This window comes from Castor canadensis, chromosome X (genome assembly GCF_047511655.1).
Source record: "Castor canadensis chromosome X, mCasCan1.hap1v2, whole genome shotgun sequence".
Taxonomy (NCBI): Eukaryota; Metazoa; Chordata; class Mammalia; order Rodentia; family Castoridae; genus Castor; species Castor canadensis.
The window spans coordinates 81,834,470-81,975,634 of record NC_133405.1 but is presented as its reverse complement, the minus strand read 5'-3'; the positions used below and the strand labels follow the sequence as shown (position 1 = coordinate 81,975,634).

Sequence of the window (141,165 nt, the reverse complement as noted above, 5' to 3'; positions counted from 1 at the left end):
ACATGTAAGAGGAACAAATTATTAATTAATTTTACATTCTTTTAATGTATCCTTGAAATACAATATATTATTTCAACATGTAAACAATATAAGTAAATTATTAATTAGTTATTCTCTATTGTTCCCTAGTGAGGAACAAAGGATACACTATGCCTTTTACACTTATAGTACATCACATTTTGGAGTAGCCAAATTTCTAGGGCTCAATAGACAAATGTGGTTATTGTGTACATTAGCAAACATGGCAGCACGCTAGAGGAAGGGAAGGAGGAGAAAATACATAAGGAACAATTTATACCATGACAGAAATGTACATGATACACGAAGAGAGAGCAACAGGGGCCAAGTGTGGTAGTTCACACCTGTAATCCCAGCTAACTGAGAGGTGGATTGTGGACTAAGGCTAGCCCTGGGCAAAAGCACAAGACCCTATCTGAAAAACAAACTAAAAGCAAAAACGGAGTGGGAGCGTAGATCAAGTGGCAGAGCACTTGCCTAGTAAGCGTGAGGCCCAGAGTCCAATCCCTAGTACCTCAAGAAAGAGAGAGATAGAGAGAGAGAACGCAACTGATGGTAAGTTAAGAGAACTGTTAAATTTATATGGAAACACAAGAGGCCACGAATAGCCAAGGCAATACTCAGTCAAAAGAACAATGCAGGAGGTATCACAATACCTGACTTCAAACTATATTACAAAGCAGTAGCAATAAAAACAGCATGGTACTGGCACAAAAACAGACATGAAGACCAGTGGAACAGAATAGAGGACCCAGATATGAAGCCACACAACTATAAGCAACTTATCTTTGACAAAGGAGCTAAAAATATACGATGGAGAAATAGCAGCCTCTTCAACAAAAACTGTTGGGAAAACTGGTTAGCAGTCTGCAAAAAACTGAAACTAGATCCATGTATATCACCCTATACCAAGATTAACTCAAAATGGATCAAGGATCTTAATATCAGACCACAAACTCTTAAGTTGATACAAGAAAGAGTAGGAAATACTCTGGAGTTAGTAGGTATAGGTAAGAACTTTCTCAATGAAACCCCAGCAGCACAGCAACTAAGAGATAACATAGATAAATGGGACCTCATAAAACTAAAAAGCTTCTGTTCATCAAAAGAAATGGTCTCTAAACTGAAGAGAACACCCACAGAGTGGGAGAAAATATTTGCCAACTATACATCAGACAAAGGAATAATAACAAGAATATATAGGGAACTTAAAAAACTAAATTCTCCCAAAACTAATGAACCAATAAAGAAATGGGCACGTGAACTAAACAGAACTTTCTCAAAAGAAGAAATTCAAATGGCCAGAAAACACATGAAAAAATGCTCATCATCTCTAGCAATAAAGGAAATGCAAATTAAAACCACGCTAAGATTCCACTTCACCCCTGTTAGAATAGCCATCATCAGCAACACCACCAACAACAGGTGTTGGCGAGGATGCGGGGAAAAAGGAACCCTCTTACACTGTTGGTGGGAATGTAGACTAGTACAACTACTCTGGAAAAAAATTTGGAGGCTACTTAAAAAGCTGGACATCGATCTACCATTTGATCCAGCAATACCACTCTTGGGGATATACCCAAAAGACTGTTACTCCAGAGGCACCTGCACACCCATGTTTATTGCAGCACTATTCACAATAGCCAAGTTATGGAAACAGCCAAGATGCCCCACCACTGACGAATGGATTAAGAAAATGTGGTATCTATACACAGTGGAATTCTATGCAGCCATGAAGAAGAACGAAATGTTATCATTCGCTGGTAAATGGATGGAATTGGAGAACATCATTCTGAGTGAGGTTAGCCTGGCCCAAAAGACCAAAAATCGTATGTTCTCCCTCATATGTGGACATTAGATCAAGGGCAAACACAACAAGGGGATTGGACTTTGAGCACATGATAAAAGCGAGAGCACACAAGGGAGGGGTGAGGATAGGTAAGACACCTAAAAAACTAGCTAGCATTTGTTGCCCTTAACGCAGAGAAACTAAAGCAGATACCTTAAAAGCAACTGAGGCCAATAGGAAAAGGGGACCAGGAACTAGAGAAAAGGTGAGGTCAAGAGGAATCAACTTAGAATGTTAACACATATGTACATGGAAGTAATGCGAGGAATCTCCCCGTATAGCTATCCTTACCTCAACTAGCAAAAACGCTTTGTCCTTCTTATTGTTTACACTCTCTCTTCAACAAAATTAGAGATAAGGGCAAAATAGTTTCCGCCGGGTAGCAAGGGGTAAAGGGGGGTAAGGGGGGGGTAAGGGAGGGGACAGGAGGAAGGGGGGAGAAATGACCCAAACATTATATGCACATATGAATAAAATAAAAATTAAAAAAAAAGAGAACTAGGAGAAGTGATGGAAATGTTAAGGTTTGCTGAGATGTACTTCTCTTCCTTCCTTCCTCCCTCCTTCCTTCCTTCCTTCCTTCTTTCTTTCTTTCTTTGTTTCATTCATTTGTTTTGTTTTGCTTGCTACACAGCCCCGGCCAGCCTGGAGCTCATAATCCTCCCGCCTCAGCCTCCTGGGTGTTGGGTTACAGATATATGCTACCATGCCCGGGTCTTTATTCTTTCTTCCTAACCCATCTGCATTCTTACTCTCTTTTTCAAGGAACCTCAAGCTCTCTATGTCAAGTCAGAACTCTTTGGCTTGGTTTTCAAAGGCTTCGTTATTTGCTCTCCTTCTATCAATATAATTCAACCTTGTTTCCTATTACTCTCACAGTTGCAACTTCCACTACAGTTACACCAATTCCTTACCCTTCCTGGATCACACCAAGAACATTCTCTTCTCTACACCTATCTTCATACTGCTTTCACTTCAAGAATTTCTTCTGTGATCTTTCTAGATATCTGAATCATCCTGTTCTTTGCTGACCAACCCAAGTTCTATTTCTTCATCTCTTCAACATTATTTTTCTACTTACTATAACCTTAAGAGCACAATGCACCTCAAACTATAGAAAATAGCTCCCAAAGTAACTGGTTGAATGTAAAGAACCTAAATAAGTACTTTCTCAAACCAATGACTATATAAATTAACAAATAAAAAATCATATTATTTAATGAACATAATCTCATTCTTTCTTCACTGGCTCCTCCTTCTGTGCCTATCTCTTAAAAACTATTATAAAAATGGTGATTATTTACCTACTTCATTTACGGTTATTGTGAGGATTAAAAAAGCAGTTGGTAACAGTGCCTGCCACACAGTAGGCTCTCAGTAAATGTTAACAATTATTAGCCCTGTCATCACTCTCCAAACTTATTTCACTGCCTGTAGTCCCATTCTTGGTTAATGGTCTCACCACTGACCTATGCTCCTAGCTAGGACTCTTTAAGGCTTTAAGCCATTTTAATGCCATTTAGTGACTTTAAGCTCTTCTTAACTCCTCTTTCCCTCTCCATATTCACTTAGTCAGCAAAGGCCTATTGATTCTTCTTAAGAAATACCTCTGTGAACTGATCACCTGCTTTCTTTTGGTCAGGCCCTCAATTCTCCCTTGAGAATTCCAATGGCCTTTTAAACTAGTCTTTCCATTGCTGGTCTTTTACCTATCCAGTCTATTGTTCACACTATAACCAGTTCACTTTCCCCTTAAAACTTCTCAATGGGGCTGAGGATGTAGCTCAGCTGTAGAGTGCTTGCCTAGCATGCAAGAGGCCCTGGGTGGATTCTTAGCACTGAAAAAAAAAAAAAACCTCTCAATAGCTACCAATTATGCAACACAGTATGGTATGCAAGGCCCTTTTGCACTCTGACCCCTGACTATGCAACCTTATCTTCTATCAGTTCCTTGCTCTGTACGTATAGTTCAGTTATACCAGTATATTTTCAGTTACAGGGCTGGGGTTGTAGCTCAAGTGGTAGAGCACTTGCCTAGCATTTGTAAGGCCCTAGGTTCCATCCCCAGTACTGCAAAAAAAAGTTTTTTTCAGTTACAAAAGTAAGCCATGCTGTTTTACCCCAGCATGCCTGGGTAATTTAATGTCTTCTTACTAAAATGCCCTTCCTAATCTTGTGCACTTGGTAAATGCTTATTCATTCACTATGTCTCTAATTACTTCTCTGTGAGGATGTCTGAAACATTACTCTCCATTGTTATACTTTATCAAATTTTGTCTGTTTATTTTTCCCCTACTGCTAGATTGCTTTAGTCCTTAAGAGCAAAAGTCACACCTTATTCATAATTTCATGCTTGATATGTTGCATAATGTCTAGCATATAGTAGGAGGGCAACAGTTATTTCATGGCTAAATAAACCTCTCCAGCATTTCTTCCTATTATCCTAAGAGTTCCATGAATATACATTGCACTTTCTAGCCTCTCTCCCTTGTTGCTGCCACCAGTCTCTGTGTCTGTGTTTTTTCACTACCTCATTTCAGTCTACTGAGGACCTACGTATTTTTCAAAGATCAAATAATTCTCATTTCTTATTGCTGCCTGTCTGATCACCAAGGCTATAAATGATCTCTTCCTTGCCCTGTTCTCTATCATGTAGTTAGAACTTAGGATCAATATGATCCAAAGATCAGTAAGATTTTACGATAAGATCTACTGCCTGCCCTCAAGAACTCACTGTGGTAGTCCTTAATCTAAAACAGTGGCTCCTAGAGTCTAGTGAATAAAAGAATTATTTGGGGATGGGGGTGTTCAAGATCTTTACCCTCCTCCCCAAAAGAGATTCTGATTCAGTAACTAGGGGTGGGATCTGAGAAACTGGTTTTATAAACAAGCATTCCAGGTGATATTAATGCAAGTGAACAGGTCTGTGCCTGCCCTTTTGGGGAGGTTTATGAACCCAGAGAAACTACATGAAATATATCTAAGTATATGCACGTGTGTATCTTTCTATAAAGAGTCTATACTTTAGCTGTCAGAGTGGTTCAAGTGGTAGAGAGCCTGACTAAAAAGTGTGAGGCCCTGAGTTCAAATCCCAGTGCCACCAAAAAAAAAACAACCTTTGAGAAGAGTCCATAGTTTATATAAACTATGACCTCCAAATAATTTTAAAACTCATCGATCAAAAGGGAAATATTTAAGTAAAATATTACAAAACAATTAAGCTAACTGCTAAAGAGAAATATGGATAAAGTACTGTGGGAACATAAACAGAAAGCAACTGAGTGTCCATGGAATAGCTAGGAAAAGTTTCACGTTAGGGCAACATTTTACCAAGGTCTTCTAAATGAAAAAACTGCTTTCAATTCTCACAGGTATATACTTAGAAGTGGAATTGCTGGTAATTTTATGTTTAACTTTTTGGAAATCATGATAGAGCCTTTTGTTTTGTTTTGTACTTTTTGTTTTTATTCTTTTTGCAGTGCTAGGGATCAAACCCAGGGCGTTGCGCTTGCTAGGCAAGCAAGAGCACTATCACTGAGCTATATTCCCAGCCATTAGTTTCCAAGACAGGGTCTCACTGTGTGTAGCTCAGGCGCACCTTGAATCTTCCTACCTGAGCCTCCCGAGTGCTGGAATTACAGGTGTGTGTCACCACACCCAGCTTATAACAGAGGTTTTGAAGCACAGAAATAAATAATCAGGCCAGTAACTACAGCGACAATACAGAAGAAAGCTAGAATGGGAAAGAGATGAAAAGAAGGAAGACTACAAAAGTGACTACTGTAACAGTCTAAATAAGAGCAGATAAGGGTATGAATAAAAGAGAGGCTAGATTCATAAAACCAGAAAGAAAGGAGAAAACAACATAATTTCACCATCTAAATATAATTACGATATACATGTGGGAACATTACTTTTTTTCCCATGGTTTCACTAAACACTAATTCATAAAATTTTTAAAGGGGCTAGAGAAGAGGTAAAATTAATAATAAGTGTAATATTCCAGATAAGGAATAAGGACAATTCAAAGAAATGACACTGAACTTCCCAGCTTAGAAAACCAGAGGTGTGGTAACAATATTAAATGAAACCGCGAACATAGGATGTGATGAGGTTTAAGAAAGAAAGCAGAGAATAAACAAATCAAAAAAGGGAAGGAGCCAGCCGCCAGTGGCTCACGCCTGTAATCCTAGCTACTCAGGAGACAGGGATCAGGAGGATTGAGGTTTGAAGTCAGCCCAGGCAAATAGTTCATGAGACCCTATCTCAAAAAAAAAGAAAAAAAATCACAAAAAGGGCTGGCAGAGTGGCTCAAGGTGAAGACCCTGAGTTTAAGCCCCAATATCACAAAAAAAAGGAAGGGATTGAGGAAAGAAGGAGAAAGGAGGGAGAAAAGAAGAGAGGGAGGGAAGGAAAGAACAAAGGAAAGCACTCTTGCCAAATTGCTAGGTTCAAATCTGGGCAATAGCCACTTAATAGATTACTCAATAGGTTACTTACCTTTCTGTGTGCAAATTTCCTTGTTTATAAAATGGAGATAATAACATTAGCATTTCATTAAGTTTTATGAGAATTAAAATAAGTTAAAATATACAACCCAGAACAGAATAGTATCAATCATATAATAAATGTTCAACAAGTGTCATCCGCTATTATTTGTTGTTGATAATAATATGCTACCTGGGGTGACAGAGACAATGACTTTTATTTAAAAAGTCTAAGTTTTTAAAAACTTCTACGAATATTCAGAGCAGAAGAACACAGTGGATAGTCAGAAATACTGCAATGAAGTTTTTGGTGTGTTCCAGGGATCAAACCCAGAGCCTCGCTCATGGAAAGCAAGTGCTCTACTATTGAGCTAAACCCAGAGCCCCTAAATTGAATCTTTTATTTTTGCTTTTTTTTTTTTTTTTTTGAGACAGGGTCTCACTCGGTAGCCCAATGTGGTCCAAACTGAATCTTAAAAACAGGTACTTAATTTCCTAAGTACAGACGATATTTCTCACAGAGAATGTGTAAACAAGACCAGAAAAGAACCAAGAATGGAAGTTTCCTTCCTGGGCTCCTCTTTAACTCACCCTCTAAAGCATTCTCTCAGATTCCAACCTTTGCCTATTCCTCTAAGCTATCTTCTAATCTCCCTAAGCAATCTCATATATCCCCACCCTTTTAACCATCACCTAAATGCTGATAGTTCTCAAATTTTGTCCTGCTTTTATCTCTTCTGAGCTTCAGATTCTTATATCTATCCCATTGCCTGATTAATCTTGCTTCTTGCATGTCTCTAAAAATGTCTTAAATTGAACTTATTATGACCTTTCTCACAAAACCTGTTCCTCAAATATTCCTTACCTCAGTTGCTGGTGCCATTTTCCTCCTAGGTCAAGCCAGAAACCTAGACATTATCTTCTTAACTCAACAATGCTCCCATCTCATTGGCAAGGATATGGAAGAAAGGAAACTTTTATATACTGTTGGTGGGAATGCAAATCTTTATATGGTCATTATAGAAAACAGTATGGAGGTTTCTCAAAAAATTAAAAAGTAGATCTACCATATGATCCATTAGTCCCACTACTGGGTATATATCACAGGAACTGAAATCAGTATGTTGAGAAATATCTGCACCCCATGTTCATTATAGCATTATTCACAATAGTGAAGATGTGGAATCACCTAAGGGTCCATCAATGGATGAATGGATAAAGAAAACAGAATATTACCCAGCTTTTAAAAAGAATAAAATCCTGTCATTTTAAACTTTGAGTTTAAAAGAAGAGAAAAATCCAGGTGGAAGTGTTAGCCTTAGACAGGAAGGCCTGAGTCTGATGGAAGGAGGTAAAGATAGGGGTCACCACAGGTCAGCGTGGAAGTAAAAGATGAAAACTTCACACTTAATGCCTCTATGGTCTCTGAAGTAGAAGACAGGCTCAGGAGGGTATAAAAAGGCCACAGCAGAGGGCTTAAGAAGAATGACAAATTCTAGGAAGAGGTGACCAGGACAATGAAAAAAGTCGGCCAATGGAGAGGTAAAAAGGCTACAGAGCAGTACCACAACACAGCTGAGGTTGGAAACACTTTTTGCAGTGGCACCCACATGCAGAAAGGTTGGGCATGTCAAGAGCATTAAGGGTGGAAGTAGATGACTGAATTTACCCACACTGGGATAAGTTGAACTGATGTAGGAAATTTCAATTTTTACATAAAATGTATATTTAACTCCTCTACTACTTATATCTCATTGACCTTTCTATTTGCCGGAGCCTTGCATATATTATGCTTTTAAATGTTTTGTAAAGACTCTTGACTAGAGGATTTTCTCACATGAAGAAAATAGAATACTAGTCATTATCTGTTCATATTCCATAACCCAACTCTTAAGAATGGATCCCCTACAAGGTAGCAGCTCTACCTACAACTTTTTATAATAACTCTGATAAATACACACCCTTCAGTTGACGAGATCTTGGCATTAATATTGTATATTGATTTCTCAGGCCATTTTGCAGGAACTAAAAAGATTTGTAACTTCCTGTCTATATGAGTTCACCAAGTTATCAACTTTGTCAAACTTATTTGTATCAGTTTTACTTATTGCCAAATGCTACTAAAACCTACTGTCCATTAAACATACCTTGTAATGAGTCACTATGCTATGTAGAAGGGGACTAGGAGTTAAAGGAGCTAGAGAAAATCAAGCTAAGGCTTTTTAATTTATCTTAGTTCCAACATATCCTAATATTCCTTCCAGGAAGAGAAAAGTTATATTCTAATACCTAATTAAATTCAGAAAACTCATGAGGTATCAAAGCCCAGAAGGCTGCACTTTAGATGCATTTCTCACTAAATACAATCACTAGAAAAATAATTAAAGAAATTTAAAATTTACCCTAAAAAATAGTCACCTTATGTGAAGCAAAGCAATAAAGGAGACTAGAGAAAAAAGAAGAGATGAAACATAGAAAACAAAAAAATAAAATGACAGACATAATCCAACTGTATCAATAATAACACTAAATGTGAATCCCATCAAAAGGCAGGTATTGTTACATGGATAAAAAATAAGACCCAACTATATTCTATCTATTGGAGACACACATTTAGACAAAGATACAAATAGGTTGAAAGTGAAAAGGTGTAAAAATATATAACAGTAGCCAAAGCTGAAGTAGCTATAATTATAAAAGACAAAATAGACTTTAATATAGACATAATATGGTTGAGGGGTAGAGATAAAGTTCAGTGGTAGAGCTCCTGCTTAGCCTGCTCAAGTCCCTGGGTTTGATCCTTAGCACCACAGAAAAGACATAAAATATTACTATTTTATAAAATATTATTATTTTATAATAATAAAACCATTAGCAATGTATAATAATTATAATATGCATATACCTAACAATAGAATTTAAAATGTATGAATCCAAAATTTAAATAGGGGATAAATAGATAATTCAATAAATAATAGTTGGAAACTTTAATATCTCACCTCTGGGGGGGTGCAGTACTGGGGTTTGAACTCACGGCCTTGTGCTTACTAGGCAGGTGCTCTACCACTTGAGCCGTCCCCCAACACAAAATCCCACTTTCAATAATGAATAGAACAACTAGATAGAAGGTCAACAAGGAAATTAAAGACTTAAACAACGGTATACACAAACTAGACCTAACAGACATCTATAGAATGCCACACTCAACAATATGTAACCTCTGAAGTACATATGGAACCTTATCCAGGATAGACTTACAATATTAGGCCTTGACACATTCAAAATGATGGAAATTGTACAAACTATGTTCTCTTATAGTGGAATTAAATTAGAAATTAGTAACAGATAGAAATTTGGTGAATTAACAGTTATATGGAAATTAAACAACACACTCCTGAAAAAAAAACAAGGATTTGAAGAAGAAATCACAGCCAGGTATGGTGGCCCACACCTGTAAACAGTGAAGCTGAGGCAGGAAGATCATGAATTAGAGGCCAGCCTAGGCTACATAACCAAACTTTGTCTCAGAAAGCAAAGAAAGAAGTCATAAGGGAAATCAGAAACTACTATGAGATGAATAAAACAGAAGGCATAACATATCAAAACTCATAGAATGGTGCTAAAGCAGTGCTTACAGGAAAATTTATAAGTACAAATGGCTATACAAATAAAGAAGGGTCAAGTGCTTGACATGGTGGCACACACCTATCATCCCAGCACTAAGGAAGTGGATACAGGAAGATAGCAAGTTCAAGGACAGCTTGGGTTTCATAATGACACCCTGTCTCAAAGAAAAAGAGAAAAAGGAGGGAAGGAAGGGAGGGAGGAGGGAGGGGGAGGGAGGGGGAAGGATGGGGGGAGGGAGGAAGGGAATATGAATCTCAAATCAGAAACCTAATCTTCCTTTTGAAGATACCAGAAAAAGAAGAGCAAACTAACTCCAATGTAAACAAAAAGATGAAAATAATAAGGATTAGACTGGAAATTAATGAAATAGAGACAAGAAAACAACAGAGAAAAATCAATGAAGCCAGGAGCCAGTGACTCAGGAGGCAGAGATCAGGAGGATCATGGTTCAAAGGCAGCCCAGGCAAATAGTTCATGAGACCCTATCTCAAAAATACCCTTCATAGGAAAAGGGCTGTTGGAGTAGTTCAAGGTGTAGATCCTGAGTTCAAACCCCAGTACCACCAAAAAAAAAAAAAAAAAAAAACAGAAAAATCAATGAAACCAAGACAAAATTGCCAAACCTTTAACAAAACTAATTGGGAAAAAAGGAAAGAAGACTCAAATTACTGAAATTAGGAATAAAAGTAGGGTTATCACTGTTCACATTACAAATATTTTAAAGGAGCTTGGAGGATAGCTCAATAGCAGGACATGTACTTAGCATGCATAAAGGCCCTAGATTTAATTTCCAGCACCTAAAAAAGCAACAACAAAACATAGAAAAAAAACCCAGAATGAGAAACTACTTTACACCCACTAGGATGACTATGATCAAAAAGATAGATAATAGCAAGTACTGGCAAAGATGTAGAGCAATTGAAACCCTAATATACTGCTGGTTGGAATATAAAGTGGTCAGCTTCTGTGGAAAATAATTAATCATACAATTACCATATGATACAGCAATTCTACTCCTAGGTATATACCCCCAAAAGCTGAAAGGTATTCAAACAAAACTTGTACATAGGACTAGGGGTGTGGCTTAGTGGCATAGCGTGTGCTTAGCATGCATGAGGTCCTGGATTCAATCTACAGCACTATACACACACAAAAAAATAGAAACCTTGTGAATAATGACATGTGATTTGAAGGTAAATGGATGCAATTGGAGGACATCATGTTAAATGAAGCAAGCCAGGCTCAGAAAGACAAAGGCTGGTCTATGGCCATACCACCCTGAACGCCCAGATCTCATCAGATCTCGTCTGATCTCGGACACTAAGCAGGCCTGGTAAGTACTTGGATGAAAGAAAGACAAAGGTTGCATGTTTTCTCTCAGACGTGGAAGATAGATCCAAAAGGTAAACACATACACAAAAACAAGCATATTCATATACAAACTCAGATGTAGAACACGTTTGTAACAGTGGAACTACTCTATGGAACTCGGGGAAGGAGGGAAATTAAAAGAGAATGATGGAACATCAACAATAGTGTGAAACTTAACATCTGTGAAGGTAGAGGATATAAGGATATGTATGGAAAGCTGATGAAAAATGGGGATTGGGAGGTAACAGGGTAAGAGAAAGTAATGGAAGGGGTTGACTGGACCAAAGTAAAGTACACTCACAGCAGGGATACATTGAGAAACCCCTTTGAACATCGACTTAAACATCAATAATGAAAGACAGGACAGTAAAATAGGTACAGTATGGGCGGGGGCCTTGTGGGAGAGGGAGGGTGAATGAAGGAGATTAAGGTGAGAGTATATGGTTGACGGACTTTATACACTTATATGAAATAGAACAAAGAAGAAGTAGAGTACCTGCCTAGCAAGTACAAGACCCTGAGTTCAAAACTCCCAGTACACCAAAAAAGTGAAGAATTGATAGATGATACAATGAACCTTGAAAACATTGTTAAGTAAAAGAAGTCAGCTATAAAAGGTACGTATTGTATAGTTCAATTTATATAACTATCCAGAATTAGCCTCTATCACGATAGAGATAGAAAGGAGTTTAATGATTGCAAGGGCTTGGAAGTGATAGCTAAAGGGCATGGGGTTTCCATTGGGGGTGATGAACATGTTTGTTCAACATTGTGAATGTTCTAAATACCACTGAATTGTTCACTCTAAAATTGTATTTTTAATGTTACATGAATTTCACCCAATTAAATTGAATTGTACACTTTAAATGGGTGAATTTTGTGGTGTGTGAATTATAGCTCAATAAAGCTTCTTTTAAAGATTGGAGCAACACTACAGAAACAGTAAAAAAAAATCAGTGGTTGCCAGGAGCTTGGAGGAATATGTGGAACATGGAGGATTTTTAGGGCAGTGAAACTATTCTGAATGATACTATATATAATGACGGACACATGTCATTAAACATTTGTCCAAACCCATAAGATGTATAACACCACACAGGAACCCTGATATAAACTACAGACCTGCTGGTGATGGTTCACTGATTGAAACAAATATACTGCTCTGATGTGGGATATTGATATGGGAGAGATTGTACATGTAGGGACAGCATATATGAGATCTGTCTGTACTTTCTGCTCAATTTTGCTTTGAACCTAGAACTGCTCTTCAAAAATGAAGACTGTTTAAAAGATTTTTTAAAGATCAGGGAGTCTTCAAACATAATGTGAGATAACAACAAAAAATCCTGTACAATATGCTTAAATGTTGCTCTCTATGGCTCCTTTCTAGTTGTAACAAAGCTATTTCCATAAAAACCATAGTTCATCTCCTCCCTTGCTGTCCAGATGGAAGGGGCTACCTCTCCCTCCCTAACTTTAATAAGCTGCCCAGAGAGGTTTTTGAGGACTTTTTTGGGGGCTCCCTGTGACATAAGTCCAAACAACCTACTTTACTTCACCCAGATGTGTGGCCTAATGAATTAGATCTAAAGGATGATGTGCACTGTCTATAAAATAAGCGTTACATTTTTATACTCGTACAATCTTCTGTTTTCAACTAGCATCACCTATCTACCTAACCTGTCCATCACTTTGTCATTTTCCCAAAAATTCAAGATCTGAGTCAAATAAAAACACTAAAAATATTAATGTTAAATGCTAACTAAAAGTGGTCATGTTAAAAGTTCTATTCTAAGGCTAGGAATGTAGCTCAATGGTAGAGTGTGTGATCAACACACATAAGGCTCTGGATCAATCAGCAGCACCAAAAAAAGTATTATTCCGGAAGGAAAGTACACAGAAGATTTAACTTCTTACAAACTTAGGAAATGAAGGGAATTACCTTTGTTCAAATAGGTCAAATTTGCACTAAATGTAGAGTCATCTCTAAAAGGTTCTGACCCTGGAACTTCTGCAAGCTGCTCTGACAAGAAATAGCTAATTACATATCTACCTGTGAAGAGTAATCCATCACATGAATGAGCTTATACCTCACTAACTGTTCTTTCCACTGCCTGAAAATAGTGACTACTTATTGAACCCTCGTATGTTCCAGGCACAAAGCTATGTGCTTTACACATTTTTCATTTAATTCTTACAACAGCCATATAAATATTGTTCATTTATTTGGTAGATGAAGAAACTGAGATTTAGAAAAAGTAAGTAATTTTCCCATGATCACACAATTAGTAAATAGGGGAGCCAAGATTTGTTCTTTTAACCATTAAATATTAAAGAAACCTTTATGAAATGATTATCATCTCTATGTACCTAATATTTTATCAAAAAAGGTACCTCATTATAATTAAACTTCTACCTATTTTCACTTCAAAGCATACTTCTACTATTTAACCTTGCCTTCATAGATATTTTTATTATAGTTCAACCTAATTTTCTTCATTCTTGAAGTTCAGCCAAATTTCAAAACAACCTTAGTTCTCCAGTTCTCCCAGTTTTTATATCGCATGAACACCATTCTACTGAATTCCAGCATAACCCTCAGGGCCCTCTCCCTCTGTTTTGTTGTTTGTGTCCCAGGCCTTAACTTCTCCTCTAGGGTCTAAGATTTATATCTGTATTTTTCCATATTCCTCTTTTTTGCTTTTTTTCCCCTTGTTCTTTTTTAGAGCTGAATCTTGTATGACTACCCTATAGGGACTACTCACTAGCTAGAACAGATTGCCTCATGAATTGGAGTTCTGACTGCCCAAAGAGCTCAATATCCCAGGTCACAAATGACAGAGGGCTACACAAGCAATAGCTCTTTTGTTATCTCTTTTCTGACGGCTGCTAAAAGTTTAAAAAAGATAAAATACTACATCAATAAGAGTAAGCATTCAATGCCTCCATACTATTTCAGAGTAGAATTCAGTTTACTAAGTCCCCAGCATGATGATAAATAATTGTCTACTGTTGTCAACAGTATCAAATATATAGTATTAATACAGAAATAGTTATGAGACTCCTTTTCAGCTAATCAACTTCCTTCTTCAACACCATTGCCAACATTTATGCACCTATATATCCAATTATTCCAATGTTCATTCAGTCCACAAGAAATGGTAGCAAAAACTGAATATATGTCATATGCCAGATTACCATCTTAAGTAAAATGCGTATCAGAACCTATGTGATTAGTTTGAATCTAAGATATACTTGAGCAAAACACACACACACACACACACACACACACACACACCTTTCTATCATTTCCTAAAACCTATGGCCTTTGGTCATGCCCATTCTTTCAGTCTCTATCTCCTCTCCTTAACTGAATTCTGTCATCCTAAACTGTGATGTTACCCTTGTAAAACTCTTCATTTGAACTGTTCATTTTCCTTTTCTCATCCTGCCCATAGGTCAGAATCTCAGGATAGCATTTTCTCATCTCCTTCACCAGATCCCCAAAATATTATTTCACCATTTTACTTCAATAGCCTCTCTTTCTTTGAAGTTCTCACACCCAATTTTATCACTTTCTCAATGTTAAATGTCAACCTCCAAACATTCACTGATGACTTTGTTATTGACTGTTTTTCTTTTCCCTTTTTTTCCTGAAAGTATTAATTATCCTCCTTGCTAATCTAACTTCAAAACCTTACAGTTCCTTGACGTATCATACTCTAATTTCATCTCAATTCCATTTCAATTTCCCATTTCTGTAGTAGCACCTAGAATGGCTCCACCTCCAAAACTAAACACAGAGTATACGCTCAGAACTTCTTGTTTTTCTACTTCTCCTATATCTTATACTCCTTGAATTTACCCTTCCACATGGCCTTTTTTTATTGTTTTATTATTCATATCCACATGGCCTTTAATTCACTAATCCTCTTACCTATTTTAAGACCATTATATCCTTTTGGACTTTGCTTCCGTTTCTGTTTAGGAAAGATTCCATAGACAGTGAGACTTCAAGACAGTAACCAACACTCTCAGTTATCCTATCTCTTTGATTTTCCACCATACCTATCATATCAATCCCATCCACAAATCAACCAATTGATTTATATTCCCTGTCCCTGCTTAGAGATTACAAAGCACTGCTGAATAAACTCCTATACTACTGGCCACTAGTTTCCCATGCACACACTCCATCCTTCACTGCTATCAGAGTGAACTTTTAAAAAGTGACAAATAAAAAATTTTACATATATATATTATACAACATGATGTTTTGAAATGTCATGGAATATGGAATGGCTATCTCACATATTGGCTATTTTTTTGCAGTAAGAACACTTACATCTTAGTTCGAGGCCCACCCAGACAAAAAAAGCACAAGGCCCTACCTGAAAAATAGTTAAAGCAAAAAGAGCTAGAAGGGAGTATGACTCAGATGGTAGAGCATGTGAATTCAAAATCCCAATATCTCGAAAAAATAACACTTACAAATGGTCTTTTAAAACATAGGTTGGCGCCTGGGGTGTGGCTCAAGTGATAAAGCTCCTGCCTAGCAAGTGTGAGGCCCTGAGTTCAAACCATAGTAGTGCCTAAAAATAAAACACAGATTAGGCAGGAGTTCTGAGATGTCAGAATGAGGAGCTGAGCAAGTCTTCTCTTCCTTAAAACAATGATAAAACTACAAAAATGTCAAAAGCAATCATTTCAGAAGCCTGGAAATAGATTGATATTAAATTCAGAAGTGTTTAAGAAAACTTATGAACCTTGAGTTAAGAACAGTGGGACTTTATGGTATTTTAGCCTAAGGTAGCTCCCAACTCCCTTACCAAGTCCCTTTGAGCTAATTTTACAAGAACAGGGCAAGCCACTAAAAAAAAAAAAAAAGCCACTTGGATGCTGGAGGGGAATTACTTGATAGGAATGAGCACAGAAAAAAGTCCCATGCCCAGGGGTGTTGAAAACAATAGCAAACTTGGTGGCATATAATCAAAGGAAAGCCAACCTCATAGTTACCTGAGATCACAGTATCAGTTGGGGCAAGCAACAGAATAGTACAAATCCAGAAAACAAGACAACCACAGTGGAACTTGATAAGCTCCTCAAAGTCCTAGTGATCTGGAAGTTTGTGTACACATGCAAGGCTGCACTGAAGCTCAGGGTACTAGAGCGAGCCCTAGCTATTTATATTTTCCTGGCTGACTGTGAGACTTTGCACAGGCACAGAAGAGATATGAGAAGGCTAGAAAACATGAAAAACTCCCTGAACTTTCAGTACGTCTGTCACCTACCCACGGTTTCACTAGAACAAGATAGCTATGTTGGACAACTTCTAACAAATCACTGACTAACCACTAAGCTATCCTGAACTAAATGTTTTATCTCAAATATTTCATTTAGAAATAAAAACAATTTTTAAAAAACTGAGCAGAGGCCTATGGGTGTAGCTCAGTGGTAGAATGCGAAACCTTAGCATGCACAAGGCCTTGGGTTCAATCCCCAGCACTACCACCACCACCAACAGTAACAACAGCAACAAAAATATCCAAGCAGAAACATCAGTGGACTACACACTGAAGCGGAGACAAACTAGGCAATGTTAATTCAGGCAAATGACTAAAGTAAAAAAACAAAACAAAACAAAACCAAAAAACCACCTCTAGGGGCGGGGGTGGGGATCAGAGCCCTAAGATTAACCTTTTAAGGAACTACAGACTGTTTTCCAAAATGGGTATACCCACTAGGATGTCTATCATCAATAAGATAGACAATAAGCAAGCACTGGCAAGGATGTGGACAAAACTGAATTTCTCATGCCATAATGGTGGAAAGTAAAATAGTATAGTTGCTTTGGAAAACAGTGGGAGAATTCCTCAAAAGACTTAATCATAGGGTCAAAAAGTGGAAACAACCCAAAATGTCCATTATCTGATGGATAGATAAATAAAATACAGTATAGCTGTACAATGAAATATTATTCAGCCATAAAAAGGAATTCAGTACTGATTGATACATAGAAGAACCTTGAAAACACTATGTTAAATGAAAGAAATCAAACACAAAAGACCACATAGTATATGATTCCATTTAAATGAAATGCCCAGAGTTGGCTAATCCATGGAGTCAGAAATAGAACAGTGGCTGCCAGAGGCTAGAGAATGGGGTGGGAATTGAGTGCTAACAGGTATGGGTTTCTTTCTGATGTGATGAAAAAGTTATGGAATTAATTGATGGTCATGGTAGAACAAACTAAAACCCACTGACTTATACACTTTAAAATGGTGAATTTTATGGTATATGCATTTTATCTCAATTTAAAAGAAAATCTAAGGGCAGGGGGCATAGCTCAAGTGATAGAGTGCCTGCATAGCGAGAACAAGGCCCTGAATTCAAATCCCAGTACTGCCAAAAAAAAGAAAGAAAGAAAAATAAAATTTAGTGCTAAATGAAAGCAACCAGATGCAAAAATCTGTAACTCCATCTATTGAAATCTCTAGGAAAGGCAGATACATAGAGACAGAGAGTATATACATGTTGCTTAGGGCTAGGAGTGGGAAGGGATATGGATCACAAAATGGTACAGGGGATCTTGTAGTCTGTCGAAAATGTTCTAAAACCAGATTTGTGCACAACTCTATAAATTCACAAAAATTTATTGAATTGTATATTTTAAAATGGGTGAATTCTATAAATTTAAAAAATTATATCTGTTTTTAAAAAGAAAATATAGGGCTGGCAGAATGGTTCAAGCCATAAAAGTGCCTGCTTAGCAAGTGTGAGGTCTTGAGTTCAAACCCAAGTGCTGCAAAAAACAAAACAAAATAAGAAAATATATAATCACAGCACTTAGGAAGCTGAGGCAGGAGGATTGTGAATTCTAGGCCAGCCTGAGCTACATAGTGAGACCCTGTCTCAAAAAACAGACAAAGAAACAACAATAACAAAAGCAAACAGATGTGATTCAAAGTTAATTACACATTCGTTCCAGTGACGTATTCTTGATCAAAAAAAAAAAAGTTGAACCTGAATATCAACTCTCTAAAGCTAACTTCTTTAGTTAAAAAATATGAGGTATAAAGTAATAAGTAAATGCCAGCATAAGAAAGAAAACAAATTCAAAATGAGGGATTCTACAGGACAACTGACCCACTCTGCAACAAGTCAACGACCTGAAAAGAAAAAAATGAGCACAAACTGCTCTAGATTAAAAGAGATTTAAGATAATAACCAAATGTAATATATGGATCTTGTTTGGATCCTGACCTCAATAAACCAACTGTTAGACAATCTTTTGAGACAATCTGAGAAATTTAATAATGAACTGGGTATTAGATGCTATTAAGGAAGTATTAATTTTGAAGACAGTATAGTGACAAGGTGATTATATGTGAAAATGTCAATACTTTATAGCCTATTGACTATTTACAGATAAAATAACATGATATCTGGAATTTGCTTTAAATATTTTAGCAAGCAAAATGTCTGGCAATTTTTGAAGAAGCAAATGTAAAAAAGAAGATACTTTAGCAAATATTAAAAAAAAAAAAAAACAGCTGAGTATGGTGGTTCAAGCCTGTAATCCCAGTACTTGGGAGACTGGGGCAAGAAGATAGAACTCAAAAAAAAATAAAGGAAAAAGAAAGCTGGAACAAAAGTGGCAAGATTTAGGACTGGTGTGACTCAAGTGGTAGGGGGCCTGCCTAGCAAGTGTGAAACCCTGAATTCAAATCCCAGTACTGCCAAAAAAACCAGAATGGCTTAATTTTGTGATTAATTGGTAAGCAAGAGTTTATAATATATTCTCTTATGAATATATTTGATAATGTTGACTTTTAAAAATTTTTCAAATCTAACCATGTAACTTGCAAGCATAAAAATCCTTCTCGTGGTTTCCCAAGGTCCTCAGAGATAAAGTCCAATTTGGCAGCCTGGTCTATAAAGTCCTCCACAGTATGGTGACAATCTCATCTCATCACTCCCAAACTCTAGTTGCTACACCTCTTGTTCATGCTGCCATGCCTCTATACCTGCTCATTCCTCTGTCTTTGCTATCGCACTCCTTTCCATACCTTTCTGACCTGGGAAGGGTTTTCTGATTCATCATTTAGGCCCCAACACAGTCCCCTCTGTGAAGTCTTTCTTGACCTTCAATATTCAATCACCTCAATTTTTTACCCGTATTCTATCATATAGGGACTCTGGGTTTGTACCTACAGTCCTAAAGTCTGCCTATTTTCTAACTCCTACACCCAGGACCTCTGTTACTAGGGCTCCTGTTGCCTTAGTGTCTAGTTCTTCCAAAGCTCACTGCCCTGTTTCACACTGACAGACTTCAGAGTCACTGTTCCAGAGCACAAATTTTTAAGGAGGCACTCATTCTTAGACTGAAGCAAGTATAGGATCTGTACTACAGGTAGGTACCTTGCTTTACTCTAGTCCTGACCCCAGTCCCTCCTCATATTGCAAAGTCCTAGCATGAACATTTTTCTTGCTCCTTCTTGTCCTATACTATACTTTGGGCTCAGTCCATTTCACTTCACTCAGTCACATCCACTTAATTGGGAAATGTGCCTGTCTCCATTTGTGAGCCAAAGATAGTCCTAATCCTTTGTCCCAGTTACTGAATATAGTGAAGTGTTGGTAATAGCACCTATCAAAGAAATGGAAATAGTTTAAATTTGTAGTGAAATTAGATGTAAGAACAGTGCCATCAAACTCTAAAAACCCTTGAAAGTACTCAGCAGATCACTTCAAATCACCATAAGTATCTATTCACTTCTTTCACTAATTAAGACTGCTTTCCTCTCAAGCACTAGCACTTAAGTTAAACTTTTAAAACTCATTCAGTTTTATTCTGTTTAATAACTAATATCACTAAAATATTTTCTATTTTTCATGACTTATGTGTAATATTTCACTTACCCTGTGGGATTAAGTGGGCTTTATGCTTGCTATTCTAGAAGTAGAACTACCACTTATAAGTGGTTTCTCTGACATACTTGTCCAAAGCTCTGAATTACCCATCTAAACTTTAAAAAAATACAATCATTGGGGGTGGGGGCAGGGGGGAGAAATGAACCAAGCCTTGTATGCACATATGAATAATAAAAGAAAAATGAAAAGAAAAAAAATAAATAAATAAAAAAATACAATCACAAAAAGAATTAAACATTACCTTGCCAATCATTACAAACCATTATTTTAGGATACTAAATAAACCTAGCCTATAGGAGGTGTGACTCAAGTGATAGAGCTCCTGCCTACCAAGCATGAAGCCCTGAGTTCAAATGCCCCAGTACAACAACCAAACAAACAAACAAAAACAAAAACCCTAGTCTGTAAAGGAAAACTCTTTACAAAAGAATTCCAGAAGGAATGACAGAACTAGAAAAATCACCATTTGGATGTCCCTTAAGTATAACAAATGATTCAAATAATGATTACCAATGGTTGTTAAAACCAATAGGAAAAACACAATAAGGAGTTTTTAAATGGGAGGATCAAGCTGTCACCAATCTGTACTCACTGCTCAGTCATAGCATCACTAACACTGGATCAGACATTGGAGTAACATGTGTGAAGGTTTGGATTAGAGAGAAAGGGCATAATGAAAAATGGAGTTTAGAACAGTTGAGGTACAGAGTTTAAGAAGGGGAATGATGATAAATGATGTTGATGCAAGAATCAGATGTAGAGCTTTGTAAGCTACTTAAAGAGATTTAACTATCCCTTAAGGGGACTATGAAGTCACTTACAGACTTGGATTTTGTTTTGGTGGCACTGGGGGCTTGAACTCAGGACCTCATGCTTTCTAGGCAGGCACTCTACCACTTGAGCCACTCTGCCAGCCCCAAGGGCTTGCATTTTTTAATGCATTCTCTGGTTGTCTTGTTGAAAATGATTTGAGGATAGCATAAGAATAGGGACATGTAGATAAATTAGAAGACAGTTGCAATAGTTCAGGTTTGAGTTGATGGTGACCTGGACCTGAGTAGTGGTAGTAGGAATAAGGAGAAATACATAGATTCCATGAATATTTAGCAATGAAACCTGAAAGGCTTGGGAGGACAGTGTGAAGGGTTTGGGCTTGGGGAACTGGGTTGATGATTGTGCCATTCGCTAAAACAGAGGAACAGGTTTAAGAGAGTGATGGCTGGGCACTGGTGGCTCATGCCTATAATCCTAGCTATTTGGGAGACTGAGATCAGGGGGATTGAAGTTTGAGGCCAGCCAGGGAAAATAGTTCATGAGACCCCATCTCCCAAATAACCAGAGCAAAAGGAACTGGAGCTGTGGCTTAAAGGGTAGATTGCCTGCTTTGTAAACAGGAAGCCCTGAGTTCAAACTCCAGTCCCACTGAGAGAGAGAAAGAGAGAGATAGATGGAGGAATAATGAGCTCAGTATAGGAACTAGCAGGTTTGAGATATCTATGGAGCATCCTCTTCAGCAGGTGAATATAAGGGGTATGAAGCTCAGGAAAGAAGTCTGGACTTATGTGAAGTTAATATACAGAAAGCAGTTGAAGCCATGAAAATGGATAATATGATACTAGTAGAGAACAGCAAAGCATAACATGTGTCCCTGTAGCCTTATATCTCCTGTCCCTATCAATTTCCAGTCAATAGTAAGAGATAAGCCAGGTCATATATTGAATTGAAGGGCGGAAAGTGAGGAAATAAAAGGTGAATGAAGGGGAAGAAGGAGAGATGACAGGAACTGAAGAATGATATGAATTTCTACAGCACTCATTTATGTGGTCCAGTTAACCCTTTACTATATACTGCCTTATGATAAAAATATGTAGTAATAAAAAAAGAGGGATCAAAGTAGGCAGGCATATTCAGCAGGCTAGAGTAAATATTAAAAGGTTGATTTATGAGCATATTTTTAAAACAAAGGGAGTTTATATCACAAAAGGATATATTAACATCAGATATGAGCTTGATAAACTTTCTCTACACAAGATATTTCTATAAAAAGCCTGCCCAGGCTGGCATCCCAGTACACAGGAGGATCCTAAGTTCAAGGCCAGCCTGGGCTGTATAGCAAGACCTTGTCTCAAAAAAAGGGAACTAATTCTTACCTATAATGTTTTGATATTTTTATAAGAAGAATGTATTCACATACAACCTATATAATTAAAAAGATCACTATTTCAGATGGTCAAGTTATAAAGTAGCTGAGTTAGTTAGGATTTCTTTTCATTATTATATTTGATTCTTTTTCCTTAGTCCATACTCTAGTCTTTGATGGAAACTTGAAAAGTGTCCTAGTTTCATTACAAGAAAACTTTAGGTTAGAGCCGGGCGCCGATGGCTCACACTTGTAATCTTAGCTACTCAGGAGGCAGAGATCAGGAAGATCAAGGTTCGAAGCCAGCCTGGGCAAATAGTTCTCGAGACCCTATCTCGAAAAACATCCATCACAAAAAAAAAGGGCTGGTGGAGTGGCTCATGTGTAGGCCCTGAGTTCAAATCCCATACCATCAGAAAAAGAAAGAAAACTTAGGTTAGATTTAGTCTAATTCTATATGTATGCTCTCAGCCACGTTTTGTGGTGATACTGGGAGTTGAACTTGAGGCCTCACACTTGCTAGGCAGGTACTCTACCACTGAAACCACTCCACCAAGCCCTTTTTGCATTGGTTATCTTTGAGATAGGGTCTCACTTTATGCCCGGGCCGGCCTACACCATGATCCTCCTATTTGTGCTGCCCTGCTTAGCTGGGATGATAGGTGCACACCACCATACCCAGCCAGTGGTTGAGATAAGGTATCATCAACTTATTGCCTGGGCTGGCCTTGAACAATGATTCTCCAAATCTCTGCCTCCTGAGTATCTAGGTTTACAGGCTTGAGCCACCACGTCTGGCCCAGATAGCCACTTTTATCCATTACATTTCAGTTTAGTTTGTTTTCAAACAATAACATTTTTCTATCTGCTATGATATGCATGAGGTTTGAATGTCCCTCCAAGGGCCCATATGTTGGAGGTTGGGCCTCAGGGTGGTGGTATTGGGAAATGTGTGGGACCTTTAAAAGGTGGAACTTATTAGGAGGTCCTTAGATCATTGGGGATGTGCCATCAGAAGAGAGTTGTTTAAAAGGAGCAAGCCTGGCCCCTCCCTTTTCTTTGCTTACTGGTTCAAGATGTAATCACTCTCCCACATGTGTTCTGCCATCCACCAAAGGGCACATGCCAGAGCCTGTACTATACCATTTTGCATTTTGAACCTCTAGAACTGTGAGCTAAATAAACCTCTTTTCTTCATGAATAGCTTGTGTCAGGCAGGTATTATTATGATAAAAATCTGACATATACTATCCTTATTTGCAAATTCCAAGAACACCTTTCTAAAGGCACCTTTCCTCCTTTTATACAGTGTATAAGTACTTGATGACTGAGAGAACATTAAGGGAGAAGGGCACATTGATAGGTGTTATCAGTCAAATTTTGAAAGCTTGAACTAGATGACCTCTGAAGTTCCTTAAATTTGATGAAGACTCTATGATTAAGGCAGAGTAGCTTTGGCTGCTTAAAACATTTCTCTTTACCTCTGGCACCAAGGAGGGCATAGACTGAACCAGACCAGGCCAATCTCCACTGAAGAAGAGTTTCTCCCAGCACTGGTAATCCTAGCTACTTGGGAGGATGAGATCAAGAAGATGGAGGTTTAAGGCCAGCCAGGGCAAGTAGATTGTGAGACCCCCCCCCCATCTCAAAAATAAGCAGAGAAAAATGGACTGGAGGTGTGGCTCAAGCGGTAGAGTGCCTGCTTTGCAAGCACAAATCTGAGTTCAAACCCCAGTCTCATCAAAAAAAAAATTAAGTTTGGACTATGGAAAAATAAATCCCTCCCTTTTATAATAAACAAACCTTCTTAATGACTCTAAAGTGCTGACTCCATAAAAAGATGAGAAATTGGTTCAAAGTAGTATTGTGACAGGTCTGTTAGCTCAGATCCTATATACAACAGCAGGTGAAGATAGATGAACAGCAGCAACTCTTATCTGATGGGTTGATTTCAACATGGGAGAAAGCGTCTTGTCAGGCTGAAAAGATCTGAGCTCCATCATGCTCCTTTTAATATTCTAAAAGTTATTTGTATGAAGACATTAATAGTATACTAATCAAAAATAGTATACTAATCAAATTTGCAGATAAGCTGGAAAAAATACAACTGGGTAACATTCAACATTCAAAATAAGTCTGACAAGCAGGAATGATAGGATAAATTTAACAAACTAAAAAGAGGTCAAATTAAAACACCTAGGCCAGGGGTGTGGCTCAAGTGGTAGAGCACCTACCTAGCAAACACGAGGCCCTGAGTTCAAACTCCAGTACTGTCAAAAAAAAATAGTTCCTACAGTGCAAATGTTCAAGTACTGAATGGATGAGCACAACAGAGTTAAAGTCTTAGGGATTTTAACCAGAGTGATTGATGTGACTGTCAAAGAAAGAAAGAATGAAAGAAACTATCTTGAAAGTCATTGACCTACTCCTCTCTACTGATTAGAACTTGTACTTTAAGTAGTACATTTCATTCTAGATGCCAATCTTTAAAGCAAGACATTAGTGAGCTGAAGTATGAACAGAACAGAACAGAATAACCAGAATGATGAGTAGATCTTAAAACTGCCAGGAGAGCAATAAATGAACTGCAAACATTTAGCACAGAGAAGACAAGAATTAGTAGAGGAAACCAATGGCTACTGTTCTCAAATATAAAAGGTTGTCAAGTATCACAGCTGCCCAACAATGGAAGAAACTATTTCTGGAACAATTTCCTCAAATAATGAAGTGTTCAAGTACAAACCTACAATTACTTAGATATCAACAGATATTCAAAAGCCTGGGACAATTCCTAGGTCTGTGAAAAGAACCCAAAAGCATCACCACATTTCAGTGGCAATGAGTATACCTAGCACCCAGATCTTGGTTTCTGTCATTCCCCACTTAAGAGAGGAAGGGATCCTTGAAGAAATAGCTGATTCCAAGGTTAGGGCAGAGAAGATACAAGATAAGCCTGAAATATTCTTGTTAGAAGTGCTAAAGAATTATAGGTAAATATCAATGGACATAGGAACCAGCTTAATGGGGCTCCACTGGCCAAATCTGGGCAGTTGGAGTATTGGGCTGGCAGAGTGGCTCAAGTGGTAGAGCGCCTGCCTAGCAAGCATAAGGCCCTGAGTTCAATCCCCAGTACTGCCAAAAAAATAAATAAATAAAAATAGATGGGCCTGGACAACATAATGGGATCCATGGTTCAAAAAAAGTGGGAAGCCATAGTTTCAGTTAAACTAATTAAGTTGAGAGAATTTAGGGAGAAAGTTTAGGGTACAGTTTTATCTACAATGAAATCAGCTTTCCAGAAAACACAGCATAAATACCTGGCAAGGGGGCAACAGTAGGTAGATGGTTGGGAGTAAGGAAAGGTAGGAAAGGTAGAAGAAAGCCCAAAGGGGTTCAACAAAAGTTGAATAAAACCATAAATAATCAAAAAGTCTTACAGGATAAACTAGCTTGCAGGTTAACTGGACCCTTCTGTCTAAAATCCTTTCCAAAAGCCAGGCATCATTGGCTCACACCTGTTATCCTAGCTACTTGAGAGACTGAGATCCAGAGGATCACAACTGAAGCCCAGCCAGGGCAAATAGTTTATGAGAACTCATCTCCAAAAAAACCAGACCAAAATTGACTAGGAGTTGTAGCTCAAGCAGTAGAATGCCTGCTTTGCAAGCACTAGGCCCTGAGTTCAAACCCTAGTCTCACCAAAACAACAACAAAAAATTCCTTCCTAAACCCAGTGTGTGACACACATGCCTGTGGTCCCAGCTACTTGGGAGGCAGAGGGGTAGCAGGATCATGGTCCCCTCCTGAGGGAAGTTAGTTTAAGACCCTATCTGGGGCCAGGTGCTGGTGGCTCACACCTGTAATCCTAGCTCCTCAGGAGGTAAAGATCAAGAGGATTGCTGTTCAAAGCCAGTGTGGAGCAAATAGTCAAATAGTTCGTGAGACCCTATCTCAAAAATACCCAACACAAAAAGGGCTGACAGAATGGCTCAAGTGGTAGAGCGTCTGCCTAGCCAAGTGTGAGTCCCAGAGTTCAAACCCCAATACTACCAAAAAAAAAAAAGACACTATCTGAAAAACAAGCTAAAAACAAAAGGCCTGGGGGCATGGCTCAAGTGGTAGAGTGCTTACTAACTAGTGTGAATTCCGGAATTCAATCCCCAGTACCACAAAAAATAAAATGCCCTTCAAAATGCAGGAAATTCCTGCTCTTTCATTAAGTCTCGGGACAAAAAAATTATCTCTGCTATGAAACCTTCCCTGATAGCCTGTGGCTAAAGTATGACCGCCTTCGCTCAAGTCCCATTAGCATACACTGCTATTATAGGATTTATCACTTTTGATTTGGGGTACTTATAACCTGGGATTTATGGATGGGCAACAGGGAGACTATCCACTTATCCCTTGAAGGTCTATGTACAATCCCCTGCATATTTGTGCCTTCTTCTAGTGAGTAAAGCTCACAGGTTTTAATCAAACTCTGAAACAATTACTGTAGTGTAATTTGTTCAGCAATCATTTATTGTGTAACCTACTCTATGCCAGACATTGTGAATATAGAGACAAAACAAAAAGATTTCCTACACTCAAAAGGTTTATAGATGAGAAAGAGAGAGAAGTAAACACAGGATTACAAAATAATATAAAACATAAAAGAAGCCTAAATAATAGGAGAGATATATTATTAATGAAGTCCTAATTAGAGGTATATACCATATTCCTGTGGTTAGGAAAATTCCATAATGTAAAGATATCCACTGTTCCCAAATTGAGGTGAAAACAGTATATTTTCAACTAAAATTTCAATAAGATTTTCCACAGAACTTATTGACTGAGTCCAAAAATTCTTTTCAAATGAAAAATAAGCAAGATTATTCAAGAAATGTTTGAAAACAACCAGGGAAGACTTTATCACATGTCAAATCTTATGACAAGCCAGGCATGATGCCATGCATCTGTAATCCCAGTTAATCAGGAGGCTAAGGTGGGAGTATCACTTGAGCTCATGAGTTCAAGACCAATGTGGGCAGTATACCAAGACCTCATCTCAAGAAAAAATTGTAACAGGTCTAAGAACATAGCTCAAGAGGTAGAGTGCTTGCCAGCATCTAAAAGGCCCTGGGTTCAATCCCTAAGCTTCAGGGAAAAAAAAAGAAATTATAACAAAGCTATGGTAGTAATTTCAGAAGTGTAATATTGGCATAAGAACAAAAATCAGGCCAGGCATGGTGGCTCACAACTGTAATCCCAACCACTCAGAAGGTAGACATTGACAAGATCAAGGCAAAAAATTATGTGAGACCCTCCATCTCAACATAAAAAAGCTGGGCATGGTGGCGTGCATTTGTTATCCCATCCATGCATGAAGAATAAGTAAGAGGATCGTTCATGGTCTAGGCCAGCTCCAGCAAAAACAAAACATCCTACCTCAAAAATAACCAAAGCAAAAAAGGGCTCAGGGCGTGACTCAAGGGGTAGAGTGCCTGCCTAGCAAGTGTGAGACGCTAAGTTCAAAACTCCAATACTTCCAAAAAAAAAACCATCATTAAAACAAAATAGATGGTCCAGAAACAGACTCAGGTGTATAAGAGAATTTTGTATATGGTAAAGGTGGCATTTCAAATCATTGGAGAAATAGATAACAATTAGTTATCTATTTGGGAAAAATAAAGTTACAGCAATATCTCATACTATTCATAATAATAATAAATTCTAGACAGCTTAAGGAATACAATCTAAAAAACCAACTCAGAAGGCTAGAAGAGTGGCTCAAGTGGTAGAGTGCCTGCCTAGCAAGTGTGAGACCCTGAGTTCAAACCCTAGTATTGAAAAAAAAAAAACTCAGAAACATCTTTGTGTTGGACAAATATTTCTTAGATATGAAACCAAAAGCATGAGCTATAAATGAGAAAATTGATAAACTGAACTTCATCAAAATTATGAACTTTAGTGCTTCAAGAGATACCAGGTAATAGAATGAAAAGACAAGCTAAGACTTTCTGAGTGAAAATACTGGCAAATCACAGATCTACAAGAATTTGTACCCAGAATATGCAAGAACTGTCAAAATTTAATAAGAAAATAAATAACCAATTTGGTGGTTGTCATACAATGTAAGTATTTGTCAATAGTTGCAGAAAAGTGCACTTAAAAAAGTGAATTTTACTGTATGTAAATTTTATACTTTAATAAAAATGTAAACGATATAATCCCAGCACACGTCCATCCATGCATGAGCACACACACAGACACTTAGAAATGTATGAGAACAAAAGGTTGTTTATTGGCTGGGGGCATGGCTCAAGTGGTAGAGCACCTGCCTAGCAAGCCTGAGGGGCCTGAGTTCAAACCCCAGTATGGCTAAAAATAGGTTGTTTGCACTATCTATTAAAATGCAAAATGTGCATACCCTTTAACCCAGTAATTCTAGTGTTCAGTACCTACTTTAGAAAAACACTTCCATATGCCACCAAAAATGGCAAAAAAAAAAGTTGGAAATATTTCAGTGCTTCTCAACTATCAAAAAAAACCCTTCTGTGGTAGTTGGAGGCATGGTTCAAACAAGAGCACCTGTCTAGCAAGTGCAAAGCCCTGAATTCAACCCCCAGTACTGAAGAAAAAAATCTGTGGTAAAGGACAAGCTGTTTGTTTGGTAAATTCCCAATCTGTCATGGACTGATACTTTTTTAGAGAAAAAAAATGTTAGAAAAGTGATTGATAATACATTTGGATATCATGTCCATATCAAATTGCTATAACAGTTTTTAAATGCCTGGGCTGGGGCTTGTAGCTCAGTGGTAAAGCCCTTGCCTAGCATGTGCAAGGCCCTGAGTTTGATCCCCAGTGCCACAAAAAAAAAGTTTTTAAATGCTTATACGTATCTCCTCATGGTTGGGTAATAGTTCATGATTGGCAACTGCCATGGAATACTGTTTGAGTAGCACTGATCTAAAAGTCCACGTAAAGGAAAATGAGAATTACATGATTCAGCAATTCCACATCTTGGTATACACCCAAAAGAATTGAAAGGAGGGACTTGAACAGCTATTTGCATGCACATATTCATAGCAGCATTGTGGGGAAAAAAACATAGCAGCATTGTTCACAATAGCCAAAAGGTGGAAACAACCTAAGTGTCCTCAGCAGATGAGGCAGATGAATGAACAAAATGTGATGTGTAGCTGGTGGAGTGGCTCAAGTGGTAGAGCACCTACCTAGCAAGCATGAGGCCCTGAATTCAAACCCCAGTACCACAAAATGTGGTGTATGTACATGAGTGGAATATTCAGCCTTTAAAATTGAAGGAGATTCTGACACATGCTACATCATGGATGAATCTTGAAGATATTATGCTAAAGTGAAATAAGTCAGTCACAAAAAGACAAATACTATATGATTTTAATTATATTAGATACCTAAAATATGTCATGTTCAAAGAGTCAGAAAGTAGAATGGTAGTTGTTAGGGACAATGGGGAGTTATTGTTTTCAGTTTCAGTTTGTAAAGAAGAAAAAACTTCTTGAGATGTATGGTGGTGATGCTTCATGTCACTGAACTGTGCACTTAAAATTGTTAGAATGGTAAATTTCATAACATATATATCTTCTCCACAATAAATATATGTGTGATATACTTCAACCAAAGTAGCATATAATAGATCAAATGCAGAAGCAGATATGAGAATTCAGATGCCTCCTATTAGACATTAATGGAAAAAGCTATACAATTTTATTTTTCTCACTAGTGTTTTTGGCTTTGTTTTCAATTTTACATTGTAAAATATTATCCATGTTAACATACAATGGGCTTATTACTATTGTTTTATTGAGTATTTTAAACTTTTCTGTTTTAATTTTCAATATGTTGAATATTGATAGGTATAAGCTTGCATAAACAAATACTCTTAGGATGCAAAGGGATCCTGAGATCTCAAAGTTTAAGAAACTCTGACAAAGGGCCATGTTCAGGAATGTTAACAGTATATTTGTAAAAGAAAAAACTGAAAACAATCTCGTAGTCTATCAATAAGGAAACAGTTAAACCATTTTATGGCTACAGTATGGCATATTACTTCATTTAAAAAATGAAGTGACACTAGATGTACCAAAATAAAAATGTTTCCAAAACACTGAATGAAAAAACTTAAAAGGATATGTACAGTATGGTATAGTTTTGTAGAAAATAAAACACAACATATGCTGGTGGAGTGGCTCAAGTGATAGAGTGTCTGCCTAGCAAGTGTGAAACCCTGAGTTCAAGACCCCGTACCCCCACACACAAAAAAATCTAAAAACAAAAACAGCAAAATGGTTTTTCTAAGTAAAGGAGAACAAGACCTGGAAGGCTACCAGGATACACACCAAACTGTTAACAGCAGCCTCTTTTGGGCTGCTGTTAAATGTTATTTTTATTTTTTACAAGGACAATATACTGATATAATTTAAAATGAGTAGGAAAAGGAAATAAAAGCAATGAGTTCAAGCCTATGAAGGAAGGGGCCTCCCTAAATCCAAGATGTAATAAGGGCTAATGTGTTTGCTGCAGTGATTCTAGAGTTGATGAACCTAGGAAAGTACGCAGAGTATCTGGCAACAGAGGCGATAGCTGGCTGAAATGGTGGTGGCAACTTGAATGGTGAAATTTCCTGGGCCAGACATCTCCTGTTCCCTCCTAAGGATTTAATACAAAGGTTTTCGCAGTCGCAGAACAGCAGCCTCTAAGCGCAGACTCTCCTGCTTCCACAGCCTCTTCAGCTTCCGCAGTCTCTACTGTTTCCATGGCGAATCCCAGGGTGATGCTGCCGTTTCTGGATGCTGTCGCGATGGGCGTCACCCTGATGCCCCATTCCCTGGTCCCAGATCTCCACTCCCCAGCCCAGACCCCTGACCTCAGCCGCCAAATCAGAGGGAGAACTACGGGCTGTTATTGATGGAAGGAGACCTGCAGCCTAAGGCAGGGCCTCCCTACCTGCCAGAAAACCTGCTATAACCTCATCAGCGGAAGTACAATAGGAGACACACTGAGACACCGGAAATGTGTCGGGTTGTAGAAGATATCTAAGTTTCAGGAGAGCACAGCCACCAAATCAGCCACAGGAGTTCCAAGGAAAACCGTTGGCAGCTTCAGATGCTGCGGGGCCAGTCTAGCTTTCGAATGCAGCGCCACAGCGTTCCCACTGGTCTTCCATTCCAGCCAACCAGCAGGTCTTCCCATGGCCCACCCCTCAATTAAGAGGCCAATCAGGAGAGGGCATATGCTTCCCACTGCTTACCGCCAACTGCTCATTTCTGACTGACATGTGGACAGCCAACCAGAAGAGCTGGAACCTTGTAATTGGGCCTCCTATTTAAGTCACCATCTCCATCTTGGTCCCTTCCTTGTTCCATCCCTGCCTTGAATTTAAGATTTGGATCTGTTAGAAATAACCAAAGAGGAAGTCCAAGCTGGAGGGATTGTGACCCAAGAAGCAAAGTTGTCTATTTCCCCAAGTACTCAAGGAGTTGGAGCTATCAGTCCTGCCTGAGAAAAGGAATGGTGGTAGGACTATCTCAGATAATGTGGCATTGTCACCAAGCTAATGTGCTTCATTTCCCCCCAAAGACAGGTCAGAAGAAACCTAGAAATATTCAAGGCCATTAGTTAAGATTGATGGTTTAATCTTGTGAAGGTAGAGGATATAATGATATGTATTGAAAGTTGTTGAAAAATGGGGGGGGGAGGTAAAGGGGGGTAAGGGAGAGCAATGGAAGGGGTTGAACAGACCAAAGTAAAGTAGACTAACAGTGGGGACACACTGAGAAACCCCTTTGAACATCGACTTAAATATTAATAATGAAAGACAGGACTGTAAAATAGGTACAGTGTAGGGGGTACTTGTGGGAAGAGGGAGGGTGAATGAAGGAGATTAAGGTGAGGGTATATGGTTGGATTTCATATACTTACATGAACTAGAACAAAGAAACCTCTTGCAATTGCTTTAAGTGGGGAGAAGGGGAGAGACAGTGGAGTAATCTAACCAATGTACAATAAAAGCCTATTTGGAACCGGTCACAATGAATCCCCCTGTATAACGAATATATCCTAATTTTAAAAAACAGTAATGGTTTATTTATGGTTGGAGTGGTAAGGTCACTCAACTAGCAACAATCAAAAGTTTTTGGAAGGACCAAGATGTGTGAGGAAACTAAAAACCTGACAATTGGTAACATTACAACTAAATATACCAGAAAATGCAAATTAAAACTATGAAATACCATTTTCACCAGTTTGGATAATTATCAGCTATTTAAATTTGTACCACTTTTGACAAAGAACTCCCTGTGGGGAAATAGGAATTTCCCCACTTTTGTGGAAAGACAGCAAGAAAGTCTCATTTGCCATTAGTGGGCACCCAAACTGCATTCTTTAAGGTAATTTAGCTGTATTTATCAAAATGTAAACTACACACATCCTTTAACTTAGCAATTCTTCCCTCAAAACCTATCCTACAGAAATACTTATACATAGGAGCAAGATTATATATAGCACTATTTGTAATAGTGAATGACTGGAGGCAAATTTCCATCAACAGGTGAATCACTAAATTGTGATACAACCATACTATAAAAGGTTAGGGAGGCTTTTTTAATGAGGTAAATTTCCATGTATTAAGGCAAGAGAAAGTACATAAGATATTACATATTGAAAAAATTAAGTTGCAAAGTAGTATATATAATACTCCATTTAAAAAAAACTATTACTATATACAAGCATGTGGGTACCCCTACATGTACATATGTGTATACTTACATATGTATGCATGTATGTATGTATGTATATGTATGTCTATACACAAACAAAAGGTCTGGGAAGACACACACCAAATTAAAAGTTATTTTGAAGAACTGGACTAGGGAGAAGGATGAAGAAGAAATCTTTCACTTTTTACCTTATACATGTGTTTTGTTTGAATTTTGTCAACTAACATTAGTTTTGAATTTTTATCACAATAAAATATCTTAACAAAATAAGCACTTTTTGTCATTAGAGAAATCAGCAGTTATAATTTACATATTTTTAATAATTCCACATAGATATGAGATGACTACTGAAAATTTTCAGCTGGACCACCTAGGATAAAATTACAGGAACTATAAACTCAATCTTCACCCAGTTTCAATGGGGTACTCATGACCTGATACAATGGAATGTGGACCAACAAAAAGTAATCAGGAAAAATGAAGATTCACTCATTTCTGGAAAACTAACCTCTCCATTGTACTCAGGAAAAATTGTGCTTTAATTTTTTTGGTAGCATCACCTCCAGGGTTTACTCCACTCAAGATAGGAAAGCCATAAAAATTAGTTTTAAGATATCTCAGAGCACTGGAGATGTGGCTCAGTGGTAGAGTGTGTGCTTCGCCCTGGGTTCCATCCTATGATCCCATCCCCCAAAAAATACCTCAGAGATCATTTAATCTTCTCATTTTATAGTTGAGAAAACAGACCCAAAATGGTAAAGCAATTTGCCTAAGGTCCTACAGCTGCTATAGCCAGTTCTGAAAGTCAGGTTTCTATTCCACCCCTGATAACTCTTTCTACTTCTTTTCGTATCTTCCTGAGTCTTCAGTCTGGTGACATATTATGAAATATTTTAAATCTTATAAGAATATTAGACATCTCTAAATTGAAATGTTATAACAAAAATATGTAACAAACTTAAAATGTATATGACACCATTAGCACAAATGTTGAAAATTTTATCTAGACAAAAAATATTATTGGTATGATATTTTCTTCAAAAGTAATACATAAATAAAATTTCTGTGAATCTAATTATGTTTAGGGTTTAGTTAAGAACTACTGTTTTAATTTCTAATAGATATTAAATTGGCAGTACCTCTTAATCCTTTACCTTCAGTTTCTCTAGATCAAGTAGTTGATGACCTAAATACATTAAAAACCACCATAGAACCCATCTACTTCAAGGAATCCTGCAGTGATGTAAAGAACTCTTTTGAGGACTGGTAGAGCACCTGCCTTGTAAGCAAAAGACCCTGATTTCAAACCCCAGTACCAGAAAAAAGAGCCTTTTGTGATACTGATAATTAGCCCTTAGTTTACTTTGTAAGGAATGAGTTCTCTTCAAAAACAAAAAAAGCATAGATAGACATAGACAGAGAAAAAGGAAAGAAGTAAATTTTTAAATAAAAGAAGGAACAATTGGTTTTTCAAGGCCAAAAAAAAAGATAAGAGGAATGAGAAGTGGCAGGTGGTCAGGAAGGGAGTAGCAGAGAACCACTAAATTAGTCACAAGGAGTTTATATTTAAAAGTAAATATTTTTTAAACATTTAAATATTTTTAAATATTTAAAAGTGAATACTATGATATATAAATGGAATAACAACCACCTAACCTTTAGGCTATAATTAAAGTGGTGTCCAGTTTTAGACTCTATGACTTAGGGACATGTGAGGACCTTGGGGAAAGATTTCAGAATTATAAAGATAAAAGGGTTAAAAAATGAACCAAGTGAGAAAAAATTAGAACTGTTATGGTGTCTTAGAAAAGAATACCAGAGGTGACTCAACAGTCCTCAAGGATATGAAGAAATATCCATTCCAGTGAGCAGCTGGTTTGCATTCCCACAGAAGAGAGTAATTTTACTTAAATTATTACAGCAGATATTTCAACATAGAAGTGTCTCACCTAGGATATCTGTCATACAAAAACTCCTGAGAAGCCTGCTGTTGTTCACCTCTCCTACCTTTACTAGCTCAACTCTTCATCTTAAAGAATGGGTCAAAGGGTAGACAAGGTATCTTTGGAATGTGAAGATGTAGACTTCTTTTAGGTCCAACTATGTGTAAAATTTGTTGTTAGCTTCTGTCTCCCAGATCCCAGGGTAAGGTTGAGCCCTTTCTATGCTGTGGATAAAAGGGATTCATTAGTAGTAAACACTCAGATACATGTGCAAACTTGAATCCCTTATAAAAGCAAACTATGCTTCATCTCAGTATGGATAGATAAGAGGGCCTGGATTTGTAGGACCTAGTTACTATATTAAAATGGCCAATTTGACTCCAAAGCAAGGGAATTTAACTGGCCTGACACACAAAGAAAGAAAAAGACTGGACAGTTAAATATGCCTGAACTTCTTATCTTACTTTCTCTCTAGCACTTTTGTCTTGTATAGAAATCTCTTGAACCTAAGTCTTAAGGTATACACAGAAACAGAATGTAATCATATTTTACTTGTACCACAACCAGCCCACCCCACTACTAACCTAGCTTTTATCATAGGGCTGGGCACACAAGACTTAATTACCACTTGTTATAAGTGAATGCCATCTGTCCAAAATTTTGTTAATACTTTATTTTATAGCTGCTTTTTCTAGATTCTCCAGTTCATTCTCTAATACTATTGCCTATGAAAGTTGCATCTCTTTACTCATGCTTCCCTTTATCTCACAGAAATACCTATTCTTCCCCATTCCTTCAGATCTCTACAGTCATCTCATTCCTCAACTACCTTAAGTTAGCCCCCACTCTTCTACTGAGAACCAAATCCAGCTGGTAAGTCACCTTAATTTCCTAGTCTTTTGAATGCATCATTCTCTATACCTTCTTTCCATACATTAAAACGAGCTTTGAGGGCTGGGAGGCATGGCTCAAGCAGTATAGCACCTGCCTCAACAAGCGCAAAACTCTGAGTTCAAACCCTGGTACCACCCAAAAAAACCTAGCTTTGATTTTTTCAAATGACAAGATTACTACCTCCCCTCATTCCAACCTTTCCCAAAACCCACTCTGTGTAGGAAATCATTTCAGGATATGGTGGTTGGATGAAAATATTCATCTATCAAAAGTTCTCAGAGTTCACCCACCTTTCTGTCTGCATCAAATCTATTTGAAAAACAACAAAAAGTGTCAATTGCAGTAAAAGGCCTATGGGAAAAAAATGATGTTTGTTGGTGGTGTGCAGGTATGTCAGAGAATATTTGCATGTGTTTATGTACACATATTACACATGCATACACACACATATATAAATATATTCTGCCCAAATTAGCACAAACCCATAAGCTCACAAACCAAATCTACTAAATGTGACCCAAACCACAGGTACTGTACCTATGGCTATTTCCTGCAAGTAGAACTGGCATTACCTTTGTGTCAAAGTCAGTTGCAAGTTGTTAATACTGTTGCAGGTAGTTAGGATTCTGATTTTTTTGTAATGTCAATGTAAAACTTAACTTATTACCTCAAGATACTGGCCATGTTGTATGACTTCTGCGCAATACCCAATATATCCTCAACACTGAGAAATACTAAATTTACAACTTAAGGAGGAAAACAGAGGCTTGCTTCACAGTGGTTTAATATGAACAGAGTTGAATATGACATCGTCTGACAAGAATGAACAGTTTGCTGAATAAAAGCCCCGAATCAGGATATATACACAGCAGAAATGGGGCCTCAGACTCTCAGCACTTGTGCACAATGAAAAGAAGAAATATATTTTTTAAAAAGTCTATAACAGAGGATACAAATCAAAAAGGCAGCAACAACACACCAACACTGGTGAAGTGGGAAAGGGAGCAGAATCTCTCTCTAAGGGCTGCTCGGCCCCTGGCACGGCCTTGGCAGGTAGAAAGCTGATCTGTCTCAAGGAACTTCGACATTTAAATGGGTTCTAAATCCCATGTCAAAATCTAACCCTAATCTCTCTGATCAGGGTCACATCAGAATCAGCAATCATTTCCCCCAAGGACCTATACAGAAAACTCTAATCCTTCCATGATAGGGAGTCTAAGCAAAGAGCCCAACTTTAATCTGGCACCAGAGTTAATTTGCTCTCATACTACCACTTGGATGTACAGCAAGCCCCAGCAAACAAACCAATACCTCCCAGACAAAAGTCTAGTATAGTTGCCAGCCTCAAGAAGCTGTGTTAGCCTAATATTTAGGAAATCCATACCCAGCTGCTAGCACTAGTTCAACATCTGAGGATGATGCTGGAGCTCCATGGCAAACAAGTGCAGGCAGTTCAATAACCCTGTGACCAAGCTGGGAAGGGAAGCAACAACTCTTGCCTCTGAGCCCCATTCAACAGCTCAAAGTGCTTAGGAGAAATCAGAGAGTGTATGGTTTGTTTGTGTGCTTCTGCCCTTAGGAGAGCACTAAATGGGATAAGAGAAGGAGAATGGAAGAAGGAAAGTGGTGATGCTCTTCCCTACACTTGGAGGAACCTAGAACTCCCACAATTCAGGGAGTCACCTGGCAGTGGTGAGTTACCCCAACCCCACAGGTCACCAAACCCATAAAGTTGGAGAGGGAGAACTGCTGGCCCATACTGACTCACCAGCTGGTGAGCAAAAATAGGAGACCAGAGTAGGGAGCCACAAAAGGAGAGAGGCTAGGCAATAGGAGCTCCCCTACTGCCCTATGGCTTTCTTTTGACTCTGCAGCTGCCATGATGATGGGCCTAGAAAGCCCACACACCTTGCTCCACACAACAGACTGCTTAGACTCTAGAATTACTGCCATAAAAAGCAACAAGGGAGAGAGAAAGGAACAAAAGAAACTATTAAGAAAACTGGGAGCAGGCCTAGAGAAAACAAGAAGGGCTTTTGAGTCTCTACCACCTTCCCAAAAGGAAAAAAAGTTCATGCAGAAAGACAGGGATTTTCCCTGCTCAGCAGTCCTGGTTAAACCTAAGAATAAGAAAACTCCCCTGGACTTGCAGCATCAGTATGTATACAAGTGCCTCCTAGCACAAACCCCCCTCCCCAAGGTTAGCCTTCTGGCATGGGTAAATGCCCAAGAAATTGCCTTCCAGTCTACTCCCCCCACCCACCCTCCCAACCCCAAGCAAAGGGCATCTGCCTGTGGTTTCCCACCTCTCCTCAGAGAAGATCCTAGCAAAGTGCCCACATGGTGTAGTCAGGTACCAAGGGGCACAATGCCAGACAGTCTATCAGGCCAGGGGATGGACAGCCAACTTCAGATCAAAGAGAAAGAGAGGCTTAGTGTAAAAATCAATGTCATTTCAGCAGGAAAGTAGAGGGCAAGTGTTGAGAGGGGCTCCTACTGGCGCACCTTCCCGGGGACGTAGTTCCTGTCAATTGCCTCCTCCTGCAGGAACATGTGTAGGCAGCGTTCATTCTGAGCCAGTGGGTGCCCAGCAATTCTATAAAGAGACCAAGATGGTTATCAGTAGTATTTGAGATCAGAGAGAATTAACAGAGGGATAGAAGTGTGGAGAGGGTAGAAAGGACAAGGTCAGCCCTAAGGTTTGAGCTATTAAAGGACAGCAGTAGGGTATCACCTAAACCCTAATATATGAGAGGGGAGGGGAAGGGAATTCCCCCTCCAAGATAAAAGCATTAACAGCTGGGCGCTGGTGACTCATGCCTATAAATCCTAGATACTCAGGAGGCAGAGATCAGAAGGATCATGGTTCGAAGCCAGCCTGGGCAAATAGTTCTCGAGACCCTATCTTGAAAAAACCTTTCACAAAAAAGGCTGGTGGAGTGATTCAAGGTATAGGCTCTAAGTTCAAACCCTAGTACCGCAAGAACAACAACAAAAAAAGCACTAATATACAATGTTCTCTCAGACCCTGATATACAGGATCAGAATTTTGCTCAAAGAATGGCGTTTTACTGCCTTGTCAGCCCAGCACACAATCAGTGCCACATCACAATACCCACTGCAAAAGGGTAAGGCAACTGGGTGCCTGTGGCTCACACCTGCAATCCTAGCTACTCAGGAGGCAGAGATCAGGAGGGTCACAGTTCAAAGCCAGCCCAGGCAAATAGTTCTACGAAATCCTATCTTGAAAAAGCCCTTCACAAAAAAGGGCTGGTAGTGTGGCTTAAGGTGTAGGCTCTGAGTTCAAGCCCTAGTACCGCAAAAAAAAAAAAAGTGTGGTAGACAAAACACAGAAAGACCATGATGGGTTAGGAATATGGCTCAGAGGCAGAATTCTTGCCTGGTAGTAGTGCAAAGCCCAGGATTTTATCCCAGCACCACCAAAAAAAAAAAAAAAAAAAGACCATGATGGCAAAAAAGTAGCAAGTGGAGCCTCCCCCCAGGAACTTGGCTTACTTGTTAATAAACTGTTCCAGGCCCTGCCTCCTTTCTTCAATAAAAGACTCCTCAAAGATCCCTTCATCTCCTCTGAAAGGGAGCTGCCGCTTCAAGGCTTTCCCAGGTAGTGGTGGTACTACAATCTGCAGGGAGATGCAAAATATCAACCCGATGGGAGAGGGATGGAGGGGAATGAAATGGTGAATCCCTAAAAACCTCATCTCTTACTAGGCATAGGATTCATCCTGTCCCAAGGTCAGCAACTTACAAGAACTAAGACCTTAGAACAGTCAGGATTTGTCAGATTGATTCAATTGTTTTTGTGGAAGGACAGTTTTACCATCTCTAAAGAAAGGAAATGAATTTCAAGTAATCTTTACTCTTGGCCTTTTCTGACACTGTATTTTCCCTTTTTATACCTATAGGATTTAAGTTGTAAGACTTTACTAGCCATTAAGTGAAGTAATACTTTTTTAAAAAACTGTCCTAAACTTACCTCTTTCACATTTGAAAGGGTACTCCCCCCCCCATCCAATATACTGGGATTTGGTAGATGAAGAGTGCACTCAGCCTCTCCATTACTGTCTAGATTTTATAAACTGTGATCTTATTCCCTCTCAATCTGAGCATACCTTCTTCTCCAAGGGTGCTACATAGGCTATGGGCCATACCTTACTATCACGTTCCAGCTCATTTTTTAGCCACTCAAAGTCACTGTAGCGCCGCCGTACACAGGACTCTTTCAGCTTGAAGATAGGTAGGTTTGTCTACAGGGAAGGAAGAATGAATGAAGAAAGATGGTAAGTAATACTCAACCTGTGGTGGCCACCTATCAGAACCCATTAGGCAGATTTCAATGAAGAAATAGCTCCTTGGACTGGATGTATGGCTCAAGCAGTAGAGCACCTGCTTTGCAAGAGTAGAGTGCTGAGTTCAAACCCCAGTCCCACCAAAAAAATAATTTGTTAAGAAATAGCTCCTACAGGGCTGGGGATATGCTCAGTGGTAATTCACTTACCTAGCATGCATGAGGCCCTGGGTTTGATTCCCAGCACCTAAAACCGCTTCAAAACATCATCAGGTGAGTACCAAACCTTACCATGCCAATCATGTCACAAATGGCAGTAAATCCCTTGCTGGGGTTTGGGATGTAGCTTAGTGGTACAGCACTTGTTCAAGGCCCTTGGTTCCATCCCCAACAATGCAAAAAAACCTCCCTTGCTGCTTAGAATTTATTCTACAAGTAGATTCACATTCACATGTAAGTGTGCATATAAGAGTTTTCACTGCATTTTATTATTGCAATAATAAATACCCATCAACAGGCAATTGGTTAAATTATGATATATTTATATAGTGGGATGCTATACAAGAAAAGAATGTGAAAAATCTATAGATAACAGTATGGAAAGATACTAAGTGGAAAAATCAAGGTACAGAACTCTGTGTGTGTGTGTGTGTGTGTGTGTGTGTGTGTGTGTAAGCTTACCTCTATGTGGATATATATGTATATAACATATTTATGAAAATATTGGTAATAGTGATTGATTTCAGAGAGTTAAGACCAGACAAATGGAATCGATGGAAGAGACACTGTTCATTGTACAATTTACCATGGGCATATATTACATTTTCTATTAAAATGTGCACTGAAAAGCTAGCATGGTGGTGTATGTCTATAATCTCAGCACTCAGGAGGCTGAGGCAGGAGGACTGAGAGTTTGAGGGCAGCCTGGACTACATAGTGAGTTCAAGGCCAGTCTAAGCTATATAGTTAGACCCTGACTCAAAACAAAAAAAAAAGTGAGTCTTTACTCCTACTTTCTGCATAGGGAACAGGAAATGTTTCTTTCTTTTTCCTCATTTCAACCTGCTTTCATCCTGTTATACTAAATTTCTTTACTAATAAACTTTGCTATCATTTTCACTACAAAAGAAGTGATGCTCCCTGTAAAAAAAAAGAGAGAGAGATAAACACCTCCAAGGTGTGCATCTTTCTGTTTTTCCTGTTCAAATTCTTTCTGTTCTAGAAGTCTTAGCTCAAGTGTCACTTCACCCAGAAAAGTCTTCCCTGACAACACCAGCTGGACATATTATGGTCTTCTTCCACTCTGAACTCCTCTGACATTTACACTTCAGTATTGCTTGACACACTACTAGGTTGGTTTTTTTTAGCAATATTGTTTTATGCATTGTGTTTGTCTTGTCTACCTGACTAAATTATGATCTCATCAAAATCAAGAACCATAACTTCTGCATCTCCCAAAATGCAAGTTACTCAATAAATACTCAATTACTGAAGAGAGACCCTATGTATCTGCTTGTCCTTTCCTTACCTAGAAAATGCAGAATGAATGGTCACATAATAGTGATATTATGTGAGTTATAACTAATGTCAGTTGACTAGTTGTTTGGCTTTTGATGGCCTATATCAGAACTGGATCTTGAAATGGTGATTTTCAGACTTGATGAGTAAGGATTTTGTGATGTTCTAGCAGAGCTGTACGATGCTTTTTTCTTACCAAGAGGCAGTTGTGGAGAAAGGAAAGAACTAGTTCCTTTTGTTACCCATCCACTGCTCTGAATTGGCTTGCAGGAAATATGGTCTGTATTAATACATGTGTTTGGACATTTCTATTTAGAACTTGTAGACAGGAGTGATGATCAGGGCTTTTAGTCACTAGAGCCTGGGGAATCTTCTCAATGTTTAAGATGTGTAAATAAGGCATTTATATAACCATTTCAAGATCCAGTTCTGATATAGGTCATCAAAAGCCAAATGACTAGCCAACTGACATTAGTTATAATTCTACCCGGAATCCTCAAGGTCCAAGCAATGTCAGTGGGTTGAAATGCAGTGAGATATACTTAAAGTAGTATTTTATAATCTAAACCATCCTTTAAACAAATAAACAAACAAAAAACAGTGGTTTCTTCAAAAAAGAGAATTTCTGGGGGCAGAGGATGGAGGGAGACTTAGTTCTTACAGTATACTTTTTGAATTTTGTATCATGTTCATGTATTAATTGTTCAAAACAAACCATTAAAGAAAATTTTCTCAGAATTCCATAAGAGAAAAAAAGCCCTTTGGTTTCATGTGATTCCAGATTTCCACTAGAGTTCATTACAGATACTGTGATCCCCAAACAGTACAACAGAAGCCAACAAAGGACAAAATAAAATTTTTAAATACTGAGTAGATTTTTTCCAAGACACAGCTAGACCAATCACTGCCATTTTGAGACTTCCTACTTGACTCACAATAATGCTTATTTCCCTACTTGTACAAGATGGTGACAATAATGGCCTTTCATCTCAACACCTACATCTACAGAAGAGGCTAATGTGGTAGGCTAGTCCCCAGGTTCCAACCTTCAAATCTTGAGGAATCCAGGACTGTATAATCAAGATATTGAGTATCCTTTGGTTCAGAATACAACAAAGTAAAGAGAAAGGAGAGAAAGAAGCAAAAGTCAAGTCCACAGGACAACTAACATTTGAAACATTTCATATACATCATGTGAGGTCACCCTGACACTTCTCCAGACTCCACATGGGAGGCAGATTCCTTCCTAAACAAATTAAAAAGAACAGCTTCAGCAATATTTATTATATGGAGATGTGAGTGTAGGTCAATGGTAGAGTATATGCTCATCATGCATGAGGCCTGGGGTTCAATCCCTAGCACTAAAAAAAAATAAATAAAACAAATAATTCTACCAATTTTTCCCCAAAACAGAGTGCAATAAAAATATTAAAAGCCACTGGCACCTGGCTCTGATGAACATCTTAAGAGTGTATTTTCCACTTTAAAGTTTTACAACTAAGCCTTGACAAAGTAGTAGAAAGAACATGGAATCAGACAAGCTTGGGTTCAAATCCCAGCAATGTCACAGTTATGTGTACTTGGGCAAATTACTTAAAAGTATGTCTTAGCTGTGCACCAGGGGCTACTGCCTGTAGTTCTAGATACTTGGGAGGCTGAAATTGGGAGAAGGCCAGCCAGGGTAAATAGTTCCCAAGACCCCATCTCCCAAAAAATAACCAAAGCAAAATGAATTGGGAATGTAGCTCAAGTAGTGGAGTGCCTGCTTTGCAAAGGTGAAGCCCTCAGTTCAAACTCCAGTCCCACCAAAAAAGTGCATGCCTTTTCAGTTTTCCATTTGTAAATGGGGTTTTTGTAAGGATTAAGATAGAAATTAACACCCATGTCAGTGCCTGATATACAGCACTAGACGAACAGTTATGAGACTATCTGAAGTAGAGAGCTACTTTACTCATAATCCCAAAGACTCTTAGGTAATTCATCAAAACAATGTCTCCAAAACCCCCCAGCAGAGTCTTTATAGCAAACAAGTTATGCTCTGACTCCCTCAGGTAATGAAGTTCTTTACCACTAACAGTTCCACGCTTTCATATTTTGGAAGACCCAAATTCCATACTTCTACGAAGAGAAGACTTCAAATAGTTCTTATCTATATAAAACAAGTGTTTCTTATGTTTTGCTATTTACTTTTCTTTCATCAGTTTGAATTTTTGCCACAGTTGGATTTGGATATCATTTCTCAATAAGGTTTCAAAGCACCAGTAGGCGATCACATTTTTTCATTTAATTCATTCACTCAAAAATGAAAACACCATATACTTTTAGGTCTTCAATGCTGCTTGAGCAAGATGCTGTCTGTAGAGAATATATGGCTCCCTCTAGTCTGAGAAGAAAACATAAGGAAAACTAGAAAAAGGTTCTTAAACTTTTTAACCTATAACCACTTCAAACTAGGCAAAAACCCTGCAAACCATGTACTCTATCTAAACATTACATCCTTGCACGGTGGACTAAGCACTAGAGAATAAAGTCCTCTGTGGTGCACATTGAAAGAAGCCACTCCTAGACAGTCCTGAAATGTCATGTATTAAGGTAACTACAGATCAGGGACAGAATCCAAAAGGTTAATGTAAGACAGAAAAGGCAAATGGCCCTTCATATACAGAGAACCAAGTAAAAGCCAATAAATATTGAAGTAAACATTCTGGATACTTCAAATCTAAAGGATCAGCACAGGATGAGAGCAGCAACTGACAATCCACCAATTCCAGTTCAGGGCCAGGTTTCACGATGAGACACAGCATGTGGTACCTGAGAAAACTTAAGCATAAAACATTTCTCTGCTTCAGATGTTAATCCTAGCCAAGTCAGGGAAGTCTCAAAGAGACTCCCTTTATATTTCTGCTCCCACAAGCCCCTTTCTTAGGGTCTATCTTCCCTTTAACCCAAGGCTTTGCTTAATTCCATCATCCCGGAGAGACCTCATTGGGAAGAACCCGGGCCTGCGTGTCCTCTGTTCAGACTGACTTCCCATAACCTAGTTTAGTTATGGGACGCAGCGGTATGTCGCCTTGGCTTTCCACTCCCCAGCCCTCTTCCACCCTCCCTTTCCTTCCTTCTGTCAGTCATGATCGCTATCTACTTGAATTCCTCACTAATCTTTGTTCATCTTCCCCACCCTGTCCAGCCATGCTTCGCTTCTTCCTCGTGGGTACTTGTTTTCCCTCACCCCCTGTCCGATGTCCCCCTCAGGAGTTTTTTGTATCCTCGGGCCACAACTAAGTCTGCAGTCCTGTCTCCAAACCTATTAAGTCCCTAACCCCCAAATGACCCCTTCTCCGCCGTTAGCCGTCCCCACAGCAACCTCCCCCCCGCCCGCCCCGTCCTCCCTAGGCTGTCTCCCTCACCCCGTGACTCACCCGCATGCGAACCTCATAGGTGGTGAAGCGCGCGCGGCCCACGCCCACTGTCTGTGGATTAAAGATGTCGATCTCCAGGAAGTTACTTGGCGGCCCGTAAGCGTCGGTCAGGTCCTGCGGCTTCGAGTTAAGGCGCCGAGTGTCAGCTACTGCCGTGTCAGACATCTTTCCGAAGGACAGACCGGGACCAGGGAAGGGGGGGTGGGGGGACAGAGGCTGGAGGCAAGAGCGCGCACGGCCCCTCCCGTTTGCAAAATAACCAGCCAACCCACAGACAGAGGCGCTGCGCACGCGCGCCCACGCATGCGCGCACGCGCACGCCGGCCAACTCGGCCCCGCGCCCTGTATAAGTACCACGCTGACTGCCGCATGTCAGTGCAGAGGAGGTCTCATTCAGGCTTCCGGGTGGTGTCGGTGGCTGCCCTGGAACCTGCATCTCCAGTCCGCACCATCCAATACCCTGCGAAGCACCACAGGCAGGCTCCACCAATCATCGCTCCTCAACCCAAGAAATTGTCTCCTACCGTTTATCAATCAGCGGTGGGCACTGCCCAGCAAGCTAGGATCCTACCGTGATAGGCCGAAACCCGGTGACCTGAATTAAGTCCGGGTTTTCCGCGAAAATAGAAGGGTGGTCTCTGGAGGGTGGGGTTCCAACAATAGTACCGAGAACCTAGAGTGCAACCCCGCCACTTGTGCCACTGATAGTTTCCGCTCATGCCACTACAATTAAGCACTCAATAAGCATACTGTGTGGGGCCAGGAAAGCAGCGAACAACTAGAATGCGGTAAACAAAGATTACTTCTCTTTCACATCTGCAAAATGGGTTTTTAAAAAACGAAGAAAAAAATGGCATTCTCTTTTCAGGAAAATTAGGCATGTTTTCATCCTCCACATTACCACATAAAATCCAACTCCAGGTGTATTTTTCAGCAAATTTGAGGGCATTTACTTCACACTTTCTGTCTTGCAGACCTTCATATTTGGCAATTCTCTGAGGTTGCTTGCAACCCATAATGGAGATATAACACACACCTACATGAGAACATGTATAGATACTAATACTTGCAGGACTAAATTTACACACGCCTCACATTAAGGTGTTGACGGCTGATAATTTCAGGTCAGCCTTCCTCCTCCCTTCACCTGCCCTCCTCTGCTCAAAAAATGTATCTCCGGCTAGGGGTGTGGCTCAAGTGGTAGAGCACGTGCCTAGCAAGCCCAAGACCCTGAGTTCAAACCCTAGTACCGCCAGTATCCAGTATATATATCACTGATGCCTGAAATTCTTTCAATAAAGCACAAGGGCCTCCAATTTCACAATGAGATTATTTACCATTCTAAGTACTAAAGACCTAGAGTTAAATAAGAGCGTTCCTGCCCTCAAAGAGTTAACACTAACTCAACAAGTAAACAAACCAACATAATATGACAAATATAAGCAAAGTAGCACCTAGAACATGTACACTTGGAAGGCTTAAGAAAGGGTTCCTAAACTGGGCGCTGGTAGCTCATGCCTATAATCCTAGCTACTCAGGAGGCAGAGCTCAGGAGGATTGAGGTTCGAAGCTAGCCCCTGGCAAATAGTCTGTGAGACTCCATCTTGAAAAAAAACTATCCCAAAAGGGCTGATGGAGTGGCTCAAGGTGTAGGCCCTGAGTTCAAACCCCAGTACAAAAAGAAAGAAAGAAAGAAAGGCTTCCTATAGGAGGAAACATCTGAGTTTAACAGACATGAAAAGACATAAAGGAAAAATAGGAGTGGAGATAGGGAAAAGTAATTTTTAGCACAGGAAATCGCATATGCAAAAGTCCTTGTGATAAGTTGATAAGTGCAAGGCCCTGAGTTCAAGCCCCAGTACCACAAAAAGAGAGAGAGAAAGAGAGAGAGAGAGAGAGGGAAATAGAAAAGAAAGAAAGAAATACCATAGCATTTTTAGGCAAAACTCACTAATTCGGATTGGGTAATGGAAATGTTTGGAGAGGTAGGGTGGCTGGAGATTGGCAGGGGAGAATGAGCACTCTATATTAAGCAAAAGATATCTGACTTTATGATAGGCTATAAGGAGCCACTGAAGGATCTTTTTTTTTTTTAATGTTTTACTGAAACTTAAAATATTCCATCAAATAACCTAGGAAAATCCAGATAGCAGAAATAATACATGTCACAATTCTTTAAGAAGTCTCAAATTAATTTTAAAGGCTATAAAATGATATACACATATATACTATGCCATTTAAATAATTTCTACTTTCTGTACTTGAGAACTTAAGTATAGAAATAAGCTTTATGGTGCTTATTTGGGGTCACTTCTCCCCAATATGACTGCATAGACATTTAAGGTTAAGTGTGAACATTATGTGAGGTTTCAAGTCACTTAATCGATCAATTTTAGGCCAAAATCAGCATATTAGACTTTCAGTCCAAGGAAATATCTTCAGTGAGCTCATATATGTGTAAGGGATGTGTGTAAGCCAAGGGAAGGCCACTGAAAGATCTTAAGCAAGAAAAGACACGACTGCATTTACATTTTAGAAGGATTATTTTGAAGATAACATGGGAAAATGTATTTAAGTTGGATATAACTAATTATAAAGGAACTGAGAATAAAAGAGTCAGGTGATGATGGTGGCAATGGAGAAAAGGGAAAAGATAGGATAGAGACTGAGGAAATAAAATAAATATGAGTTGTATTAGATATGGTGATAAAATAGGACAGGACTTAATTAAGAGTGCAAGCCATTGGTTGAGGCTGCCTGGGTTTAAATCCCTGCTTCCTACTTGTGTAACCTTAAGCAAGTTACAGTCTTCCTCATCTATAAAATGGAAATGGAAAGACTAAAAGCTACTTCTGGACTGTCATGAGAATTTAATGAAATAAAATACTATATGTGCAAACAATAAGTGTTCAGTAACTGTTGGGTATTATTATTGTTGAGCAGGGAGAGAATTGAAAATGACCCCTGGGTTTCTGACTTAGGTACCAAAGTACCATCAATCACAACTGTAATTACATGGCTGAAGGCTCAAGTGGTAGAGCGCCTGCTTAGCAAGCGTGAGGCCCTGAGTTCAAACCCCAGTCCTACAAAAAAAAAAAAGTTGGAATTACAGAAAGAGGAGTAAGTTTGGGAGGAAAGACAATGAGTTCAGTTTAGAAAAATTGAGGTTATTTATAAGACAGCCACGTGGACATGTCCACTGGCAGCTGGAAATACTTGCCTGGAGCTTGACAGCATGGTCAGGGTTAGAGATAGAGACTTGGGAGTCATCGGCATATAGTATAGAAAGAAATATGTTCAGATGCAAGAACAGATTTCAAAGTTGGTGAGAACATGCAGTTTGGGTATGAGTGTGAATCCCTACAATCTTTCTGGGAAACAAATTGTGTTTAATAAAATTTTTTGAACATTAAGAACACTTGTATTACTGGTTGTCACTGGAGAGAACAGGAGAATAGGAGTATCTGATGGCAGGGAGAATTGTTTTTTCATTTATTATGTTTAAGTACTCTTATTTTTTTTAAGTTTTATGTAGGCACTGTACTGCTTGAGTCATGCCCTCAGCCCTATATTTCTAAATGTTACTTAACTGAAAACTTTGACTCAAAAATTTTACTTCCAATAATTTATCCTGAAAAAATAATCAGCTAATGAAATAAAATACTAGTATAAGGATCTTACAAACTTTCATTTTGTGCAATATTTTTATAGTCATTTTTTCTGATTTGTGAATTTGGCTTTTTTGGTTTGGTTTTTGCTTTTGCTTTTGTTTTCTGATATGGATATCTCATCGTTATGTTGCCCATGCTGGTCTCGAACTCGAACTCCTCCCACCTGAGTTGCAGTAGCTGGGACTAAGGCATGTACCACTTCATCTGGCTTATAAATTTATATGACAAGTCTTATAAAGGGGTAGCAAATTTTCTATTTTATAAGACTTTGTATCTCAATGACTTCCATCACAAAACTCAGTCTCTTGTGTAAATGACCAAATTCAAGGTTCTCCTATATATCCATTTTAAAATAATGCTCTGGGTTAGGGGTGCAGCTCAATGGTAGAGCATGTGTTCAGCATGTGCAAAGCCCCGGGTTCAATCCCTAGCACTCAAAAAATAAAATGTTTTATGCTTGTTGGTGCAGAATAATGTCCACGAAAAAGTGAGAAAAGTGGCAAAAAAATTGTAGTGTGATACCATTTTACTAACTTATATGATATATGTAATAATTTTTAAAGTCTAAAAGCATATACACCAAAATGTTAGGAGCAGTTACCTCTGGGTGCTGAGAATCAAACCCAAGACCCCATGCAAGTTATACAAGTAATCTACCACTGAGCTACACCCCCCAATCCCTAGGTTCTGACTTTTTTGTGTGCTACTAGAGTTTGAATTTAGGGCCTCGAACTTGCTAGGCAGGCGCTCTACCACTTAAGCCACTTTGCCAGCCCTGTTTTGTGCTGGATTTTTTCGAGATAGGGTCTTGTGAACTATTTGCCCCGGGCTGGCTTCGAACCGCAATCCTCCTGATCTCTGCCTCCTGAGTAGGATTATAGGCATGAGTCACTGGCGCCCAACAGGATCTGACTTTATTAGCAATGGACTTATACTTCTTTTTCATCTGTTTGTTTTGTTTTGTTTTTGTGGTGCTGGGGATTGAACTCGGGATTTATGTTCCTTTTTAATCAGAAAAAAACTATTTCCATTTGGGAAAAATATTAAAGGGCAGGCATAGGAAGAAAAGCTTGTGAAGGAGGCCAGGAAGGAGTGGTCAACAGATCCAGGAGATGATAGTGATCTGAAGACAAGGGATGAAAAAGTTTCCAGAAGGAGGTGGTTAACAGTGTTTACTACAAGAAGAAAGGTCAAATAAGATAAGCCCTGAGAAATGTCCACTGAGTTTGACACTACCTAGATGAGAGCAGTTTCAGTAGAGTACTGGAAATAGAACGGATTGAGAACCAAGTCAGAAAAGTAAAACTATTTAGTACAGAAAGTCTTTTAAGAAGTTTACCAAGCTGGGCACTGGTGGCTCACACCTGTAATCCTAGCTACTCAGGAGGCAGAGATCAGGAGGATCTAGGTTCGAAGCCAGCCCAGGCAAATAGTTCACAAGACCCTGCCTCAAAAAAACCCATCACAAAAAAGAGCTGGTGGAGTGGCTCAGGGTGTAGGCCCTGAGTTCAAGCCCCAGTACCACACAAAAAGAAGCTTACCTAGAAAGGATGCTAAGGGCAATGCATTGTCAAAGAAGGATTGTTTGTTTGTTTGTTTAAGGATAGGAGAGACTGAAATGTATTTATCAGCTGGAGGGAATAATTTCATAGAAAGTGAAAATTTGATTTTATAGGTGGATGCAGAGATAAGGCTTAAAATCAAATACCCCTAGGAAAACTGTGTAAGTTAAATTCACAATGAGGTATAAATAACTGGTATTTTTTTAAAGAGGAAGTTTTGATAAGGTGGAAAGGAAAGTAGAACTACTGGGCTAATTAAATCCTTTTTAGAAATAAATAAGGAGATAACAGCTGTTAACAGCTGGCTCCCATACACACACACACACACACACGTTTTTGTTTTTCATGGGAGGCACAGTTCAGTTACCAAGTGATGTTGGGCAAAAGCAGTTATCCTTTGGACCTCAATTATCTTTCTCTCTCTCTCTCTCTCTCTCTCTCTCTCTCTCTCTCTCTCTCACACACACACACACACACACACACACACACACACACACAGAGAGAGAGAGAGAGAACAGCCAGTCAAATCCCTTAGCAAACAGGTGACATCAGAACTTTGATGTCCACTGTTCTCTCCATTGGGTTTCCTTGACCACGTTCTCTTTGCCAAATAGAGTCAAGAGTAAAGAAAATGAGAAATATAAATTTCGAATCTTTACATTGGAAGGAATCTCATTAGTTCATTGTCCTGCCCACAGGCAGTATTGTACCTTAATCAAACAGACAGCTATCCATCTTCCTGCCCTTAGATTTTTCTCCCTGAAGATTTCATAATCTCCTACTCAGTGTTATGCAACCAAACTGACAAGCCCTTCTTCCTAGTCTCTATTCAGACTGTTCCAAGGACAAAGCAGAATCCAACCAAATCAAAAGCCCTGGAATTTGGGGTGTTTTTGTTCTCAGGAGCAAGAGGTTGGAATTGCAGGGAAGGGGTACTGGGTTTGGGTATAAAAAGAGAGTGTAATGCAGTAATGAAAACAAAAAAAAAAGCTGTACTTCCAGGGATCTGGATTCAGAATTTAGTTGCCTTTGTATGGAGCCCCCTCTTTCCACACACACACATCCAGCTGCCTATTATTGTTAATGACTTCTCCCTTTCTTGAAGTTCATTTAACCCTAGTTTCACCTGTCATCTCCCTGGGGATAGTCTCTACTTTCAACCAAATCCCTTCTGAAAGTTGTCAGTTCCCTCCCTTATGTTGATAAAGTGCTCTTTAAATGTTAACTTGTCCAGTTAAGTTGGTAATTGTATTTATTTTATCAGAGTATCTCTGGATCACCTAAGGGTGAGGACAATCTGAGAAACAGTGTGACCTAAGCCATGTTTATAGGGGTTGCTAAAGACCTACGCCATCAGCTGACAAGAGTTTGGCCTCCAGCTTCCACAGAGGTGTTCCTTGATTATATAATTAGTTATCTAGTGACAGTAAAGACCTGGAAAGATACATTTGCAATTTACTAGCCTTCTTCCCTTAATAAAAGTTAACACTTACTGAACACTTACTATGTGCCAGGCACTATTTTAAACACTTGTAATTTTTAACTCAGTTAATCTTCAAATCAATCCTATGACATAAGTGCTAAATATAAATATATATAGGCAGTACTAGGGTTTGAAGTCAGGTCCTCATGCTTGCTAGACAGGCACTCTAACAATTCTTTTTTTTGCAGCACTAGGGTTTGAACTTGGGGCCTCATGCTTGCTAGGCAGACGCTCTACCACTTCAGCCATTCTACTAGCCCCTTAGTTAACCTTATATAACTATATGTCTCATCTTACCAACCATATTGTGAACTCCCTAAGGGAAGGGACTACAATTTATATCTCTCTTATATCCTCCATAATTCCTAGCATGGTGTATAACAAATAATAGGCACTTAGTCAATATTTGTGGGATGACTAATTGACTGAAAAAGGTCAGAGACTGCATCTAATCCTGGTTAACCCCCACATCATTTAGTGAAGAACTATGCACTCAATGTGTACTCAATAAACAATAATACTGTAAAATTATTCAAAAAGGATTTATGGAGCTTCTACAATGTGCAGAGAATAGTGCTGTGGGAATAGAAATTAAATTGAAAAGCTAGGGGCATGGCTAGAGTGGTAGAGTGCTTGCCTAGCGAATGTCCTCCCCAAGAAAGAAAGAAAGAGAGAGAAAAAAAAGAGAGAGAAAGGAAGGAAGGAAGGAAGAAGAGAGAATAGAAAAAGAAAGAGCCAGGCACCGGTGGCTCACGCCTGTAATCCTAGCTACTCAGGAGGCAGAGATCAGGAGGGTTGCAGTTCGAAGCCAGCCAGGCTCTATCTCAAAAGTTCCAAAGACTCTATCTTGAAAAACCCTTCACAAAAAAGGCCTGGTGGAGTGGCTTCAAGATGTAAGCCTCAGTTCAAACCCCAATCCAAGAAAGGAAAGAAAAGAAAGGGAGGGAAGGAGGAAAGAAAGGAAGGAAGGAAGGAAGGACAATTAAAGACAGCTTCTAACTTTGAAGAGCTTAGCTTGGTTCTCTTCTTCATGAAGTCTTCTCTTACTACTTCAATGCCTACTATGTCCTTTCTCTGAATTCGTGCTGCATTTAAAGTTAGGACCACCTATTGCTCAATTGTTTTGTCTCCCTCAAGTCAATGATGAACTCCTTGAAGGAAATGAATGACAGTATGCTAGAAATATAATGGAATCACAGGGTTGGAAGGGACTCTTAGGCCCTCCCCTGTGGTCAAACTTGTTACCCAATACCTTCCTATCTTTTGCAATAGCCCTGATACAGCTCTCATTTAACTGTGCTTCCATGGTTATAAATTAAGTAAAATAGGAAACCCAGGAGTAAGATAATAAATTAGATTTTGACTACATACAGCTTATTATGATTATTAGACATCCAAGCAGAGACAAACAGCTAAAATGCAAATCTCAACCTGAGAAGAGAGTCAGGGCTAAAGATAAGTTTTGAGAGCCGTGGGCATGGAAGTAGTAGTTGAAACACTGAGATTAAGATTGCCAAAGATAGGCTGGGGTGTAGCTCACTGGTAGAGCACTTGCCTAGCATATGTGAGACCAAAAAAAACCCCAAAAAACATGCTGCCAAGGAAAGAAAGAAGCCAAGGACAAAGTCTCTGAGAATTCCTCCATGAGAAAAATAAAAGGAGAAATCAATGAGGTGGGAGAAGAATGGGAAGATAAAGGAGAAAATTTGAACAAAATGTTGGTCACCAAAGTTAATGGAGGATGAAGCAATGAAGTTAATGAATAAGACTAAGAAAAAGTTGTTTTACCTGGTAATTAAGAAACCAGACCTTGGGAGAGGCTCTAGTGGTAGAGTATCTGCCTAGCAAGTGTGAGGCCCTGAGTTCAAACACCAGTGCCGCCAAAAAAAAAAAAAAAAGAAGCCAGACCTTTTGAACTGTTTTCCTTTTTTCCCCCAGGGCTAGGGATTGAACACAGAGTCTCATGCATGCTAAGCAAGCACTCTACCTCTAAGCAGCACCCCCACCCCAAAAAGCCAGACCTTTAATGATCTAGAAGAGAGCAGTCTCAGTGAAGTAGGCCAAATTTTGCTTATTCTCATTACCCTTAAGACCTAGCACAGTGTCTGGCTCAATATATACATGTTGAATTAGTAAATGAACCAATGGGTGAATTTCAGGTCCTGCCACAAACAGGAAATGATGGGAAAAAGAGAGAAAGTAGAAAAGTTAGCCATTTTCTCTGAAGCAAGAGAATATGAGTGATAATATGAAGAAAATGTAAAGATAAAAAGAGCAGTTGAGGGCTATAATTTCCCCTCAAAAACATGTAGTTCATCTGAGAATCTCTATACACACACACACAACCTACCTGAAGGCTCTAGAGAAAGAAGAAAAACAGGCAGATTTCCAGAGGGCAGCTGGAACTTGAAATAAGAGATCAGCATATGGTGAGTTTCCCATTTTTAAGGCTTTAGCCTGAGGGCAGGCTGCATCACTGGTCAGACCACCAAAACTCCATTAGGAGACTGTCATCTGTCCAGCCTGAAGAACTAGAGGACAGAGCCTGGGACAGAGTCTCTGAAAAGTGAGGCAATGTCTCAGAAAGGAGAGATTTTAAGAAAAAGAAACCCAAATTAGCTATATTTTTTTCTGAAGGTATATCCTGAACCATAAATACACAGGGCAAACTCAAAGCAGTTTCCAACTAAGACCAAAAGAATGGCGCTGAGATCTGAGATGCCACACAGCATAGGCAAGGTAGAGTGTAGTTTGAGTCTAACCAAGTTGATTGCCTTCTGAAATAAGTACATCCACACTCCAGAAAATACAACAATCCAAGGTTCCACAACAGAATTCACAATGTCCAGGAAGCCTTCTAAAATTGTTTAATTTGTGAAAAATCAAGAAAACGTGAACCATTCTCAAGGGAAAAGACAATTAGTGGAGACCAACCTTGACATGATGGTACTTAATAAGGAGAGAGAAGCACCCTGCTAATAAATAAAAAAATAGGAAATCTCAATAGAGAAATAGAAAATATGAAAAAGAACTAAAGAAAATTCTAGAACTGAAAACTGTAATATCTGAAATGGGAAATTAACAGGATGGACTTAATAACATAATGAAATAACAAAGGGAGCTTGAAGATACAGCAATAAAAAGTGTCGAACCTGAAGAAAAAGAATTGGAAATAAATGAACAAAGTTTCTTGGACCCATAGAACCATAACAGAGGCCAAAAAATGTGTGATTTGTGGGCTCAGTGGTAGAGTGCTTGCCTAACATGCACGAGGCCCTGGGTTCAACTCTTTAATGCCACCCGAAAATTAAAATAATAAAGTGTGACCATAGTACCAGTCACAGGAGGGTGAATGGGCAGAAACATTACTTGAAAAAATAGTGGTTGAGTATTTCTCAAATTTGGCAAAAGACACATATTTACATATTCAAGTTCTATAAAGCTCAAATAGAATAAATATGAAGAAAACTGCTCCTACTTGTATCATAGTCAAATTGTTGAGAACCAAAGATAAAGACAGAATCCTAGGACTGGAGACATGACTCAAGAAGCAGAGTGCCTGCTTTGCAAGCACAAAGCCCTGAGTTCAAACCCCAGTACTGGCAAAAAAATAAAAAATAAAAAAAAAAGAGAAAATCCTACAGGGCAGGGTGCATCAAGTTTATAATCCCAGCAGAGGGATTGGGGGGCAAAGGCAGGAAGACTGTGTGTTCAAGGCCAGCCTGGGCTCTGTCTCAAAAGACCAATAAAAAAAATCCTTTAAGATCCTCTGGTTCCCTTTCCCATCAGATCTGAATGCTGGTCTTGGCGGTCATAAAAGAAGAGCAAGTGATAACTGAAGCTGGCCTCACAGCATTGCAGACTAGCCTATAGCATGTGGCCTAGTTTCAAACAGGATTAAAAAAAAAGAATAAAGGCAAAATGAAGACATCTTCAGATAAGAGAGTTTCTTTTCCAGCCTAGTGATATGTTTCTATAAGTCCAGCTACTCAGGAAGCTGAGGCAGGAGGATCACTTGAACCCAGGAATTTGAAGCCAGCCTAGGCAACATAGCAAGACTGTTAAAAAAAAAAAAGTCTGCTATGCATTATAAAATTTTTGTACTTGCTGTTCTCTCTGTGTCTGGAACACAGATTCTTCCCTATCTTCAGCTTGTTAACTCCTAGTCATCCTTCACATCTAAGCTTAGTTGCCACTTCTTCTAGGAAGCCTTCCTGATTCCCCCAAGTTCACATTAGATACCCCTCTTTTATACACCTACAAATCTCCCCGCTGTATTTTTCCCTATCTTAGTGCTATCAGGTTGTAATTTCTTGCTTGATCACCTGTGAACTCCACTAAACTATATGTTCTATGAGGACAAGTACTTTGTTTTTCTTATTAATATATATACACACACACATATTATAATTTATTTATTTATTTTGCGGTACTGGGGCTTGAACTCAGGGCATACACCTAGAGCCACTCTACCAGCCCTTTTTTGTGAAGGGTTTTTTCCAGATAGAGTCTCACGGAACTATTTGCCCTGGCTGGCTTTGAACCATGATCCTCTTGATCTCTGCCTCCTGAGTATCTAGGATTACAGGTGTGAGCCGCCGGTGCCCAGCTTCTTATTAGTATAATAAGCATAAATAAGCACTCAGTATATATTGAATAAAAGAATGTCTGATTCCAAAGTATTTTTTTCTTTCTACTACACCAGGCTGCCATTAAGGAGAAGGGATTCTGACACTGATATAAGATTCATTACTTTTATACCTTCTTAAATTTTATTGTTGTTGTTTTTTTGTTTTCAGCACTGGGGTTTGAACTCAGAGCCTCATGCTTATTAGGCAGGCACTCTACCACTTGAGGCAGTCTGCCAGCCCTACACTTTATTAAATTTTATTATGAAATCTACTATTCACTGAAAAATTAGTTTTCATTGAACTACTATTTCCCCTGTTTTGAGACAATCTATATGTGCTTCACATAGATTTTTGGTATTTAATGCTTGTGCAAATTCTTATTTTAATACTACTTCAAGATAATGACTAGCAATATAGAAATGATTAAACTATGGCACATCCAACTGATAGAATATTATATAGGTGCTAAAACTATATTTATAAACTTCTGAAATTAGTTGAAAACATGCTTTTATATGAAATGGGAAAAACAAGAATACAAAATTATATATATATATAATGTGATTATGATAATTTTTAAAATTAATGCAAAGGGAAAAAATAATCCTGGAAAGAAATACCAAAATACTAATTGTAGTTTTCACTGAGTAATGGCAATATGAGTGCTTTTTTCAGTATTTTACAATTTTTCTTTAATAAACATGTATTACTCCCATAGTGGGGGAAGGGACTTTGTTTTTGTGAAGTTTAAAGTAGAAAGTAGGTAGAAGGCCCCTGGTATACTAAATCTCGATCACAAGTAAAACAGGACTGTGGTTAAGCCTCTTTTCTCTTTAACTTATATCTTAATGGCCTAATACCATTTACAGATTAACTAAGTGCATGATCTTCTTGAAGGATGCTATATGACTGGCCCCAGGAAAAGAAGAAAGGGGATCAACCGTGGAAACTGCCAGAAGCAAAGGGAGAAAAGGACTAAGCAGAGATCAGAGAAAGTAAACATAAAAGAACAGGAAATGGAAGGGGGGGTGGAAAGACAAGAGGATAGGTATCCTTTCATATATTGGGGGTCCATATAAAAAAGATGAGCTAGTGATAGATTTTATAACAGGCAGAGTTAGCATATTTTATGTTATTTTATTATTGCCTGTATTAAGACTGCATGTATTTGTGCCTTTGAACCTCTCCCTATTCCTCCCTGGGGGCAGGCTGTGTATTTCTTCGGCCCACATGTGCTGTCATATCTGCCTGATACTGCCAGGAAAGATCAACTGGACACTAGATCTGGACATTCTGGAGCCTACTCTGGGAGCAAATTGCGCAACCACGTGCCTATCTATCTGAGCTATAGATTTTGCAGGCTATATGGGACAGCCAGGAACCTTCTGGCGATAAAGAAGATCTGAATGGGGATTCAGGGAGCCCCAGAGGCATTTATGAAAAACAAGAAAGTACATCAGTTCTCTCTGGGTCTAAACCCCATTTATGACACATAACCCAACTAACTGAAAACTGATAACTCTTAGTCAAGACCATTTTTGTAAGATGTTTATACTTTTTTTGCTGAGTTCGTGCCCTACTCTGTCATCCTTGAAGCCTCTAGTGGGCTAATGGGATGTCTGATGAGGGATTCTAGTTTATTAAATGTCAAGTGAAGGTGTTGGGATGAATTTCTACATGGTTCAATTTGATTATAGATTTTTTCCCAGAAAAGAAAGGTTTTCTAGCAACCTTGTCTTTTCAGTATGATAATGCATCTTTTAACCCATCTAGAGGCCTGGAAAATAGAGACTTAACCTTAAGAGAACAGCATGTAAGAGAACAAAAACAAGATCTTAGCATCATCTATTAGCCTTTGGAAGGTAATGCAATTGTCTTAGAGCTCTGCTAATATAACTTGTAATATAAAAAGATGTAGATTTCCTTACCATGTGCTAGTGTCTTGCACCACCCAATATGGTAATCACCAGTCACAAATGACCAAGTTTAAATTAAACTAAATTAAGTTAAATTAAATCTCCAGATCCTCAGTTGCACTAGCCATGTTTTAAATGTTCAGTGTCCATGAGGCTACTGGCTACTTTCTAAAACAGCACTGATACAGAACATTTCCATCATCATAGAAAGTTCCATTGAACAGCATTGTGAATCCAGACTCTCAGTATGCTGATTTGGACACCAGGCATCTCTGTATTTGCATGTAGAGTGATTTTTTTTCCTACTTATGTTGTCTCTTTGCACTAGTGTGCTCAGGGCAACACTGGGGAAAGTAAGGCAATTTACCAGACTTATTATCCCTCTTGCAACAAAATTTAAAAAAAATTCTTTTTATTTTTTTTCTGCCTAGTCTCCATTCTGGAAAAAAGTAAGAAGTCTTTAGTGAATGGTTAAATAAAATGTGATATATTTTCTATATAGAATACAATAGAACAGTTAAAGGAAACAAACTAGATGTATCAATAAGGATAGACCTCAAAAATGTTGTTGCCAAAATAAGCAAGTTGCCAAATGTAATGATTTATGCACAGAAAAACACGAAAAATGCTGTAGTTTGAATATGTCCACCAAAGTTCATGTGTTAGAAATTTAATCCCCAATGGAACAGTTTTAAGAGGTGGGACCTTTGATTGTTGATCAGGTCACTAGGGTTCTGCCATCATGAATGGACTAAAGCCACTATCACAGAAGTGGGGTTGATATTGTAGGAGTGGTATCCGTATAAAAGATGGGTTCCTTCTCTCTTCCTTTTCAGTGATCTCTTGCCATGTGATGCCTTCTGCCATGTTATGATACAGCAAGAAGGCTCTTACCAGATGTAGCCCCTAGTCTTGGACTTTCCAGCCTGCATAATCATGAGCCAAATAAACTTCTAGTCTTTATAAATTACTGGGCCTGTGGTATTCTATTAAACACAGAAAATAATCTAAGACAGAAATGCTACATTTTCCCTGTACAAGTATAAAGGTCTGAGGGCTAAAGACGTAGCTCAGTGGTAGAGTGCTTGCCAGCCTGTACTGGGTTTGATCTCTAGCACCACAAAAGTAATAATAAAAAAAGAGTAAAGATTTGGAAGAATACATATCAAACTCATGACAGTAGTTACTTCAGGAAGGAGGAGGGAAAGGTCTATGTGATATGGGTACAAAGGGACTTTTAGTTTTCTTCTGTAATGTTCTAAATTTTTAAAGGAAAATATATTCATGTACACTTGTATGGTTATAATTATTAAAACAGGACACAATTGATATATGCAATATGAATATAAATATGCAAAAATATGAGAAAACTAAGAGAAGTACATAAAACCTTGATAGTTGTGTTAAGATGGCAGTATTGTAATTATTTTCTTCTTTTTTCTCTATTTCTAAAAAAGTTTTTCATTTTATGGCTGTAATATTTATACAATAAAATTTTTAAATAAAAAGTAAGTCTGATTTAATGCTGCCAACACAGTTATATTATCACATATTAGGTGCAGTCTTTAAGAGGCAATTGGCTGTGGCACATAATTAGTGCCAAAAATAACAGCTTGACATCATTTATGTAAAAAATTTTAATCATCCTTGGCGACAGTCTCCAAAATTCAATTGGTCAATATAAAGCCCCATTCTGCAGCTAATTCATGCTGGCAGGCACAATGGAACCCTATAGTTCCTAAAAGCAAAGGTTCCAATGGAATATTTTGAGACTTCCCTTCTTATGTATGCCCAGGCCACATGACTGGTTATGAGCTTTTAAAACTGTTCAAATCAAAAAAATACCTCCTCTGTGGTACGGAACTCAGATCCAAAAGCTGCTTTCTAAGAAAAGTCTGGTTTCACCTGCACCCTACCTTCATGGGGATAAGAGGTAAATGTCTATGCAAGCAATAACTAATCATGCTTCTCAACTTTCACGCCAGAATGGTAACCCTGTCACCCAACCACCTGCTCATCTGGTGTCTAAAACATATGGATCCTACCTCAGTCAACAACAGAGCATACCAATACCCCTGGCCTTCATCAGAGAATAAATGGAGTTGGCCTCTGAGGGCCTGTCAAAAGGCTGGCTGTAAGAAGAGATATTTATGGAATATATGCTAAGGGACATTCTATCCATCCACTCCTTTAGGTGGCATTTTAAGTTGTGTCCTCAGATCTAGTTAGAGCACCAGAAGGTTACATGCCTGAACCATTTGAGCTCAGCCCCTGCAGAAGTGTTTTAATGTTACACCCTTGGCTTTTGGCCAGGGTAGTTACAAGAAAGTAATATGGAAATCTCTTCTCTGTGTGTTATGAAACTGTTAGTGAGGACATTGTCCCTTATGTTAATCCCACATGAGGTATTTCTTATAGAATTTGGTGCCAGCAACAGACCATTATGTAGCTATTAAAAATTATAATTATGGAAGACTAAATATAAAAATATGCTTATGATATGTTCATGGAAAAAAGCAGAACACAGAATGGTCTGTAGACTCTAATTGCAACCATGTAAATTTATATGTGCCTATGGACAAGAACTGAAAGCTGATAGGCAAAGATGAAAATTGTATGAGGGCAATGGGATTATAAGTGTTTTATTTTTAAAAAAGTTTGCTTTAGTCCTATCTTTTCAATTGAGGGAGAAAAGAATTTAGTGACAGGAAAATCTCTATCTCTCTTAAGGAATGTTCTGCTTCTTTCTTCCTGATAACAAGACTTGGATAACTGACTACATTCCCCTTTCCCTTCCCTTGACTACCCAAAAGGTAAATTTAATGCTCAGTCATCACATATTAGCTTCCTCTTTATTTCTATGCCTTTGATTTTCTAGTTCTATAATCTTTTGATATTTGTACTCTTCTTTTGGTAAGGTGCTTCAAATCTCTTGTAGAAAGATGGAAAATATAAAGTAGCACCCCAGTTTAGAAGTTATACACAGTCACAGTAAATTGGAAAATATAAGAAAGTAAAAGAAAAAAGGTAACCACTGTTAACAAACATTTGGCATTTCTTCCTATCTTTTTTGAACATATCAACCCAAATTATGAGATTATGAGCATATAATATATAAACTATCATATCCAGCTTTTTTCCTATAACTGTAAAGTATAAGCCTGTTTTTGTGTACTGGAAACTCTTCCTCACTTTTTTTTTGTAGTGCTGGGCATTGAACTCATGGTCCTCCTGGGAAAGGATCTATCACTCGAGCCACACCCACAGTCCTTTTCCCTGATTTTTTTTTTAACAGAGGTAACTCTTCAGCAAATACCTCTGGCAAAAATTCTTTGGTAAAGAACTCTGGTAAATATTGTGCCAATAGGACTTTCAAAGGTTGGAACCATAGAGGTCCACAAGAAGGGTTAAAGAAAAAACTCAAAGGTCCCTCAAAACCCAAGGGATGAAGCATCATGGAAGCTTATTCACATGGGGGGAGGGCGGGCAAAAGGGCATTGTGGGGTATTGTACCCACACTGGAAATCACTGGAAGTAGGATTTTAGAGCAAGAAGAGACTTTGGAGATCATCTTATACAACATTCTATCTTACAAATGAGGAAACCAAAGGCAGAAGAAGAGAATTGACTTGTATAGACTCTGGAATCAGACTGCCTGGATTTATATACCTCTGCTCTACTACCTACTAACTCTTTTACCCTCCAAGTTCTCATTTTCCTCTGTGTTTAGCTTATATATTATATGTAGATTAAATCAGATAATTTGTGTAAAACATTTAGCACAATGTGTAACACAATAAAATATCGGTAAATGTTACTTACTAATTTTAGTGTAATTAGCATCATCATTCAACTAGTTTGTGAGAGCTATAACAAGGGCTCAGATCTCCTGACTTCTTTTCACTGCCCCAGACTGACTTCCAGAGTTCAAAAAGTATTGAAAGTTGTCTCAAAGTTACTAGTAGTGGGAACTCAAATCTATTTGGGGCTAATATCAGAGTCTTTTGGTCTAGGGTGCACTTTATATGAAAGCTCCTAACTAGTCTGGTATCTAGAAACTAGTAGGCTTTTAAGAAATGTTTATTAACTCAAAAGATTTTTTAAAACAATAGCAGACAGCTGAGAAAGGTGGCTTTTTTTTTTTTTGCGGTACTGGGCTTTGAACTCAGGGCCTACACCTTGAGCCATTCTACCAGCCCTTTCCTGTATTGGGTTTTTTGAGATAGGGTCTCCAGAACTATTTGCCCGGGCTGGTGTTGAACCACAATCCTCCTGATCTCTGCCTCCTGAGTAGCTAGGATTACAGGCATGAGCCACGAGCACCTGGCAGAGAAAGGTGGCTTCTAAGACAAGGACTAGAAGTTGTTCACAGAAATACATCAAATATGACTTAGGGAAGAGTGCAACAAAAATATGTATATTCTATACATGTCTGTGAAGGCTGTGGCTAAGTAGAGGTGGTGCTTCCTGAGAATCCCAGAATTTTTTTGCTGTTATTTATGTTCACCACTGCATCTTTTCCTGTGGTTACTAGCAAAAATCCTATAAAAACTCTAGGTGGGGGTTGTATATCTTTTTCGAGCTGGGCAGGATATGGGGAGGTGGGGAAGGGGAGGTGGCACAAACAATGTATACACATATAAGTAATGTAAAAACGATAAAATGAAAGGAGAAAAGAAAAAAGAAAAGAGCTGGGCAAGGTAACAAAGACATGGGAAAATGTCTAGCTCAATTCAAATTAATAGAGCCAGTTTGGCAGCAGGCTTGGGGGGTGGTGCCTGGGTAGAAGAGTAGGAGGTGGCAATGAAAAAGGCAAAAGAGCCAAACCCCTATGACCTTCAAAAGGAAAAAAAAACAAGTGGTGAATGGGGAGCCATTTGAGAACACAAACTCTGGGAGAAAAGCCTGTACCTCCCATATTCTGCCATATCTGTTCATAGCTTATGACAACTGTGGTTTTCTAGGGGCTTCCTATTAGTCCTCTTTCCTGACCAACATTTCTTCTATTTTCCAAGGCTACCTTGCTGACTCTGTTTCTCGGCTGTTTCTAACACTCCCACAATGAGGTGAGTTACCCTGACCTGTCTAGCTTTAAAGTCATGGTGGTTTTTGTTTTTGTTTTTGTTTTATCATCCTGCCAATCCTTTCGCTCATTCTCCTCAAATATCTGGTCCTATGGTATGTGATCATTTTTATCTGTCCAAGGATACAAGATATACTTTCATCTTGGGAAGGTTCAACAAACATCTGTTAATTGATGGCAAAGTTTACAGTCTGATGGGGAAGACAATATAGCCTCATGAAATGAGAAAAGCCATGTTACTGCAAGCACAAAATTAAAGACTACAAACCAAGTTCATAGAGGTTCGGGAGGTGCAAATAGATAAGTGATCTGTCAGGTTGGGCTAGTCAGGGAAAGTTTCCAAGAGGACGCAAGTTTTGAGCTTTGAATTGGAAATATAAGGAGGTAATGGATATGAGTTAGTGGAGAGGTGGACCATTTCAAACAAATGCACAATGGGAGATATATCTCAAGCCAGGGCAGGTGACAGCCCCACCCTGCCATTTCCCCTGTCTTAGCAATTCTGCATGATCTGCCACCACACCTGCTTCAATTAGAATAGAGCTCCTTAATACTTAGTGCCCACCAGACTTTCTCCTCTACCAAGCTCCCCATTCATGAAGCACTTACCAGATACTCCAGGCTGGGCCGCAGGGAAAAGGAACATATGCAGAAGGTGTTTCCTGGCATTGTGAGCAACTATGTCTTATCTCTCTAGTTTGGACCTCAGGTAGGAATATATAGCCTTCTATATACCACCTAGGCGACAGGTAGAGGACAAGTGCGTTTTGGAGTAGAAGGACAAAAGAATGTGGAGAACCAAGATAGTTATTTGAAGGCCCAATGTGCCAATGCTGCTGAAAAATCTTAGTTGCATAGATGTCCTTCCTCACAGGAAGAAGGCCTCAAAAACTCAGAACATGTATCAAGCAACACTTCAAATGGTACACAAGTTAAATTACAGTTCCCCTCCCCAAGAAGCTTGCTGTCTAGCAGGAAAACTGCATGGCCAGGCAGAGAATGCATATATTTATTTAAAAGTTATTAAATGTCCATGTATAATATCACTTGATTCCTGATCCCATTCATTCATCTATCCAACCAACATTTACCTTGTTCTATGTGCCTCGGAGCTGAGGTCACAGAGATACATAAGACTTGTCTCTGCCCTCAAGTAGCTCACCTTTTACTGGAAGAGACAGACAAGTAAACAAATAGGGTTGGCAGCTATGTAACATGAGCCTGCCTAAGGCGCATTGGAAAAGGGACAACTGCCTCTGAGGGATACAGGGAACACTGAATAGGAGTTTTCCAAAATAAGAGATTTGAGGAGGGGGTAACAAGAGCAATAGCATCCCAGGATGCAGAGGGAAAGGTATTAAATGGCTGGTTAGAACTTACTGTGTCAGGCTGGTGGAGTGGCTCAAGTGGTAAGAGCACCCGCCTAGTAAGTATGAACCCCTAAGTTCAAATCCCAATACTGGAAAAAAAAAGATGAGGCAGGAAAAGTTCAGACCTGAATCTGAAGAACTTTGCCAGGAAATCTGAACTTCATCACATAGGTAATGGAGAAAATCAGAGGTAGTCTTAAGCAAGGAAATTACAAGATCACATATAAGGAAGGGACAGATAGCAGTTCTCCTGTCTCCTAGGCCATTCTTCTGTCCCTTGAACAAGTCACTTGATCTCTGAATATTTTTAGTGTCTCCATCTATAAAATGGGCATAATTGTGAGCTAACATTGGCAAAGCAATTAGCACATGACTGGCACTAACAAGAGCTCCATAAATTTTAGCTGTTATTATCAGGTGTGTTTCTTAGAAAGGTAACCTTGTTGGCAGCATGGAACATAAACTGTAATGGGGAAAAGGTTGATGAAAGGAGGATCAATTAAGATGAGATTGCAATTTAAACCCAGTTATAAATAATGTCACCAAATGGAATTTGGATGTGGCAAGTTAGTGAGATAAAAAGGTGAAGGTGAGCGTAGCTTAGGAGACTGGGCAGACCAACAACCATGAACCAAATTCGGAGATTAAGGGTAGCCGAGGGTCGGAGTGTGGGTGCAGGAACAGATAAAAAGTTCAGTGGGGAACCTGTAGAATGGAAAGTGAAGCCGTTGACGATAGGAACCAGGAGAATATTAATATTTCAGGAGAGCCTGCGTTGGAAACACTGTCAGTGTGAACTGCGGACCAAGAGTGGAGAGGGGTAAGGGAGACCACTACCATCAGCTAACCACTGTTTATATCACACAAGCCCCCCCCAACCCAACTCCTCAAACATGCATACATCTTATTTTGTAGTCAGTTCCTTGCTTCTTGCCTCTCGGTTTTCTGCTTTTTGTAGAGACATTTTTTTTCCCCTTTTGCTTTCTGAACTGAGGGAGGGAAAGGTCCAGCTTATCTCGACACGGTCAACTAGGCGATCCCGGATCACAAGAGAACCGGCGGAAAGGAAGGAAGGGCAAAAATTATCTTTAAGAAAAGAAAAAGAGTCCGCGACGACCTCTAATAATTAAAATTGCACCTCCTCATATCCTGCCACGCTGCTCTCCTGTGGCCGGTATTGGACTCCTGTTCGCGAGGTAGCACGGGAGATGTAGTCCTCAAGACTGACCAGGGTGGCACGACTGAAGAACTCGGTTTCCCAACTGGCTCTTCAGGCGCGTGCGCAGATGGCTGCCCCAGCGAGTGGTAAACAGAGACGTCAGGCGGGGGCTGCTGCTTGGAGCAAAACAAAAGGAAAACCCGGGGGGCGGGGGGTGGGGGGGTTCATAGGGGATTCGGTGCGGGAATCAGGGAAGCTGGGGCTGCGAGAACCTTGACCCTGCTAAGAGTGACCAGAGGGAAGAGGCGGGGGGAGGGGGAGACAGGGGAGGGGCGAGTGACGCGGGGGAGCGGGGCGTGGGGGAGGGCATTGATCCGGGTGGAAGAAATTTGGGAGGAGTGTCCGGGGGGCAGCAACTTAAAAGGGGGTGGGAACTGCGGCTGAAGAGACGTTCGGTGATGGGAGCGCAATGTATGAGGGGATACCGTGCCTCATGTTTAAAAGAGCAGGAAGCTGAGTGAGAGGTAGCAGAAAAGTGTCTTCGCTAGGCGGAGGTTACAGGTGGTGTCTCGGAAAAGAGCTCTGAGGCTGCAAGCTATAGTCGGGAAGGGGATCGGAGAACTGTGTGGAAGGGACAGTTTGGGGGCTAGCGTCCTGGGGCGAGGGAAGTTCCTGACTTTCTGAGGACTGGCAGGAATGTGCCTCCTGGCCCTCGGTGCTTCCCCCCTGGGGGGAGGCATAGTGAGGGACGGTGGCAGGCTCCACTGAACGCTGAGCTGCACAGAGGTCCAACTTCACGTATGGATCCAGGGAATAAGAAGTCAGCCACAGAGGCTGCCGCGATCATAGACCTCGATCCCGACTTCGAACCCCAGAGCCGTCCCCGCTCCTGCACCTGGCCCCTTCCTAGACCAGAGCTCGCTACCGAGCCGTCCGAGCCGTCCGAGGTGGAGCCAGGTCTGGGAGAGAAGGTACACACGGAGGTGCACTCCGAACCGATCCTGTTGCCCTCCCGGCTCCCAGAGCCGGCAGGGGGCCCCCAGCCGGGGATCCTGGGGGCTGTAACAGGTCCTCGGAAGGGAGGCTCCCGCCGGAATGCCTGGGGAAATCAGTCATATGCAGAACTCATCAGCCAGGCCATTGAAAGCGCCCCGGAGAAGCGGCTGACACTCGCCCAGATCTATGAGTGGATGGTCCGAACTGTGCCCTACTTCAAGGACAAGGGTGACAGCAACAGCTCAGCTGGATGGAAGGTAACTATGACCCCCTTACTTCCATCCCAACACCATCTACCTCTAGAGCCCTTCAGCCCTTTATTCCTATTCTGGGGCTCCTTTACCTCCCCCACCCCTTTGGAAAGCCTAGAGATCCACCTTCACTCTTCAGTTAGACAAACATTTACTTAGTACATAGTATATGCCACACTCAGAGCTTGATGCTGGACGATCACAGATGAATAAGACACTGTCCTTGCCCTGGAGAAAATCAAATTCTCTGCCCGGCTGTTCAGCACTCCCAGCACTTTGGCTTGGGCTGCTCCAAACACTTATTCCCACAGAGAAGTCTTTATCCTATGTACAGCAGGAACTGTGGATTCCCTGCATGAACCTAGCCTTCTATCCTCCCCCACTTCCACCCCAACACCTTTTCTCCCATTCCTGTGGGATTACTTGGATTCTCTGTTTGCCTACCAATGCCTCAGTAGAGGTACTTGTTCTAGGATTGGTGTACCCAAAATGAAGGAGTGGGCAGCAAAGGGTGAAGAGAATGGTATTCATGGGGAAAGGTAGCTGATTTCAGGCACTAATGAGAAGGGCTGTGAGCTGCTATCTGCCTTGGCTTACCCTCTACTGCCAAGAAACTCTCTCTTATAAGAGGCTTTCCAAGCTTTGGGGGAAGTCTTGGTTTGCTGTTGAGGAATATTGCTCGTGAAAAAGGAGGCAGGATTTTGACTTTAGAGCACTACCTAGGTTGAGTGTTCCATTGGCCTTCCACGAAGAAACCGTGGGGAAAGATCTTGCAAGATACTCTGAAAAACTTATCCAGAGAAATATGGGCGCCAGTCACAAAACGGGGAGCGTCAACGCATTTTGATGCCTTGCACCTGTGTTGATGGTGAGACGAGCATACAACAAGTACAGAGGGTGGAATGATCAGGGGGGTCTTCCCTGATCATAGACAGTTGAGGGATCAGATCTGCAGTATGTGTAGGGACTGTACAGGACAGAAAATGGGACAGCTGAGACCCTTGGCACTATTTCTGGGTAGACTGCCACGCCACAGTCTCAGCTCATAAAGAGCTCCCCTCCTTGGATCCAGCCTACACAGCTGTTTTTCTTTTCTCTTAGGTTCATTTTCCAGTGTAGAATAAACAACCATGAATTGTTAGTTATACTATGGCAATATTGTCCCTCCTTACGATTTACACTTATACTTTATTATATAGTTTATTAAATCATTTAAAATTTTCATTTCATTAATCTTCACAGCAATTCTGAGATTCCATGTTTTGCAAATGAGGAAAGTAAGGCAAAGGAAAGGTTAAGAAACTCACCTGACTATCAGAATGAGTACTTGAACTCAAGTCTCACTATAAATCCTATTTCCCTAAAGAGAGTGTGTCTTGCTTTTATTGAAATGATTGCAAAACCAAATCAGGCTGAGTTTGGGGTTTCCAAAGCCCCCCCACCCCTTCCCAGCCAGAGACTTCTTGCCTGAGTTGACTTCCCTGGTGAGATGCCAAGGTCATTCCCACCCCACCAGGGGGCGGCACTCACTTAGAACAAGAAAGCTTAGGTTAGGTGACTTAGGGAGCAATTAGCAGTAAACCTCCCCCCCCCCACTTCCAACACATTAAGAGTTATGTTTCCTAGGGAACAGACCTCTCCCACTTGCTAGTTCTCAAGACCTAGAGAAGAGTGGTTGTGGATGGTGGAGGTATAGCTCAGTGGTAGAGCGATTGTGTAGCATGCTCAAGATCCTAGGCTCTGACCCTTCAGCACCACAAAACAAAAAACTAAACCCTAAGTAGACTCAGAGTTAGAGGATGAGAATGAGGAAATTACAGTGCCAAAAGTCAGTGTGGTCCTCAGTTACTAAAAGCCTAGGCTGGATGACAAGCGTGACCTCTTGAAGGAGCTAGAAGCATCAGTGCAGGCAGAGTAGTTGTAGTGCCATGATCACAGGATCTCAGGAGGACAAGGAGTGCTAAAGCTAAGCAAGGAGTGCTAAAGAGCCCTGGCAAAAGAAGCTGCTAAAGCCAAGCTCCCCAGGCAAAGGGTCTCCTTATCTGAGAGCACCAGTCAGAGACACATGAGTGGATGTCCAGAGCCTCAGTGTCTTAGTCTTAGTCGCTCCAAGCACTTCTTGCCTCTTACTGAGTTTCAAGACTAAAGAGCTCCATGTGGGAGGTCAAACGCCCCAATGGATAGAGAGATTATGCACAAATTCCTGAGGAGAAGTGAGGGAAAGGGAAAGGGAGCTGGGAAGGAGGTAGGGGGGAAAAGGGAGGTGGGCAAAACTAGTGTAATTAGCACAGGGGGCTCAAGAAGTGCCCATCTCAGTCTTGCTCCCTTGGCTGCTGGGGGGGAAAAAAGGTATCCCTAGCAGAATGACACCAGTGAAGGAGGAATGGAAAACACATAGCTTCCGATACCCAAGGCACTCAAGAGCTGACAAGAGCCTCAAGGGGAGCCTCAGCACCATTACCAGGAATTGGGTTACAAATATTGATTATGTACTGAGAGTCTGATGTGCTATGGACTTGGCATTGTAAGGAGGCACTGTTGGGGGCTATGAGATTGGAGTGCATTGTCGTCTGTGCCCTTGGTGCTTACACTTGATGAGACTAATAACATGAAACCATAAACCACCATACAGATTGGGTAAAATTTTGTGGAATATATTAAAAAATACTGTACAAGAAATTTGGCTGTCAAAGACAAGCAATCACTTGATGAAAGAGGTCGGATTTAAGCTTGGTCTCTAATAGAATTTACAGAGAGAACATCCTTCTTGGAAAAAAGAGGAACAGATAGATTGCATCTCACAAATATGCTGAAGGTGTGTGTCCTGGATTGTCCTGGATTGGCAGAAATAAAACTGGGATTCAGAAAGGAAAAAAAGGAATCTTCCAGTGCTATAGAGCTAGCTGGCTGCCCCAAATGTCCATTTGGGAGTGGAGCATCAACTGCTAGGTTCCCAGAACTGGCCCAGGACAGGGGTCAATCCTAGGCTGGTATGACCACCATCCTATAATCTCCACCGAAGCCTGCATCAAGAAAAGGGGTGGACCTGTGGAATGTGTTTTCCCATCTGAACCTAGTTCTTGCTTGATCAGGAGTACTGCTCCTCCATGCCAAGTAGCCCAACATCCCCAGACACATGAGAGGAGCATTTCCAGTATGGGTGGACATTAGCCCCCCCTGTGCAGTAGGTTGTTATTTTGTCCTTAGTGGCCCCGTGCAGAAAAGTCTGGAGCTGAGGCTGAGCCTGGGAATTGTGTATGGTCTCCTCCCTCTTCCCTTTTCTGTTTCCCTCCCCAACCTCTAGGCCAGCCCCCCCCCATACACTTGACTTTGAGTCTCTAGGAACACCCCTGCTGTGTCCTGGCCTCCCCTTACACTAGACCCACCCACCTTTCCTTCACTTACCTTATGCCTCTTTCCTGCTGCTTCTGTCTCCTCTAGAACTCCATCCGCCACAACCTGTCCTTGCACAGCAAGTTTATCAAGGTTCACAATGAGGCCACTGGCAAGAGCTCTTGGTGGATGCTGAACCCTGAAGGAGGCAAGAGTGGCAAGGCACCCCGCCGCCGGGCTGCCTCCATGGATAGCAGCAGCAAGCTGCTCCGGGGCCGAAGCAAGGCCCCCAAGAAGAAGCCATCTGTGCTGCCAGCTCCACCTGAAGGTGCCACTCCAAGGAGCCCTATGGGCCATTTTGCCAAGTGGTCAGGCAGCCCTTGCTCTCGAAATCGTGAAGAAGCTGATGTGTGGACCACCTTCCGTCCACGAAGCAGTTCCAATGCTAGCACTGTCAGCACCCGGCTGTCCCCCATAAGGCCAGAGTCTGAGGTGCTAGCAGAGGAAGAAATACCAGCCTCTGTCAGCAGCTATGCAGGGGGTGTTCCTCCCACCCTAAATGAAGATCTAGAGCTGCTGGATGGGCTCAATCTCACATCTCCCCATTCCCTGCTGTCTCGAAGCAGTCTTTCTGGCTTCTCTTTGCAGCATCCTGGTGTTACTGGCCCCTTACACACCTATGGCACCTCTCTCTTCGGCCCAACAGAGGGGCCCCTGTCAGCAGGAGAAGGGTGCTTCTCAGGCTCCCAGTCTCTGGAGGCCCTGCTCACCTCTGATACGCCACCACCCCCTGCTGATGTCCTCATGACCCAGGTAGATCCCATTCTGTCCCAGGCTCCCACACTTCTGTTGCTGGGGGGTATATCTTCCTCCAATAAGCTGACCACAGAAGTCGGCCTGTGTCCTAAGCCCCTAGAGGCTCCAGGCCCCAGCAATCTGGTTCCCACTGTTTCTATGATGGCACCACCTCCAGTCATGGCAGGTGCTCCCATTCCCAAGGCCCTGGGAACTCCTGTGCTCACACCTTCTACTGAAGCTACAAGCCAAGACAGAATGCCTCAAGATCTAGATCTTGATATGTATATGGAGAACCTGGAGTGCGACATGGATAACATCATCAGTGACCTCATGGATGGGGGTGAGGGACTGGACTTCAACTTTGAGCCAGGTATGGCAGCCCCCAATTTCCATAGCATCCTCAAACTCACACCCATGCCCATGATCTGAGCCAAGAAGAGAGTTCCAACAAGGGGTGGCCAGAGCTCCTGGAGAATTGGAGGGAAGATGTCATATTAGAGTGGCATAGTTTCTATTAGGGTGAACAAAAGGAAGCCATCATTATAACAGTTACCACCAGGCACCTTAGCAGTACCCACCCCTATAAGCAGAGGGTGGTATATGGAGGGAAAAGGGTGTCTTTCTTTTCATTGGTATGAATCTGGATGGTAGAAAGTTGACTTGCCCCAGATAAATCTCTTATTTTGTCCTCTGTTTCTTCCCACAGATCCCTGAGTCACAGCTGGAAGTTTTGTCCCCTGCTTCAGAGGTGGAGCCAGGCGTGTCCATATCCACTTTTTTCCCCTGAGCCCTCCCCAGGAATTTGGGACCCTGCTTTAGAGATAGGGTGGGGTCTGGTCACACACGGGTGTTGAGGAAATTATAAAGATAAAGCTGCACCATATGGGGACTATGAGGGGAGGGGCATGGGAGGGGGAAAGTGTTTATTCTCACTGTGCCAATTAGGGGGTAATTAAGGCCCTTTCTCAGGAGCCATCCTTAGTTTTCCCCATTCCCACCCCCTAGGCTTTGTAGTAGGGGGCAGCAATGCTGTTGGAAATGTGAAGTCACCAGTGGCCTTACCCCTGCCTTTGGGAGCAGGAATTTTTTTTTAAGAGAGTCTTATCTGAGCTGGGCCAGGCTAGGTTGAGCCTGGGATTTTTATGCAGTGGCCCCTTAGGCCAGTGGGGTGGGGTGGGTGGGGGGAATTGGGGACCTAAAAGGGCCAAGGTCTGAGCACTGGAGTAGCTCACCAGGCCAAATCACCTTTGGAAGGCTGCAGATAACAAAGGCTTTTTATAAACTTTTAAAGAAACAAACACAAATATAGAGATTTTTAACAGTGGCAAGGTGCTAGTGATGGGGAGAATGCTTTTTTTCTTTCTGAAGGTTTTATCATAGTGACATGATACAAACACTACAGACAATAAATATTAGAGGAAATGTGGGGGGAGAGATGGGGAGCAATAGTGAACTGGGGAAGAGCTCCCATTTGGACCAGGTCTAGAAAAAGGTCTATGTGTCAGTCGGAGTTTCCCTAAGGGGGAAAAAAAGCCCTAAGACAGGCCCCCACTTTCTGTCAACTTGTGCCTGGGAGAGTGTGGTGTTGGGGTACAGCCACACTGTGTATAGACTTAATGCAGGTTAGTGCTACTAGCGGAGGGTGCATGGAAGGCATGGAATTAGCTTGGGGCCTGGAAGGGAGAAAAGAGAAGGAGGGAAGGATTTAGGGTGGTAAAGTTAGGTACAGAGACCTCCCTGTTCAAGGCCCCTGACAGCTGTCCCTGCCCTTCTTCCCCTTCCCTGACTACGGGGGTTATGTGTGGAAGTGTGTGGTAGCAGGCAGGGGGGAGGAGGAGAGGAACCAGGAAGGGGGAGCTGGGGAGCTTGGCTGAGGGTCTGGGAAATGAGCAGGGATGGGGGAGAATGTGGATCAGGTTTACTAGCACCTGCCAGGGAGGCCATCTGGGGCTCCTTCTCCACCCCAGCCCCCGAAGCATTCCCTCCCCCAGTGCCCTTTGCATTGTCCCCTCCCCCACCCCTGCTGTGGGTTCCCATCATTTCCTGTGTCGGCGCCTGGCCTACCCAGATTGTATCATGTGCTAGATTGGAGTGGGGAAGTGTGTCAAATCAATAAATGAATAAATTCAATAAATGTCTATAACCAGCTCTGGTTTCTGCTGCCTTGCTGCTCCCCGAGGATAAGGGGGAGGGAGGGGGAAAGGCGAAGGGCAGTAAGTTGAAGGGCGGGCGGGAGGGGCTGCCCGGGAGGCAGTGAGGTGGGGGTGGGGGAATTTCAGCCTGGGAGGTAGTGGAGCGTGGTGGGGGAGGGACACCTAGCCCCTGCAGGAGTAGGCGGTTGTGAGATAGGCCTCCCTAAGGGAGGTAGTCTGGTTTGAGAAGACCCCACCCCCACCAAGGCCCTCAAAGGCTCATTGTACTAGACTTCACAGTCTTTCCTCACCCCCACCCATGTGCTGGCTCCCGCCCTCTTCTGTCGCTCTCAGTCCACCCTGGGAGCCTCCCCGGTGCCTGGGGCCTACTTAAGCCTTTGTGCGGATACTGGGAGAAGGAGTCTTTCTGGAAAAAGGAACTTCACGTTAAATTCCACGAATTTCATACCCAGAGTTGCTGCTCTTGGTCACTATATTGAGTTAGCGATGTTTACCCTTCCTACTGAGAAAGTCTGCTCTGGACTTATAGAGTGGTCTGCGGGTAGGAGGGGGCCCAACTTCATGAGAACGTCCTGATTTGGTCTAGAAAGGGAAAGCAAATCGATTAGCAAAGAGGAAGAGGCCCTGCCAGGATGATTTCTACAATCTAGGGACAAAGGAAGGATGGAAGAAGTTGGAGGCAGGTCTTGGGCATAGATGTTGGATTCAGTAACGAAATTTATCCCAGGGGGCCAGTGTGGAGGAACCTGCAGTTGGCTGGTGGGAAGAGGGGGGTGCTGGGCCAGGCTGCACTTGAGTCTTACTGGGAGATTCACAGAGGATTCAACTGCAGCGACTTTCTTGGCTTCTAGGCTTCTAAGCATCTTCACTCTGCTCCTTTCCAGGAAGTCACATTGTGTGCGTAGTGCCTCTAGGAACAGGAAAAGGCACCCACATCTCTGAGGATTAGAGACCTTACACATCCTGACCCTCCCCATCATTCAACTGCTCAACTGGAGTAACCTGGACTAAAATGAAAATGACAGGTCACCACCTGTATAGGGACCTATATTTTCCCTATAGGGAAATATACAGAGAAGATGGCAGAGAAATGGAGGAAGAAATGACACACAATAAATATTCCTCCTAAAGTGGACCTAGATCTTGCCCCTCCCTTTCCTAAGCTCCTGTGATCCCCCTAGCATAGTAAGCTAGTACTACCCTATATTTTGCATTTTCTTTCCTTTTTTTTTTGAGACAGTCTTGTTATGTAAGTCCAACTGGCATCCAACTCTTAAAGTCCTCCTGCCTCAGCTTCCCAAGTGCTAGGATTACAGGTGTGTGCCACCATGACTTCCTACCCTATATTTTCTATCACACAGCTATGTGCAGTACTCTCCATGTTTTTCCCTCCCCCATCACACTCCTTACCAACTAGCTCTGTTTCTGGATTCTTCAGGAGGGGCACAACAGCTCTGTAGGCATTCTCAAGTCTGGTTCCTGTGAACACAGTAGTGTGCTATCACCAGCCCCTGTTACCCACTCTCCACCCTTCTGAAGCCCAAGATTTCAGGACTCTTAACATTAGTCACTACTTGCACCTTATTAAACACTACCTTATACCTTAATTCCTCTCCTTTGGTATGGATCTACAGGTGAATTATGGACCCTAGGATGAGGTGGGGTGAGATGGTATGTGTGAACCTAACCTATTGTCATTCAGGCAATGCCTTTTTTTTTTCTTTTCTTCTTAATTTTTTATTTTGTTTATTTTTGCAGTACTGGGAATTGAACCCAGGGCCTTGCACATTCTAAGCAAGTACTCTAGCACTCAAGCCATTCCCCCAGCCCAGAGGCAGTGCCTTTTCTTTAGGATGACTGAGTAGATATGGTCAATTTGGACCTGGTTGAGTGTACCCAATTTTTTATTTATGGGGTTGTTTTGTGGGGTTTTTCTGGAGGGGGTGTTTGCTTGTTTGTGAAGCAGGGTCTTATTATATAGTCCAGACTGGCCTCGAACTCACAATCCTCCTGCCTCAGCCTCTTGAGTGCTGGGATTACAGGTGAAGGATACCTTCCCCTGTAAAATAGATCATGGTTCATGATCCATCTTGAGAGATTAGCTCTATCTTCTGGAGAATGCTCGCAATCCTCTACCTGCTGCCCCACGCACCACCTTACAAACATAGTAGGTGTTTCGAACTGTAAGGAATTTGCTGGCATAGTCTGCAGGGGTCTTCGTCAGAAAAAGTAGCTTCATTGTCCCTGATTCATCACACAAATCGATGGTGTCTAGAGGGAAGTCACAGGGTGATTGGGACAGCTAAGGACAGAATGGGAGCAAAAAGGGCCAATGATCCTATACAGGATGGGTTGGAAGAAGTTGTAGGATATGAGGAAGGAGCTCCCTTCTTGTGAAGAAGAGGGTTTAGAGGCAAGAGGTGACCCTGTTGTTTCTGACCCTTGGCCACTAGTCCTCTCCCCCAAACTCCTCACCTGTTTTACGCAACCCCATTTTCTTGCGAATGTAATGCAGCAACAGGAGAACAGAACAATTGGTATTGGCCAGAAACTGACGATTATCTGAGAAGAGATGGGATGGAGCATGCAGGCCCTCCTTGTAGTTCTACCATCTTAATGTCTGCTGCCCTCAACCCTCCGCATGCCCATGCGTAGACTCTTAGCTCTATGCTGCCTCTCACCTCCATGTTTGATAAAGATGAACATTCTCTCGGTCTGCAGAGAGCCTTCTGATGAGTCATGTGGAAGGAAGGTGTTCTAGAGGCCCTGGGGGTCAGGGGGACCCATAGGGCTGGGGGTTGGGGGGGCAGATGGATCTATAAGCTGAGGAAGCCAGAATAGGCAGGTAGGAGAGAGCTCTTGGCAGTTGTGGATAACCAGCATCCCTAGGGATGGGGCCTGAGCTGCAGTTGAAGGATTATGAGGTCAGAAGTGGTATATGTAGTGAATGGCAAAGCAAGAAGGACAGTAGTTGGGTGAGATCTGATAAGATCTGTTGGAAATGGGGGCAACATGGCAAATCTAACTCTAAAGTGGTCCCTGGAATGAGTACAGAAACTTACTGGAGAAAAGTAAGTTTCCAGAACATTACCCCTTTCTAGTTAATTTGTAATACTACTTGCTTCTACAATATGACTCTCTTTTATTCCTACCCTCACACCTTGCCTCCCACCCTTATTATACCCCCTGATCCCCACCCCCACGACAAACATTCTTAATTATTAGCAGAAACTTTATTTCTCATTGATTCAGGAACAATTGAAGGGTAGGTAGAAAGAGGAAGAGAGGGACAGAGAGATGGAGGGACAAAAATTCCTGTAAAAAGGAAGGGCCAGATTGGGGGAGATGAGAAGTTTGTACAGGGCAAAGGGACAGTTCTCAAGTAGGGTGATATTGAATTAAGGCATAGTTACAGGGGGCATAAATTTAAAATTAGGGTTGGGGTATAGCTCAAATGGGAGGCTCTGGGTTCAATCCCCAGTACCAAAACAAAAAAAAAATTCAAAATTAGCCATAGAGAGTGGTAATGAGTACTAGACCTAGATTGACAGGGTAGGTGAGGGGAAGTTAGTACCATTTAGGGTTATAAGACCCTGAGGTTCCATGAGGGGATTGAGGCTCAGGTTTTAGGCTTCAGGGTATAACATGGAGGGGCCCAGTAAGGGCTATGCTGGCTGCAGGGGGAGCCCCCAGGCTCCTCCCCTAAGGCTCCTCCTTTTGGAGGAATCTCACTGACGTGGCAGAACCGTTCACTGTAATCTGGCTGCAGACTCTCGGCCAGTCCTTTAGACACACCACTCCAGGCCTAAAGACAGATATCTCCAGGTCAGAGGTCAATTAGCAGCAGGGAGCAAAAGACCCAGGCTCTGTACCAAAGAAGCTCTCATGATATCTGCAACCGTTATGATTACAGAAGGGACAACCAGACTCTTGGACCCCCAATACACAGTTTCCATCCACTTTACACAATCTGTAATCCATTTTTCTGTGTGTCTCTCTCCTAGCCTATCCCCCATTTGGTTGGTCACATCCTGACAGTTAGTACAGGCTCCCTTCTCCTCCCCCTCAACTGTCTTGCTGGCCAGCCTTGGCAGTTGATAGACTGCAGTATGCTTATGACAGTGTTCTCACCGAAAAGTTCCCGTGATACTCAGTCACTAGATCCTCTAGGTTCTTGAGGGTGGGAATTCGAGGCATTGTCCTGGGCAGGGAGAAAGAGGAAGCACATAGGTTAGAGCTCCTTCATTACCTTTCTCCCAGCCAGCCATCCCATATGGGGCCAAGGGATTCCGTGTTCTCTGCCAGTAGCTTCCTCCCATCACCATACCCCCTTAGGTGACCCTGTGTTCCTTACTATCCTGCCCTCTGCCCCTGGAGACCCTGAAATAACCGTAGCCACCCCCACCTCATTTGGGGGGATTTCCTGAAATCTCACCGTTCCAGCCAAAAATACACAAAGAAGAGGCAAATGATCAATCCCATGGAGCCAAGGGGGATAAGCATAGCTTTCAATGCAAACCACAAAGGATTCTCTATAGAAAAAAAAAAAGGAAAGGAAAATGAACCTTACATTTGTGGGACCCCTATGAATATGCACCAGGCACTACGCTAAACACACTCCCTATACTTAACCTTCCTGACAGCTCCTGAGAGGGAGGAGTAATCATCTACATTTTACAGATGAGGAAACAGAGTCAGAGGCCAGCCCAGTTCCGAGGCCGTCTTCACCTCTCTGGAATGCTGTCGGGAAATGCTATACATTCCACACTTTCCTTGAGCACCCTTTGGCCTCCTTCTTAATCTACCCCCTACTCTGACAGCACACCCTCCCAGCCCTACACAGAACAGCCTGCTTCTTAGGGGTTGAGGTTGAGCAGTGAGGGAGCATCAAGCCTGGAGGCTTGGAAATAGAGAGGTAGAACAAAAAACAGTGGTGGTAGAAAGGTTGGGGTGCTGGGCTCATGGATTGGGGTCATTTATTTAGTCTACTTTACCCTTTGAAACACTGCTTCCCCAGTGAATTGGGTGGCTCCATTCACTCCAAAGCTCAGCACTTCCACAGAGTGGGTTAAAACGGCTCCGAACCCGGAATGTGTACAGTTTCTGCCCATCCACACTAGGCAGGGAGAAACTACGTCTGTGATCCACCATTTGTTTCTTGGGGAGAAAGAGGGTGAGGGAAAGGTGAGTGTCCATATAAGAAGGGAGAATGAAAACATATATCTGCCTAAAATGCAAGGTCATCTTCTGGCTGTTCCCAGTTCTGGTTCCTCTCATCAGTTCTTTTTTTTTCAACACTGAGATTTGAACTCAGGGCCTCACACTTGCTAGGCAGGCAGTCTTACCACTTGAGCCACCCCCACCAGCCTTTTTTTTTTTTTTTTTTGCAGTACTGGGGTTTGAACTCAGGAGCTACAGCTTGAGCCACTCCACTAGCCCTTTTTCTGTGATGGGTTTTTTCGAAGATAGGGTCTCAAGTACTATTTGCCCAGGCTGGTTTCAAACCACGATCGATCTCTGCCTCCTGAGTAGCTAGGATTACAGGCATGAGCCACCAGCACCTGGCATATCAGCTATAATTTTTTTTTTTTTGGTGATACTGGAGTTTGAACACATGGCTTCACACTGCGAAGCAGACCCTCTAAGGCTGGAGTCATTCCTCCAGCCCCTTACTCTCTTGACTACTCAAAACACCCTGCTCCCCTCATTAACTTGGCTCTAATGCCCCTCCCCCCAGGTCCCCATATGGCTTCCTTTTATTTCCTTGTCTACCTGGTATCACAAAGCGTATGGACAGGAAGACCTAAATGAAAACTCACTGGTTATGATAGAGGAAAGAGTTGGGTTGGGGGTGGGCAGTAGACAGAAAAGCTGGGAGGCAGAGGACAGGAGTTTGGTATTGGGTCCTCCTGTCTGGCTGTATGACTATTTTCTCCCTCTTGCTTGGTCTTAGTGCTACATTCATGTCCCCAGTCACTCACAGTCCAGCTGTGATCCCGGTCACTCCGATACTGCACCAAGTGTTGCAGACAGTGGTCCAAGTAGCTGTTGTCCCAGCTCAGTTCTAGCTGGGAATCACTGAGGTTGCGAAGTGTTAGATTCTCTGGAGCCCAGGGGATCACTGGAGATATGTGTGCATGTGTGGTCATTCCCCTGGCCTAGACAAGTCAGTATCTTGAAGGTAGTACCCCTCATCCCTCCTTCCCTCCCCATCCCCTCCCCCTACCTCCTCCCTTCTGCCCATATACAATGAGAAAGAACACCACTCCATAGACTACGCAATATTCCTGACCTCTTAACTACTTCTTTTGTGATTACCCAGATTCTGCAGTGTTAGCCTCTGTGTGACCTGTCTCCCGGGTATCCTGGGGTCTTGGAGCTGAACAAAAAATGCTTGATAGATATGGATTTCCTCTTTGGGCAACCAGCAGCCGGAAGTGATGTCTTCTGAGAACAGATAGTGGCCACACTCCTGGGATTTACCATAATCAGAGTTCTTGTACCTAGAGAAAGATTGGAAGGAAGAGGAATTCTGGGGCAAATTTGGGTACTGCACATGTCCACAGTCTAGCCTCAGTTGGTCTGAACTGACTTATAACTTTCTCAGGTAAAAACTACTGGGGTGGGCTGGGGATATAGCTCAGTGGTTTAGTGTTTGCCATGCACGCATGAGGCCCTGAGTTCAATCCCCAGTACCACAAAAAAAATGGGGTTCCCGGGAGGCTGACTACCCTCTTTCTTGGTCCCCATGCAGTCACTCTCAATGGGCCACCTCTGTTTCCTCCCCTGTGCAACCCCTCTTCCCTTCTCGTACCAATAGTGCAAAGTCAGGTTGGTAGGCTGGGGCTCAGATGTACTGTTCCAAGTGCAATTCATGTACTCGACATTGAACACAAAGCATTGAACCTCTGGGAGAGGTAGGGTGGAAACACTGAGAGACCCAGGGATCATAGAAGTCAAAAAGAAATCTAGGTTAGGGAGAAAATGAGTTAGGAGAGGGAAAGAGAAGAAATGATGGTCAGAGAAGGAGTACTGTAAGGCAATGAACCCTTCCCCTTCCCTTCCCCACTCTACTCTTAAACACTGCCCTCATTTTTGTAATGGTCACTGGCAGCTTCCAGGTTTCTTTATAACCCCTCCCTAGCCTCCCTCTCACCAACCCCCTCCGGCCCCAGATTTCCCACCAGCTGTGGTGTCTTCATTCCCACTGGGTGTGATGACCATGGAGCTCAGCCCCACCCCCAGCAGAGACAGCTGCAGGAGTAAGAGGAATCTGAGTGGCAGTGATGGCTTCAACATGGCGCTTGCTCTTCTTTCCCTGAGTGTAGTCTGTGTCCGGTACCTGGGCCCCTCACCCACTACCCCTCCCCACCCACACATTTCCTTCTGTCATAGCTTCCGGTGGAAAGAACCTTAGAAACCAGGCCTTTGCAGGGGGTGTGGCAAGTTCAGTGATGTAAGCTATGTCCTCTGGGAAAATGGGTCCTGTGTAACGTGTAAGGCTGGATCTACAAAGTGCCACAGGCTCAAAAATCCTCAGACCACGTAGAAAACCTGGGAAGGATCTGCTTGCCCCCACTACCACCATTCCCAGGAATCTTCTCCTCTAAATTGTTATCTTTTATAATGGAGGATCTGAACACCCCATCTTATGCTGTGATGCTTCCTTAGCTCAGTCACCCTTAAATCTCTGTCAAAGCTCTACTGTCTTGAGAGTATGGAAAATACTGGCTTGGTTTATGCGGGCACATATGTAGCTATCTTTCCTCTGACCTAATCTGAACCAGAATACCTACACTTAGCTGCTGCCTGAGCTGGGTCCCTGTTGACATGGGTGAGATCTGACTTAGAAATGAAGGACTAAAAGTATTAGCTTCAAGCTCCCCATCTTCTCACAAATCTGCTTCACTTCCTGTCTTCCCTATCTCAGTTAATGGTATCATCACCCTCTCAGTCACCCAGACTTGATACCTCTGGATCCCCTTCAACTCCTCCCACCCCTCACCCTGAGAATCCAATCAGCCCTGCTTCTGTGGTGTTTCTCCCAGCAGTTTCCTCCTTTCCATTACCACAGCCTCTGTGCTAAATCAGCCTATCATTACCTCTAGTCATGATTATTACTGGAACCCACAAACCAGTCTTCCTTTCTAAAGGCCCTTTGCTCTCTAATTCATTCTTCATTCTGTGACTAGATTTACCTTCCCCCCAAAACACAGAGCTGACTGGAGAAGCTATTTACAGAAATTGTTTTTCAGCCAATATTTATTAAGTCTTTAATATATGCCAGGCACAGTGTTTATGTTCTGAGAACATACAGACAAATAAGACATTCTCATCATTCTTGAATACTCATAGATAAGTGGGGAACACATAAACAAATAATACAATATAGTATAATAAGTTTTATAGCGTAGATGTCGATATACTCCAAAGTATGTGAACACAGAAGAGGAAGTAACTAAATTGACCAGGATGGGGGAGGGATAGTCAAGGAAAGCATCAACGAAGAGGTGTTTTTTAGCAGAATCTGAAAAAATGAATGTAATTTTGTCAGACATTAAAAAGGGGGGATAGGACATAAGGCAGAGCACATGACTGGGGTGTCAGAAAAACTGGATCATTATGGTCCAGCCTCTGTAGCACTGGGATGAAAGGTGTGTGCCACCATGCCTGGCTACTTTTATTGTTTAAAAAGATTTTTTTGTACTGCTGGGATTCAAAATTCAAGATGTTTTGAGTATTTGTTCCTTCTAAATACTCTGAGAAAGAATTCATTTCATGCTTGTCTCTCTCCTATTTTCTGGTGGTTGCTAGAAATCCTTGACATTGGTTGGTTTATAGACACAGAACTTCAATCTCCATGTGTATCTTCACATCACCTCTTTGCCTTTGTGTCTCCTTTACCCTTCTCTTCTAAGGACATTCGTCATAGGATTTAGGGTCTTTCTTCATACAGGATGTTCTCTACCTGGGGATCCTTACCTTAATCACAGCTCTAAGACCCTTTTACCAAAGAAGGTCACATTCTCGAATTCTGAGTGGACATATCTTTTTGGAGGCTACCATTTAACCCATTATAGAGGGAATTATCCAGCTTAAAAATTAGTAGTTTACTCATGGCCCTCAGGATAAAGTCCAAACTCCAATTATCAATTCCAGCCATATTGGATACATCATTTGTGCTTACTCCCTGAATGGATTTAGCCTCTCCCTAACTTTCTTTGAGTTAAAAATCTTTCAGGATGGCCTGGGGGCATGGCTCCTGCCTAGCATAGTAAGTGTGAGGCCCTGAATTCAAAATCCATACCACAGACACATACAAAAAAAGTCTGAAGGGTTACATAGGTATTAAAATGCCCCAAATCCAGAAAACTGACACCACCAAAACTGGTGAGGATGTGGAGCAGTAGTGGGAAAGGAAGGCTCTGGATTTATCCTTAGCATGCCAAAAAAAAGCTCCACTCTGGGGTAGGATGTGGATCATGGAGAGGAGGGGAGGAAATAATCTGGAATTCTTTGTACTTTTTGCTCAATAAATTGTTACCACCTCCAAGGCTTTCCTCTTTTCAATCAGATTTTTCCTCTCCCTTGTAACTCAATAGCACTTTGTCATTGCTATCTTTATTAATGTTTTTGCTTATTTGTTACTTTTTTAAAAATAGGGTCTTGCTATGTAGCACAGGCTGGCCTTGAAGTCCAGCCTCAGCTCCCTGAGTGCTGGAATTGCAGCGTGATCACTATGCCCAGTTTTGTTACTTTTATCATGGTACTCTGTCTTTTCTCTAAAAGAAAATATCATAATAGAAAGAATATTGATTCTGTAGTCGTCAACCGAGTCCCAGCTCTGTTAGTAGCTGTGTAATACTGGGCAAGTGAATTTTCACTCTGAAAATCAGCTTTCTAGGTCACAAAACGGAGACAGTAACAACCATAGGGCTGCTTGTAGACATAATTTCTGAAAAGAATGTGACACAGTAGGTGCCTCTTTCACTACAGGAAGAGTTCTTTTTTTGGGGGGGTGGGTTTGAACTCAGGGCCTCACCCTTGCTAAGCAGGTGCTCTACCGTTTGAGCCACTCTGCCAGCCCAAGAGTATCTACTATTTTGTAAAAACATTTTTCCCCGAGAAAGTCCATAGCTTGCATTTTTTCTTTCTTTTTTTTTTTTTGAGGGTACTGGGGTTTGAACTCAGGGTCTACACCTTGAGCCATTTCGCCAGCCCTTTTTTGTGAATTTTTTTTTTTTTTGAGATAGGTTCTCCCCAACTATTTGCCCGGGCTGGCTTCGAACCCCGATCCTCCTGATCTCTGCCTCCTGAGTAAACCAGGATTAGAGGCGTGAGCCTGGCAAGGTCCATAGCGTTCATTGGCATTTTTTTTCAGACAGGGTCCGGCCTGGAATTAGCAATCCTTCTCCCCGCAGTCACCCCCACCCCCCCCAAAAAAAAAGATTGGGAATTTTCGGTGTACAGAGACCATAACAGCCTTGAGAGATTGGAGCCAGCGTTTCAGAGTTTAATGGTACTTTCTTATGCATACATAGTTTCTAATCTTCACAACAATCCTTTGAAGGAGGTGTTAGCATACCCATTATCCAGATGTAGGAACTAAGAAACTAAGTGCTTTGTAAAAGGTACAGTTTCTAACCAATGCAAACATTACTAAACACCTATTATAGGCCAAGAAGGGAGCTAGGCGATGGGGACCCAATTCCCACCGGAGCTGGGAAATACCGCGGCCTTCCCCTTTGCAGGTCTTCACCTCCAGCACTGTTCACGGAGGTTTCCTGGATTTTCGCGGAGTGCAATTCACTTTCCACTCGTTAGGCTGCAAAGCTCCAGGGGCACGGGGCTCCGCCCCACGCCGGGCCAGGCCCCGCCCCCTCTGCTGTCAGTTTTATCCGATGGTTCCCAGCGTCCCTCGGCTGCCCTCGGTAGTTTCCGGCAATAATCGAGAGTTTCTAACGTGCCTCCTGGTCTCTCGGCCGCCGTCCTCCCAACCGCTGCCCCCCTTTTCTGCGCCCTCCTTCCCTTCCTCCTCTCTCTCCCCCTCCCTTCCCCACCGCCCCGCCTGGCCCTGCTGGCGCCTCTGGCGCTACGGGCTGGGCAAGATGGCGGCTTTCGGGATCTTGAGCTACGAACACCGGCCCCTGAAGCGGCCGAGGCTGGGGCCTCCCGATGTGTACCCTCAAGATCCCAAACAGAAGGAGGTGCGTTCAAAAATCTGGGCTTCCAAAGGATCGGGGGCAGGTGATTAGCAAAAGAAGACGCATTGACAGTTCAGGGAAGGGGGGGGCGGGGCGATTAGGTGAGAGCAAAAGTCCCGAAAAGGGAAGAGTAAAGTGGATCCGTGTTGGAGAGCAGGGGTTTGGCCGGGGCTTCAAGGTATGAATAGTGAATGGTGTAGGGGCCACGCCAGAGGCGCCCCCTCTCTACACACACACCTCAGAAAGTTGTCTAAGGCAGCTTAGTGAGTGAGACTGCCCGCAAGGGAAGAGTGATGTTGAAGGAGCTCTGGGTGGTTCGGAATCTCAGTGACTGTGGGGGTGAGGGTGGGGTTCAAAAGAATATAAGGGCCTACCTTTAAATAACAATCTGGTCTACTCAGAATCCTCCGCCTCCCTTTCTCCCTTGTTCCCTTCTCCTCTGCCCTCCTCTCCCACAACCTCCCAAAGGAAAAAAGAAAACTAAAATGCCGTTTTCTTGCCTCAGGATGAACTGACGGCCTTGAATGTAAAACAAGGTTTCAACAACCAGCCTGCTGTCTCTGGGGATGAACATGGAAGTGCCAAGAACGTCAACTTCAATCCTGCCAAGGTGAGACAACCCTGCCAGGCTAAAGGAAAAGGCTGGAAGAATCCGAGAAGGAGCAAAGGCCCTGGGTTGGGAAGACTTAAAGGGACATCTAAATAGCTGAGTTTGCCTTCATAATCCAATGCTACCACCTTGGCATTTTCCCATCAAAGGCAGAACTACCCATCTACCCATTCTTCCCACACTGAACTATAGTTTTCTTCCCTCAGATCAGTTCCAACTTCAGCAGCATCATTGCAGAGAAGTTACGTTGTAACACCCTTCCTGACACTGGTCGCAGGAAGCCTCAAGTAAACCAGAAGGACAATTTCTGGCTGGTCACTGCAAGATCCCAGAGTGCAATTAATACCTGGTTCACTGACCTGGCTGGCACCAAACCACTCACACAACTAGCCAAGAAGGTGAGGTACTGTTTCCTCTTCTTTAGAACGAGGGGGAGTGTGGGTACCCGAGTACCTGCCTATTCCCAGATTGAGCTACATGGGTATCAGTTCATTGGGTAATAGAGACCTCACTATTTGCGATGTCCATCCAGGTCCCTATTTTCAGTAAGAAGGAAGAAGTGTTTGGGTACTTAGCCAAATACACAGTGCCTGTGATGCGGGCCGCCTGGCTCATTAAGATGACCTGTGCCTACTATGCAGCAATGTCTGAGACCAAGGTTAAGAAAAGACATGTCATTGACCCCTTCATAGGTGAGTAATTCCTAACACCAGGTGTACCACTAATGGCTTCAAGAGTGATAGACCCTCAGAATTATTCTTCTTCCTAATCTATATTCCTTGCTTTGCTTATATCTTGCATTCATTCAGTTAGTAAGCATCAAGTAATCTGATAACCTACTGTGTTCATGTACTGGATTATAAAGATGACCAGCATATGATGTCTCTCCTTAGAATCTTTGTAGGAACATGCTAAAGTATATGTTCAAATAACATAATTAGAGAAAGTAGTGATTGTCAAAAGAGGATTCAGAAGTTGAGTCTTTTTTTTTTTTTTACAGTACTAGGGTTTGAGCTCAGGGCCTACACCTTGAGCCACTCCACCAGCCCTTTTTTGTAATGGGTTTTTTCAAGATAGGGGCTCATGAACTATTTGCCTGGGTTGGCCTCAAACTTCAATCTTCCTGATCTCTGCCTTCTGAGTAGCTAGGATTACAGGTGTCAGCCACTGGCACCTGGCTGGAAGTTGAGATTTCAGTGGACAGAAAGGTTGCTTTTCCCTGAAGCCTGATAAGGCTTTAGCAAGATGGCATTTGACTAGAAGCTAAGAGGATGAATAGCATTTAGAACTGTGGTAAGGGCTGGATGCATGGCCTAGCAAGCATGAAGCTCTAAGTTCAAACCCTGGTACTGCCAAAAATATAAGTAAGTAAAAAATAAAGATAAAAATAGTCTTTTAAAGGGCTGGGGGCATGGCTCAAGTGGTAGAGTGCCTGCTTAGATACTGTGGTGATTATGAGTGGCAGTAGGGGACAGAAGGTATTCTAAGCAAAAGGATAGTATCAAATAGCCCCCTTTCCATCTTTTCTTTAGAATGGACTCAGATCATCACCAAGTACTTATGGGAGCAGCTGCAGAAGATGGCTGAATACTACCGGCCAGGGCCTGCAGGAAGTGGGGGCTGTGGTTCTACTATAGGTCCTTTACCCCATGATGTAGAAGTGGCAATCAGGCAGTGGGACTACAATGAGAAGCTCGCCATGTTCATGTTTCAGGTAGGGAGGAGGGCATGTTGTATGAAGCATTGGATTGAGCTCTGCCAGTATACAATGGAATCTGCCTGCCACCTTGTTCCAGTCGTGGTTCTCTTCATCCTTTCATTTACTTTATCTGCCTTATCTTTAATAGTCCCTGGACTCAACTAATACTGTTCCTAACCCTGGTCCTGTAGGATGGAATGCTGGACAGACATGAGTTCCTGACCTGGGTACTTGAATGTTTTGAGAAAATCCGCCCTGGAGAAGATGAATTGCTTAAACTGTTGCTGCCTCTATTGCTTCGAGTAAGGCCTAGGATCTTGGCGGGGGGAGTCTAGGGAGGAGTCGAGGAACAGTAAGACATTAGAAGCCAGGAGCCAGTGGCTTACACCCATAATCCTAACTACTTGGGAGGCTGAGATCGGGAGGATCAAGGTTCAAGGCCAGCCCAAGTAAATAGTTCACTGGACTCCATCTCCAAAATAACCAGAGCAAAATGGACTGGAGGTGTGGCTCAAGCAGTAGAGCACCTGCTTTGCGAGCATGCAGCCCTGAGTTCCAACCCTAGTCCCACCAAATCAAAAAAAAGACACTGCAAGTGTCCTTTGGAGAAAATCAGAGGCTCTGTTGGTCATGTCTTCACAGTACTCCGGTGAGTTCGTTCAGTCTGCATACTTGTCCCGCCGCCTTGCCTACTTCTGTACCCGGAGACTGGCCCTGCAGCTGGATGGTGTGAGCAGCCACTCATCTCATGTTATGTCTGCTCAGTCAACAAGCACATTGCCCACCACCCCTGTCCCTCAGCCCCCAACTAGCAGCACACCCTCGACTCCTTTTAGTGACCTGCTTATGTGCCCTCAGCACCGGCCCCTGGTTTTTGGTCTCAGCTGTATCCTACAGGTAGGTACTAGGTAAGCCTAAGGAAGTATTAAGAGATAGCCTGAGAAGAACTGGGTGCCCATCCTGGAGAATGGGGTCGTGTGGCTCCAACTTGGAGATGGGAATAGGCACTGAGTACTTACTTGGAGATTATTGCTTCTCAATAATGGGATATTAGTTCCCTTTTGGGGGTTTTGGCCAGCCTCTCCCAGGGTTAAATAGTAGGCCCAAAGCCTTTCATGAAAGTTGGGTATGGTGGTACATGCCTGTAATCCCAGCACTTGAGAGTCTGAGGCAAGAGGATCATGAGTTTGAGGCCAGCCTGAGCTAACTAGAGAGACCCTCAAAAGAAAAAAAAACAGGCCTGGCAGAGTAGTGCAAATGGTAGAGTACCTGTTTAGCAAGTGTGAGGTCCTGAGTTTGAACCCCAGTACCACCAAAGAAAAAAAAAAAAAACAAGAAAAGAAGACAGAAAGTGGATGATAAAAGTCGGGAATCCAGGATAGAGTGATGCCTGCCTCAGGGACTCAGAAACTTTGGATATGAAGCCTAAGGGCTGGATCTTACAATGGGATTCCAGAGAGGTAGCCATGGTAACTGAATTTGACTTACTTAGCTGTTTTCTGTCTGGCAGACCATTCTCCTGTGTTGTCCTAGTGCCCTGGTTTGGCACTACTCGCTGACTGATAGCCGAATTAAGACTGGTTCACCACTTGACCACCTGCCTATTGCCCCTTCCAACCTGCCCATGCCAGAGGGCAACAGTGCCTTCACTCAGCAGGTAAGTCTGATTGGGATATGAGACTAAATTACCCTTGCAGAAATAGCAGCTTGGACTCCGGTACTGTTCTTCTAGCCTCACATGTGTCTGGATGCACTCTTTTTTGATATTGCCTTCTTTTTTGATATTGCAGGTCCGTGCAAAGTTGCGGGAGATTGAGCAGCAGATCAAGGAGCGGGGACAGGCAGTTGAGGTTCGCTGGTCTTTTGACAAGTGCCAGGAGGCCACTGCAGGTGGGTGTTAGAGAACAGATACTAGGAAGTATGTTTGAGGAAAGGGTGGGGTGATAAGGAAGAGATCTGAGAGTCGGATGTTGGACCTCTAGTTAAGTTCTCTTTACTGTTTGTCCTCCCTAGGCTTCACCATTGGACGGGTGCTCCATACTTTGGAAGTGCTGGACAGCCATAGTTTTGAGCGCTCTGACTTCAGTAACTCTCTCGACTCCCTTTGTAACCGAATCTTTGGATTGGGGCCTAGTAAGGATGGACATGAGGTGAGCAACAAGAGGGATAAGAAGAGCAAAACACATTGCATGAGCAATGTGTGAGCAATGGTGAGGCATTGAAACCAGGGGATGTCTGCAGAGATGATCTTCCTGGGCCCAGAGTGTTTTAAGATGGGACAGATTCTTGAAGAAACTGGAACTCAGTTCTTTGTTCCCAGTCCTCAGTCAACCCTGTCTTTGGTGACAGATCTCCTCCGATGATGATGCTGTGGTATCATTACTATGCGAATGGGCTGTCAGCTGCAAGCGCTCTGGCCGGCATCGTGCTATGGTGGTAGCCAAGCTCCTGGAGAAGAGACAGGCCGAAATTGAGGCTGAGGTTAGATGCAGAGAAAAGGGAATGAGATTGACCAATGGAAAGGAATCTAACTGGGTTTGGAGACCTTAGAGAGATTGAGGTGGGAGTGGGACCAAAGTTGAATGTGGGAGAACAGGATAAAGACATGACAGGGAGATGGGCATCGTGGTACATGCCTATAATCTCAACACTTGGGAGGTTGAGGAAGGAGGATCATGAGTTCAAGGCTTGGGCTACATAGCAAGACCCTGTCTCAAAAAGACAATTAAAAAAAGTAGTAAGGAACCTATAGGAAATGTGAAGGACACGAGGCACAAGTTAGAAAGGAGATGATTGATACCTGGTTAGAGAAGAGATTCAATGCTGTAGCAAAGAAAATGGAGGTCAGATGGATAATAGAAGTGCAAAGTGTGGAGTGGAGGCAACACAGGTGGCACTTCCAGGGTTGCACATCAAGAAGTGAAGAAACAGGGAAAAGTCAATCCTCAATTTGTTCTCTAATCTTGCAGCGTTGTGGAGAATCTGAAGCAGCAGATGAGAAGGGTTCCATCGCCTCTGGTTCCCTTTCTGCTCCTAGTGCTCCCATTTTCCAGGATGTCCTCCTGCAGTTTCTGGATACCCAAGCTCCCATGCTGAGTACGCACCCCTGCCAACCTCTAGTTACTCTGCCTAGACTCAGTTAGCAGCCACTGTCATCAGAAGCATAACTTAGGGCCTTCTGACCTGTATTTCTGTCTTGGACTCTATGCAAAATGACTTTTAGACATGATTCTAGTCCTTGATTATCTTATAGTTTAACAGAATAGAGAAGTGCAAAGAAGAATAAAAACAAGCACATGTGATTGAAGCATTTTCACTATATAAGTAGCAGCAAAGATGCTATATTCCTTTCTGACATGGTGTGTGGAGCATTAGGTAGGGTAACAGCCATATCTGTGTTTCTCAACAGTTTCTGGAATTTGTTTTTGTTTTTTTTGTTTTTTGGGGGGGCGGTTTCCTATGATTGCCTCTGGGATATCCCTCTAAATACTCTAGGAACACCACGCCTTAGATGTGTCCCCCTCTCTTTCTGCCCCCCCTTTTGTATTCTGCTAACTTATTTCTTCTCGTTCCCTCCTTCTAGCTGATCCCCGAAGTGAGAGTGAGCGGGTGGAATTCTTTAACTTAGTACTGCTGTTCTGTGAACTGATTCGACATGATGTTTTCTCCCACAACATGTACACTTGTACTCTCATCTCCCGGGGGGACCTTGCCTTTGGAGCCCCTGGTCCCCGGCCTCCCTCTCCCTTTGATGATCCTGCTGATGACCCAGAGCGCAAGGAGGCTGAAGGCAGCAGCAGTAGCAAGCTGGAGGTGCGTGACCTTTCCCTCACCCATGATTGTTTCTACTGTCATTCCTGTCTTTGAATGCCTCCCAGAGGCCTCTAAGAATCTCTTTTGCCCAAGAAGGGTAATATTTTCTTAGTGCTTTATGGCTTACAAAGACTCTCATGTCACATTTTTCACTTGGTCTTCATATCAGCCCTGTGAAGTACTCCTATCTATTTAAAGCTGATGGAAACTGAGGCCCAAACTGGTTAAGTGAGTGGAAAAACCTTGAATCCAGAATCTGGGCTTTCCCCAGTATGGTCTCCCTCCAGCTTTCCTGTGAGCATTTCTACATGGAGGGGAGTAGCTTCCCTGGACTAAAGCAACTTATGTTCTTTGCCTCAGGATCCAGGGCTCTCCGAATCTATGGACATTGACCCTAGTTCCAGCGTGCTCTTTGAGGATATGGAGAAGCCTGATTTCTCAGTAAGTTAGATCCTGAGTGCAGAAGAATCCAGCTCCTTAGATCCTGCCATTATTACTCTTTTGGGAATTTCTTTATGCCCCTCATCCCCTTTTCTTCTCTTAAATGTTCTGCCCTTTCGCGTCTCTTAGTTATTCTCCCCTACTATGCCCTGTGAGGGGAAGGGCAGCCCATCCCCTGAGAAACCAGATGTTGAGAAGGAGGTGAAGCCCCCACCCAAGGAGAAGATTGAAGGGACCCTTGGGGTTCTTTATGACCAGCCACGACACGTGCAGTACACTACACACTTCCCAATCCCTCAGGTACTGTTCCCCAACACTTTGTGACCATCTGTTTTGAGCCCAGATTTCTGTTCAAGGAATTTGCTGAGGGGTTGAAGCTATTCCTGAGGGTGCCACAGGGTGTATTGGGAAGGGGCTTGAACATGGGGTTGCTGAGGGGTACAGAGCATGCTCTTAAGAGGAGGGTAGGAGATCCATGCTGGAGTCTGATGGTGCTGCTGGGATGCAGGAGGAGTCATGCAGCCATGAGTGCAACCAGCGGTTGGTCGTACTGTTTGGGGTGGGAAAGCAGCGAGATGATGCCCGCCATGCCATCAAGAAAATTACCAAGGATATCCTGAAGGTTCTGAACCGCAAGGGAACAGCAGAAACTGGTGGGTTTGAGGCTCCTTAAACAGACGTCCCCCAAAGAATGCCCTAGTCAGCCTTCCCATCCCCAGTGTAGGGAACTCCCCAGTCATGTCCCAATGTCCTGTCTCTTGGAGTCTCCTGAGAGCTCTAGTCCTTTTGAAACTTCCCCCCTCATTCCCCTCCTCTACAGACCAGCTTGCTCCTATTGTGCCTCTGAATCCTGGAGACCTGACATTCTTAGGTATCTCACAGTAAGCCCCAAACCGCCCTCCCTCCTTCCCCCCTCCCTCTTCCCTCCCTCAACCTAGCACCTCCCTGTACATGTTCCTCTAAGGTCCACATAGTCTGTGGTCCTCTAAACCTTTGCTTCACTGACCCCTTCCCTTCATCCCTTCCCCAGCCCTTCCATGACCCTCCTTTCCCTTCTCCCCTTTTCCTTTCCTCCCTCCCATCCTTTTTCCTCTCCCTCCCTCCCTTCCTCCCTCCCATAGCCTCCTCTCCATATCCCTCTCCCCATTCCCAACCAACTAGTTGTCTTTTTTTTGTCCTGACTCATCCCTTTAACTCTCCCCTCAGGTGGGGAAGATGGGCAGAAGCGGCGCCGCAACCGGCCTGAAGCCTTCCCCACTGCTGAAGATATCTTTGCTAAGTTCCAGCATCTTTCACATTATGATCAACACCAGGTCACAGCTCAGGTGTGGGTCTAAGCCAGCTCCTTCCCCATATTCTGGCCTCCTGTCCTGTTTTCCTTTTCCTCTTAATCTTTTTTCCCCTAGGCAGGCTAAGCCTGCTCGTCTCATCCCCTTCCACCATCATCCTTTCCTGCTTCCCTGGTTCTTCTTGCCTCCCTCCACTCCTGTCTCACTCCCACTGCCCTTATCAGGTCTCCCGGAATGTTCTGGAGCAGATCACAAGCTTTGCCCTTGGCATGTCATACCACTTGCCTCTGGTGCAGCATGTGCAGTTCATCTTCGACCTCATGGAATATTCACTCAGCATCAGTGGCCTCATCGACTTTGCCATTCAGGTGGGGACATTGGAGGAGATAAAGGTGGAGGAAGGAATTCATGCTGTACAGGGTTATAGGATAAGGGTAGAGGTTCTAGCTACTTTTCCTGGCTATTTGGAAGGGCAGAAAGACTAGCACAGAGGGAGTGGAACATGAGCTAAGACTGCAGGAATAGAGACTTAAGTGCTCCCTAGAGAGGCCCAAGAGTCAGATTAGAGCATTGGGCACAGAATGTCCTCCCACTGTGGAGTTCATAGAACTCTGTCCTAGAGACTGGTTAGAGATGTCGTTAACATAGTGAAGGACAGTGGCATGTGGTAAGAGAGCCCTTTTATGCTTAGGTGGCTCCAGCAGGGACTCAGGCCTGGCTTTACCAGGTTCCTCACAGGAAGGGGGGTTGTGTATTACAATTATATGAGGAGCTTCTTCTCATGTCTCACCCCCATCCACTCTGATAGCTGCTGAATGAGCTGAGTGTGGTTGAGGCTGAGCTGCTTCTCAAATCCTCGGATCTGGTGGGTAGCTACACTACCAGCCTGTGCCTGTGCATTGTGGCTGTCCTGCGGCACTACCATGCCTGCCTCATCCTCAACCAGGACCAGATGGCACAGGTCTTTGAGGGGTAAGGAGGGCTTCAAAGTAACAAACACCCAGGGCTCTGGTGAATGTAGATTGGGGGTGGTTTAGGAAGAATGCATGACTCACACTGTGGGGAAGTGCCCGCCATTGAGGTGGGGAAGGAATAGTTTTCCCAAGACACTTGAATTTGTTTCGAGGGACCTTTGTGCACTGGGCCCTGTGCACCATCTGTTGATCCTCCCAACACTGCCTCTCTTGACAGGCTGTGTGGTGTAGTGAAACATGGGATGAACCGGTCAGATGGCTCCTCTGCAGAACGCTGTATCCTTGCTTATCTCTATGATCTGTACACCTCCTGTAGCCATTTAAAGAGCAAATTTGGGGAGCTCTTCAGGTAAGAGAGGGAGGAGGTAAGGGGTAGAGATGGGACCGAGTCCCATATCCTTCCCATTACTACCCACCTCAGGAGCAGAGCACAGCCTAAGACCCTGTTGTCTGCACAGGGCACTGATGGTCTGTGTCCTCCATATGTTGTTGCATTACTGAGAGTGGACCTTCTTTCTCCTTGCCTCCAAAGGCCCCTGGTTTTTTTGATGGTGGTGGTACTGGGATTTGAACCCAGGGCTTTGCACTTGCTAGGCAGGTGCTGGAGCCATACTCCCGCCTTTTGTATTCTCATGGTTCCATTCCTGCCAAGTTTACTGCAGCCCAGCTCCCCTTTTCTTGTCTCAATGTCCCCTGTCCCTCACTCCTTTTTTTTCCTTTTCTCCCCTTTCTTTGCCATCCCTGTACCTCACCAGACCTTCATCACTGCTATCTCCTTTCCCCAACCCCTGCAGCGACTTTTGCTCAAAGGTGAAGAACACCATCTACTGCAACGTGGAGCCATCAGAATCCAATATGCGCTGGGCACCTGAGTTCATGATTGACACCCTGGAGAACCCAGCTGCTCACACCTTCACCTACACAGGGCTAGGCAAGAGTCTTAGTGAGAACCCTGCTAACCGCTACAGCTTTGTCTGCAATGCCCTTATGCACGTCTGTGTGGGGCACCATGATCCTGATAGGTATGGGGTGTAGTGAGTGAGGAATGGGCATGTCCCCTGCCTAATATTGGGAGGGGCAACACAACTGGGAGGTTTTGTACCCTTAATTATTATTGGGGCAGAGATAAAAAGTTAATGAGTCTGAGATTTTGTGGAGCAAGGCTTTTCCTGAAGGCATTTGTACTTTTCCCTAGGGTGAATGACATCGCAATCCTGTGTGCAGAGCTGACTGGCTACTGCAAGTCACTGAGCGCAGAGTGGCTAGGAGTACTAAAGGCCTTGTGCTGCTCCTCTAACAATGGCACTTGTGGTTTCAACGATCTCCTGTGCAATGTAGATGTGAGCCTTGGAGTGGGGTCTTGCTGGGGAATGGGGAAGTCTGGCCATGATCATCAAGGTCATCAAGGGTCAGAGTTCGGTAGAGATGAAGAATAGCACACGGGTGCCTGCTCTCCACACTGAGCTATGGTGTCTGTCTACTTTTTCCTCCAGGTCAGTGACCTGTCTTTTCATGACTCCCTGGCTACTTTTGTTGCCATCCTTATTGCTCGGCAGTGTTTGCTCCTAGAAGATCTGATTCGTTGTGCTGCCATCCCTTCACTACTAAATGCCGGTGAACTGCCAATCTATAACCCCTTGAATGGGAAGACCGCACATTTCAATACACACTCCATAGCCATTCTCTCGTTGTGGGACACCCTGCTGAGGTCACTGGCTCTCACTAAAAGGCCAGTGCTGTGGTCTACCCTAGGCTGGACGGGCCTGTTTTCTAACCCTGGATTTGTAGTCCTGACCTTTCCGTTTGTGTGTGTGTGTGTGTGTGTGTGTGTGTGTGTGTGTGTGTGTGTGTCGCGCGCAACGCTAGGTACTGAACCCAGGTCCTTTCTTATGCTTACCACTGAACTATATCCCCCAGCCCAATGGTCTCTCTCTCTCTCTCTCTCTCTCTCTCTCTCTCTCTCTCTCACACACACACACACACACACACACACACACACACACACACACACACACACACACACACACACAGTTTGGCTTCCTCCTTTCCATATCTGCTTTTTCTTTTAGCTTGCAGTGAACAGGACTCTGAGCCAGGGGCCCGGCTTACCTGCCGCATCCTCCTCCACCTTTTCAAGACACCACAACTCAATCCTTGCCAGTCTGATGGAAGTAAGTGACCCTGATTGGAGACAGGCAGCAGTAGAAAGTGTGGCTCTTCCACCCCACAGTTTCTACTCTTGCTTCTCCTGACTTCAGCTCCCTCTCCAGACAAGCCTACAGTCGGAATCCGCTCCTCCTGTGACCGCCACCTGCTGGCTGCCTCCCAGAACCGCATCGTGGATGGAGCAGTGTTTGCTGTTCTCAAGGCTGTGTTTGTCCTTGGTAAGGGGGTGGGGTGGAGTGGGGGGTGGGAAGGTTGGGGGGTAAGAAGGGAGTGGTGCCAAAAGTGTGTAGAGGGTGGAGTGCCAGCTAAACTACAAGGAGCAGTCTTTCTCCCTTCCGAAGGTGGTCTCTGATCTTTGGGGAAGAAAGAAGGGAAAAAAGTATATTTCTGTTCCATGGGGCAGTACTTGGGGAATTTCTGCCTCCGTGGGCCCAAGTGATCTAATTCTACTCCCCTATCTTCTATTCATGAACCACAGGGGATGCAGAACTGAAGGGTTCAGGCTTCACAGTGACAGGAGGAACAGAAGAACTTCCAGAAGAGGAGGGAGGTGGTGGCAGTGGCGGTCGGAGGCAGAGTGGCCGCAACATCTCTGTGGAGACAGCCAGTCTGGATGTCTATGCCAAGTACGTGCTGCGCAGCATCTGCCAACAGGTCAGTCTCACCTTCCTCCTGACCTCCTAAATACCACTGTATAATATAGTCCTGTTTCCAGCCCATGGTCATACCACCTCCCAACTATACATTGGGTGCCTTACCCAACCCCAGCGCACCCCTCCTTATTCCTACCCTCTAACTGATGTCCCCCAATCCCCTGGTTATCCTTTTCCTCAGGAATGGGTAGGAGAACGTTGCCTTAAGTCACTGTGTGAGGACAGCAATGATCTGCAAGACCCAGTGTTGAGTAGCGCCCAGGCCCAGCGCCTCATGCAGCTCATCTGCTACCCACATCGACTGCTAGACAATGAGGATGGAGAAAACCCCCAGCGTCAGCGCATTAAGCGTATTCTCCAGGTAGGCCAAAGTGACGAGCATCTTGGGGGAAGCAATGGGGAGAAACAGTGGGAACTAAGAAAAAGAGAGAGGGAGTTCAGTAGATAGGAAGATCAACAAGGACATAAAGAGAGTGGGATAAACAGCTCCAGCATGAGCTTAGGAGTAAATCCGATATGGTCAAGACTCAAGAGTAAGACTGTTAGGTGAGCACACAGCTGTCTGGAGTGAGTATAGCTCATTAGTGGGAGGCACAGCATCTGGGAGGTCTGGTGTTTGGCTTTGCATATTTGGCACTTTGCTTGTGACTCAGTGACTGAGTAGTAATAGCTACAACTTACTGCTAGGCGCTGCTTATGGTACTGTGCATACGTTTTTTCATTTAACCTTTACAATCTGATGAAGTGGATATGAGCATCCCTATTTACCAATGAGGAAACTGAGGCTTGAAGAGGTTAATTAACTTGTCCAAGGTCACACATCTAGTAAATTTAGAGTCACCATGTGAACCTAGGTATGCTTGTGCCCTTTCTACTTCACACTGCTTGCTTCAGACATTCAAATGACTGGAGGGTGGAAAAATAAGGCCATGGAGGAAAAACTAAAGGAATGGAGTCTCTTTAACCCAGAGCAGATAGTGCTGAAGTCTCCTCAAGTCTCTATAAGACTTTGAGAGATTGTCCTATAAGGGGCTCTGAGCAGCTGATGTAAAACAACAGAGGCAGACTTCAGCCTTAACATCAAGGATTTAAAGGTTAAGAATTAAACAGAACTAAGGGATGTGAGGCTCTGGAACAGGAATCAGGGGAAAGATGTGCAATCTTTCTTGAACCACATTTAAAATAGGCTAGATTGGGGCTGGGTGCATGGCTCACGTGATATAGCACACTGCCTAGCAAGTGAAAAGCCCTGAGTTCAAATCCCAGTACCATTAAAATAATACAATACACACAAACAAACATACATACATAAAAATAGACTAGGTTTTTAACCATTTGGGATTATTTATAGTCTTTCCTAACAAGAGGGACATAAAGGTCCTTTTCAGACCCATAGAAATCTGTGATTCAAGGTTGCAGGAGATTGGGAATTGGCCACAGGATGATGGGTAGTTGGGAGTGACATGATGATGACTAACTAGCTTGGGGATGGGGCTTCTATCACAGAACTTGGACCAGTGGACCATGCGCCAGTCTTCCTTGGAGCTGCAGCTCATGATCAAGCAGACCCCTAACAATGTGAGTAGTGTCTACCCAAGCCCTCCCTCTCCCATGCCCACTTCCAGCTCCATGTGTCAGGAAGATCAGCCACCAAAGAAGAACCTAGGTCCTACCCTCAAGCTCTTGACTGAGAGAGATCAGAGAGGCTGGAAAAATGGCAGACATGTGGAGATGATGATAAGGGAAATGAGTTGGGAGTGTTAGAGCTCTGAGCTGTGGGGAAGCTTGCTTGTGGTTGTAGTAGAGACTGTTCTGTGGCCACAGTTGTAAGGCATGCAGAAGAGAAAACAGTGGGTAACTAGAGAAATATGGAGGTGATGGAGGGCACCACATCCAATAGTCCCTACCTCCCAGGTGCTCTCCTTTGCCCTCATCTCCCATCTCTCCTATTATCTGTTTTCTTTTATCCCTAGTTACCTGTGCCTTTCATTCTCCCCAGGAGATGAACTCCCTCTTGGAGAACATTGCCAAGGCCACAATCGAGGTTTTCCAACAGTCAGCGGAGACAGGGTCATCTTCTGGAAGCACTGCAAACAACATACCCAGCAGCAGCAAGAATAAACCTGTGCTCAGGTTAGGTAGAAACATGTTAGGGCTCATCCCTTTATGAGTTTCTCTGCTGATAGCATGAATGATGTCTGCATATGGAAATGCTGGACATGGAAAGGAGAGGATGGATTGTTCAACCTTGCCCATCTGGCTCCCCTGTAACCTCATGTCCTCTGTCCTCCAGCTCTCTAGAGCGCTCTGGTGTATGGCTGGTAGCTCCCCTCATTGCCAAACTGCCCACCTCAGTCCAGGGGCATGTATTAAAAGCTGCTGGGGAAGAATTGGAAAAGGGTCAGCACCTGGGTTCCTCTTCCCGCAAAGAACGTGATCGACAGAAACAAAAGAGGTAAAGGGGCTGTAGAAGGGCTAGGATTGGGCAGGAGTGGGGAGTAGAAAGGAAAGGAGACAGGCTAAGAGAAGAATAAAATTTGGGGATGAGAACTGAGAATAGACATCATAGGAAAGTGGCAAATCAGGGGTAAGAGTGACATAGCTGGCAAGAGGTCACATCTTAGAGTAGAGTCAGGCATGGAGGAATGACATTGGAAGTTGCTTGACCCATAGTCCCCTCTCTCTCTTCCTCTCCCTTTCCTCATCTCTTCTCCTCTTGGCTCTAGCATGTCCCTGTTAAGCCAGCAACCCTTCTTATCCCTGGTGCTGACATGTCTGAAAGGCCAGGATGAGCAACGTGAAGGACTCCTTACGTCTCTGTACAGCCAGGTGCACCAGGTATGGGTTTCTGGACCATGGAGATGGCAACAGGGCAGGGAAGGATACACCTAAGAGGCCACTATGTACTTGGAACCTTCATTACTTTGTGACAAACACATTGGGTGCTTTGGAATAGAAACAGGAAGATCCCTGAGCGGCATGTTAAACTCATTTCTATTCTAGATTGTGAATAATTGGCGAGATGACCAGTACTTAGATGATTGCAAACCAAAGCAGCTAATGCATGAGGCACTCAAACTGCGGCTCAACCTGGTAAAGGCGGGTGCAGGGGAGGAAAAGAAAGGGGTGGGGCTGGAAATCAGTAAAGTCACCTCAGGTTGGAGCGGGGAGGATTGAGGAGGGAGAACCCAGGTTTGGGGGGTCTTTGAGTATTTACTCTGCTCTCCTAAAGGATGCAGGGCCTGAAAGTAGTTAAAGGGTCTGAGTCCCTATGGCTAGACCCTGAGGTCCAATAGGTTGTATAAGCTGCATCTTTGCAGGGACTCTGCCCTCAGTATTCTAGATTCTGGCTAGGCCCTAGAAATACTAGAAACCTATTGTGGAATGTTAAATGGAATACTGGAAATCATCTAGTTCATCTCCTATCACTTTAAGGAAAGGGAGGCTCAGAGTCATCCAAAGTTCAGTTATTGACCAGAAATGGATCATGTAACAAATCACAGATACAAATGATGGGACATGACCTGAGGGGTTCCAACTCCCACCCAACCAGGTTGTAACCTAAGCTTTCCTTAAACACCAGCCATTGCTTCTGAACTGTCTGACTGACTTGTTATGGCCCTGGCAGGTGGGGGGGATGTTTGACACAGTGCAGCGCAGCACCCAGCAGACCACGGAGTGGGCTGTGCTCCTCTTGGAGATCATCATCAGTGGCACTGTGGACATGCAGTCCAACAAGTATGCACCCCTCCCTGCAGTGCTGGACCCTGGGAATCCCTACCCCCACCAGTTGCACGAGTCACTGAGATCACAGAGGCTTTGTGTCTTTGGGTTGCCCACATAGTCTTGGTGCCCTTGGGATGACATCAAGCACCTCTCCCTGCTATGATCTTTTGCAAGGCCTTTTTCTTTCTTTATCTCTTTCTTCTCTGGTTTTCTCCCTGGCTTCCCACCTCAGTGAGCTCTTCACTACTGTGTTGGACATGCTGAGTGTGCTCATCAATGGAACACTGGCTGCAGACATGTCTAGCATCTCGCAAGGCAGCATGGAGGAAAATAAACGTGCATACATGAACCTAGTGAAGAAGCTGCGGGTGAGCAGAGGAGACAAGGGCAAGGTTTTGGGGTGCTGGGATCTCAGCTCCCTCCATCCTGGCTTTGTATTTGCTGTCCAGCCTCATGGACTTATTCTGGTCTGGTCCCTCTATCCTTCCCTTTTGTGTGTTTATTCTTTGTTATTCGTGCAGTGAAGATTTACTAAGTATCATCTTTTTTTGTTTTTGTTTTTTTTTTGTTTGTTTGTTTATTTTGCAGTGCTGAGGTTTGAACTCAGGACCTCACACTTGTTAGGCAGGTGCTCTACCACTTGAGCCACTCCACCAGCCCTGTTTTGGTTTTTATGACAAGGTCTCACTATGTATTCCAGGCTGACCTTGATCTCACCATCCTCTTGCTTCAGCCTCCCAAGTGCAGGGATTACAGGCATGTATACTATGCCTGGCTCTGGCTCTGAGTGTCTTTTTTTTTTCCTGGCAGTACTGGAGTTTGAACTTAACGGCTTTGTACTTGCTAGTAAGGCACTCTACCCCTTGAGCCATGCTTCCAGCTCATGAATGTTTCCTTTATGCCAGGTTCTGTGCTACCTCTTGAGACTTCCTGTCCCTCTTTTTGTCTTTTGAACTCTTGTCCTGTCCAATCTTCCTGTGCCTGCAGAAGGAGTTGGGGGAACACCAGTCAGACAGTCTGGAGAAGGTTCACCAATTGCTGCCACTGCCTAAGCAGACCCGAGATGTCATCACGTGTGAGCCACAAGGCTCCCTTATTGACACCAAGGGCAACAAGATTGCTGGCTTCGATTCCATCTTCAAGAAAGAGGCATGTTCTGCTGTCTTCCTATGCCTTCTGCCTCTTTTCCCCTTTGGGCAGGAACCTACCCTGCATTAACCTCGCAACTGTCCATCAGATTCGGGTCCATCAGGTTCTCCTGGTGAAAACTAGCAAACCATCTCTGAATCTTTAAGAATTGCTTAGCTTGCCTTTCATCTCCCCCTCTTCGGGGTCCCACCCTCTTTTCTTAGTCTGTTCCTTCACCCCCACCCAGCTTTTCACATACCATGCCTTTCTCTGCACCCTGCACCCCACCCTCCTCTTTCTTCTGCCCCACCTGCCTCCTGTCCTACCCCACCCATCAGTCCACTGACACATACCTCTTTTCTCCCTGCGTCTCTCTCCCCTACCCACCCATCACTGCTCATTTTCTCTTTTTCCTCTGTCAGTTGTGATATTTGTTGAGTTAACCATAATCATTGTGTATAGTAGAGAGGGAAAAGTGGGTGCGAAGTTTAAATTCAAAGTGTAATCCCTTCATATACACAGTCTCTTCATTCCTTTCCTCACCTACCTTTCTCTTTGTCTCTCTTTTTCTCTGCCTTTCTCTCTCTGACTCTGCCTTTCTCTACCTACCTTTAATCTCTCCCTGCCATCTTTCTTTCTCTGCCTTCCTGTTTCAATCTCTTCCTGTAAATGTTAGTCTCTCTCTTCTCCTCTCTCTCTCTCTCCTTATCCTCTTCTCTGCCTCTGTGTCTGCTTCTTCTCCACTCTACCTGTACTGTATTGCTTTCTCTCCTGGCTGTGTCTTTCTCTTTCACACCTCTCTCTCCCCCAAGCCCTTACTCTCTCCCCACATAATCTTCTGCACATGTATGTGTGTGCCCCTATATGCCCATGTCTATCTTTCTTCCTCTCACCATCTCCCTGGGTCTACCTATAACATTTTCCTTGTTTTAAAAATTGTCAAAAGATATTTCACCTTCTCTACTAGTTCTCAAGGCTTACTTTCTGTTTTTGAAGTCTCAACAGCTCATTCTCTCTCATTTTCTGGAGCAGGGTCTACAAGTTTCCACCAAACAAAAGATCTCTCCCTGGGATCTTTTTGAGGGTTTGAAGCCATCAGCACCACTCTCCTGGGGTTGGTTTGGCACAGTCCGGGTGGACCGGCGAGTGGCTCGAGGGGAGGAGCAGCAGCGGCTGCTCCTCTACCACACACACCTAAGGCCCCGGCCCCGAGCCTATTACCTGGAGCCACTTCCATTGCCTCCAGAGGACGAAGAGCCACCAGCTCCCACCCTGCTAGAACCTGAGAAAAAGGCTCCTGAGCCCCCCAAAACTGACAAACCAGGGGCTGCTCCACCCAGCACTGAAGAGCGCAAGAAGAAGTCCACCAAGGGCAAGAAACGAAACCAGCCGGCCACCAAGACAGAGGCCAGTGCCTTCCCTACCCAGTTCTCCCCCAGCCCCTCTTTCTGACGGCTTTGTGTATAGTAGAGAGAGAGAGTTTCTGGTTTATGGGAGGCATGGTGGCACATGGGGAAGGGGTACCATTATTAACCACTACATGGTTGATAAAAAATTAACCATGCAATTGGAGCTCCCCCCTTACCTTCCCCCACCCTACTCTGCTACAACCCTCTTACCTTCCTCCTCTGCACCCACACAGGACTATGGAATGGGCCCGGGTCGGAGTGGCCCCTATGGTGTAACAGTGCCTCCAGACCTTCTGCATCATGCAAACCCTGGCTCCATGTCCCACCTTAGCTACAGGCAGGGCTCCATAGGCCTATATACCCAGAACCAGCCACTACCTGCCGGTGAGTGACAACCATTAGCAATGGTGGGGTCACCTAATCATTCCTTCCTCCCCTGGGAGCTGTGGATGACTAGGACTCTGAGCAAGGGATGGAGGGATGAGGAGCCCAGAGAGACCAATCTACTCTCCTTTCCAGGTGGCCCTCGTGTAGACCCATACCGCCCTGTGCGGTTACCAATGCAAAAGCTGCCAACACGACCAACTTACCCCGGAGTGCTGCCCACAACTATGACTGGCGTCATGGGCCTAGAACCCTCTTCTTATAAGACCTCTGTGTACCGGCAGCAGCAGCCCACAGTGCCCCAGGGACAGCGCCTTCGCCAACAGCTCCAGGCAAAGATAGTGAGAGGGGCAGTAGGGAGGACTGTCAGGGAGAGGGGCTTTGGTGGGTCACAAGACTGAGAAGACATTTGGGATCTTCACAAGGACACGGGGTGGGAGATACAAGAGAGGACATGGCAGAAAGCATTTCTTGAGATTGAGTTTCTCTTTTTTTCCCTTTAGCAGAGCCAGGGGATGTTGGGTCAGTCATCTGTTCATCAGATGGCTCCCAGCTCTTCCTATGGTTTGCAGACCTCCCAGGTAAGGGTCTGGGACTGTGAGCATCGGGGAGAAGGAGACAAGTTGCTGTACACTCATGGCCCTGATTCACTTTCCCCTCCTTTCCTCCAGGGCTATACTTCTTATGTTTCTCATGTGGGATTGCAGCAACACACAGGCCCTGCAGGTACCATGGTGCCCCCCAGCTACTCCAGCCAGCCTTATCAGAGCACCCACCCTTCTACCAATCCTACTCTTGTAGATCCTACTCGCCACCTGCAACAGCGGCCCAGTGGCTATGTGCACCAGCAAGCCCCAACCTATGGACATGGACTGACCTCTACTCAAAGGTACCCAAAGTAGCGGTGGGCTAAGAAGGGATACTTATGTATGTGGGAACATCTGATTTGGAAAAACCTGTGCCTGAAAGTGATGGGACTGGTCTGAACTTTTGGAGATGTTGGGAACACTTATCCAGTCACGTAGACCGTAACCACACAAGGCTGGAGCTGGAAGGGACCCTGGAGACCAGTAGTCTCACATTTACTACCCCAGCATTTCTTTGAGGCCCAGAGAGAAGAAATCATTTATCTGACTCTGATAAGAAAAGATCTGGGGTTTATAGACAAGTACATGATAAGGAGTCATAAAGCTGGTATTAAATAGTTGAACTCCAGGATGGACTAACACGAATACCATGGTTAATGTTAGTCAAGCCTTACTTAAGACCTGGCAACTGTCCTGAGGCTCTGCAGCTTAGGATTTAGAACACTGCAGGGTGGGCTGGTTAAATGCCCACTGCATGGCCAGCACTATGCTAGGACTGGGGTGAGGAAAAAACAGCAAAAGAAATTTTTCACCACAAAGAAATTTTTCTCTAGTTGAGGAGTAAAAATATTACACAGATGAATTTTAGAGAATACTATGAGCAAAAACACAATCAGGTATGCATTTGGGTACTTTGAAGTAAAATGGGAATTCAGAAAAAGTGGGATACTATCAGTGTGGACCTGAGTCATCAGACAAACGTTCATGAAGGAAGTCAGACTTGAGTTGGCTTTTGAAGGATAGCTGTAATTGGGATTTGTGGAGAAGAGGAAAAGGAAGGACATTCCAGGTAAGGGACAAAGACATGGGGACCAGAATGTGTGAAGCCGTCTGGGAGACAAAAAGAAGCAGAATATAGAGTTTGTGCTGGGGAGGTAGCAGGGGCTAGGCTTGGAGGGGAAAGGTTGATAGATGACCGTAAATGCTGAACCACAGTATTAAGACACAGTCCCAGAAAAGTGTTTTGATGTGGCCAGTGATAGGAGGAGTTGGATGTATCAAGAGATTAGTGTGGAATAAATGGATACAATGCACAGGAGAAGGTGAGAGAAGAGACAGGGAACCCAGCCGTGGGCTATTATGGGGATGTGCAGATTCCGGTTGAGAAGGCATAGGGAATAGGAGGAAAACTTGAAATGTTACTGAGGAACAGCAGCAGCAACAAAAAACCTTGTTAGTATTTATACAATTCCTATCATGTGCTAAGACTGTTTTTCGTAAGAGAAAAACAGCTAAAACAGAATTGGAAAAATTCCTAACCATTAAGGTTATGAGACACTAAAATGGAGTATTGTCTTTGTGTCTTATTCCCTGACCTAGAATTCTGTCAGACTCCAGAGGGCTCTTCTGGTTATTGCCAAGAGGAATGAATGCAGTGACTTGTTAGTTTCTTTCAGGTCAGGGACTCAGGGTTTGAACCGCCCCTTCTCCCTGCCCTGTGCCTTGACCTCTGGACCTCTTGTCTTTGGAGGTTTTCACACCAGACACTGCAGCAGACACCCATGATAGGTACCATGGCTCCGCTGAATGCCCAGGGTGTCCAGGCAGGCGTCCGCTCAACTTCGATTCTGCCTGAGCAACAGCAGCAGCAGCAGCAGCAGCAGCAGCAGCAGCAACAGCAGCAGCAACAGCAGCAACAGCAGCAGCAGCAGCAGCAGTACCATATCCGGCAGCAGCAGCAACAGCAGATCCTGCGGGTAAGGCCCTGGGATTCCATCTGGGATTTGAATCCAAGGATGGAAAGAGGGACAAGTTCTTCCCACACTGTCATCAAGATTAAATGAGATGGTATGCTAAGCACCCACGAGACTGGCAGGCCTTTGGTGGTACTTAACGTGGCTTCCTTCCCCTCCCTCTTTTTGTTTCCTAAGGATCATAGTGTGAGACAGTTAGTTGGACATTGTCAGCCGAGTATGCTAGGTTTGCTCTTTCTGTGCAGCAGTCTGAGAAGGGTAGACATGGACCCAGTTTTCTCCTTGCTTCTTGGCCCCAAATTATTCTCCCCTCCCTGCCTCCGTCTTTTTAATACTGAGTCACGGCTCAGTTGCTCTCATCGGAAGTACCTTATGTCCTCACAGCAGCAGCAGCAGCAGCAGCAACAACAGCAGCAGCAACAGCAGCAGCAACAGCAACAACAGCAGCAGCAGCAACAACAGCAACCACACCAGCAACAGCAGCAGCAACAGGCAGCTCCTCCTCAACCCCAGCCCCAGTCCCAGCCCCAGGTAGCTGCTGGACCACCGCCCCAGGTTCAGGGATGGTCACCCAGGCTGGGCACACAGTCAACAAACTAGGTTGGGGACAGTGTATGATGGAATAGTGATGGGAGGCAAGGCATGGCACTCACTCTTCAAAGGGCTTGGGAGGTGAGGATGGAGGAGGTGGAAGGCTAGAGTTCCATCTTTCACTTTCTGTTTCCACCTTAGTTCCAGCGCCAAGGGCTTCAGCAGACCCAGCAACAGCAACAGACAGCAGCTTTGGTCCGGCAACTCCAACAGCAGCTCTCCAGTAAGCCTGCCTTCCTTCTCAAGGAGAAGCCAGGGGAATAAATGGGGAATGGGGTGGGCAAAGGGAGCAAAGGTGCTGGTTTCAGGCCCAGGTTACGAGGGGAAGCGTTCCACTCCTTTCCCTTCCCTTCCCTTGGCACCTGACTGGCTTTCCTCATGCATACCCACAGCCTGGCTTGGTCTCCTGCCCCTGACGATCTCTGGTTTTCCACAGATACCCAGCCACAGCCCAGTACCAACATATTTGGACGCTACTGAGCCACCTGGAGGAACTGCTTGTGCATTGGATGTGGCCCCACCCTTTCCTCTTAATTCCCAGTCTCCTTCCCGGGCTAGCACCAATAGTGGTCGGGGCCCTTCCCTCAGGCTCCATTTTTAATGAATTTTTAGTATTTTTGTTAATGTGAAACATTGAGCTGTTGGGTTTTGTATATTATTTATATAGAGACCCCAGAGCTGTTGCACCCAATACACAGAGCTTCTTTGCAAAGGGAAGTGTGTGAGTCTGTGTGTCAGGGAAGGGCGGTCTCTTGGGAGAGTGCTGGGGGCTGGACCAACAAGTTAGAGGCTTCATGCCCTCCAGATCATCTCCCCCATTTACCTTCCACCCCCTACACTTCTTAATTCTGCTTGGATTACTACCCTCCCTTCCCTGTTCTAAAGTATAGACTCTTAAAAGCACAGCTTACCTCCTCAGCCAAACAGTGCAGCTTCTTTACAGCTTTCCTCCTTCGGGGACATAACACTGGGATTGGGGAGGGCTATTAGGCCAGGGGAATATCAATGGAACTCTATTTTCCTTCCATAACACCTTACATGCTGGGCTTCAAACAAGCTGGGGGGTGTGAAGATATGACAGACACTGCCTGCCTTTTTTTAATCATCTCATGTCCCAATCATGCACCAAATGGCATATTTTTCATAGGCTAGAGAATTCCCTGAGAGTCACATTTCTAGGATGGGAAATTGCCATCCACTGCTACATGCCATCATAAACTAGGTGGTAGAAAGACAGTGGCTCTAGGAGAAGAGAGCCCAGTAGGAAGTAAGAAGCAGCACCTGTTTCTCTCTGTCCTGCTGTTAGAACTGCTTGTTTTCACATGACCCACCTTGGCAGTTACCCAGGGTGATTGTTACTCCCATTTTACAGTAGAGAAAACTTCAAACCTCCTCTAGAGGAGTTAGGGCTGGGCTAATTCTTGCCCCCCCCACCTTCTGCTTTGGGCCCTAGATTCAAGGCTAGGCAAGAAAGCCAACCGCTTTATGACAGTGGAGTCCTCTGGGTCTGCCTGGCTGGGGCTGGAAGAGGACACACTCTAGCCAGTTTGGGTGGGTGGTACAGGAAGATTTAACAACTTAAGGGCACCATCCAAGCCATAGTTTTACCCTATCACTGGGAATTGTCATGTGTGGAAACACTAATCAATCAATACCAGAGTTATTATAAAGTAAATAAAATAGAATCCCTCTTCAAGGTTCATCCATAGAGCCCTTCTTACATGTGGGATTTACCAAGTTTCAGAGTTGTGGGTATAAGGACTAGAACTCCCTGACATGGCACAGGCCAACACAACTGAAGCTTCTTCTGACTTCTATCTTGACTTAGACACTGAGGAGCCACAGGCGTAGAAGTTTAGCTGGATAAGGGGCACTCAGAATTGGAGGAGGGTGTTAGGCCAACTGGACAAGTGTACTACATACAGAAACTACAAGGACACCAGTGATAGGGGGTGGCAAGTAGAGGCTGAAATGGTCAGATAACTGGCATGCTGACAATCTGAATCTGACCTGCCCCAGCAGAAGCAGCAGAAGGGAATGACATTGACCTTTGGGAGAGTGACAGGATGAGGGCAGAGTGGCCCCACTGGTGGTTGCTGCCTGAGTAGTGCTGCTGATGAGGAGAGGTGAGGGATGTGGGGTGAGGTAGAGATATGTCTGGGGAGTGTGACTGGGGGCTCCTGCATGCAGTACCTCAATTTCTCCTTTTGTGTCAAGGTCTCAAGCTTTGCAGGTAACTTTCAGACTAGCTGCCCTGGCAGATCACCTGTCTGATAGCTTTGCGATTTGAGATGTGTGAGAGAGGGAGAGAGTGTGAACAGAGTGCTCCTGAGCATGGTGTGTATGTATGTAGGGGGAATTGGGCCATGCCTGAGGACTTGAGCCATCTCTGGCACAAAAGGAGTTAATGGCAGGGACCGCGCCCCCCCATGTCCGGGCACGCGCAGCGCGCCCCCTCAGTGCGCGGGCACAGCAGCCAGGCTGCCGGAGAGCTGATCTCAGGATTCGGGTGCGGAGCCCTTGGCCTGGAGGCAATATGGGTGGTCCGTGGCCCGGTTCAGTCGCTTGCAGCAGCCCGGGGAACAGGTGAGGCCGCCTGCCCTGGTCTCTCATCCTCTTGCTGCCCATACCTTGCCCCCCCAACCTATCCCCTCCCTATCCCAGGATCCTCCACCCCCCCAACCAGTGGCCCCCCCCACCTCTCAGTCCTGTGTTCTCCATCGGAACCCCTGACCCTCCAATCTTTCCCTGCTTTGCTTCTCTCCACCTTCTCCCTAAATCCTGCATCCCTATCATCCTCCCACCTCCCACCCATGGACCTATTTCCACAGCCCAGCCCGCATGCTCACCAAAATACCCCTATCCAGGGCCCCCAGCCCCATTCCTGTATTACACATTGCCAGTCCCCCCATTCCCTGCAATGCAGCCCCATCCCCCTTCCATCATAGCATCTCATAGCTGGCCTCCCTCCCCCACTCTCTGCAGCCCCCCCACCCAATGGAGGCCTTTATTCTATCCTCCCCATTCCAGTGCAACTCCATCCTGTAATACCATCCCAAACCCTCATAGCCCCCAACACTGTAGTTCTCAATACTGGTCCATTCCTGCACAACGCCCCTCGCCCAATACCACTCCAACCCCCAAAGAGCCCCCAGATGCCATTCTCATCCCAGCATTTCTGCTTCCCACTGTCTTCTCCCAAATTGCAAGTTGGGCCAGAATGGAGAGCTTGGCCTTGGGAACTCACAGTGGATCCTAGGGTACAGAGGGCATTTGGGGGTCGGTCAGTCTAGGTGTTCACGGGGGAGGGGCTGCAGGAAACTGACTCAAAGGGGAATTTGGCATTTGGTGCGGAAGGGTTACTGGAGAGGGAGGCAACTCAAAAGGGTTAATGATATTCATGAGGTTGGGGTGGCATGGAGAGGGTTAATGGGGGGGTTGCTGGCGGGGAAGCCGTGTGAATGAGCGGTCTGTGCCCTGGAGTTGCCATGGAGATGGTGAATGGGGGGATTGTGTGAACTCAGCTGCGGACTATCCCCCCCATATACACACCCACCCAGTCCCTCCTGCCCCACCTCCCTATTCCTACCCCTTCCTTCCCCTTCCCCTCCTCCCCTCTGCCCAGGTGCATTCTGGGCAGTGTCTGGGATCTGCCCCCCCATACTTTACTCCCAATTTCCCTATTTCCTTTGATCCCCCACCCTGTAGTCACTTCGCCCGCCCTCCTTCCTTCTCCTTTTTCTCCTTCTCCTTCTCCTCTCCTACTTCTCCTCTCCTCCTCCTCCTTCTTTACACACACACACACACACACACACACACACACACACACACACACCCTCCTCCTTCTTTACACACACACACATACACACACATCCTCCTCCTTCTTTACACACACACACACACACACTCCCCCCCTCGTGGCGGTCTTGATTGCCGGGCGTTCCCAATCTCCCTCCCCCACCCCTTCAGCCACTTCTTAAAGGAACAGGCCCACAATCTCAGAAGGTGGGAGAAATGGGGGAAAACTAATGTGCCTGCTAGATGTGTGTGCGTGTGTGTCTGTGCATTTGTGTCCATGTGGGAGTGACTGTGTGTGCCGTGTATGTGTGTTGACTGTGTAACTGTGTCAGAAGGCCTGTGTGTCCATGTTGCTATTTCTGTTTCTGTCTCCACCTATGTGTCACCATTATGCTGCATGTGTCTAGGTATTTACCTATGCGGTATGTGTGATTATGTTTCAATAAGTCTCTCTGTGTGTCTCTGAATGTGTCACTCTGTGGGGCCCTGGTTTTGTGAGATGCTCTGTCTCCAATGTGGGACTGTATGAGGGGATCTCTGTGGGATTGGAATGTATGTCTATCTGAGTGAATATTGTAATGTCTGTGATCCTGGCTTGGTCTCTCTCACTCCCTCTTTGACTCTTTGTGAGTTTATTTCTATGAGTTTCTGAGCGTGTATGTCCACACTCTGTTGTTTATTTTGCACTGGACTAGCATCCACAATGCCTAGCATGCTCTCAGCAGACCAGGTTCTGCCCTCAGCTCTGGCATTTGTTGTGAATGAAGAGATAGCCAACAGAAAGGATCAAGGCTTAAGGATCTGGGAGTAGTGAGGGTTAAGAAGAAATGTGCACAGGGGGCAGGGAGGGTCTGGGAACTCAGGTGAATTGCCCTGAGGGTGGGGCATCCTCTGCTTATCTGCTGTTTTCCCTTCTTAAGAGCTGGTATCCTGGAGTGAGGTTGACAATCCTACTCTCTCCTAATGGGGAGGTTCCTATGTGGGATTAGCAGGTCCCAGGGGCTAGACAGCTCAGTGTTCACCCTGCATGCCCACAGACCCAGCTTTCCCCACCCCTACCACCACATGTTACCCTGGCTCCAGTGGACCCTGATGAACACCATTGGCTGTGGAGTTGAAGTTGGGGACTGCAAACTTGAAGTGGCAACAACTGTCACTCTAACCATCCCACATAGAATGGTTGTGACCAACTGTGGTTCTGACTGACCTGTGAGTCCCTGGAACCCTGCGCATGTGAGAACTCTCCAATTGTAGGAGGGCCCCAAAGACCAACTCTGCAGCCCTTTCAGATCATTTTGGATGACACATGCTTCCCTCTTTCCACAGGCCTGTCTGGCCCTGAAGGAGTTCCCATTTCGAAGCGGTGGTGCTTGGACGACCTGCTCTCTACGTTGTTGGGCACCTGTAGGTGTCCCTCGAGAGCTCAGTTTTGAGGTTCAAGTCAGTGTGGCCATGAAGGGGCTGCCTGTTGGGCTGATGCTGTGACCCTGGAGTCTGCCTCTCCTGCCAGTCCCCCTGCCCGGAACATGTGGCTGCGGCTTGGCCCGCCCTCGCTGTCCCTGAGCCCCACGCCCACAGTTGGCCGGAGCCTGTGCCTCACCCTGTGGTTCCTCAGTTTGGTGTTGAGGGCCAGTACGCAGGCTCCAGCACCCACAGTCAATACTCACTTTGGGAAGCTAAGGGGTGCCCGGGTGCCACTGCCCAGTGAGATCCTGGGGCCTGTGGACCAATACCTGGGGGTGCCCTACGCAGCTCCCCCAATCGGCGAGAAACGTTTCCTGCCCCCTGAACCACCACCATCGTGGTCGGGCATCCGGAACGCCACACACTTTCCCCCAGTGTGCCCCCAGAACATCCACACAGCTGTGCCCGAAGTCATGCTGCCAGTCTGGTTCACTGCCAATTTGGATATCGTAGCTACTTACATCCAGGAGCCCAATGAAGACTGCCTCTACCTGAACGTCTATGTGCCCACGGAGGATGGTGAGTGCTGTGGCCAGGCCCTCCCTGCCTCCTGCCTGCCCTGTTGTGTTTGTGGCTTGCATGTGGTTGTGTGCCCTTGCATGTGGTTCTGTCTGTCTGTGAAAATGCTTCTAACCATCACTCTGCTTGGCCTCCCCATCCCCCTCCCTGTTCTTCCCTCTCCCAGCATTGTCCAGCTCCCATGTGTGAGTGACACTGTTGCCAGAAGGGGCCTGGCCAGGCCTGGAAGCTTTGACAGGTCTAGGTCCAGTGCTGGATGGGGGTGTCCTGGGGGAGTATGGGTCACTGCTGGCAGCTGCCCGCGGGAGGATGCTGGCTCCACCAGGTCCCCCATTGCCATTCCACCTGCTTCAAAAGGTGGTAGGTGTGTGTGGCCGAGGGGGCTGGGTGCGCGTGGGGGGCGGAGGGGCAAGCCTAGTGGGCAATGCTTAGGTGCCTCCTCTTTCACTAGCTGATGCCTCCTCCCGCGGGGGTCACACTAAGGTAAGTGACAGAAACAAGGAGATGGTGGGACAGGCTCTCTGCCATGTGCTGCCTGCAGAGCAGCTCAGCTCTTGGGGCCTGGGGGTGGGGGGTGCATGCCCCTGGGCAGAGGCCTCCTGTTATTTTTTAGTTTTTTATTCATTTTACAGTAAAGCGGATTTCCAAGGAATGCGCCCGAAAGCCCAACAAGAAAATTTGTAGGAAAGGAGGTAGGTAGCGAGCTGGCGGGGAGGGAGAGAGAGAGAGAGGGAGGGCTGCCTGCCCACGTGCCCTTGCCCCTGAGGACCCAGCCTTTCTTCAAGTAGCCCAGGCTCAGAGGGCAGCGAACAGGCATAAGGCCCACATCCTTCACAGGAAGGCCCTGGCTGCTTTGCAGGGAAGATTTGGTGGCCTAAGGCAGGTTTAGAGCAGAAGCACCAACCCCATTACTTCCAATCTTCCCAGTTCCAAATTCCACCCAAAGTGTGTACCAAAAACAGAGCCAGTGGCTCTCCTGATGGCACCTCAGGAGAAACTGTAGGCAGCCAAAACAGTGCCAAAGGCTCCACCTTTTCTCGCACAGAGGGATATCATGAGACCATCCCTCCAGTGTCCTGTCCTGGATTGAAAGTCTATACTCAATTCTTCCCCCTGAACTTAGAACAAACATGTATACACAAATTCAGTTACTTCTTTCAGACGCACACCAGGCCCCTGTCTCACTGCCTCTGGTCAGAGTCTAGCTGAGAGACCCAGGCTGCTCTGGTAGCAGAACTTGGTGGGGGGGATGTCTTTGGTGGCAAATTTTAAATCTACTTTCTTGACAAGAGGAATTTGTTCTCCTGTATAGTAATTCTTCTTGCCCAAATACCACTTTATGTTTTCTGCAAAGTGCGCTTGTATTTACCTCATAAAATCCTCCCCACAACTTAGGAAGCGAATAGGGCAGGAGTCAGTATCCCAATTTTACAGATGAGGAAACAGGCCCAGGGGAGTGACTTGCTGCTGCTTCAAGGCCCTGTTGCTGGTCTGTGGCAGAGCTGGGACCAAAACCTGGGCCTCTTGACCCTCAGGGCATGTTCTTTCCACTGTAGCACATGGAAGCAACTCCCATCTGGCCATTCCCATCTCCCCAGCTCAGAAAAATGATGAGATGTGGCTGGGGCAAGCCAACTCAGAACAGTCTAAGGAACAGTTGGACAATCTCAACCTGATCTCTACAATCCTTTGGCTAAGCTTGGAGTTTGTTTTCCTTTGATGTCCTAGGGCAGGGTTTCTCAGAATGGAGCCATCAGGATTCCTGGAATGGGATGATGTCTACTGAATAAGAATCTCTTGGGACAGAACCCGGAATCTACATGTTGAACACGTGCCCTGAGTGCTTTGATGCACGCTGGAGCATGCAGTGAGACATGAAGCCCTAAGGACCGTGTTTCAGCCGTCTCCAACCCAGCCCCAGCCCTCACACACAGTAGGCTGCCCGTGCATGGCTTTCATGTGAATGCAGGAGCGCTGTGGTGCTGCTGGAAGAGGGCAGGTCTGGGAAGCAGGAAGCCTGACAAGAGCCCCAGTTGTGTTGCAAACTCACAGTGGGACCTAGGCCAGTCTTTTCCTTTAAGAACCTGTTTTCACAACAGAAGGTAGAAGGAGACCATTCTAGCCTTAACAGTCTCTTAGGACTGGGGGCATGGCTCAAGTAGTAGAGTATTTACCTAGCAAGCATGAGGCCCAGAGTTCAGTCCCCAGTACTGGGGAAAAAAAGAAAAAGAAAAAGGAAGAAGAGGGTCTTTTAAACCTGCTCCCATGAGTTACTTGGCGGGGTGTGGTAAGAGGAGGAGATGACACTATCGTTAACCATCTCTTAGGAAGAATGACCTCCCAGGGCTCCAGTAAGAGCCTTCAGCAGGCCAGTCCAGCCCTGAAACTTTGGCCAGAAAGTCAACTGGAAGCTGCCACTCAGTATGAGTATTTACCAGTTGCAATTGTGGATAATAGGCAAGGCTATCATCCCAAGGTTGTTGGGATGTGAGGTAGAGGAAGGATTTAGAAATAACTAAAAGCCTAATCGTTACTCTGAAGAAGCTCCTAACTTGGTATTAAAACACAGCTGGAGAGCTGGTGGAGTGGCTCAAGTGGTAGAGTGCCTGCCTAGCAAGTGTGAGGCCCTGAGTTCAAACCTCAGTACAGTCAAAAAAAATGCAGCTGGGGTCAGGTGTGGTGGTCCACACCTGTAGTCCCAGCTACTAGAGAATCTGAGACAGAAGGATCTCAGTTTGAGGTCAGCCAGGGCAAAGGTAGCAAGACCCTGCCTCAAAAACAAGCTGGGCATTATAGCATATGCCCGTGGACCCAGCTACTCAGGAGATGGAGGTAGGAGGATCACAGTCCTAGGCCAGCTTAGGCAAAGTTAGCATGAGACCGTACCTGAAACAAAACTAAAAACAAAAGGACTGGGGGTGTGGCTCAAGTAAGTGCACGGTCCTGGGGTCCTGGGTTCAACCCCAGTACTGCAAAACAAACAAACAAAAAACTCAGTTGGTTTCTATAAGCCCCACAAGCCAGTCTAGGAAGTGGGCTTCAGACAGGATGGGGGAAGGCATTTGGTCATTTAGTTGTTCAGATGAGTTTCCTATCACCTGCTGACCACTCGGAACAGTTACAAATCTTTCCTTCTTGGGGAGACCCATACCTAGAGGTCATTAGGGCCATGATGTGAACAGGTCAGGCGAAGCTGCCTGGGTGGGATTCTGCATCTCAGTGTCTGGGTGAGGCCCATGCCAGCAAGGAGTTGCTCATCAAGGGCCAAGCTGAACAAGGCATCTGTGCAAGGGAGGTTGGGACAATGTAGCAACCCAAGGATACTCTCAGAGTGGGGCAAAAGTAGCAAAGTGAAGGTTTTCCTGGGGAAAATCTGCCCTGCCCCCACCTCTAACACTTTAGGAAGAATCCATGTCTAGGAATGAGTGAGTCCTTCAGTTTGGTGGGCTGCCTGCTGTGTGGGGGGTGATGTCCATGTTCCATCAGGGTTCTGAGGGTAGTACTGGCAGGTGTTTAGCTAACTTGTTAAGATGGTGGGTGCCACCGGAAGTTCAGGAAGCTGGAGGTGGTTTCTGCCACAAGGATGTGCTCTTGCTCTAGCTGAAAAGCCATTTTGTAGTATGAGGGTGGTTCCAGTTTTGATTAATAGCTAGATGGAAAATCCAGTCACCAGAGCTCAGACCAGCTGAGAAAGAGGGCTATGTGTGTGAGAGAGAGAGAGAGAGATTTGCTTCCTCCAGACTGAGGGTATCTGGTGTCATGGACGCAAAAGGGTAAGACCCGGGGTACCAGTAGAATTACCTGTTTCCACACACGGACCAGCATACAGGCAGTAGTACTCTCTCTCTCCACAGCCATTCCAAGATGCACCTCTGGTCTCCTCAGAACAGGAAGGAGAATTGGTGCCAGCCTACCCTCAGGTCCTAAATGTCTTCTCCCTTCTAGTTTCTTCTCTTCTCTCATCTCTTTGACTTCCCTCCATGCTCCATCTCTCCTCTCATCTATTTTTTCCCTTCCCTTTCCTTTCCCCCATCCCTGAAAGGTGGCATGGTGCAGTGGAAAGACCATAGGCTTTGGAGTCAAGCAGACCTGGGTTTGATTCTCACCTTTAGCACTTCCTAGCTGTGTGATCTTGAGCAAGTCACTTTACCTCTTTGAACCTCAGTTTCCCCATCAGTGAAACAGGAATAAGGATGATGCCCACCTCATTTGGGGTACAAGGATCAAACAGTATGACAGAAGTAGGATGTCTGGCACGTGGTAAATATTCAGTATATGGTAGGAACTATTTCCATTGTTCCCCTCTCTTCTCTTCTCTTCTCTTCTCTTCCCCTCCCCTCTCTCTTCTCTCCTTTCCTCTTCTCTTCTCTCGCTGTCTCTCATCATCCCTTTCTCCTTTCCCCTCCTTCCCCCTCTGGCTCTCTCTATATCTCAGAGCAATGCTTGCTGCTCTCAAGACTGTTCCTGTGGGCAGGAACCCCATTTACCATTAACCAGAGCAGGGGACCCCAATGGACAAGGCCAGAGGGAAAACTTCATCTCCCATTTTCTCCTGTGGGAATCAGGGTCAGCTGAGGCCCAGCTCAAGCCTGCCCACTGGGCCCCAGCAGCTCAGGCCTGGGGTCCCTGGTACATGCCTCTGCCCTAAGTACCTCACACTGATATCCACATGTGCTGGCAATGTCATCCCTCATCTTCAGTACCTGCCCCTGCTCTGCAGCTCAGCCTGCCTGTGTACACACATGCAGCCCCTTTCACCCAGAATGAATCCTTCCCAAGTGGGTATCTGGCCCTGTGCCCTGGCCCACCTGCTGCTACCACCTTCCTAACTGGGAAGGGAGTCGGTTGAGAGGGGCTGTTGAGGACAGGAAGGTGGGGCAGGGAGGGGCAGGGAGGCCAGCACAGCAGAGGCCTGCAACACCATCTTCCTGATGAAGGTCTAGGCCTCAGCCCACCCATTCCCTCAGTTCTTGCCATCCCTCCTGCCTGTCCTGGGCCCAGGCCCAGAGCTGGCTTGCTGGGCCACACTGCAGTCATGCTGTTTTTGAATTCTCTCTCTGTTTTGTTCTCTGTTCTGTGCTGTTGTGTCTCCCCGTGTCTGGTCCCCAGGATCCGGCGCTAAGAAACAGGGCGAGGACTTAGCGGATAATGACGGGGATGAAGATGAAGGTATTTGGGGGCTGCAGGGCGTGGAGGCTGGTGCATGGCACAGAGCCCCTCCCCTTCTCGATGGGGAGAAGCCCCGTCTGTCTGTCTGTCCGTCCGTTGGTGTGTTTCTGTTCCTGTACAAGGACGTTGGACTATTCCTCCGTCTTTGGCCTTGTTGGCCACTGGGAGTTCTGGGGTGATGGACCTGGCTGGCAGGAGCAGGGGACCACAAGCAGAGCCATGGGGAGGGCATCTTCCTTGCCCCTGGCCCCCACCTTCCCCCATCTTCTACAATTCATGGGCACCTGCCTCTAGTGAGCTGCAAGGAGTGTGGAGAGCAAGCAGGGCTAAGGAGGGTGGGGAGAGGCACAAAGGAAAGCGGATGGTGAGGGGAACGGTTGTTTCGTTGAAGAGACCTCTATGTCTCATGGGGAACGTTGCTCCTGGGAGAGAGGCCCAGCAGGATGGTGTACTGGGGAGCAAGACAGTGACAATCAAAATGTCCCCAGCCATCTTCCAGAAAGAGAGATGATCCCAGGGCCAGAGGCTGCCGTAGGTTTGGGAAGACCCAAAAGACCGTGGGCTAACATGCCAGGCTGAGGTCAGGACACCACAGCTGTCAGTAGATGGCATAAGATACTTGGGTGACAGTTGGACCAGCTTTCCTCCATGGGATAACAAGTTCCTTTGTTCTTCAGCGGAGAGCATTCCCTTCCACCTCCATACCCTGCTCCTGCCCCTTCATCTCAGAGGGGCCAGCCAGCTCAGGGGTGGGGCACTGATGCAGGGTAGGGTTGTGCTGGTATGGCAGAGAGAGTTGGTCCAGCTCACGGACGGACAGCTACAGACAGAGCTAATAGATCAGGCCCAGAGCCTTCTGACTGTCCCAGGCCCAACACAGACTCTGTGCTGCCCAGGCTTGGGAGCAGCCACTTGATGATGTGCCCTGACTGAATGGCCTCTGAGGAGGCTCCATCTTCATCTTAATGCTGCCTGGATGCAGGCTGCTCATTCTTAGTTCTGCCCCATCCCCAGGGTTACCCATGGAGAATGGGTAAATGGGCACACAGGCTGAGAAACCATGTCAATAAGGGCTCTCCCACCCCACCTCTGCCATTCACTCTCTTTTTCCCACATCCTTCCTTGTTCTCTTCCTGTGCCACCTTTTATTCCCACCCCTCTTGTCTCTGTCTGCGATGGGGGGCCAGCTGCTGCCAATGGCCGTTTTTCCATGTAACTGGTCTAGTCTTGGGGGTTTCAGGGCTCCCCGGCCCCTGCTCTCTAAAAGCCATATCAGGTCCCAGGACTCCTGGGTGCCCAGGGCAGGGACTCACCTGATGACACTAAGGGAACACTAGCCCTTGCTCTTCCTGCTGCCTCTGCTTCCAGAGCCCAGCCAAGGCCCACCAGTCATGGCTGGCTGCTTTCAGTTGGGAAGCACTGAAGTTCAACAGTCTCTGGCCAATGCTTGAGCTCTGAGCTAAGCAGTCCCATGAGTCCTGCCCTCAGGGATGCCAGTGGTGTCCTGGCACCTGGGATAGCTTTGCTGCCTGCACCACCCCCCCAGGGCTGGCGGGGGTGGGGGAGGAAGGGCATCCTACCCAGCCTGTGTCTCACCTCTTCTCTTTACAGACATCCGGGATAGTGGTGCTAAGCCCGTCATGGTCTACATCCACGGAGGCTCTTACATGGAAGGGACAGGCAACATGATTGATGGCAGCGTTCTCGCCAGTTATGGCAACGTCATTGTCATCACCCTCAACTATCGGGTTGGGGTGCTAGGTATGATTCTCTGGCAGGTGCCTAGAGGGAAGGGTGACTTCTCGAGGAGGGAAGGAAAGAATGCTGGGGAGTTCAAAGCAGGCTACCTTGATTTTCTAACTGGTGTTAATGACCATAATCAAAATGTTGCTATCCCATGACCCCTACCTAACTGCTGGGGTCTTCATCAGATCCCCTGGCCCCTTCTCAGAATATTCAGATGCCACTGGAAATTCAGTTCAAACTTCACACTTTCCCTTAGGTCCCATGCCGGGTCTCTCCTCCCACACTTTTGTTTGGCTGAGTTTTGTAGGGTCCATTAATTTTCTACTCTCCTGCCTTCAACTCTACCCACCCAGCCTCACATTCCTAAACACCCAATGCATACACAGTATCCCCTCTAGTCCACCCATGTGCACATACCCTTAGACCCATGCACATGCACTGATCCCCCATGTATACAGTTATTTCTCACTTGCCCCTCAAGACATATATGCACAAAGCTCCAGGCCCACATCTACAGACCCCTCACACATAAGCACATTCTCCTGCCAATCCATATGCACTCTACACAGATAGCCCTCCCCACATCCACCTACCCACACACTATACTCTCCACATCCTAGCTCCACACACACAGATTTCTCTCACCTTCCATACACACACACACACATTCCCATATACTCCTCCCTATATCTCTTTACCCACATCTAACCCTTATACACCCCACACACCCACACTTACACTTTCTCTTACCCCTATATTTACATCTTATACAAAGACCTGCACCGGGCACATCCACACCCAAACTCCACACGCCTTACATGTACATAGGTTCCTTCCACCTACCCGCACACACACATCCTCCTATACACTCCACTTTTACATCCACTCCACACACCCATATACTACACATATGCACACATCTGTCCCTCACCTTCCCCACGTAAGCACAAACCAATACGCTTCCTCCCTATGTGCTACAGCTCCCCGCACGTCCACTCCACACATTCACAACTACTACACACACCTCACATCCCTACACACATTCCACGTGTACAAATAGCCCACCCTCTACACATATATCCCCGTATACACACACCCATACACCTCCTACACACATACATGTATGCATACACACATACACGTGTATAAGCTCTTCCCACACATGCCCTGCATAAATACACCCAATACATACACCCAAGGATCACACACATACACCTAGAGCTACATCTATACACAAACACACACAAACACACCTGTACCCACCCCAAGCACCCTCCTGCTTACCCCTACACTTGCGTGCCCCATATATACATGTGTCCACATTCCTTCTACCCTCTCCACACATATATCCCCATTGACTTCTATCCAGTTACACACACACACACACCAATGCATACACTTACTTCCCAAATGCCTTTCATACACCCCCATAAGCTCTTCTGCCACATACTCTGCCATGCACATACTCATTTGGGTGATTGAGGCTGCCCCTCTACCCTGTACCTTCCTTGGTGACCACCAGGAAGTAGCCAAGGTCTTAAGGTAAACAAGTGGCCCTCAGAGAAGGCCACAAAGCATACAGGGCCTGTCCCCCCCCCTTCAGATGCTCATCCAAGCTTTGCATTCCTTGTAACAGTATGAAGAAGCCAACTTCTTGGCTAGAGGGTTTGTATCCTCACAGATCCAGTGGGAGTCTAGGCTGTTTGTCAGGTCTGTAGGCCTGGATGCTGAACCAGCAGTTAGACCTCACTTACTCCACGGCAGTTGGGGGACAGCACCTTATTTTAATTTGCACTGGACTATATTGCTTTGCCAGTTCCAATCTCAGAGGCCCTGGCACTGCATTTCACTTCTGGGTGGGTTTGTGCACAGAGCATGACAATCTCCTCTCAACTTATCCTTAATATTAAGTGGCATAGGAGGAAAGCTATTTTGGATTCAGACTGGAGAAATTACATTCCCTGAGAAATGCTGAGTCTGTGTCCCACTCAGTAGCTCCCAGGACACTGGGTATGGAGCATACAGTATATCTCCTTGGTCTCTCCACAGTCTGGTGGGCTTTGGATTTCATGGTTCTGCTCCTGCTCTTCTGTCTTTCTGCACTGCCTAGGACACCATGGCAAGACTCTTGTTAGATCTTCTGTCCTGTTGGGAAAGGGGATCTGAATGTCATGGTACCGTGAAGGTGGCTGTAACCCACACACTACAGCCACAAACTTCCTAAAGAGTAATGAATGCATAGACATAATCACATGCAGATACACAGACACATATACATAGTAGTTGATGACTAAAAGTAATTCTGCTCATCTCTTTTCTTAGAGTAATAGAAAATCTTCAACTCAGCTGCTTTTAAAAATTATAAACACAAAGCTCCATTCTACAAGATTTGCTGGAATATACAGAGAATACTAAGAATGTGCTCCAGTTCCATGTTATTAGACCAGCTAGGAATGGATGAAAAGAGAGAGTAGAAGAGCGGGAAAGTGAGGAGAAAGTAAGAAAGAGAAGAAAAGGACTGGGGAGAGAAACGAGGATGAGTGCACCATGGAGAAATGAGGCAGAGAGGAGGCAGGAGAGACTCAGGATTTCGGTGTCAGTGGGGAGCTGCAGGCTGCACAGAAGGCTATCACCTGTAAGCACCGTGTATGATATCCTGATTTGCTGATTACTCACAACCCTTCAGCTGCTCTGATTCTTAAGCTTCTATATTAGAAGTTCTTAACCTTTTGGGGGCTCTTAGACTCTTCTGACATTCTAATGAAAGCTATGGACTCTCCCCCAAGACAATATATGCACACACACACACACACACACACACACAGAACTTCACAGGGCTGGTAATGTAGCTCGGTGGTACAGTGCTTGCCTAGCATAAGCAAAGCCCAGGGATGGATCCCCAGCACCACACACATACAAAAAAAATAAGCACAGATCCCCCTGAAGCTCATCCAGTGGAACTCAAGCTAAGAATACCCACTTTACATCCTCCTCTCATAGAATAATCAGACTAGTGCATCTAGGGAGGCAGAAATATTATTCTTTGGGTGTAAGCATTATTTGATGATTCAAATAATATTACCCTATACTCAGAAGGAGTTATCAACTGAAATTTGGTCAGAAGTTTCCCACCACTTCCTGTGTACCCTTCAGTTCCTGTTCTGGAACACAAATATAATCAATAAGCCACTGATTGCATTCTGGGTACATACAAGATGTTTTTGTCTCTTGGCACCAGATGTAGAACATGGGTTTGTCCCTGACACTCGGGGATTTTGCTGTGTATTTGAGGCTTTATTGTTTTGTTTTCCAAAGCATCCCAGAACAGGTGGCCAGTCTGGGACCCCAATTATATGCATTCAGTCACTCTCCCTCCCATCAGCTTCTCCTGAGAACTGAGCCCAGACAGTTCACACTAAGGAGTTTCTCTAGACATCTTGGTTGATTCATGTTTGTTGAAAATATCACAGACTAATCCATGGATCTCCTCCAAGGCAGATGAGTAGCTATTATTTGAGAAGCCCCCACTGGGCTTGGGGCCAACAAAAGAAAAGGATTCCAGCAAGCTATAGGAGGTGGACATTCATGGGGCTGAGGAAGTAGGGACTTGCCAAGTTTCATTCTGGGTTCCAAAATTAACTTAATCCTACATCCTTGTTCAGATACCCTCCAGGCAAACTGAAAACCTGGTAAACTTCAAACCTTGAGTGACACAAATATCTGATTTTGGTACAATCAGCCAGATTCCCCCATCTTCTGAAAGCAGCTTACCACATACTGCAGTACAAACCTGGGCCCAGGGAGACGGGCTAAGATTTATTCCGACAGTTTATGGAGCTGGGTATTTCAGCCTCCATTTTCACGTGGTTTCTGGGGATGGCCAAGATACTGGGGGACTAGCAACAAGTGGCTACTCTCCTAGAATGGCAGGTTTTGTGTGCTCCTGGTCAGTCATGCTCACCACATCATCATCTTCCTGAGTCATTGGACACAGTACTCGAAACTGAACTCCTCTTGTAGTAGGGATTGTTGGCATGGCACCGTCCACATGCTTCAGTGCCCCTTATGTAGGAAGCTCATGGGAGAAGAGGTAGGGCCAAACCCTCCACCCAGCCTTTTTGGGCCTTTGTTCCTAACTCAGGAAATTGGTCCATGTTGGGGGAATTTACTATATCCAACTGCAGGCTTTTCCTGCTGATTAGAACAGACATCTTCAATACATTTCACTGAATGATGCCTTGGCAAAAGCTGAAGCCAAGTCTGCTAGTGCCTAGGTGAGAGAAAAGGAGAGGAGAATGTAGGGGGAAGGTAGAGGAGGGAAGGAAGACTAAGAGAAGCACATCATGATTTTTGCCAGAGGGTCTCAAGGTTTAGGCAACTGAGTTGGGTCTTGGTCATCTTGCAGGAGCAGCAGCTTCAGTTTCTTTCCTTCTTTTTGTGGTACTGGGAACTGAATCCAGGGCCTTGTGCATGCTAGGCAAGCACTCTACCACTGAGCTACATTCTCAGCCCCAGCTTCAGTTTCTTAATGGGCCCCACAAAGGAGAAGCTGGACTCCTCCACTCATCCTCACTCAGGCTTTCTCTAAACCCTTCTTTCCTCATCTGCAACCTGGGACTAAAGAGGACTTGTGGCAAGTCCTGGGAGGAATAACTAGGTACTTTAACATACTTAATTGTACCAAAGGTAAATTGATAACACACTTGAAGAGGACAAGATGAGCTCTTTTGCAGAAGCTAGGTACAGAAGGACTTGAGAAAGGCAGTGATCAGTTCTTGTGCCTGCTAGAGTCTATTTGAATTCAGCCTCTGCCTGAGGACTACCAGGACTTCCAGGGAGCTCTCTATGAACTGTGGGCACCTTCTCCAACATGATCTCGCACCAAGTTGATTCCAGATGCTGTGAATGAGCTTTTAATGGTGGACTCAAAGAATACTGATCCAAGATGGGTTTCTAATACATAGGAGCACTACAGTTACCCATCTGAAAAGGACCCTTTCTCAAGCCTAGGGCAGAAGATGGAGCCCAAGGAACCTAAGGATCAGGAAAGAGAGATGAAATAAGGCAGCAGGATCAGTCTAAAATGGAAGCAGGGCGGGAGGGTCGGGGGCGGGGGGGGGGGAATATGGGGCATCTCTGTGGGATAGCCAGCAGGTGGGCGGGAAGGTAGTCTCCATGGTAACAAGTCTCCACAGCAGCAAATCCCAGCAGGTGGGTGGGAAGGTAGTCTCCATGGTGACATGTCTCCTCAGCAGCAAATCCCAGTGGGTGGGCGGGAAGACCTGTTTCTGTGGTAACGCACTGCACTGACTTCCTCATTTCTCCACCAGATGAAAAAGATGGTCTAACCCAGTGGTTTCTCAACTTTAGCAGACATCAGCATCACCCAGAGAGCTTGTTAAAAACAGATTTCTGGCCAGGCACCGGTGGCTCACACCTGTAATCCTAGCTACTCAAGAGGCAGAGATCAGGAGGATCGCGGTTCAAAGCCAGCCAGGGCAAATAGTTCTGCAAGACCCTATCTCGGGAAAAAAAATTCACTAAAAAGGGCTGGTGGAGTGGCTCAGGGTGTAGGCCCTGAGTTCAAGTCCCAGTACAGCAAAAAAAAAAAAAAAAAAGATTTCTGGGCCCCACCCCCAGAGTTTCTGATTCATTAGGGAAGTGAGGACCTGCCCTGAGAATGAGGGGAAGGGTGCCATCCAAGGCCCTGGAAAGGAGTGAAGATGGACTGATTTGTATGGGAAGGTCAAGGAAGGTTTAGGAATTGTTGCCTTTTGGGATCTTCATTTCCTCTACTGAGCAAAGGAAGAGGGAAGAAGTAACTGTACAAATAACTGTGCTGGGCTTATGCTCATTTTATCCTTGGTATAACCTATGAGGTATTTTCATCCCCATTTTACAGATGAGAAAACTATGGCCCAGAGATTTTAAATAACTTGCCAAAGGCCATGTGGCTAGGATTCAAATCAAGGACTATCTGACTCCAGGGTCCCTGCTCTTTTCTCTGTGTCATGTTCCCGGAAAATACATCAGAGCAGAGGATGCTGAGTTCCCACCATTTGTGGGTCCAGTAGTTTAACTCCCAACTGAAGGAAGCAACCACTTCAAATGGTCTGTCCCCTCCTTTCAAACTGGTGGGAGGCAGGGAGCCAGCCCTACCTATATTAATGATGATGGACCTTGCAGAAAGGAGCAGTGCTTTATGTTAGAGTGAGGTGGGAAGAGCTACAGGGCTGCATGTTCATCTGTTGTAACTCACCTCCCCTTACTCCTGCCTGCACCCTAACCCAAATCCTTCATCCCTCTGCCTTCACAGTCCTCATGCCCTTTGTTGAATCTAGGTTTCCTGAGCACTGGAGACCAGGCCGCCAAGGGCAACTATGGGCTTCTTGACCAAATCCAAGCCCTCCGCTGGGTGAGTGAGAATATTGCCTTCTTTGGAGGAGATCCCCGCCGCATTACTGTCTTTGGCTCAGGCATCGGTGCATCCTGTGTCAGCCTCCTCACACTGTCACATCACTCTGAGGGTGAGTAGTTCTTGGGGCAAAACAGACTAGCCCAATGCTGGTTGTGCACCTTTGAGCCTCAGGCCTTCCAGGTTCCATAGTGCCCAACTCCATGTCCCAGAAGCACCCAGGGGAACCAGCCAGCCCTCTTTCACCAGTTTGGTATCCCTTCAGGAAAAAGTAGAGGGGAAATGTTTCTCTGGGGGAAGAATTACAAGTCCTAATGTGAGAGAGGGAAGGAGAGAATTCTGTTTACAACCTAAGAGGGTAAGATGCTCTTTCTGATGTGGGACTCTTAGTTGGAAGAGTGGCAGTAGAATATGCCTCTCTCTGAAGGGACAATAGTTCTTTTTAGACAGGAGAGATCTTTCAGTATGGGAAGGACACATTACTTCAGAATCAAAATCTAGAACGGAGATTAGTTTGTAGGTATAAGAAACATTCAATGTCTGCCTTTCTCTCTGAAGAATGAGTCTGTACAAGAGGGGAAATGGTCTTGAGTGGGACATGGATTCAAAATGAGAATCCCTGGCCTGGGAGGTGGGTGGTGGTTTCTTCCTTCTTCCTCCCCACCCCAACCCCTCTTCTTTCTTCTTTCTTTTTTCTTTTTCTCCTCCTCCTCCTCCTTCTTCTTCTTCTTCTTCTTTTCTCTCTCTCTCTCTCTCTCTCTCTCTCTCTCTCTCTCTCTCTCATACTGGGGTTTGAACTCAGAGCCTTGTGCTTGATAGAAAAGCATTTTACCACTTGAGCCATACCCTCAGCCCTAAGGTGAGCTTTCTCTGAGGGACAGTGGTCTATTACTGGATTGCAGACCTCCTGGGTTTCACAACCCACCAAAGGGAGACTCATTTTTAGTTTCTCTCCAGTGAGTCCTTCTACTAATGACCTTTCCAAGGGACTGAACAGGCCCTGTTTTGCTCAGCAAGGGAATGTTGTCTCCACCTTTATTTTTTTTAATTTCTTTATATTTTTTGGCAGTACTGGGGTCTGAACTCAGGGCCTCACACTTGCTAGGCAGGCAATCTACCACTTAAGCCATTCTACCAGCCCTTTTTTGTGTTAGGCTTTTTCGAGAGAGGGTCTCAGGAACTATTTGCCGGGGCTGACTTTGAACCGTGATCCTCCTGATCTCTGCCTCCTAAGTAGCTAGGATTGCAGACAAGAGCTACCAGCATCCGGCTCATTCCACCTTTAGACTATAGAGAACATTCTATCTCTAAGAGGTAAAGCTGAACTTCTTATGAAGAAAGATATCCCTGAAATAAGTGCTCTTTTCTGAAGTAAGGAAATCTGTGAGAGAGGACGCTTTCTTTTTCACTGACATTGACCCCATGAGTTAGTGATTTTTCTCACAGGAAGACTTGCAGACTCTCTTTGAAGAAGACCTGTCTCTGAGAGAAGAATCACTTTCCCTGACCTAGAACTTCTTTCTCTGCCCCTCCGGAGACTACCCTGGAGAGGGAAAACTAAGGTGGGATTCACATCTCTAAAGAGAGAGAATGGGGGGAGGCTAGAGTGCTTGCCTAGCTTGCCTGAGGTCCTGGGTTCCATCCCCAGCACAGAGAGACAGAGAGAGACAGAGAAAGACAGGAAGGCAGAGACAGAGAAGAGAGGAAGACTTGTTCCTCCTTCCCAGCCCATTCACCCCATAGGGTGGCCTCAATCACAAAGGAATAAGGTATTTTATGGCCATGTGTGACACATCAGGAAGGCAGAGAACATGGCAGTAATCCTCCATTTTTCTTCAAAGAAGGGTGAACTGATAGGTTGTGGGGGTGGCTGAAGAGAGGATCAGAGCCTCCTCTCACTGGAGACTCTTTTCTGGGAGGAGAAAACCTTTCCTGGAATGGTGCTTTGCTCTGTATCATAGGGGTCTTGTGTGTCTGGAGATCTGGCTTCTTCACAGATTTGTTCTTTTGGGCTGGGAATGTAGCTCAGTGGTAGAGCACTTGCGTAGAATGTGTGGGACTCTGGGTTCCATCTCCAGCATGGCAACAAAACAAAACAAAAACAAGATTTGTTCTTTGTGCCTTTCTATAATTGTCTCATGGAGAATCAGGAAAAATGAGGCTCTCTAAGTAGTAATCTTTATTTCTTTCCCTCTCTTTCTGCCCATGCAAACTGCCTTTCTGTTGGAGCAATGGAATTGTACGCCTGAGAGCCAAATTCTCCCTTGGAATATCAAGTCCAGAGAGAGAGTGACAACACTTTTTTCCTAGAGGAAAAATCCACTTCTTTTTGAGGTTGGGAGGCTGGGTCACTCTCAGCTCAGGGGAAATCTGGATATGCTATGTCAGTGGCCTCAGCAAAAGGGAAGTCTCTGTGGGGACTCTAGACTGGGAGGGCATGTGCCTGGGAGACTTTCAGACCCCAAGGCCTTTGCCCTTGGGATCCTTCTCCCAATCTCCCAGAATGTGGGGCTCTCTTTTGCCTGCATTTCTCATCTCTCATGAAAAAGACCCCTTTGTGGCATAAGCGCCAGCTCCCTGGTGGTGCGCTGGCACAGAGCTGGACCCAGCTGGGCAGGAAGCAAGAGGGAGAGACAAGGAGTGATAAAGAGAAGGAGCATAAGGAGGCTGATGTCTGGGACCCAATAGGTTAATTCTCCCTGGCATTTCCTTAACCCCCAAGCTACCAACCATTGCACCAGAACAGGGAAGCAGTGGAGAAACCAAGGAGGGAACCAGTCAAGGAAAGAGCTCGGCAATTCCTCCTCTGGTCCTAGTCCACATCATCCCCTGCCAAAAGACTTGTTCCTCCTTCCCAGCCCATTCACCTCATAGGGTGGCCTCAGTAACAAAGGAATGAGATATTTTATGGCCATGTGTGACACAACAGATCTGACCCAGTGCCACCTATCTTCTGTAGGGCTTTTCCAGAGGGCCATCATCCAGAGTGGCTCTGCTCTGTCCAGCTGGGCTGTGAACTACCAACCAGTGAAGTACACCAGCCTGCTGGCAGACAAAGTGGGCTGTAATGTGCTGGACACTGTGGATATGGTAGACTGTCTTCGGCAAAAGAGCGCCAAGGAGCTGGTAGAGCAGGACATCCAGCCAGCCCGCTATCATGTGGCCTTTGGCCCTGTGATTGATGGTGATGTAATTCCTGATGACCCTGAGATCCTCATGGAACAGGGAGAGTTCCTCAACTATGACATCATGCTAGGTGTCAACCAGGGCGAGGGTCTCAAGTTCGTGGAAGGGGTGGTTGACCCTGAGGATGGTGTCTCTGGCACTGACTTTGACTATTCCGTCTCTAACTTTGTGGACAATCTGTATGGCTATCCAGAGGGTAAGGACACCCTGCGGGAGACCATTAAATTCATGTACACAGACTGGGCAGACCGTGACAACCCTGAGACCCGTCGTAAAACACTGGTGGCACTCTTCACTGACCACCAGTGGGTGGAGCCCTCAGTGGTAACAGCCGATCTGCATGCCCGCTATGGCTCGCCTACCTACTTCTATGCCTTCTACCATCACTGCCAGAGTCTCATGAAGCCTGCTTGGTCAGATGCAGCTCATGGGGATGAAGTACCCTACGTTTTTGGTGTCCCTATGGTAGGCCCCACTGACCTTTTCCCCTGCAACTTCTCCAAGAATGATGTTATGCTTAGTGCTGTCGTCATGACCTATTGGACCAACTTTGCCAAGACTGGGTAAGGAGAAAATGGGGTGTTTTCTTCTTTGGGACCCTGGCATGCCCTGCCCTCTGCTCCTCTATCTAACGTCTTCCATCATCTCCTTTCCTACAATCTTCCCCAAATCTTGCTTGTTAACTCCTTCATTTCCCTTCCTACCACCCCTTCTGGAGATTTTGTGCCATTTTCCCTTCTTCAATTTTTTGTTGAAGGAGCTGAGAGTGTAGCTCAGTGGTGGAGCACCTGCTTAGCATGCCCAAGGAGCCCTGGTGTCCAGCACCAAAAAAGAAAAATTATGTTAATACTCAAAACCTTATTAGCATCAGGGCTGAGGCAGTGAGTTACTGGCACAACTGTGAGATTCAAGGTTAGCTGTCAGAGGCCATATGAAATGGGACTAGAGTCCATTCAGAAAGAGCCCTTTAAAGGGCTCTTAGCAAAACTGGTCAACTGAAAAGATTGATAGGTGCTCAGTAGCATGTGAGAAGACAAAGCATCTACATAGCCTGATGTCAGTGGATAAGCACAGGGAAGAATGAGACAGCTTCCTTGATGCCTGCTGAGGGTACAAGGAGCTCAAGCCCTGGGGAAGAAAGGGGGTATGGACAGAGGGTGGGACCCTGAAAAAGATGGAAATGGTGGGAAGTTTTAGACTGGGGAAGAGATTTATGGGTGGGTGTGAGAGGAAGGAGGCTGGGCCCTTTCCTTCTCCAGGTAGAGTGGTGACCCCAGATTTCCATGTGGTATTTCAGGGACCCCAACAAGCCCGTCCCCCAGGATACCAAGTTCATTCACACCAAGGCTAACCGCTTTGAGGAAGTGGCCTGGTCCAAATACAATCCCCGGGACCAACTCTACCTTCACATCGGGCTGAAACCAAGGGTCCGTGATCATTACCGAGCTACTAAAGTGGCCTTTTGGAAACATCTGGTGCCCCACCTGTACAACCTGCATGACATGTTCCACTATACATCCACAACCACCAAAGTGCCGCCCCCAGATACCACCCACAGCTCCCACATCACCCGCAGGCCCAACGGCAAGACCTGGAGCACCAAGAGGCCAGCCATCTCCCCTGCCTACAGCAACGAGAACGCCCAAGGGTCCTGGAACGGGGACCAGGATGCAGGGCCACTCCTGGTGGAGAACCCTCGAGACTACTCCACTGAATTAAGTGTCACCATTGCTGTGGGAGCCTCACTCCTATTCCTCAATGTTCTGGCCTTTGCTGCCCTCTACTACAGGAAGGACAAACGGCGCCAGGAACCCCTGCGGCAACCTAGCCCCCAGAGGGGTGCTGGGGCCCCTGAATTGGGAGCTGCTCCTGAGGAGGAGCTGGCAGCATTACAGCTGGGCCCCACTCACCATGAGTGCGAGGCAGGTCCTCCCCACGACACACTGCGCCTCACTGCATTGCCCGACTATACCCTGACCCTGCGGCGCTCCCCTGATGACATCCCACTCATGACCCCAAACACCATCACTATGATCCCCAACTCCCTGGTTGGGTTGCAGACATTGCACCCCTATAACACCTTTGCTGCAGGGTTCAACAGTACTGGGCTGCCCCACTCACACTCCACTACCCGGGTATAGCTCTAGCCCGGAGCACAGCTCATCTTTTGGCTCCCTCCCTCACACACACACACACACACACACACACACACACACACACACACACCCTCACACACACGCATCCTCACACACACACATCCTACAGCAGACCCATCTGCACAGACATAGACAGATGTGGACATGCACCCGCATGTACAAAACCACAAATTCTGAAGTAAACCTGAGCAAACCCTTCAAATGGGGACACAAAGGAGTCCTCAGTAAACCGAGGACCCGTGGAACAGCAGCTGAAACCAGCTCCCTGAGCCTGACCACAGACACTCCTGGGGGGACCGAAAGCAACAGCTGGACACCCCCTTGGTGCTCGCCTTTGACCTCTCTCGGAACTGCACCATCGACCAACTCCAGACTTGGGAGCTTTAAAGAGCAGAATAGCTCTTCCTCCCCCAGACTTGGTCTTTTTTCTGGGTCTTGTTTTTGTTGATTTTTTTTAAAAAAAATTTGGAACAAGTGCTTTTCCAACCCAGGAGTGCTAAGAGGCTCTGAAAAGGAGAGCTCTAAGCCCAGGTCTATCTGGTTCTGGAACCTCCAGTATTCACACAATCAGACCAAGGAAAAGGATCCCCCAAAAGAAACAGATTCAAGCAAGACCATGGGGTGAAAGGAGGAAGGGGCTAAGGATGGATGGGGCTGGAGGGCCATCTAGGAGAAATTTCCAACCAGCTCTGTGTCCCCGTAAAGGGCTGCAGAGCCTGCAGGGTGACATGCTTCTTCCATAGGCCAGCAACATTGGCCTGGCTAGACCAGGGGACCCTAGGCTTGGTGAACAAGGTACTGTGGAAGCCATGTTATTATTGGGCCCCTTGGTATATAATCTGGGTTCTGCCTCTGCTCTTGGGGAAATGCTATCAGAAATTTGCCCCATTTTCTTTAGTCTCTTTTGTGTCTATCATTTCTCTTTCAAAAAAGCGGTGTTTTTTGTTGTTGTTGTCGGCTTTTTTTTTTTTTAAAGAAAAGTTCTTAAAACACTAACGGAAACCCATGGAGTTTGTCCTTTGTAAAAATTTTAAACACAGTGTCTTGATATAAAAATAAAAAAATCCAGTTAGCACTCCCAACCTGCCTCCCTTGCATAGGCCTTGCCCCAACAGCCCTAGAGCAGGGCGCCCCTGCAGGCTAGGACTCAGGCAATTGGGACTGCCCTGCCCTACCTTTGAGCTCATATAAGTCTGGGCTGCACTCCACTGGCCCCTGGGCCTCCTGCATGAAAGCCTCTCCAGATCTTAATCAAGTTGCTGTCCCCATCCCCGCCCCCCACCCCAGTGCTCTGGGTTCCTGCAGCTGAAGCCTCCTCCCAGCACCTAGGGCCTCCTAATGAAACAGCAAAAATAATCCTTCCTTCCTCCTCTGTACCAGCTGCCTCCTCCTCCTCCTCTTCCTCCTTTTCTGCTGCCATCACTACCACCCTGCCCTCATCTTGGTCTGGGGCTGGGAGGAGACTTAACCTCGACCTCTGCCACGCTGCTGTTCTTTCTTTCCTATCTAAATCCAGTGTGTGAAGCATCAACCACATGCACTCCCTGGCCTTGGGTGACTGACAGAGCAGGGCCCCCCTTCCCCAGGATGCTTCTTTCCTGTTCTGTGAATTCCAATTGGAGAAGTCATTAAAGCCCTGGGGAGATTTCCCTCCAGGATTGTCATCAATGGCTCCCTGACAACTGGAGGGGGATGGATTCTGGCTCCACAGGGTTAGCATCGTGGTATTTGCTATTATTCTTGGTGACTTGAAGGACTGAACTGAACGTGGAATCTGCTCACCAAGTGGCAATTGGGCAGGTTTGCTTGATACCTCAGAAGCCAGGAATAGAATTCTTCAAAGTGACCCTGACAAAATGAGGGAGCTAGACCATCACAACCAGGACAGGACCAACACGTAATATGTACAAAATCCAGAGCCCAGAACTAATATACTAATAAGGTGCATGAGACAGAGAGATGGGCCCTGATCAGCGTAACACACATATAGTTAAAAGAAGGACTGGGGAGAAGGTGCGCAAGTGGAATGAGTTCACAGTTTTAGAACTGCTGTCCTCCCTCCTTCCCTCTCTCCCTCTCTCTTCCTTCTTTCCTTTCTTCTTTTCAATACTAACATAGATACTAGCATATAGTGACAAAAACACAGCATGGAGGTGCCTAGAAGTAATCCAAGCACTAGTGTTAGAGGTGATTGCAGAGTCATCTAGTCCAACCACTTACTCTATAGTTGGGGAACTGGGCTCCCCAAAGCCCATCACATTAGTGTTAGAAACAGACCTATAATACAACCTAGTAATATATGATCCTTCCCACAGTCCTCAATTTGTTCCACTCTACCTGCCATTGATTATGCCTTCCAAGCATGAATGGGTCCACCCTTGGTCAACACATTTCTAACATAGGTAGAAAAATGGAGAGAGTCTAGAAAAAAGCAAAGCAGTATGCCAAAGGGCTGGGTGGTGGGGTTGTCTTTTTTTTATTTAGAAAGGAGGCAGATGTAACATTCAATGGTTGCAGGGCACCTATTCTGTGACAAGTGTGCTATTACCATCTTCAAAATGTGACTCCTAAGAAAGGACAGAGCTGCATTCTCTCGTGACCTGTGTGTTCCATTTCCTCTGAAAATGATAGAGGGGAGGAAAATGGGATCAAGGGAAACCCAAGGAAGGACTCTACTGTGGAGAGGAGATACTTCTGGGCACCCAGTAAGTCCTCAATAGCAGTTGCCAAATGGAATGAATGGCTACTAAGGAATGTACCAGTATCCTTCATCTTCTTGAAAGCAAAGGACTGGATTACATCATCTTTTGAGGTCAACTAAGTCTTTATTTTCATGTTCCAACCTTCAATTGCTCCACTTCAGATATTTCCAAACTGAGCCTACCATTCTGGGAGGGGGAGCCTCAAAATTAGGAGGTTCTCTACATGGAGGAGATTTAGACATTGCCTCGTCAACGTGCCATAGCAAAACAAGCTCAAATCCTATTAGGGACCCCTCGGTGATAGATTACAGTTGATCCTCATGCCTTTGAAAAGCCTGGGTAGAAGAGGTAATATCCAAGACTGGTGGGATTTCAACCGAACCAACAGTCCATTCTGTGCTTGTTTAGATTGAGGTTCCCGGCCCCCTTGCAGACCATCAGCCCTGAGCCCAGCGAACAACCCAGCTCTTCATTTGAAGAGCTTAGGATACACTAGGATTTTATTCCCCATTGTACAAATCATTACTGTCTACATTAGTTTCAGCCTGCATCCCTAGATTTATCTGATTTCTATTTTAGTCCTTTAAGGAGCTGGACACAGCTATCTTGGGATCTGAATTTGTAGTGTGTGTGAAGGGTCAGAGGTTGGTCACTATGGAAATCTCCATAGAAGAATGGTTACTAGGACTGTAGGCCTGGCCCTGTGCTACTTTATATATAATAAGGGATGGAAGACACCCACTTTGGGGTGCATACTGTCAGAAAGACAAAACTGAACTACGTTAAATGAGTATGTGTATGTGACCTCAGTTGTCTGTAAAAGTTACAAGGACAGGAGAAATTGTAGGAAAGGCTATAGAAGGATGGAAGGGGGAGTAGGCACAGCATGGAGATGAGGCCTAGGTATGCTTGAGGAGAAGTGAGGGGACTGGCCTGACCAAAATAGAAGCTTCAAGTTTAACAGGGGAAAATGAGATTGGCAAGGTGGGCCACAAAGATCTTTGTCACAGCAAAAGATTTTAGTAGTGCTGGATAAGTGACAGGATGCCCTGAATGAACTCTTTTTACTAATGGTTTTCTATTGAGAAAACAAAACCTCCTGAGCTCCACTTCTGCTCCTTTTCTTCTGCAAGGAGAAGGCCTTTCAGAATAGAAAGGACAAGGTGGATGCCCAAGAGAAGATCCTGAAGGCAGTGTAATCCCAGAGAGCCTTCAGCTGCTCAGAGAAACTCCCATCTCATCATCTGGGTCAATAATAGCCTACAGCACTTGGAGGACGTGCAACTCAGTTGCAGGACAACTGATGACAGCCTTGAAAACCTTATGGAGAATGGAAGAGATGTGTGCTGCTGCCTAGAGATGGACAAATGTGGCCCCACCATCTTACAGATGAAAAAAGATTAATTCCACAATTTTAGATCAATAAGTATGGTTCTGATGGAGGGGAGGGAGATGATTAAAAGGATCATTGAGAAGCACTTACAAAAGGAAGTGAAGGATTGCTTGGTCTCTTCATGGATTCAGGGTGAAAAAACCATTTCCCACTCAGCTCATTTCCTTTGATAGGGAGCTTGGCTGTGTAAATAAGGAGAATGTTACACCCATAATCTGGAGTTTGACAAAACATTCTGTCCACACTCTTGGGACAACACAGAAGAATGCAGGATGAGTAAAGGTAAACCTAGGTGAGCTCTTACCTGCTGAGGTAATTACACACAAAAGGGTTCTGTTTTAATGTCATTAGATCAGATGTACAAATTACATGAAGCTGGTAAACTCCCTTATTTGAATTCCAAAACGTAACAGCATGAGTGTAGCATATGAGAGAGATGGCATACAGGGTTTCTAGAGTAAATCAAAATTTGTTATGAGTCTAAAGCATGGTTTGGTTGCTATGAAACTATTGTGACCTCGGGCTATATTAATAAGATTATATCATTCAAAATAAAGAAGGTGATCACCTTGTGTTACTCTGCACTGATCAGACCACAGCTGATGCCCTCTGTTCAGTACCAGACTTCAAGGGAGATATGAACAAAGTATGTCCAGAGAAAGAGTGGATTAGAGAATCCCTGGAGAAATTTGTATACTGTTGGCAAGTCATATGGGCTGGGGGAGGGGGACAGGGAGGGAGAGGAAGCTGTAGATTTGTTCTGTGTGACTCCAAATGCTCCAAGATCTAATGGATGGACGTTATAGGAAAGCAGATTTGGGTTCAACATAAGGAAGTTGCTCTTTTACTTTTCTTTTTTATAATGAAAAATTTTAATAAAAGTTTCAGCTCATGATTCCAGCCTCTTGAAATCCTTTGAAGTTTATTATCAACAGTTTCAAAATCAGAGAAGAAACAAATTCCCTAATCCCAACACCCTAACAGTATTTTGCTGTGTTTGGAAGGAACTTTCTAAAGATTAGTAGTACTCTGCAATTAGAATGGACTGCCCAAAGGCAACTCTCTGTCACCACAGATAGTCAAGCAGTGACTGGACAACCACTCCATGTGGCTGATGCAAAGGCAACGAAAGTGCCTGATAAAGGGCTGAACCAGATGACCTCTAGGCTTACTGAGATCTTATGATACTTGAGCTGGAAGGTCTCATGGTAAAGTATTCAGGGAAATATTTCTGGAGCAGAGGTGCAGGGTGGGCCGGAGGAGGAGGAGATTGGAAGCAGAGATAATAACTAGTTAAGAGGTACCTGCTCTGAGGGCTTACAGCTATTTTCATCTCCATCCCCGCCCCACACTTGAATTTCAAAATTATAGTGTCAGAAACAGCCTTACCAGTGGCCTAGCTCCCCTCCTTTATGATCTGATGCTTGATTCCCTTATGCAACCTCTTTGCCATGCAGTTATCTTGCCTCTATTTAAATACCTCCAGTGATGGGAAAATCTTTCTCTCAAGGCCAACCATTGCATACTAGATCATCTTGAACCATTATCAAGTTCCTCCTTTGGTTGAGTCAAAGTCAGTTTCCCTGTAGCACCCACCCTTTGCTCCCGTCCGTGCCCTTTTCTAAAGCAAAACAAAGTGAATACCTCTTCTATGTATTTGAATAGTGGATCCCACACCACCAGCACCATCCTGTTCACCCTGGAGAACCAGGTTAAACAGCTCCAGTAATTCATACACAATGTAAGTCCTCTCACACTCATGGTCTCTCTCTTCTGTACTTGCTCCAGGTTGCTAATATCCCTGTTAGTATCCAATGTGCAAGGCTAAAGACAGTCTTCCACTGTGGCCTATAAGCAGAGCAGAAAGCAGAACTGTGATCTCCCTTGTTCTAGCTCCAACCACATTAGCATTTGTGGAGCTAATGTCAAAAGTAATGAGCTGGCAGTCACCTCACAAACCTGAAACCTTTTCACACAGATTAGTAGGAAGTCACGGCTTTCCTACATTGCACTTAAGCATTTGTATTTGAGGAATTGAGCTCTGAAACTTTACCTTTCATCTTCTTGGTTCATTATGATCTCTTGGGATCTTTCTTTTTTTTTAATTTATTGTTTTTATTATGGTTTACTAGGAGTACATTGTGACATTTACAAAAGTTCTTACAATACATTGTAGTTGAATTCACCCCCTCCATCATTCTCCTTTATCCCTCACTCCCCTCTTCTGAAACCAGTTTCATGTCATTTACAAATTTAATCATCAATGTCCTCATCCAAGTCATTAATAAAATTATTGGACAAAGCTGGGTGGACTATAATCCCACCACTCAGGATGCTAAGCAGGAGGATCAAGAGTTCAAGGCCAGCTACATAGCAAGACCCTGTTTCACAAAAAAATATGATCAGACAGTCTGGGAACTACCCTCCAGGCCCATGAAAATTCATTAGTCACCAGCTGTGAATATACCTTCCTGTCCTGTTTTTACCCTACATTTTTCTCTCTTATCCACAAGGACATCTCACACCAGCCATTCTTAAACAAAGTAAGACTGCATTCTGAAATTCTCTTTGGAAACAGGAGTGGAGAGGAGGGAGCAGGAATGGAAGGAGGGGACTTTGGCCTTTAGATCTTTGCCCCTCCTCCCCATTCCCAAAGAGGAGCCCTCATGGCTTCAGTCTCCAAGAAGGAATTTCCAGACAACAGTTCAGGTATAGAAAGTTGAAAGAACTGGACTGAGGGTCAAAAAGACTGCCTTCAGATCCACCTCCACCTCCTCCTAGCTATATGACCCTGGGCAAGTTGCTTAACTTCTCCAAGTCTATTTTTTCATCTCTAAAATAGGGGAGATAACACCTACCTCAAAGGGTTGCTGTGAGGATTAAATGAGAAAGTGTATATGAATGTACTTTGTAAACTGTAAGGGCTGTACATATGTAGGATATTATTATGATGATTTATTGGGCCCAAACTGTATTTATCAGAAATAAGATGTAGTTCTTGCCCCCCAGAGACTTCACAATTTTGTAGGGGAGATATGCTCACTAATAATAACTATAATATAAAGTAGAAGAGGGCTTGTAGAGTGGCTCAAGTGGTAGAGTGCCTGCCTAGCAAGTGTGAGGCCCTGAGTTCAAACCCCAGTACCACCAAAAAAGCCAGGCACCGGTGGCTCATGCCTGTAATCCTAGTTACTTAGGAGGTTGAGATTGGGAAAAACACAGTTCAAGGCCAGCCCAGGCAAATAGTTTGTGAGGCCCCATCTCCAAAATAACCAGAGCAAAATAGACTAAGGCGTGGCTCAAGCCATAGAGTGCCTATTTACAAGCAAGAAGGTTTCAGTTCAAACCCTAGTCCCACCAAAACAATAAAGAAATAAAATAGAAGAACAGGGCAAATGGCATGCACTGTTATAGTCATTTAGCCAGAGGGGTAGTCCCACAGACTGGGGGACACAGTCTCCATGGCTTCATGGAGACTGATCTGGGCCCAACAGATGGGACAGATCTGACAGTTAAATAACTGAGAGAAGTCAGCACTCCAGATGGAGAAGTCTAGGAATGGGTTTTATGAAGCATGTCCGAGGACAATGGAAGCAGTCATGTCTGACTGGAAAAGGCATTGGGCTGGTCAACTACATCACAACTTTTTTAGACAAGGTCATTCCCAGCATACCCATATAAGAGCATTCATCCCCTTCCATGGGCTGAATTTGAGCAGAACCTCCCAGGTCCTCATGCCTGGGGTTATCCAGTTGACCTCCTTGAAGAAGAACAACTCTTCTGGAGGGGAGAGGCATTTAGAAAGAGTCCCGAAGATCACTTTTTTTCCTTATCTGAAGCTGAGAAATAGGTCTCTGGGAATGGCAGGGAATAATGCCATATTTAAATCCTAGGAATCTGCAGCTGGAAGTGGCTCTAGCTTGAGGAGTCGAGCATTTTTACTGAAGGAGGGTTATCCCTCATATCTGAAAACCTTCTTATTTTTCAATTCCTTGTGGGGAACAGGGAGGGGAAGGAAAATAGTTCAAGGGCTCTCAAGGTCCGGTTCTTTATTGCTATGGTTATGATTTGCTGCCACCTGGTGTCAAAGAGTGGATATAGCAGCCTCCTTCCCCTCCTTCCAAAATTCGGAGCCTTGTGCTGCCACCCCGCACCTAGAAATGGAACTAGCTTCCTTCCAATAGGGTAGAACCAGACATTTAGAAACCTTCTGGGGTCTGTGAAATGGAAACAAATAGGAAGAGAGGGAAAGTGCTGTTCCAGGTCTCCTTTCTGTTTCTGTCCTTTTCTGTGTTGCCAAAGTTTCTATTTTCCCCAGGTTTCTGCTGTGAGCACTATAGGACTAGATTTGCTACATCCTCCTCCTTCCACCCATTCTCATGGGATGACAAGCATCTGTATAATAGATGACACAAAACCTTCCTCTCAGATTTGATTACAGAAATTGTCATGAAACTCTAAGGGTGACCAAGGAAGTAAAAGGATCTGCTTCCCCCATGAGCCCAGGTTTAAGCGTTCTTCCCTCCTGAATGAGCTAGATTTTTCTAGGATGACTGACTTAGAATGACTCCTCAAGAAACCTGTTTTCTTGAGGCTGCACTGAGGATTCCTATAGCCCCTCTAGAAAATTAAAGAAGGGATAAGCAGTGCCTCAGAGAAAAGAGCAGACAGATGGTAGCCCCCTTTTCCCTCAAAGCCTACTCCTGAATAGATTCAAAGTGAGCAATAAAACCTGGAGAGGCTGGGGCTCCTGTAATCCCAGATACACAGGTTGAGGCAGGAAGATTGTGGGTTAGAGATCAGCTTGGCCAACACAGTGAAACCCTATCTCGAAAAACAAAAAAACTGGAGTGGTTTGGTGATGCCTCACAATGGAGTATACTATAGTAGAGGGAGGATGGGGAGATGGCTTGAATTGGAATGGCCAGGACTGAGCTAGTGAAAAGGTCAATCTCTGCCACTGCTTCCATTCTCAGGTACCTTTGAAGTCTGAGTTTCTGTTTCCTAGGCTTAGCCTTGTCAGGTTTTCCTGTTTGCTTGTGAATCCTGGGACAGTTCTCAGTTTAAGTACTGATTATGGATTGGGGGAGCATATGATAGTGCAGGGCATGAAAATGGCCAAAAGGCAAAAAAATATATATCAACTATCTTAAGACTGTTTCAATTCTTGGATCTGTACTTTTTTTTTTTTTTTGGCGACACTGGGGGTTTGAACTCAGGGGCCTCACACTTGCTAAGGCGTGCACTCTACCACTCTACCACTTGAGCCACTCCACAAGCCCTTCTTTGTGATGGGTTTTTTCGAGATAGGGTCTGGAAAATGATTTGTCTGGGCTTTGCACCGAGATCCTCCTGATTTCTGCCTCCTGAGTAGCTAGGATTACAGGCGTGAGTCACTGGTGTCCAGCTGGATCTCTTACTTTCATATGCCCCAACTCTTCCTTGGTCCCTATAATACAGAAGTGCAAGTGAAGGCCGTCTAACTATACTAGCCAAGTGAACAAATCCGTTTTTTATCCTTTAGTCAAGACAAGGTTCAAACTTTCCAAAAGCAACACTTGTGAGGAAACCAAAGTGTATTATAGTCACAAAAGAACGTAAAAACAAATGGGTTAATGAAGCTCACATTTCTTATCCTGAATCAAGCAAAGTTTCACCTTAGAAGAACTTATCTGATACAATGAAACAGGCACCTAGCCAAGTTGCTCTTTTTGCCGGGGCAATCTTTTTGAACAGGTGAGACATTAGACCATAGTGCCTAGAACTGACCCTGACAGATCTTTTAAGATTCACAGAGCCTGGCAGAATCAGCTTCCCTTGCTGCTCTCTGGAGGCTCGCCAATACCCTGGTGGGTGCCTTCTGTCCTGGGACGTGCTGTCTCCTGCTTCAACAGCCACCCTGGCACCTGGGCGTCCCCCTCCCCTTTCAGGCTCTCAAAGGTAAAACAGCCCCAGAGAAACTCCACCCCTTCACATAGTTGTGAAGACGTGTGTCTAGAACACGGGTTCTGACAAATACAAATGAGTCTAATCGGGAAAAAAAATACTTGGAATTGAGACAACTCCTGAAAATCTGGCCCCATGGAGGCCGTTCCTATTGTTCTCAGCTAATATTTCGTTTTAGTTCCATTACAGGCCATGTGACCTTGGTGGCAAACGCCATCTTTCTACCAAGCCTGCCCGCAATGCCACAAATTCCTGCGACGGTTCGCTCGCGCTCGGCCTTTTCCGATTTCAAAGGCTTTAGACAGCCTCCCAAGATGCTTTTTCCGGTCTGACAAGCCCGGGAGACGCAGGTGATTTGCAGAGCAGACGTGAT

General features: G+C 44.2%; 6 protein-coding genes and 1 non-coding gene across 25 annotated transcripts; 4 read left to right on the top strand and 3 right to left on the bottom strand.

Annotated features, from left to right (window-relative positions):
* Window positions 1-36,769: 36,769 nt before the first annotated feature.
* Window positions 36,770-45,514, bottom strand: Snx12 (sorting nexin 12). Its single transcript, XM_020151397.2, has 4 exons — window positions 45,246-45,514; window positions 40,172-40,267; window positions 39,519-39,643; window positions 36,770-38,598 (listed from the first exon to the last, which is right to left on the bottom strand). Exons 1-4 carry the CDS (start codon window positions 45,408-45,410, stop codon window positions 38,496-38,498), a joined length of 489 nt encoding a protein of 162 aa, XP_020006986.1. The 5' UTR covers window positions 45,411-45,514; the 3' UTR covers window positions 36,770-38,495.
* Window positions 45,515-55,725: 10,211 nt separating this feature from the next.
* On the top strand, window positions 55,726-55,858 carry LOC141420135 (small nucleolar RNA SNORA61). The gene has a single exon (XR_012444821.1). It is a non-coding gene; the product is annotated as a small nucleolar RNA SNORA61 (small nucleolar RNA).
* Window positions 55,859-66,458: 10,600 nt separating this feature from the next.
* Foxo4 (forkhead box O4) lies at window positions 66,459-73,645 on the top strand. 2 transcript variants are annotated; one of them, XM_020151391.2, is made up of 4 exons: window positions 66,459-67,373; window positions 70,809-71,513; window positions 71,700-71,868; window positions 72,205-73,645. In XM_020151391.2, the coding sequence occupies exons 1-4, from the start codon at window positions 66,921-66,923 to the stop codon at window positions 72,210-72,212; spliced, it is 1,335 nt and encodes a 444-aa protein (XP_020006980.1). In that variant the 5' UTR covers window positions 66,459-66,920; the 3' UTR covers window positions 72,213-73,645. The 2 variants fall into 2 exon arrangements, with proteins under 2 accessions (XP_020006980.1, XP_020006975.1); XM_020151386.2 differs by having other exon boundaries at window positions 66,461-67,373; window positions 70,809-71,868.
* Window positions 73,646-73,947: 302 nt separating this feature from the next.
* CXHXorf65 (chromosome X CXorf65 homolog) lies at window positions 73,948-76,859 on the bottom strand. Of its 2 annotated transcripts, XM_020151265.2 has the most exons (6): window positions 76,333-76,859; window positions 76,127-76,213; window positions 75,788-75,922; window positions 75,062-75,130; window positions 74,398-74,561; window positions 73,948-74,233 (listed from the first exon to the last, which is right to left on the bottom strand). In XM_020151265.2, the coding sequence occupies exons 1-6, from the start codon at window positions 76,355-76,357 to the stop codon at window positions 74,132-74,134; spliced, it is 582 nt and encodes a 193-aa protein (XP_020006854.1). In that variant the 5' UTR covers window positions 76,358-76,859; the 3' UTR covers window positions 73,948-74,131. The 2 variants fall into 2 exon arrangements, with proteins under 2 accessions (XP_020006854.1, XP_073918967.1); XM_074062866.1 differs by lacking the exon at window positions 75,788-75,922 and having other exon boundaries at window positions 74,455-74,561.
* A 3-nt stretch (window positions 76,860-76,862) lies between these two features.
* On the bottom strand, window positions 76,863-81,030 carry Il2rg (interleukin 2 receptor subunit gamma). Its single transcript, XM_020151116.2, has 8 exons — window positions 80,836-81,030; window positions 80,466-80,619; window positions 79,970-80,154; window positions 79,633-79,772; window positions 78,646-78,808; window positions 78,087-78,183; window positions 77,783-77,852; window positions 76,863-77,456 (listed from the first exon to the last, which is right to left on the bottom strand). The coding sequence occupies exons 1-8, from the start codon at window positions 80,948-80,950 to the stop codon at window positions 77,271-77,273; spliced, it is 1,110 nt and encodes a 369-aa protein (XP_020006705.1). The 5' UTR covers window positions 80,951-81,030; the 3' UTR covers window positions 76,863-77,270.
* Window positions 81,031-84,550: 3,520 nt separating this feature from the next.
* Med12 (mediator complex subunit 12) lies at window positions 84,551-107,010 on the top strand. Of its 15 annotated transcripts, none has more exons than XM_074063725.1 (46): window positions 84,551-84,858; window positions 85,361-85,465; window positions 85,672-85,863; window positions 85,998-86,157; window positions 86,998-87,179; window positions 87,356-87,466; window positions 87,807-88,061; window positions 88,675-88,821; window positions 88,955-89,054; window positions 89,178-89,314; window positions 89,514-89,645; window positions 90,134-90,260; window positions 90,748-90,977; window positions 91,338-91,418; window positions 91,548-91,718; window positions 91,927-92,071; window positions 92,239-92,289; window positions 92,625-92,743; window positions 92,932-93,075; window positions 93,516-93,679; window positions 93,899-94,030; window positions 94,437-94,703; window positions 94,877-95,021; window positions 95,175-95,295; window positions 95,751-95,852; window positions 95,940-96,065; window positions 96,326-96,501; window positions 96,682-96,861; window positions 98,007-98,078; window positions 98,500-98,633; window positions 98,794-98,955; window positions 99,227-99,338; window positions 99,504-99,593; window positions 100,129-100,238; window positions 100,459-100,594; window positions 101,214-101,375; window positions 102,387-102,761; window positions 102,997-103,147; window positions 103,283-103,488; window positions 103,654-103,728; window positions 103,819-103,873; window positions 103,949-104,036; window positions 105,485-105,710; window positions 106,092-106,238; window positions 106,440-106,521; window positions 106,735-107,010. In XM_074063725.1, the coding sequence occupies exons 1-46, from the start codon at window positions 84,553-84,555 to the stop codon at window positions 106,776-106,778; spliced, it is 6,735 nt and encodes a 2,244-aa protein (XP_073919826.1). In that variant the 5' UTR covers window positions 84,551-84,552; the 3' UTR covers window positions 106,779-107,010. The 15 variants fall into 15 exon arrangements, with proteins under 15 accessions (XP_073919826.1, XP_073919819.1, XP_020006930.2 ...); XM_020151341.2 differs by having other exon boundaries at window positions 84,552-84,858; window positions 94,476-94,703; window positions 95,952-96,065; window positions 103,651-103,728; window positions 106,095-106,238; XM_074063724.1 differs by having other exon boundaries at window positions 84,552-84,858; window positions 103,651-103,728.
* A 1,722-nt stretch (window positions 107,011-108,732) lies between these two features.
* On the top strand, window positions 108,733-135,741 carry Nlgn3 (neuroligin 3). Of its 3 annotated transcripts, XM_074063728.1 has the most exons (8): window positions 108,733-108,884; window positions 111,423-112,079; window positions 112,712-112,771; window positions 117,189-117,248; window positions 118,860-119,009; window positions 125,336-125,521; window positions 128,369-129,158; window positions 129,893-135,741. In XM_074063728.1, exons 2-8 carry the CDS (start codon window positions 111,623-111,625, stop codon window positions 130,734-130,736), a joined length of 2,547 nt encoding a protein of 848 aa, XP_073919829.1. In that variant the 5' UTR covers window positions 108,733-108,884; window positions 111,423-111,622; the 3' UTR covers window positions 130,737-135,741. The 3 variants fall into 3 exon arrangements, with proteins under 3 accessions (XP_073919829.1, XP_073919830.1, XP_073919831.1); XM_074063729.1 differs by lacking the exon at window positions 112,712-112,771; XM_074063730.1 differs by lacking the exons at window positions 112,712-112,771; window positions 117,189-117,248.
* The last annotated feature ends 5,424 nt before the right edge of the window (window positions 135,742-141,165 follow it).

Bases quoted from the DNA above. Each gene is read 5' to 3' on its own strand.
- Snx12 (XM_020151397.2), bottom strand. From the start codon at position 45,410: ATGTCTGACACGGCAGTAGCTGACACTCGGCGCCTTAACTCGAAGCCG. The intron at 39,644-40,171 runs GTATGGCCCATA...ATCTCCCTGCAG, and splicing joins AGCTGGAACGTGATAGTAAG to ATTGTAGTACCACCACTACC. The intron at 38,599-39,518 runs GTAAGCCAAGTT...GTCTCTTTATAG, and splicing joins CTGGAACAGTTTATTAACAA to AATTGCTGGGCACCCACTGG.
- Foxo4 (XM_020151386.2), top strand. From the start codon at position 66,921: ATGGATCCAGGGAATAAGAAGTCAGCCACAGAGGCTGCCGCGATCATA. The intron at 67,374-70,808 runs GTAACTATGACC...TGTCTCCTCTAG, and splicing joins ACAGCTCAGCTGGATGGAAG to AACTCCATCCGCCACAACCT.
- CXHXorf65 (XM_020151265.2), bottom strand. From the start codon at position 76,357: ATGTTCATCTTTATCAAACATGGAG. The intron at 75,923-76,126 runs GTGAGGAGTTTG...ACTTCCCTCTAG, and splicing joins AATGGGGTTGCGTAAAACAG to ACACCATCGATTTGTGTGAT. The intron at 74,234-74,397 runs GTTCCTCCACAC...TTCCCTTTCTAG, and splicing joins TTCCCACCAGCCAACTGCAG to ACCAAATCAGGACGTTCTCA.
- Il2rg (XM_020151116.2), bottom strand. From the start codon at position 80,950: ATGTTGAAGCCATCACTGCCACTCAGATTCCTCTTACTCCTGCAGCTG. The intron at 78,184-78,645 runs GTAAAGTAGACT...TTTTTTCTATAG, and splicing joins GGGAAGCAGTGTTTCAAAGG to AGAATCCTTTGTGGTTTGCA. The intron at 77,853-78,086 runs GTGAGATTTCAG...CTCCCTGCCCAG, and splicing joins GTGTATTTTTGGCTGGAACG to GACAATGCCTCGAATTCCCA.
- Med12 (XM_074063716.1), top strand. From the start codon at position 84,553: ATGGTTCCCAGCGTCCCTCGGCTGCCCTCGGTAGTTTCCGGCAATAAT. The intron at 102,762-102,996 runs GCCAGTGCCTTC...GCACCCACACAG, and splicing joins AGCCGGCCACCAAGACAGAG to GACTATGGAATGGGCCCGGG. The intron at 106,239-106,439 runs GTAGCTGCTGGA...TTTCCACCTTAG, and splicing joins AGCCCCAGTCCCAGCCCCAG to TTCCAGCGCCAAGGGCTTCA.
- Nlgn3 (XM_074063728.1), top strand. From the start codon at position 111,623: ATGTGGCTGCGGCTTGGCCCGCCCTCGCTGTCCCTGAGCCCCACGCCC. The intron at 112,772-117,188 runs GTAGGTAGCGAG...TCTGGTCCCCAG, and splicing joins GAAAATTTGTAGGAAAGGAG to GATCCGGCGCTAAGAAACAG. The intron at 117,249-118,859 runs GTATTTGGGGGC...TTCTCTTTACAG, and splicing joins TGACGGGGATGAAGATGAAG to ACATCCGGGATAGTGGTGCT.